This window comes from Pelodiscus sinensis, chromosome 12, assembly GCF_049634645.1.
Source record: "Pelodiscus sinensis isolate JC-2024 chromosome 12, ASM4963464v1, whole genome shotgun sequence".
NCBI classification, from domain to species: domain Eukaryota; kingdom Metazoa; phylum Chordata; order Testudines; family Trionychidae; genus Pelodiscus; species Pelodiscus sinensis.
In genome coordinates this window covers 39,786,618-39,929,025 of record NC_134722.1, presented here as the reverse complement: position 1 = coordinate 39,929,025, position 142,408 = coordinate 39,786,618, and the positions used below count along the sequence as shown (strand labels likewise).

Here is a 142,408-nt window from a genome sequence, read left to right as displayed (position 1 = left end):
TAAGACGTGAGCTAATGTCTCCTGTTCCTAGCCCAGTATGGGGTGGTCAGCCAATAACAACGCAGGTAGGAATTTTCTTCCAAGTTTCTTCCAAGTACCGACCAATTTCTTCCAAGTATCAAAGGAGACAGGAAACGCTCCGCTGTCCAAAAAGCGACTTCTTACAATGTGTAAGCAGGGAAGAGTTTAGCTAGTCTGTCAGGATTTCTTGTTTTCCTTGTTTGGGGATATGGAAATAATGTCTGAGCTTCTTAGTGCTTTTTCCTCCCACTTTTCTAACTAAGTCTTCAGACCAGGGACTTTCCCTGAGTACCTGTGTCAAATGGTGGCTCTTTCCAGCTAGCCAAATTACTATGCTTGCAACTGTAGCTTTGTTTTCACAGTAAGAGTTTGTTCTGTTTTCTAATTAACCGGTATTGGTTGATTTTTGTGTCCTGGAAGGTCTGTCTCTGTGGACCTGCAGGCCTCTGACTGAGGGGTCAGCCGCCAGAGACTGCAGCTTGATTTTCTCTTTTCTTTTTTCAAGCTTCTTTGAAGGAAAAGAGCTTGGGGTACCCCTGGCTGGTTTCAAGTGTCTGCCCCTGTTTGTGGGTTCAAAGCACTTGATGTGAGCAGTGGATTCCCCAAAATCTGGGTATTAGGATTGGGGCGGGAAGTTTTTGTACCAGAGCTTGTAGAGGCAAGGTTTTGGAGTGCTATTGCAGGCCCCCAACTTCTGCATTCATCCTGCCGGAGTGGGGAACAGCCTTGACAGGGTTGCTAGTCAAGTGAGTAGCAGCACTTCACTGACCTCAGGTAGTGCCAATCACAGCTGATGAGCTTTGCTGTGAATGTTCAGCATGCAAGCCGTGGCTGCTGCCTAAAAAGAACTGAGTCAGGCCTGGAGCGGTGACTTGCTCATGGAACAGACTCCATCTTGGGACAGACTTTCACAGGAGAACAATGGGATTCCCACCCCATGGGCAGGGGGATAAAGGGGCTCTGAGGGTTCCTCCATTTTCATCTTCATTCCTGTCTTCACTCTGGCAAATCCACTATGAAGGATCTCGGCCACAAACTGAAGCCTGAAGTGGCCCCAGAGTGGTCGGCAGGGAGACTCGCTCCTTCAGTCTCAACTACTTCCTGTCCTGCCCGTTCGTGCCAGTTCGGTGGTAGCGCCACACGCTGCCGGGTGGGGAAGGCAGAGGGCGCTTCAGAAATACATCCAGCCTAGGAGAGGACGTATTCCTGAAACTTGCCCTAAGACAGCCGTTCATTTCATCTCCTACACGTCGGCACAAAGAGCTTTGCAGTCGGTGAATGTAATTTGAGTCCTTTAACAATATTAGGCTCAACCTTTTTTTTTCTTTCTTTTATTAATAAACCTTCCTATTTTCAATTCCATGGGATGGGCACTGCAAGCTCTTTTCGGTAAGCTCTGAGGTTTCAATTGACCTGGGCGGGTGACTGGCTCTTAAGGATCAGAGGAACCTGTTTGGATTTGATGGGATTTGTTTTCATAACCTCTCACCTGTATGTAGTAACAAAAGGGCCTGACCGTGGAGGCCCAGTGTGAGGCCTAAGGCCTGAGCAACCGTCAATGCTTTGCTAACATAAAGCAAAGCTAAGTAGTGAGCAAAAGGCAGGTCCTGCAGACAGAAGCTTGGGAAGGACAGGGCTGCCGATATTGCAGAGGTCCGAGGCACAGGCCATGCCCGCAAACATTCCGGGAGGATGGTAACAGAACATTTCCCTGCAGAAACAGCTCGGTCCCAGCACACTCCCCGTAGACAATGGACTTACCGACCCAGGTTCAGCACAGGGTCGGGATGACAGCACTATGGATAGGGATGTTTGGATCAAACCACCAGGTACAAGGTAATTGGTTGTGTCTAGTAGGTTCGTCTGGAGGTGTCAACCTAATACCTTTAAGGGTGGCAGCCTGGTACATAAAGAAGTGACGTGAGGGCTACTAACTGTGAGGGCGTCGCATTTGACAATAAACCTGCTGGGCTGATTGCAAACCTTGCCTGCATCTGTCGTTTCTGGGGGCTCGTGGAGATCTCCTGTGTTGACCCAAGTGCACGGGGTCTACCGCTCTAGATTAGTGGTTCCCAAACTTTTCAGCATCACGCCCTCTTACTGATTTTTGAGAAACCCTCATGTGTCCCCCCAATAGCAGAAAAACTTATGCGGGCAGAGGTTGATGGGGGGCTGGGTCCCCTCGTGCCCTCCCTGGAATTTCTTCACCCCCCCCCCCGGAGGGCATGCCCCCGCAGTTTGGGAACTCACGTCTAGATGACGGGAGCACAGGCACCCACACACGCAGCCGAAAGTTTGTCATCACCAACGGAGAAGGGGACCTGTCAGGAGCACCCCAGGACAACCCTGACCAGACGACACTGAACGCTGGCAGTACGAGCCCTGGCAGATACGACGCTGCAGAAGGGGCTGTGCGGGTGGTGGCCCAGAGGGCAGGAGTGTCTAAGGGGGTTGCTTGCAGGGCTTCTTACTAGCCAGGGTGAGGAACAGAAGTGCCGTTTGGGGCTGGTTTGGATCCTTGCAGTGGAGAACCCCCCGTTCTGGGCTCTCAGTAGCCCTGTCTCTGAGCAAAGTGTCCTGACTGGCCCCTCGGTGTGGTGCCCCCAGAAATCCCCCGTGTTACAAGGGTTTATTCAGGGGAGCTGGTCACAAGGGTGAGTGTTTCCTTTTGGTCCCTGGGCCAGTGGGGGGGCAGGTCATTCTCCTCTGAGAGACACCGGCTGGGGAGATAGTCACACGCCCCGCAGGGGACGCTTTCCACTGGCTCAGCCACAAGCCTCATTTGTAAGTGTTTCCTGTTACAGACTGGCTCGGCTATCCCTTTGAGACTTATCTACCCAGTGTCCTCTTCCCCCCAACACCTCAATTTTTTTCCTCCGCTCCGTCCCTTATTTGTTCTTGGTTCTGAACTTCCCACACGCTGGTCATCTGAACAAGTGGGCTGTGCCCCGAAAGCCCATGATCCCATCTACGTGGTTTGTGAGTCTATAACGTGCTACCGGACTCTGTTGTTTTTTAAGTTTTTACCATAGTCATGTGGGAGCTGCTCCTTTCTAATGGGATGGGCTGGGGGGCTGGTTCCTCCTCTTCGCTCTGGTCTGCCTGGTTCCTCGTCGTCTCGGAGAGCTCCGTCTGCATCCCTGGAGCAGAAGGAAACACTGGTTTGAATGTGGTATCCCTGGGCGACAGGGAAGGGAATTGGGCCCAGAGCCCTGACGTGACTTGCCCAGGGTCACACACAAGGTGCTTGCAGGGCCGAGCAGAGAGCGCCGCTCTCATGACTCTGAGCTGGGTGCTCTCCCCACTGGGCTTCCTCTAACCTAGGGGCAGCGTCTCTCCCATGGCGTGTTCTGCTCTCCCCGGTCTCGCCCCCTTCCTGGCAGTGACGGGAACAGGCCTCATTTCGCCTGAGAGCCCCAGGAAGTGATGGCCCAGCCCAGCCCAGTTCCCAGCTGTGAGCTGCTGAGCTGTGGGATGGGGTGACCCTCTGGCTCCTTTGTAATGGTTTTGTTCATTATCTAAGCTCAGTTGCTGGTGTCCACACTCAATACCCAGCACCCCCAGGCTGAAGCCTCGATCCCCAGCACGGGCTGAAGTCGCAAGGCCTGGGAACCCCTCGGGGCTCAAAGCAGAGGTTGAGGGGCTGAAGCCAAACGGGAGCTGGGATTGGCAGGGCTGGATCCCGAATCCCCAGTGCTCACCGTGCAGCAGAAGCCGCCTGAGCCCCTGGGCAGACCTGGGGATGGTGCCCCCGAATGTCAGTGGAAGTGCAGGGCAGTCGCAGGGACAGACCCACCCTCCTCTCTCCCTGCCCCTAGCAGTTTGGAGCTGGGAAGCCAGAGCCGGGCAGGGCAGGGCGGCTTCTCCTCTGTCTGGTGCCCTGGTGCAGGCAGCCTGGCTGTTCCCTCCTCTCCAGCAGCTGCTGCTGGTGCAGGGGTTGAAGCTGCCCCTCAGCTCCCATGCAAGGTTCCCTGGAAGTCGCGTCCCTGCGCGGGCGCGAATCCCTTTTCTGCTCTCTGAGCCCCTCACGATCCAACCTGCAGCCCCTGACAAGTGCCGCATGGGGTGGCAAGAGAAGCACATGTCCCCCAAGCACCCTGGGCAGGGAGGCCAAGGGCCCGAGCTGGGGATGCCGCTGCCAGTGAGTGTGGGGGGCCATGGCCCTGCTGCCAGCCCCGGACCCTGCCCCACTAGTTCCCAGGCCCCATCGGATGGAGAAAGCGGTGGGGCAAGGGCAGGGCAAGGTCACGGAGGAGGTGGGGCCTGGGGCAGAGGGCGGTTCTGTCCCTTTTACAGGCTGGGGGAAAGGTCACGTGGCTGGTGGCCCCCGTGTCACCCTCACTGGTCAACCCTGATTACGCCTGTACCTGAGGGGACCCCCTTAGCCAGGCCCCCATGACCCCCTTTCTCCCGCTGGGCCTGGCAGCTTTTACAGCACACGGGGTGGGGGGAGGGGGAAGAACCCGCATCATTTTTATTAATTTCCTTCAACTCGCTTGAATTTGAGGGATTTTACCAGGTGTCCCGCACTCCCCACAGGGCAATTGGTTCTCAAAGGTTTTGACCCTGGATCCATCCCCCTCAACGCACAACTTTCCCTGGATCACCAGGCACCCCCCCAGGGGAACAAAATGCCTTCGCTTCGCTCTAAAAACCTTAAATACTCAATTATTCATATTAAACGACTGGAGCTATAATATGGGGGGGAGGGTTGGGGGGTGTATAACCGGTAAGAAAGGAGACTTTATTAATGAAAATCAACATAATTAACCAAATCAGGAGCTTTAACTTTATCATGTTAGTTCACCAAACATGAATTTATATAACTAAAATATTAATTTATGTCCAAAACAAGTGGCTTCAATATTCTCTTTATTTATGGCAGGGGTGGGGAAACTTCTCTGGGTTGGGGGCCATTGATCCCCAGAAAAATCAGTCGGGGACCAGAAAAAAGTGAGAGGGAAAAAACCTCCAAACAACAAAAGCAATAAAACATCCCCCACTGCTGTGGCCACCACTGCAACACTTCACTCCTCTGCCGCTCCAGCCCCAAGGGGAGCAGGGGAGAGAAGAGAGGAGCAAGCGTCAAGGCTTCCCATGGGGCAGATTAACTCTTTTGACCGGGGATAGTAGATTTTGTGCTCCCTAGGCTTTGGGTGAGGCCAAAATGAGGGGTTCAGGGAGTGGGAGGTGGCTGCCAGGGCATGGGATAAGGACAGTGGTGCAGGCAGGCGGGCGTGGGAGGTAAAGTGCTGGAGCGGGCTAGGAGTTTGGGTGAGGTCTGACCAGGCGAGAGGGTGCAGGAGACAGCTGGGAGGGAGGGTGTGCAAGGGGGCCAGCCCCTCTCTGCCAGAGCATCAGGCACTCGCTGGATTCCAGCGTCTGAGGAGCCCATGGCTGCCCCATGAGAAGCCCTAACGCTCCAGGCTTGTAGAGTGACTGGTGGGAGTGTCCCTCACATGCTCCCCAGTCACCGGGCGGGTTGTAGACTCACCTGTGAGATCTTCCTGGCTGTTGTCTGGGCTCTCCTGCAGCTTCTCCTCCTCTCGCTCTTCCTGGTCCTCCACTGAGTTCTTCGTCTTCCTGGTCTTCTTCAGGGAGAAGTGTGTCCATCTTGTGGGCGAGGAAGCTGTTGTCTCCTCCTCAGCCTCTGCCAGGGAGCTGCCACACTGGCCACAGACACAGAGTTTTTTCAGGCCAGATAGGAGCTTCCAGGAGCCTCTGGTTTTCTTGGGCTCCTCTGGCAAGGCCTGCTCCTCCTGGCTGAGGCCGGAGCATGCCTCGGCTGCTGCAGGTTGGACCACCACCCTGAGCACCTGGCTGTGTCTGTGCTCCCTTGAGGTGAGTCTTCGCAAGAGGCAACGCAGCCTGGAAGAAAAAGAAGGAGCCAGTGGGGTTTTTTTGTCCTTCCAGAAAGGCAGGGAAATATTCTGCCCAGGAGTCACACATAAGAGCGGTCTCCTGAACCCATCCGCTCCTGTAAGAGCCAGAGCTCGTCCATAGAACCCAGCCAAAGGTGAAGACACATGGGGCCGGCAGTGACACAGGGATTCTTGTGGGGAATTTCTAGGGCCTGTGTTGTGCAGGAGGTGAAACTCGGGGAGCAGGGCTGTGCCTTCCGGCCTTACAGCCTGGGACTCTAGGAGCTGATGACCCTAAAGTTGTCTTGAAGTGCTGGTGAGAAGGTTGCTGTTCATACGATAGGAGGGGCTTTGTCTGAGGTCTGTCTATCTGTTTGTTTGTTTGCTTGCTTGTTTGTTTGTTTGTTTATGAAAAGGGGATTTTCTACAGAAATGCTGTTATAGAAGTGGCTGAAGTTCATCCTACATTTATTCTTAAGCTTTGTCTAGACTACAGGCTTCTTGTGTAAGAAGCTTTTTGTGGAAGAGATTGTCTGCAAAAACTTCTTGCACAAGAGAGCATTGCTTTTTCACTACTCTTTTGGAGTAGGTCTACACTAGCCACCCTAGTTCGAACCAGGGTGGCTAATGTCGTCATTCGAACTTGCAAATGAAGCCCGGGATTTAAATATCCCAGGCTTGATTTACATGTTCCCGGGCGCCGCCATATTTAAATGCCCGGTAGTTCGAACTACCTGCCCAGGACCGCAAGAGGCGGGCACCCACCTGGGCTAGTGCGGACATCGTGGACCTCGTCCACGATCTCCGCACTAGGCACAGGAAAGTGGCTGTCTAGGGCAGGAGAGCTGCCAGCCTGGCCACCCAGGACCAGGTGTGCATGAAAATCAAGGGGGTCCACTGAGACCCCCGACCCTGAGCCCTGAGCTTACAATGGCTGTCCTGGGTCAGACCAAAGGTCCATTTAGCCCAGTAGCCTGTCTGCTGACAGCGGCCAACCCTAGGGACCCTGGAGGGGATGGACCGAAGACAGTGACCAAGCCATTTGTCTCGTGCCATCCCTCTCCAGCCTTCCACAAACCTTGGGCAGGGACACCACTCCTACCCCCTGGCTAATAGCACTCCATGGACCCAACCTCCATGACTTGATCTCACGTCCCTTTAAACTCTGTTCTAGTTGTAGCCTTCACAGCCTCCTGCAGCAAGGAGTTCCACAGGTTGACTCTTTGCTTTGTGAAGAAAAACTTTCTCTTACTAGTTTGAAGCCTGCTACCCATTCCTTTCCTTTGGTGTCCTCTAGTCCTTCTTTATGGGAACTAATGAAGAACTTTTCTGTATGCACCCTCTCCACCCAACTCCTGCTTTTAGAGACATCTATCCTGTCCCCCCTCCATCTCCTCTTTTCTAAGCTGAAAAGTCCCAGTCTCTTTAGCCTCTCTTCATATGGGACCTGTTCCCAACCCCTGATCATTTTAGTTGCCCTCCCCTCTCCCAGCCTCTCTCTTCCCCTCTCCCACCTCCTTTTCCCAGTCTCCCCCATTTTTGTTCAATAAAGACAGATTCCATTTTTGAACACAATTGTCCTTTATTTTGTACATGAAGAAGAGGAGCTAGGGAAGGGTAAGTGGAAGGAGGTGAGGGAGGAATGGGGTACGAGCCCCCGATGGGGAGGACTGGGCTGGCTCTGCGTGCTTCTGGGGTTGGAAGCTCTCCTGCAGCCCCCCAATTGCCCCCTCTCCCCAGATGGCAGCCTGCGGCAAGTGCAGCCGGTCTGATAGCCGAGTGGTGTGATGTGCCAAGTGTGGGCACTCCGGGCACTCCAAGCCAGGACTGGTTTGCAAGCAGGGTACCCTGAGAACTGTCTGTCTGGGGTGGGGGTCGGGTCCCTTTAAGCGCAGCCCTCGGCTAGCCTGAGACAGCATCTCCATGCTCTAAGTCCTCCTCTGGTGCCCTGCCGGCACTGCTTCTGGCCATCCTTAAGCCCGGTTCAGGGTCCACTTAATGTGGACATGCTAGTTCGAATTAGCAAAATGCTAATTCGAACTAGTTTTTAGTTCTAGACACGTTAGTTCGAATTAGCGCTGTAGTGTAGACGTACCCACAGTGGGTTGACCACGAAGTGGAGCCTCCCAGAACGCCCTGCGCTCGGATCGCCTGGCCAGTGGACCTGCTTGGGAGCCAACTTGGGAAGATCAAACAACATGAACTGCCTTCTGCTCGCCTTATCATCCTGCCGGGGACTGCCAGTGAGGTTGAGTGTGTGAGTGAGATTCCCCTCCCTCCCCAGTTTTAACTGAATAAACAAACCCTTTACACTGCTGTGTGGTGATCCCCTCTCCTTAGTGTTTCATGCAGTTGCAATCCACAACCTCTTGCAACACTACCCCATGCTACTCCTCCATGTGGGCACTAATGATCCTGCAAGGTGTGACCGTGAGTGGACCAAGAGTGACTACAGGGCTCTGGGAGCCCGGGTGGAGGAGTTTGGAGAGCCGGTGGTGTTCTCTTCATTCCTTCCTGTCAAAGGTCGGGGCCCAGGCAGAGGCAGGTGCATCTGGAGGGGTGAAGATGGTGTTGCCAGGAGGACTTTGGCTTCCTTGACCACAGGATGCTGTTCCAAGAAGAAGGACTGCTAAGCAGGGACGGGTTCACCTTTGGAGGAAGGGGAAGAGAGTATTTGGGCACAGACTAGCTAGCCTAGTGAGAAGGGCTTTAAACTAGGTTTGACGGGGGCAGGTGACCAAAGCCCATAGGTAAGTGAAAAACATGGAGACCTGGGAGATGGGTCGGAAATGGGAGGGAGCATGGGCTGCAGTAGCAGAGATAAAGGAGGCACAAGGGCAGAACGGGGGACAAAATCAAATCTGTATCTTAGATGCCTGTGTACAAATGCAAGGAACAGGGGAATAGGCAGGAAGAACTTGAACTGCTAGTAAATAAACACAACTATGGCACAGTCGGTATCGCAGAGTCTTGGTGGGATAACACACATGATTGGAATAGTGATAGAGATGTAGCCGTGTTAGTCTGGTGTAGCTGAAAAAAAATACAGGACTATGCAGCGCTTTAAAGACTAACAAGATGGTTTATTAGGTGATGAGCTTTCGTGGGCCAGACCCACTTCCTCAGATCAAATAGTGGAAGAAAATAGTCACAACCATATATACCAAAGGATACAATTAAAAAAATGAACACATATCAAAAGGACAAATCACATTTCAGAACAGAAGGAGGATGTGGGGGGCGGGGGGGAAGAAAGGTAAATGTCTGTGAGCTAATGATATTAGAGGTGATAATTGGGGAAGCTATCTTTGTAATGGGTAAGGTAGTTGGAGTCTTTGTTCAGCCCCCCAAATCTGCACTTGAAAGGGAATCCTCTGAACTGTCATTCATGCTAAAATTCGACACTCTCCGCGGGGGTGACCATTTTGCTAAGGTCTGCCACAGTAGCCAGTCCAATCAACAGGTGCATGTAGTTACAATACCAGATGTTACTGTGCTGAGTGTGGACAAAGTCACTATTGCACATATTCTAGAGCAGATAAGGTGCACTGTAAATGTTTCCGTCGCACCTTCAGGCAAATCACATCCTATTCAGCTATGTTGGACACTGGTTCAGCAGTATTTATGCTACCTGATTCCATCTATTTGCATTACTTTAAAGATGTGCCTCTTACTGAACCCAAACTTCACTTGGTGTGCGATTTGAAAAATCAAATTCCAGTGCATGGCTGCCGGTCACAACAGTGACTTTTGGTGATTGCTGCGTAAATGCAGAGCTCTACATTGTCCACCAAGGCACTCCTATCCTTGGCAGAGATTTATTGGCTGCTTTAAACCTCAGGGTAGTTAATGGATCTTTCTCAGCAAAGCACTCTTGCAGTACACACACCAGTTTCAGCTGGGCCCCAAGACCAGGTTGGGGAGAAACTTGGTTGTGCTTATGGGTTTGTGCATAAAGTTAAAATGCGACAGTGTGATGCCTGTACGACAGAAGGTATGGTGCTTACCATTTCCAGTCAGGGAAGCCGTTTCAGAGGAACTTAAAAAGCTTGTTCAAAAAGACATTATTGAAGAGATTGACTCCTCGGAATGGATTTCACCTATAGTAGTGACACAGAAGAAGGATGGAGGCATTCGCCTTTGTGTGGACTTCAGGGAGCCAAAGAAAGCTATTGTGATTGACATTGAATACCTCACATTGAAGAAGTATTTGCAGAACTCCCTGGAGCAAAGATGTTTTCTACTTTTGATTTGCAGAGCGCGTACCACCAGGTCATGTTGCATGAAGATAGCAGAGACCTCACAGCATTTATTAAACATGAGAGACTATTTCGTTTTCAACAGGTTCCATACGGTCTTGCATCTGCCCCAAGGGCCTTCCAAAAATGATGTAATTGATTCTGAAGAATCAACATGGAGTTCAGTGCTATCTGGATGATAGTATCGTGTTTGGCAATACTTCTGAGGAGCATGACAATAATCTGCAATCTGTACTAAACTGCATCAGCACGGCAGGCCTCAAGCTCAATATGTCTAAATGCAAATTTAGACAAACAGAACTCTCCTTTCTGGGGCATACAATTTCACCGGCTGGACTAAAACCTGATCCAGATCATATCCTAGCAATTTCAAATGCTCCTCCTCCAACTGATTTGCAAACCTTACGTTCCTTCTTGGGTGCAACCTCCTGGTATGCAAAATTCATTCCCAATTATGCTTCTGTCATTGAACCCTTACAAGAATTACTATGGAGAAGTTCAACCTTGGTGTGGACAACTTGATTGTACATAGTCCAGTACTTGCACTATTCAGTCCTGCATTGCCCACAATTGTGACTACTGATGCTTCTGATTATGGACTTGGGGCTGTCCTCACACAACTTCATGAGGACAACACAGAGGACTGTTGCATTTGCTTCAAGGACACTGAGTGATGCTGAGAGAAAATATTCTCAGTTGAAAAGGAAGCACTTGCCTGTGTCTGGGCTACTGAAAAATGGAGAACTTACTTGTGGGGCCGCACGTTCAAGTTGTGCACAGACCACAGCCCTTTGACAACATTGCTAACCACAAAGGGACTGGGAAGAGCAGGGTCGGCAAGACTACTCTCTTTCAATTATGAACTGGAATATAAGCCTGGAAACCAAAATGTGGGAGCTTATTGCCTTTCTTGCCTGCCTTTGTCTTTACCAGATGGTCCACCGGAGGATGAGGATGAAGCAGTTGCGCTTATTACAAGCACTCTTACTGCAGTTACAAGAGAGCAATTCCAAGCTGCTTGTTCAGCATGTCCAATTCAACAAAAGCTACAGGAATTTCTGACAAAGAAATGGCCCAGTAACCCTAAAAGCCTTGACCCAGTTTTGCTGCCTTATTTTAGAATTCGGGATGAACTTTCTTTGCTTGATGGCTGTGTGCTACGAGGTACACACTGGCTACTTGTGCCAGAAGAATTACAGCCAAAACTCATACACCTGGCACACGATACTCATCAAGGTATTGTCAGAACGAAACACCGACTACGAGATCTGTATTGGTGCCCAGGGATGGACTCCCAAACTGAAGCAATCCTAAAATCCTCTGTCACTTGCCAAATGCATGATAAGACAGCAGTGACATGTACCCCACCATTACAGCCTGTTCCTCTTCCTGATTCTGCATGGGGAAAAGTTGCGATTGACATCGTATGACCCTTTGAAACTGCTCTAATTGACTGTCATTATGCCATCACTTTAATAGACTATTTCAGTAAATGGCCTGAGGTAGCGTTTACATCGCAAGTTTCTTCTGCTACAGTAATTAAGTTCCTCTCTACAGTTTTTAGCAGGGAAGGTAACCCCAAAGAACTGGTTTCAGATAACGGTAGTCAATTTATTTCCATGGAATTTGAAACTTTTCTAGCAGAGAGAAACATTTTACATAGAAGATCGTCCCTGTATTACCTTCAAACCAATGAGGAAATCAAAAGGTTTAACAGAAGTTTGAAAGAGAGTTTGCAAACAGCTAAACTGGAAGGGCGCTCATGGGGAACCTTCACTACTGATTTCTTGCAAGCTTACAGGGCCACACGACGTGCCACAACGCAAAGACACCTGCAGAGTTACTGCATGGAAAACAGATGAATACTAAATTGAACATTGCTGAATTATTAAAGGCAAGGCCTGATGCACCAAATGAGGATGCTATGGGAAAAACAGTTGAACAGAAGCAAGCAAAGTATAAGGCTTTCACAGACAAACGACGGGGTGCTAAGGAACCGAAGTTTGAGTGGAACCAGATAGAAAGATCACCTGGGTATGCTAACGAGGATCAATTTTCTCTCTGCCAGTGAGGATATGTCTACACTACAAAGTTAATTCGAACTAATGGCCGTTAGTTCGAATTAACTTTCATAGCATCTATACATACAAACTGCTTAATTCGAACTTGGTAAACCTCATTCTATGGGGAATAATGCCTAATTCGAAATAGCTAACTCAAAATAAGTGCTGTGTAGACACTTATTTTGAATTACAGGGCCTCCAGCCCTTTCCAGTCCCCCCTGGTGGCCACTCTGGGCCAAGCCAAGAAAACTCCTCTCCTCTCCCCCGGCCCCGGGGCCCTTAAAGAGGTAGACTCTTGCCAGATGGCACTTACCAGAGCCAGGCCTGCCAGCAGTCTCTGCCCCTGACCCAGTGGCCCCAGGATGAGCCAGGCAGCCAGTGCCAGCCAGCTCTCCCAGGCCCAGTCCCCCAGCACCCAGGGGCCAGCCAGGGGCCGTAGACGGTGTGCGCCCTCCTGGACTAGTGCAGAGGTCATGGACCTCATTGAGGTTTGGGGCAGGCCCCCAACGTCCATGATCTTTGCACTAGGCAGAGGAACGCGGCCATCTATGGCCACATAGTGGCCACCCTGGCCCGAAAGGGACACAGGCGCACCCAGGAGCAGGTGCGCCTGAAAGTCAAAGAGCTGCAGCAGGGTACGCTAGGGCCACCAGGGGCGGCGCCGCAGCAGGGGCTGCCACCTGCCCCTATTTCCCCACCCTCGACCGACTCGTGGGGGGCGGGGCAGTCCACGCCAGCCCAGGAGGCAGCGAGCCGGGGCTGGAGGGCCCTGACCCGGGCACACCGGAGGGGCCACCACCAGCTGTTCCGGCACCGCAGTCGGCAGGGTCGTCCAGGGAGGCCATACCACGTAAGTGCTAGCACTGTCCCCTGCCCGGGGGGGACGGCAGGCGGGGGGGAGACCAGGGACGGCGCATGTGGGCCATGCCTCCCACGGATCACACAGCCACCTCTGCACGTGCAAGCACGCGCCATGCCACCCTTGGGCAGGTGGCTCCAGCTGCATGACACCCAGGGGCCATGGCCCAATAGGCACATGCGTGTGTGAAGAGACCTGACACGCTCCCAACCCCGGGGTGGGACCCAGCAGGACGCTCTCCCTTCACACGCCCCCTGTGCACAGAAGCAGGGGACATCTCCCCCCAACCCCGGCCACACTATACACGGCACAGGGGCCTGGGTGCCGTCTTGGGGCAGCTCCCAGTCCCGGGGAGAGCCAGACATCCTGACCATGGCCTGTGTGCAAGCACAGCGGCTCTGACAGTGCAGGGCACGGTCACATCATCCACTGTGTCCCCAGGGAGAACTGACCACTTCTTTTCTTTCTCTACAGCTGCACCAGCTGCTCGTACCACTCCGCCCGGGACATGCTCACACACCTGCAGCCTGCTCTGGGCCACCACCACACGGCAGGAGTACAGGGACCAGCCCCTGGGGGCCCTGCGAGCCCTGCACCGCACCGTCCAGGCCTGGATGCTGAAGGACCTGAAGCTCCACCGGGAGCAGCTTGCAGAGGACCGAGCGAGGAACTGTCACCTGCAGGTCCTGCTGCAGAGCATGGTGCCCCGTGCCGGTCCTGCGCCTGCTGCCCCCCAACTACTGTCCCTTCTCCCACTCCTGCCCCCCTCCCACCTGTTCCTCCTCAACCTCTACACCCTCCTCCTCAATATCCACACCCCCCACCTCAACCTCTGCCTCCTTCCCATCGCCCCGGGGATGCCGAGGCCCCCTCCCTCGCCATGCTGGGAGTCGGTTGGCCCAGTGAGACCCCCACCCCTGATCCCTGAGCTTCCCCTCCCCCTTCTTCCCCTTGCTTCCCCCTTCCAGTTCCCTCCTCCCAGTTTTCTCCCTCCCCTCTCCTACCCTCTCTCCTGTCCTCTCCCGCCTCCTTTCCCCCGTCTCCCCACAGTTTCATTCCCCCTCCTCAGTTTTGTTCAATAAAGAGAGTTGTTATTTTTGAAAATACGTGTCTTTTATTTGACATCAGGAAGGGCGGGCTAGGGAAGGGTAAGTGGAAGGACGAGAGGGGGGAATGTGCACAAGCCCCCGGTGGGGCAGACCGGGGAGACTGTTAGCGCTCCTCAGGGGGGAAGCTCTCCCGCAGGGCCCCCTGGATCCTGACAGCCCCTCGATGGTCTTCCCGGATGGCAGCCTGCAGACAGTGCAGCCAGGCTGCTGTCAACGTGTCCGCGAGACGCAGCAGAGTCCCCGGGGGCAGGTCTGGTTCCATGTTGCAGAGTGCCGTGGTGTCCCGAGTGAGGGCAGGCAGAGCACTCCGAGACACAAATGCTTTGCTGTCCCTCAGCGAGGTAGACCAGCAAGCAGAGAAACCTGAGAACTGTCTGTCCAAGATGGGGGGTCGGGTCCCTTTAAGCACAGCCCTCGGCTAACCTGAGGCAGCAGCCCCACACACTAAGTCCGACCCTGATGCCCTGCTGGCACTGGTTCCAGCCAGCCTTACCTTCGATTCAGGGTCCACTCAATGTGGACGTGCTATTTCAAATTAGAAAAATTCCAATCCGAATTAGTTTTTGTGTCTAGATGCGTTATTTCAAATTACCTTAATTCTCATGAACTAATTGAATTAAGTAAATTTGAAATAACGCTGTAGTGTAGACATACCCCGAGGGAGATGGAAACCCTGACGCTGTGTAGCAACACTGGAAGAATTGGAACGGCAGAAAAGAAAAGGTTCATCATGATGACTAGCAGCAACTAACTTCCCATCATCAGCTAGATGCTGTGATTAGTGGTCTTCTAAATAGAGCAAAGAAAAGAAGGAATTTTCTGTGTCAAAACCAAAAGTTTAATTTTATGTTTCACAAGTCACAACAACAACAGACTCTCGATGCACTTTTTGCCCATAGAAAGATGCTCATGTTTTTTTTCACATGTGTAAAGCCAAGAGACATAATCTTTAATTTCAAGCATAAACTGTAACAACTATTTCTTTTCACGTGTTAATAGGAATGATAACAGAATTTGTTTGGTATGTCACGAAAAAGGTTAATTTTCAGTTATGTCTCAAAGGAAGAGAAACTTCTAAGATACCAAATGGTTACTGAACATTTTGCAATATTTATTTTCTTTGGTTTTAATTTCATATTCAACAAACATTTAAATTCAGGCACCTTGTCAATTTTCCCTTCCTGTAGTATTCTTTCTTCCGTAATATTTTTAATATCTCTAAGATATTTGTTAGTAACCTGTGGGTGCCACACATCTGAACAAGTGCCCATGACCTCAATATTGACCTCAAACCCCACAGCCAGTGAGGGGCCAAGGTCAAAGTGAGTAACTCTTTGTTCCCATCAAACCAAGTAAAAGAAATAAAAGATTGTTAAGTAGCAGGTTTGAAGCACCGGAAGGACGGATTATCAGATGAAAATCCATGTAATTCCTGTCAAGCATTTCAAAATCTGGACCTCATTAGCATGGGGAAAAGAACCAGTGACCATTCAATGAGAAGTTTGACACGCTATCATTGAATCAGAAGTTAGGTTACCAAAAAATTGTGACCTAGGGCAGGGGACTGGAGTGCAGGGCTTTGGGATGTGACCTGGGTAGGAGGGGATTGTGATCTGGGGAAGGAGATTGGGAGGGGGGATGGATGCAAAGGGGGACAGGGAGTTTGGGTATGTTGAGAGGAAGGGGCAGAGAGTTGGGGCAGGAAAGGGCTGTGGTGCCAGAAGCAGGCTGTGGCCAAGAGACTAGCCTGCCTACCTGGCCATGTGCTTCATGGATAACTGAGCCGGGGGGTGGGGGGGTGGGGTATTATTAGCTGCATGATATTCCAACAAAAACTTTGCATTGGCTAGTTTCTGCCAGAAACTGGCAAATGGGAATATGCTGAGGGCGGGGAGGCTCCTAAAACATCCCCCCTCCTCTCTGTGTTTCTGCCTGGTTCACGTGGCTAACTGGGGAGCCTGGCTGTGGCTCCCTGGTGCCTCCGTGGGCCAGACCCAGTGCACAGGCCGTATTTTGCCCAGGACTGTCTTAGCAGAAACACTGGTCACCATCTATTTTCTATGCTTCTTAGCGGGGCCTGCTCTTAAACCCCACAGCTTTGTGCTCAGAACGTTGGGACTCTGGCTACAGACAGGGGCCCAGTTGAGAATGAGTAACCCTCTGCTCCCATCAAAGCCAGTGTCACGTTGCTGAATTGGAGGGAAGCAGCCAGATCGCTGCTGCACCCCTAGGTGGGGGTGTTGGCCCCAGAAATTGGTGTGGGGGGAGCCATGTGGGGTGTTGAGTGGGAGATTGTTGTTTGTTGATCTTATGTACGCTATTTATGTGAGTGTTTAATGTTTATGTGTGTAGGTAGGAATCTGTAATCTGTGTGGAAGCTGAACATTTCTGTGAATGTGGTTAAGCATGGCTATGGACAGGCTGAGTAGCAAAGCCCTGTGGAACAATGACTCTCAATAGGCTATGGACACACCCAAAGAATGGGATTTGTCACCTGAGGGCAGCCAGCAGGAAACATAGAGATTGGCCTCTGACCAGGTGACTTGCTGCATACAAGAAGAGGCCAGGAAGGAGGTATAAAGAGGCCATGTGGTCGCTGCCATTTTGGTTCTCAGCTCAGCACTTCATCCCAGAGGCAGCACTGCAGGGATTGAAGAGCCCGGAAGACCTGTGAACCCATCCTGATCTCAGGATGTGCAATAAGAACTTTTAAACCAGCAGCTGCAACACCTCTGCTAGAGCCTGCATCGAGAACTGGGAGATTCGGTGCATGTAACGTACTGTACTTTAATAACCTTACTCTTAGGCTTTTCTTTCTTGTGTTAATAAACCTTTAGTTTTAGATTCTAAAGGATTGGCCCAGCGTGATTTGTGGGTAAGATCCAGAGGGTAAATTGACCAGGGATCTGTGGCTGGTTTCTTGGAACCGGACAGGACTTGTTCGGGGTAGGTGGGATTGGGTGCTAGGACCCCCCACCTGTGTATAGGCCCGGGGCCATCTGGGGCACGGATATTGCTGGGGTGTCGGAGGGGTTTTGCTCGGGAGGCTTCAGGCAGGCAGCTGAAGCGCTCGGTGAGACTGGTTCGTGGCCTGTGTGGAGAGGTCGCCAGTCGGGGGCTGTAAGGAACCCCGGATTTGAGCAATTCGCCCTAAGCGGACGCCCTTAGCTGTGCCCAGACATGGTCCGGTCCGTCACAGCCAGTAAGAGAAATAAAAGCTTGTTAAGTAGCAGCTTTGAAGCACCGGAAGGACGGATTATCAGCTGAACAGACATTTCATTCCTGTCAAGTATTTCAAAATCTGGAACCTATTAGCATGGGGGAAAGAACCAGTGAACATTCAATGAAGAGCTTTACACACTACTTAGAACATCAAATCAGAACTTAGGTCACCAAAAAAATGATAAAGAAATCACAGCCAAGACTCATGACAAAATGAGGTAGCAGTTTATTTAAATCCGTTTCCTAGAATGGAACCTCACTGGTTATTTACAGAGATATTTTATAGTCTGGAGGGGGTAGAGAGGAATTTGTATGGAGTTTTGCATTTCTGAGAGAACTACCCACATGAGAGCCTGGCCCTGGCAGTAGAGCGGTATCATTTTCACTAGAATTCAAATGGCACTTTGTTATTTCAAGTCTGCACATTCTGAGCTGGATGTTGTCCGAACACACGGATATTGGACAATCATTACTTGAGACCAAACATTTCTCTGCCCACCCTGAAGGCCGGAGATGCATTAGGGGCACCTCCAAGAGGAATAAGCCTCATGGAGACATAAACCCAAATTCTACTCAAGTTTTGTGATGTTCCCTTTAGGTAAGAAACATGGAAATTCACCCCCATGAGTCAGCAGTGAGAGAAAATCATCCCCATCTGCCTCAGGAGCGCGGGAAAGGCTGAAGCAGGAGGAGAGGGGAAGATGCTCTGAGTCAAATCAAAACGGAGTGTTGGGAAGCGCCTGTTGCAGCCCCAGCCCCCACCCGTCCCTAGGCCGAGGAGGCACCAATCTCTGAGGTGGGCTGGGAAAGGCTCCGGGAATTACCTTCTGTACAGACTCATCCTCTCTCCAGCGCCCGCGGGGACAGCGGCTGCCTGAGGTTCTTGACAGAGGCTCAGTTCTCGTCTCTCGGATCCTTGGGCGCCGGCCGTTGCCAGCCAGTTGGACTGGAGGCAGGACAAGAACGCTGCAGCCACAGTCTTTGTTGCTGTCACACATGACATCACAATACACTCAGGCCTCCCTCCAGAGACCAGCCCCCCCGCCCAGGTAACTCTTCTCCCATCCCACAGCCAGGCCCGGGGCAGCGCGGACACCCACAGCTGGCTTGTACTGGAAAGCTACTGGGAAGGAAGGCAGGAGGCAGAACCTTCCCTTGGCCTAGCCCTGCCCCCTCTCCTCCATGCACGGTGGGTCCCACTGAGGGACAACAGAAATTCCCAGGGGTGGGGGCTGTGACTGTTGAGGAGCTGGCTGCGGTGGGCTCAGGGCGCTCTGCTTTTCGGGGAGCAGCCTCACGCAGACAAAAGCTGCCTTTCTTCTCTCGCTCTGCCTGAGCAGGGGAGGAAAAAGACACTCTCCTTCGAGCAGGAGTTGAACCAGACACCCCGGGGTAACTTGCTGAGCCACTCCTACAGTCCACCACTCTGCAGCTGAGCTACTGTTATTGTGTTTACTGCTTTGCCCTTAATAATGGTGGAGGGAGTTAGGACGAGGCAGCAAAATCTGATAGCCCTGGGGTGGGACCCAGAATGGTGGGTTCTGGGTCTTTCAGTATTGTGAGATATGTGCCCCTCCCCTCGAAAGGGGGCACCCAGTGTGTGGCATGGCTGAGTCATAAAGAAGACCCTGCAGCACCTGTAGAGTGGGGGCGGGGATCTCCTGACAGACAAGGCACTCTCAGAAGAGGGCATCTGAGCTCTGCAAACTAATTCCTGGGGCAACCAGCAGGTGGCGCTGCCCTGGGGAGTGAACCCCATTGCAGGGCCTAAGCCCTTTCTGACCAACCTCCACTAAGCAAGACCCAGCTGCTCTGTCAGTTCGTGGGGGGATCTGGTACTTGCTGGAGACGTGTGTCAGCGGCAATGCAGTACAAAGGTGACTGGGGCACTTTGTAGCTCCCACCACACCCTGGAATGAGGAGCAGCAATCAGGCAGTGCCAAGCACCCGGGGCTCAACTGGAGACAGGGGGCCAGATCCCAGCTGGGTGGCCATGGGGTGGGGCCAAATCCCCACAAGCAGGAAGGCTGCTGGACCCGCCGGCCATGGGGTGGAGAGGGGAGGTTGGGAGGATGCTGATCCTGCGCAGTTTACAGCCTGCGTGAATGTGGGGGGGCATTTAGCAGAGACCGACGCGCCCCGTCCAGCCCAACACACGGTGCTCGGCTGGGTGCCAGTGGCTCACCCCCCCGCTGGCTCACCCCCAGCGCCAGCCAGCGCCGGGTTCCAAGCGCACCGCCCAGCGCACGCCCCCCCAGAGAGCGGCTGTCGCTCTCGGGCACCGCCCGGCCCCCAGGCTCTGTCTGGCCAGAAGGTTCCATTCAGGCTCCGGGGCGGAGCCAGCGAAGCCCAACCTGAAACTTTCCCCTGCTGGGAGGGACGGAGCCGCCCGAGTCGCCTCTGGAGCTTGGTTTGCACCTGTCAGGCCCTAGCCCAGGCATAGCCCAACTGCAGCTCCGCCAGCTAAAGCAGGAACAGGATGTTTCTCTGTAAGGCAGCTGCCAACCGGCCACATGGAGCCGGGCCTGGCCACCACAAGGATGCTGAGCCTGATCTAAGCTCTACCGCTCCACAGCCGGACAGAGCCACCGGGACCAGGACGGGTGCTGGGTGCAGTGTGATGCGAAGGGGCTCTCCAGCATAGCGCTGGTCGGCACCCCACAGCTCAACAAGACGTGAGGCCAGCGTGAGGCCCCCAGTGCCAGAGCTGTGGCTGAGGTTACGTTCCTGTCTGCAGCACAGCTACCAACTGGATCAGAAGGCAAACTGCATGACAAGTGTGTCCTCATTTCCCTCTTCCTGCTGGCTCCCAAATGCTGCCCACCCCTCGGACGTGTCTTTGGCCCCCAGAGTGTGTGATGCCTGGCACAGGGCGGTGGGTGTCCAGCGGGCACTGAAGCTACTTCTAGACTGCAGGAATTTGTTGGATAAGGGAGAAGTGCTGGACATGGTATATCTCGAATTTTGTAAAGCATTTTATGTGCTCTTGCATGATCTTCTTATCAATAAACTAGGCAAATATTACTTAGATGGGGCTTCTATAAGGTGGGTGCCTAACTAGCTGGATAACGTTCCCAGAGAATAGTTATTAATGGTTCACAATCACTCCCAAAGGGCAGAACAAGTGGAATTCCGCAGGGTCTGTTCTTGGGACTGGCTCTGTTCAATAGCTTCATCAACAATTTAGATATCGGCATAGAACGTACGCTTATTAAGTTTGCAGATGATACTAAGCTGGGAGGTGTCTCAACTGCTTTGGAGGATAGGGTCATAATTCAAAATGGTCTGAGGTAAATAGGAGGAAGTGTAATAAGGACAATTGTGAAGTGCTACACTTAAGAAGGAACAATCCATTTCACACATAGGCTATGTCTACACTGAGCATTGTGGCGCAATAAGATATGCAAATGAGGCGCAGGGATGAATATCACCGTGCCTCATTTGCATACCCAATGAGCCGCCATTTTTGCAGAAAGGGCTTTTGCACAAGAAAGTGCTGTGTACACGGCTCCTTCTTGTGCAAAAAAACCCCTCTTGCACCGAGACGTTCTTCCTGAAAATAAGCAGTGTAACGGCTCTGCTCAAGAGGGTTTTTTTGCACAAGAAGGAGCAGTGTAGACAGCTCCTTCTTGCACAAAAGCCTCTTGCGCAAAAAGTGGCCGCTCATTAGGCATGCAAATGAAGCTCAGCAATATTCCACGCTTAGCCTCATTTGCATATTTTTTGCGCAAAACCAGTGCAGTGTAGACATAGCCATACAGAACGGGAAGTGACTCTAGGAAGGAGTACTGCTGAAAGGGATCTAGGAAGGAGCACTGCTGAAAGGGATCTAGGAAGGAGTACTGCTGAAAGGGATCTAGGGGTCATAGTGAACCACAAGTTAAACATGAGTCAAGGCCTTAGGCTACTTGTGAGGTAGTGAGGCAGCCATGGTAGGCAGGGGCAGCAGGTCCACACTGCTTTGCCAGCGCTGAGTGGCCGTTCCAGACTGTAGTTTGCCCCTCAGGGCTAGATGCAGACTGGCAGTGGGTCACTGAGGCAAGGGGGGTGCAGGGGACCTGGGTGAAGGGATTGGGGTGCCCTGGGAAGGGAGAACCCTGAAGTGCAAGCAGGATAAACACCAACCTCTGGAAGGGGGCTCAGACACTGGAGTGGGCCCTGCTGGAGGGCAGTGTCCTGGGGAGGATGCCAGGAACAAAGAGAAACATGGGGCGCCCCCAGCTAGAGGGAAGTGTCCGGAGAGCCAAGCAAGCTAATTCCCAAGACTGGAGGCGACATGGTGACGAGTCTGCCCTGTGTCAGGCCACTTCAGAACTGTTTGAAGCTCTCTTTCTAGATCTTCTGGAATAGCTTTTCCCAAAATAAGCTTGCAGTGCGGCTGTACCCTAAGAAAGAAGAGGATTTCTATCATGCAGATCCGGCTGGCCCTTTAACACTAGACCGCAGTGTTAGTGAGTGGGGAGAGGCAGGGTTTACTTTCATTTAGGAACAAGCTTTCAGACGTTGGTGACTCTTATATGGCATCTTGTAGAGATGAGGCTGTTCACAATAGGGTGGTGGTCTATTGGGGGGACCAGTAACTTTTGCAGGGGGGCACTTTACAAATTTTGGGATGGGGTCATGGCTGGCTCCACCTCATGAAGGGCTGGGGCTTTGGGCAGAATGGGCAGGGCTGGAGACTTGTCTCTCCCCAGAGTTGTCTGGGGCCAGAGGCTTTGAATGAAAACACAGCAAAGGGCTCATGGCCTTACTGCTACTGCAGTGCCTGGCAGCTGCCCACGATTTCTGCGGCTATTTAAAGGCATCGCAGCTCTGACTCCTGCTGGTTTAGCCCTATAGCCGTGAGCCACAAGCCTTTTAAAAAGGATCCTCCTGCCTGAGCCACTGCCTGGAAACTCGGGGGCAGAGGCAGCAGGATATAAATAGAAAGCAGCCAGATGCAGTCCACAGGCCGGATTGAAGTGTTAGGTGGGCTACATCTGGCCCCTGGACGTACCCTTCATGTTTGTAGGAACCAACGTTTCTGCCCTGCCCCAACACACTTCTTACCAAATTAATAATAATCCTAAAAACTTACCCTTTCTAAACGTCTTCCAATCAGAGTATTTCTGAGCACGTTATGAACATTCTTGAATTAAGCAGCATAATCTGCTGAGAGGTGGGTCAGATTCTCGATCCCCTCTTTTACACGCCAAACTGAAGCATACGGAGGTTAAGAGAAATTACCCAAATAACACAGCAGTTCAGTGGCAGAGCTGGAAATGGAACCCAGAAATCTTCTTCCCAGAACGTCTGATCCACTATCCCACATGCTCATCTCAGAACCAGGAACAGAACCCACCTGTCCTAGTCTTTAGCCACCAAGACCATCTATTTCCTGATGGATATGGGGGAGAGAATGAGGTTCTGCTCTCTGCTCTGTGCCAGCAGCACCTTCTTTCAGCTTCTTTTAGAATCCTGGTTCTTTTCAGTAGGTTTCTTTCTGCACTGGAACCCTGAGCTGCTCTACAAGTTACTGTCTAGATGGCAAGTTCCACCAGTCACTCTGAAGAGCTTTGTCGTCAGGAACAGGGGAATGAGGGAAAGGAGATGATGGCATGAGCCAAATGGAGCAGAGGTGAGGAGACAGACTGTAGGTGAAGGGTGGAGTCAGGACAGAGGAAGGGGAGAGGGAGCATTACAAGTGCACCATTAATGGCGTGGGATTTGCTAACTTCTGATCACGGTGCACTGTCCCAATTATAACTGGGCCAGAAATGCAGCTAATCTTCTATCGGGAATGAGACTGTCCCAGCTCTTCTAATAAAGTGCATTTTGTTGGGCTATTGTGTACGCTACCCTGAGATACTAGTTGTCTGGGTGAGGGTATTGGTACTTGAATGAGTTGAGCTGCCCTGTTCTTGGAGTGAATTAGATGGGTATTGGCTGTCACCACTGCTCTGGTGAAATGCGACTGGGTTTAGCACTCCAGAAACCTCAAATTCTCTCGTATCACAAAATAGATTTTTATTCTGATGTTCTGAATGGTGTTAATAGATGAAATTACATGTGTGTGTGAAGTTGGGTTTTTCAAATCTGTTTTGAAATCCAGTGACTTCATCCGATCATACTAGCACCTGCTTAGCACATTAAAAATAGCAATTAAAACCAAATCCCTGATCCTGTACGGAAGGGCAGTTTTTGAGACTTTGGCTGCAGAACTGTAGTGGCTGCATATTTCATTCCCTATTTATTCAAGTGCAATCTCCACACCCAAGAATGCCCACGTGAAGCACTGTGGGCCCCTCTTCTATAGGTTAAAAGGGGCAAAGAGTAGATGAAAATGGTTCATTTTTGCCCATCCAGTGACTTCATCCGATCATATCGGTATCTCATTTAGGAGTATATCTGTGTGTTTATTTCATAGCAAATGTTTCCTGTATCCTCTCCAAAGCATGTGCTTTGACTTCTTCCTCAGGGTCTTCCAAATCCTCAGCCTGTTGGTACTAATCTAATCTGTGCCTTTGTATTCAAGCTTTGACAAACTTCACATAGTTGAAGTTCTCATGTTCAAACAGCTTCTTCTGCACAGTGAACTGAAGAAAAAGTCCAGCTGGCACATTCAATAGACTGTCCACTGCTGAGTCATTCACTATTTCTAGCCCGAGTTTTTTGCTAACATAAGCCATTAAGGCAAGCTGGAGACACTGATCACTGAAGTCCTTGGCTCTATGTTGAAGGCTCCCTGCGTACCTCAGCCGCTACTCACTGCAAACTGCCGCTGGAATGTGGCGTTCAGGAAGGTGGATTTCCCAGTGCTCTGCACTCCCAGCATCATCACAACCAGCATTTTGGTCCTTCGCCTCAGCTTGGCCCAGAGTTCAGAATGTTGGTCACCCATTGCAGTGGGAGGTTGCAGACATGTCCGTTCATCAGGTGAACGGGAAGCTCTTTTAGCATGAGGTCAATTGCGATGCCTGAGAGGTGGGTGAGTTGCCTTCCACTTTTTAGGGTATTGCAGCCTTTAACCATGGGGTGCACAGCCTCCTGGGACTTCCCCAACTTTCACATGGAATGCTCAACCTGTAATGAAGTGGCAGAACTAATCTGAGAGACTTGCATTTCTCTTTGTATTCAGCCTGTAGGTTCAGAACAATTCCTTCTATCAGTGTGATCCAGCTGAAATTTGATCCATTTCAGAAAATAGTGTTTCTCTAATGCAAGTAGATGTTGTACAGCATTTGAGTCTAGTCAAACCATTAATAAGATCACATTTATTCTGTCTGTGTAATTGCAAAATCTTATCTTTCAGCTGAGATTTATATTTCTCAGCAGGGATATCTTCCCTGACCTCTCATTCGACACAGTTCTTTTTCCACATTAGCCAGGATTTTCCATAAATCCCTGAAGAGCTTTAGCATTTCTTTCTCTGAGGCAATTTTTTTAATGCAGTTGCTTGCAATCTGACATTCCATGCTGTCATCATCTATTTGGATGCCTTGTTCACTCACTGGAAATAAAACTTCCTGCATCAGAATCAACAGTGTTTCCTCTTGGGGTCCTCCTCTGTTTTATCCAAGAGATCATATTCCTCCTCTATGAAACTGGATTGGGAGACTGATTCATCCAAGATAATTTCTAGGTCTTTTGGAAGAATTTCTATTAACTTCTTTTGCAGATGATAATCTCTGAGGGTTTTTCACCAGCTGATTTTTTTTTTCTAATTCATGAGTCCTAGGACAGAAAAGATGAGACTAAGGTAAGCAACAAGAAACAGGGTATATGAAGCAGCCACACTTAATGCTAATGTTTTTAGTTGTGTAGCATAATTAGAAATTTAGTAATTTGCACAATAATCTGCAAATTAAACAATCTGAGATGGAGAATAAGTATATTTTATTTATTCTCATCTGAATCAAAAGTGCTATTTTCATTGCCGTTTTCCTCCTCTTGAAGTTTGAAAACAAATGTTAATTTTTGAAATTTGTTACTTTGAAATCATGGGGAAGTACAATTTACTTTACTTTTCTCCCACTTTTGTTGAGTGCTAATTTAACAATAGTAAAGTAGAATAAAGCAAAACTAACAGATTCCTGGAAAAACTTAAAATGCTAAAAACCTTTTGCTGTTCTCTTTCCACCACAGTGCAACATGTTCATTTCAACCTGCTATTTTGAACAGAATATTTCTGTGCTAGCTGCTCTACCTTGTGTTTGGGGCTTGCATTACAGCATCAAAACTGTTTTAAATTTGAAAGCCAATGATCCACAGGATATCTATTTTGTAGAGAATCCCCAAGTTAAAGAGCTTTCAGTTTATTTTTGGATATTATACAGCACTGAGCATATACTCTGTTGGAAACAAGTAACTTTATTTTATATCAGAAATGATTCTGTATGCATTAGACTAACATTCTGTAATAAACTACAGAGGTTACAAAAAGAAACAGAAGATAGCGAGAGAGGCTCTTGCAGAACTGTGTTGCGATTATGGTTACTGCTAGAGGTACAAAGGGATGCAGAGGAAGTCAGAGGTTTGAAACACACAGGTGATGACTCTGAAATAGCTCTCCTGGCACCTGGCCTTTTCAGGTTCTGTCTGGGGATGGGTATACATTGGATGTAGATCTGTGTACAATTGAGAAGTCAGCTGGAGCCTTGAGCGTACTATATACTGGAGTCTGGAAAGGGGAGATTAGTAGAGAGCCCTGTAATTGTCCATCTCCTTCAGCCTCTACATCTAGATCGGAATCTCAATGATGGGGTCTCAAGGAGGCCATAGAGGGGGCATCAGTATCCTGAGGGACAGGAGATTGTGGCCAGCATGGGACTCAGACCAGCCGTTGTTGAGGAAGCTACAAAAGTGTAGACAAGAGGCAGACGGCAATAGAGGCTTGTTCCTATGCCTGGCTGAACCCGGGATGTTTCATACAACTTGTAAGCAAGTGAAAAACAGGGTTTGCATGGAGAGGTTTGCCCAGCTGTAATATTGATTCTGATGAGAGCCTAGTAAATATTTGACATAGGGTTACTGGAGCCAAACAAAGTGTGACTGACTTGTACAGGAAGCGAAATGGAATCAAAGTCACTTTTGAATCACTATGGGTCAATTCTTTTCCCTTAGGCACAAGTCTAGCAAATGCACTGTGGTAGCATGGTAAAACAAAAGGAAAAATATATAGTACTTTAAAGACTAACAAGATAGTTGTTAGGTGGTGAGCTTTCGTGGGCCAGACCCACTTCTCCAAATCCTATTCTGAAAGAGAATTGGCGTGACCATATATAACAACGGAATACAATGAAGAGGGTGAGCACATTATAAACTAACAAATCAGATTGTAGAACAAAAGGTGGGGCGGGGGAGAGGGAAGGAGGAAATAGCTTATTTTAAGTCAGTGTGGCTAATCAGCAGTTACTAGGACTATCAATAGGTGGGGAAGCTGTCTTTGTAATGTGTAGGTAACTAGCATCTTTCTTAAGGCCCATTTGTCAAATTTAAGCATGAATGGAAGTTCTGAAGTTTCTCTCTGTAATTTAGTGTTAAAGTCTTTCTGAAGTAAGATGCATGTTGTCAGGTCTCTAAGGGAATGCCCAGGTAGACTGAAATGTAGACTAATAGGATTTTCTCTTGGAAGATGTGGGCATTGATTCTTTGGCAAAGTGACTGAGCAGTCTGTCAATTTACATTGCAGAGGGACACTGCTGACACATGATGGCATAAGTCACATTGCTGGATGAACAGGAATATGAGTCCTTGATCGTATAACTGACATAGTTAGGTCCAGTGATGGTGTCACCAGAGTAGATATGTGGACAAAGTTGGCAATGGGGTTTGTCACAAGGGAAAGTTCCAGAGTTAGTATTGATGTGGTGTGCCTTGTGGTTGTTAGTAAGTATCTTCCTGAGGTTAGGTGGTTGTCTATTAGAGAGTATAGGTCTGTCACCCAGGGCCTTTCGGAGTGTAGTATCCTGTTCCAGTGTAGGTTGTAGGTGGTTGATGTGTTGGAGTTTAACTAGCTTTTCTTGGGCCTATCTTGAAGTAGATGGTTTCTGCAAGTTTGTCTGGCCCTTTCAATTTGTTTCTATTCCACCGGTTGGTAATTGAGTTTTACGAATGCTTGGTGGAGATCTTAAAGTTTTTGGTCTGTCAGTGGGGTTGGAGCAGATGTGATTGTATCTAAGGGCTTGACTATAGACAATGGATGGAATGGTGTGTGCTGGATGGAAGGTGGAGGCGTGGAGGTAAGTGTAGCAGTCAGTGGGTTTTCTGGAGAGTGGTATTGATTTTGCTATCAGTTATTTGTACCCAGAGACCCCAGAGTAGCTGCATCCCCCTGTCCAATGTGGCAGATCTCTGGTGCTCAGCATCCACCACCTCTATCCTTGCCCATGGAGCACCAATACATAGCAAGTGGGGACAAACGCCGCCGTTGGAATGATTTTACCACATCTTCTCCCCATCCAGCACAATGGCACTACACCTGCTCAGAGTGGCGGACCTTCTCTGGCGCTCTCAGATCAGAGGACTTGGCTATATAAGAACTTGTGCATGGATGGGGCTATATAATTGGTGCTGACAGAGCATGTGGATTTTTAGGTTCAAAGCCTGCTCATTGACACCCTTGTGAATCCAGGGTCACGTCTCCTGTATAACCAGGGATTTACTGTGGTGTGACTGATCAGAATCTGATCTTAAAAACACTGACGTGAGGAGTATCCGTGTGGCGGGGGAGGCGGATTTACACAGGGGTGACTGAAACCAGAATTCCAGCCTACTACTGAGATCTTGTCAGTTTCTAATCTCAGCTCCTTATAACTTTTCATAGACATTACGCTTTGATATTCTTGGTGGAGTGGATCTCTCCGCTTCCTTCTCATTTGCCCTTGCTGCCAATAGGTCACTGGCTGGTGCTGACTGCAGCATGTTTCTCAGGCTCCCCGGTCTGATTTTTTCATTTTGGGCTTGTGGGAATAATCGCTCTGGTTCTGGAAAGCAAAGGGTTACATTCCAGACTGACAGTTTATGAATCTTAAAGATTCTTAATATATCCTCAAACACCTACCCAATGCCTATAGTCCATGACCTCTTTAAGCTCCCGCGCTGGAAACTGTCTTGTCCAATGGCCTGGAAGGAGGGAACACTAGCAGGATGAGAACAGGGCATGAGACGTGCTAGTCACAGTAGGTTTATTGAGACCAGAAAAGAAGAGATTCCCAAGCATGTCCCAGTCAGACACTCCACTGTTCAGCGTAGGTGTTTGCTAGCCCACAGTGTGCGTAGATGTGTTCTGTTGGGCTTCTGGGCTCTCAATTCCATTTCCTTTCTCTCTGCATGCAGCAGTGTCTGGGCTCTTGGCTCTGTTCCCTTTCCCTGAAGATGTGTTGTGCTCTGGCGTATCTAATACTGCAGCTTCTTTCCCTTTCTAATTTGTAAGCTCCTAGCTAGTAAAACTAGCTTGTGGGCGAGGAAGCTGTTGTCTCCTCATCAGCCTCTGCCATGGAGCTGCCACACTGGCTACAGACAGAGTCTTCTTATCCCTGATAGGAGCTTTCAAGAGCCTCTGGTTTTCTTGGGCTCCTCTGGCAAGGCCTGCTCCTCCTGGCTGAGGCCAGAGCATACCTCGGCTGCTGCAGGTTGGACCACCACCCTGAGCACCTGGCTGTGTCTGTGCTCACTTGAGGTGTGTCTTCGGAAGAAGAAATGCAGCCTAGAATAAAAAGAAGGAGCCAATGGGATTTTCTGTCCTTCTGGAAAGTCAGGGGAATAGTCTGCCCAGGATTCACACACAAGAGCGGTCTCTTGAAACCATCCGCTCCTGTAAGAGCCAGAGCTTGTCCACAGAACCCAGGCAAAGGTGAAGACACATGGGGCTGGGAGTGACACAGGAACTGTTGTGAGGAATATCTCAGGCCTGTGTTGCGCAGGAGGTGAAACTCGGGGAGCAAGGCTGTCCCTTCTGGCCTTACAGCCTGGGACTGTGGGAGCCGATGACCCTAAAGTTGGCTTAAAGTGCTAATGAGAAGGTTGCTGTTCTTATGATAGGAGAGGCTTTGTCTGAGGTCTATTTGTTTGTTTATAAAAAGGGGATTTTCTACAGAAATGCTGTTATAGAAGTGGCTGAAGTTCATCCTACATTTTCTCTTAAAGCTAAGTGTAGACTACAGGCTTCTTGCACAAGAAGCTTTTCACACTGCAAAAGCGCATCAAAAAAGGGATGCACTTTTGCGAAAGAGAGCGTCCAGACTGCCTGGATGCTTTCTTGAAGTGAGCAGTGATTGCTATGGCTAGAATGGCCACCAGGGCACCTGTGCTTTTTCCTCTTCCCTTTTTTTGTGCAAAAAAACCCCTTTTGCCCGTCCACATACACCTTTTTGCGAAAAACTGTTTTGAAAAAGGAATTATTCTTCGTAGACTGAGGAATACCTACACCGGGAAAACCCCTCTGTTCTTTGGTTTTACTTGCGCAAAAAAGCACTTGAGATGTGGACGGCCGTTTTTGAGCAAAAACTCTGTAGTGTAGACCTAGCCTGCACTCGCCATCCTACCGGTGGCAAGGAAGCTGCTGGTGGTGCTGGGTTTGGTGGGGGTGTGGGTGCTGATCTGGGCAGCTCTCTGCTGTCCCCAATGCTGGTGTTGGGGCCAGGATCACATGGTGGCTGCCAAATGCAAGGAGGGCTGGGAATAGGCAGGAAGAACTTGAAGTGCTAGTAAATAAACACAACTATGACACAGTCGGTATCACAGAGACTTGGTGGGATAATACACGTGATTGGAATATTGATAGAGAAGGGTACAGCTTGCTCTGGAATGATAGGATCAAGAATGCAGGGGAGCAGTCAGGAATTCAAAAGCACAACTGGTTTGCAGCTAGCAAGGGATGTGACTGGTGGTAAAGGTTCCTCCAGGCATATTAGCAATAAGAAGGTTATCAGAGAGGGTTGGGCCCTTACTGAATGAGGGAGGTGAACTAGTGACACATGATGTGGAGAAAGCTGAAGTACTCAATGCTTATTTTGCCTCTGTCTTCACAAACAAATTCTGCTCCCAGACTACTGCATTAGGCAATGCAGTATGGGAAGGAGGTGGGCATTTGATACGGTATCGCATGACCTGCTTATCAATAAACTAGGGAAATACAACCTAGATGGGGCAACTACCAAAAAGATGAAATACAACGTAAGTGGGTGCAAAACTGGCTGGATAACTGTTCTCAGAAAGTAATTACTAATGGTTCACTTGTCATATTGGAAGGGCATAACAAGTGAGGTTCTTCAGGGGTCTGTTTTGGGACCAATTCTGTTCAATATCTTCATCATCAATGTAGATAATGGCATAGAGAGTACGCGTATTATGTTTGCACATTATACCAAGCTGGGAGAGGTTGCAAGTGCTTTGGATGACAGAATCAGAATTCAGAATGATCTGGATAAACGAGAACTGGTCTGAGGTAAACAGGATGAAGTTTGATAAGGGCAAATGCAAAGTGCTCCACTTTGAAAGGAACACTCAGTTTCATACATACAGAATGGGAAGCGACTGTGTAGGAAGGAGCACTGCAGAAAGGGATCTAGGGGGTCATACTGGATCAGAAGCTAAACAGTGTGATGCTGTTGGGGAAGAAAAGCAAACATGCTTCTGGAATGCATTAACAGGAGTGTTGTGAGCAGGAGACCAGAAGTCATTCTTCTACTCTGCAAGGCACTGATCAGGCCTCAATTGGAGTATTGTGTCTAATTCTGGGCACCACATTTCAAGAAAAATGCAGAGAAATTGAAGAAGGTCCATAGAAGAGCAACAAAAATGACTAAGGCAGTGTCTAAACTACATCCTTTTTCTCAAAAAAGGGATGTAAATTAGACACTTCGAAATTGCAAAGGGAGGTTGTGGAGTCTCCATCACTGGAGATACCGAAGAGCAGGTTGGACATACAGCTTTCAGGGATGATCTAGTCAGTGCTTGGTCCTGCCGTGAGTGCAGGGGAGGGACTTGATCTCCTGAGTCACTTCCAGTTCTAGTGTTCAATGACTCTAATCATTGCCTGCAACAGAGTTAGTTATCGCAGCAGCACTCTCGGGCAGACTCTTTTTAATACAAGCTGTACATATCTCATGGACTACAGGATTTTTAATTAAGAGCACAATACGTGATATTACATGACCCCCAGCCCTTCTGCACCTTTTAACAGTCATGTGTTCATGAAGGCAAAGAGCATCAACCAACACAGGAGCAAACCCTAAGAAGAAATGCTGCCCCACGGTCAAAGGAGAATGGCTGAATGAAAGAGTTGAAGCAGAATCTCAACAATCTCAAGGCCAGATCTGTGTACAGAGGGGGGACATATTCCAGTACAGTGCTGATGTGGGCTTGACCTGCTAAATTTGGACTCAGACTAGAATATGCAGCCACTTCTCCGCAGGCCACAAGTGGGACGGGGGAAGCCCTTGGACAACATGAAGAGGATTCATCAAGCAAAAGTCGTGAATCTGCTGCACATATTCTTAGGAGCAGGAATTCTCCTCCCCTGGGATATGAGTTGTGAAGGATGCTCTTAGAAACACAAAAAAGAAACAGAAGAGGCTGGAACTGAAGGACAGAAAACATTTAAAGCCAGAAAAAATAAAAATTCTCACAGATAACTTTCTGCTTCCCGTACAAATGAACAGCTCCAGAATAGAAATGCGCAAAATATAAATGACCACATGGGAAAGCACCAGTATGTACAAGCTGGCATAGAAAAACTCTGCTTTTGCGGTTTTGGAGTCATCAGTGTTGTCTGTGCAGAAATCAAGTCAGCTATTCGCCTGTCTTCCTACCATACACTTAATACTGATGAGAGCACAGGTATTTCTGTCACCAACTTGCTTTTCATTGACTTCAAGTTGAGAGCTGCAGCATGTGCAGGGCAGAAGACTGTGTTTGGTGGAACGATTCAGTTATCTGCTTGGAATGCACAAGCTGCTACAGCTGCTCTCAAAGCCTTTGACACCCTGAATAAGCGGGATCTGATGAAAACAGTGATGTTCACTTCAGATGGTGCTTCAGTCGTGCTGGGGGAAAAACAAGGGTGTTGCCAGACAACTCAAGCAGAGCATCCCACATTTAACAGCACAACACTGCCTGGCCCATGGAGAAGACCTGGGTTTAGCTGATGTGTGGAACCAAGTGCCAGTGTTGAAGACAGGAGAGACCCTTTTGAAGACTGTTTATAGAATCTTTTGCAGATCCTCAGTCCGAAAAGGACAATTGGAGGAAATAGCAAATGTCACAGAAAATGAGACTGTATCATTGAAACCTCTAACTGAAGTGAGGTGGCCACCTAGACATTTTGCTGGAAGTGCTTTGCTGTGTAATTAGGAGCCCCTTCTTAACTATTTGGAACAGGAAATCTCAAAAAATAATGACCCAATAGCAAAGTGCTGCCTGACTAAGTTCCATGACACTAATTGCCACGTCACTGCAGCTGTATTAAATGAGGTCTCACATGAATTAGCAGAATAGTGATAGAAATGTAGCCGTGTTAGTCTGGTGTAGCTGAAACAAAACACAGGACTATGTAGCACTTTAAAGACTAACAAGATGGTTTATTAGGTGATGAGCTTTCGTGGGCCAGACCCACTTCCTCAGATCAAATAGTGGAAGAAAATAGTCACAGCCATATATACCAAAGGATACAACTAAAAAAAAAGGAACACATATGAAAAGGACAAATCACATTTCAGAACAGAAAGGAGATGCGGAGAGGGTGGGGGGGAAGGAAGGTGAATGCCTGTGAGTTAATGATATTAGAGGTGGGGGGGGGGCGCACTAGACGTCTGAACGGCAGGTGTCATTGCCTAAACATACAGAGTGCGCAGTAACTTAACTTTGACTAAGTGCTGTTAATATCTGTTATATGGCAATAGGCCTGCCCGGTGTTGGTACCGTGTCAACGCGGGCCATAGTGCCCAGTGGTGTCACATTGTACTGATCTGTGTTACCAACTGGTAGAGCTTCGCATTTGACAATAAACCTGCTCGATTGATTTCAAACCTTGCCTGCGTCTGTCGTTTCCGGGGCCTCTCAGAGATCTCTTGTGTTGACCCAAGTGCACGGGGTCTAACACTCTAGATAAAGGGAGTACCGACTGTTACGCACGCAGCCAAGAGTTTATTATCACCGATGGAGTAGAGGTCCTGTCAGGAGCGCGCCAGGACGACCCTGACCAGACGACGCTGACACTGACAGTCCAGACCACCGAAGGTACCGAGGTACAAAACACCGAGATACGACAGCAGACATGGCAGGCTGGGAGGGCTTGGGCCGGGGAAGCCCCAGGCCGTAAGGCCTGAAGGCAGGGTTGCAGAGGTAGCAGGTCCGCACCCTTTGCCAGGGAGGAGTGGCCAGGAGGGACTGCAGTCTGCCCAGAAACGGGCTAGAGAGAGGGACTGGCAGCGGCCAGCTGAGGTCTGGAGAGTGCAAGGGAACTGGGTGTTCCTGGGGGGAGCTGGGTGCTCTCCAGTCCCCACGGCCCGGGGGGGGGGAGGCTTCAGGAACGTCTGTGAAGTGCTGGGGGATCATGAGCTGGGAGATGTCACCCCCCCCCACACACATGGTCAGCTGTCTGGCCCAGGACGCCTGGGTTCTTGTGTGGCTCAGGCTGGGAGGGAGTTGGCCAGGGGCTGCAGGAGGGAGCTGCCTGTCCTATGGCCAGAGGCTGCGTTGCCCACGCTCACGGCTGCTCACGGCTTGTGGCAGGATACAGCTGCTGAGAGGTTCCTGAGGAGACAGGCCGGGCGGGTCCCCAGGCAGAGAGCTGCCCCCCCCCCACCTCCCTGGGGCAGAAGCGTCCCCACGTCGCGCAGGAGCTGCTGTGCCTGGCATTGCTGGGCCTCTGCCCTGCTAAGACAATAGCTTCTGCAGATACAGTCAGCAATGCCTATTAATCCGTTTCTGCCTAACGCGGGATTTGTGTTTAACACAACACAGCACAAGGCAGCAATAAGACAAACCCCACAAGACAAACAAACATCAAACACAATCTTTGTCGCGACAGAGGAATTCACAGCAACGCAGGGTCTACAGCAGAGATACATTTATTAGTCCAGGAGTTCAGATAATTCCCCCGCGCCGCATATCCTCCATCCCCGGCCGCGGCCCCGAGGCTGCCCCCAGCCAGAACAAGTACCGCTGCCCCTGCCCTGTGCCCCCTGCCGCACCTAACAAAGGTCATTCTGCACCTGAGAGGGAACGTGGCCCCGTAGCGCCGCCCCGAGAGTGGGTTTGACCGATGGGCTGGATCCTAACTGGCTCCCACCCTAACCCCTTTGCGGCGTCGTGCGTGGGAGTCAGCCCTGTCTAAGCGGAGCGCGCCGTGACTGCGGGTCTGTCCCCAGTGACTGGTGTAACGCAGCCAGGCTGGGAGTTGTCCCTCCGACGGGGGGCAGAGTGTCCCATTGGGAAGTGGGTCACAGGACCCCTCTGAGGACTCCTCCCCACCCTCCACCAGTCACTGTGGCCCCTGCCCGTAGGACCAGCAAGGGAGGGGACTGCACCACATGGGGGAAGTGCCACGGTCTGGGGCCCTGCCTGCAAGAGGGTCCTGTGACTCCTCCAAGGAGTCTCTCCACCGTCCCCTCCCTACCAGTGAGGGTCACCCCCTCCCCCAGGCCAGCTCGGAAGGGAAACGTGCACCAGTCAGAGGGGCAGCCCGAAGGGCCAGGCGCTGAGTTCTGGAAAGACGTCCAGGGAGCGAGATGGGCTCTTCCTCGCACTGTTGCGCTGGGGCGTCCAGGTCGATGGTGCCGGCCGGCTGCTCAGCTCCAGAGATGGAGGCTTCTGGCCTAGGCTGTCGGGCACTGGCTGCTCTGACTGGTGCACGTTTCCCTTCTGAGCTGGCCTGAGGCGGGGAGGAGGGGGTGACCCTCACTGGTAGGGAGGGGACGGTGGAGAGACTCCTTGGAGGGGTCACAGGACCCTCTTGCGCGCAGGGCCCCAGACCGCGGCACTTCCCCCATGTGGTGCAATCCCCTCCCTCGCTGGTCCTATGGGCAGGGGCCACAGTGACTGTTGGAGGGCGGGAGAGGAGTCCTCAGAGGGGTCCCCTGACCCTCTTCCAGATGGGTCCCTGCCCGGCACCCGGCACCAATCGGTGAAATCCATTCCCGAGGCAGATCCACGGGGATAAAACCACAAGAGGGTCCAAGACCCCTCCAAGAATTCCCCACGTGGCCTTCTGAGATGGGGGAGGGGTGAAACCCGCCCCAGTTGGCAGAGGGCTCTGTGGGGTTTCTTGGAGGATCAGAGGAGTCTCTTGTGGCTGGGGCACCTGACCACAGCACTTCTGTGCTTGGGCACGTCCCCTCTCTCCAGGGCTTCTACCCAGGCTGCTGCCCCTGCCCTGCCCTGCCCTGCCCTCTCCTCCCCACACTGGTGGCTGCCCAGCCCCAGATTTCTACCCTCCCACACCAGCCCTCAGGCCGCCCGGTGCCCTGGCATCCCCGCAAGCCCCAGAGCAGCCGGGCAGCCTCAGCTTCCCACCCCAGTCCCAGAATGCTGGGCAGCCCCAGCCCCTCCCCCACCACGGACCCCAGAACGCGCAACCCCAACCCCTCCCCCACGGCGGACCCCACAACGCGCAACCCCAACCCCTCCCCCACCGCGGACCCCACAACGCGCAACCCCAACCCCTCCCCCACCGCGGACCCCAGAACGCGCAACCCCAACCCCTCCCCACCGCGGACCCCAGAACATGCGCAGTCCCAGTGCCCCCCAGGAGAGTGGTCCCACGCTGGTGTTTGTGGGAAGGCAGACGGACGACGAGAGAGACCCACCCAGATGGGCAGAGGCCGGTGGGAAGGGCCCGGAGATGGGTGGGTCTGATGGTGACTCACAAGCCATGTCCTGGGGTGTTGGGCAGGACAAATGTTGGGGAACAAGCAAAAGTCCACGACAGCTGCAAGTCTCTGGGCCAGGAGCGGATCCTCGGTTCTTGTGGACGCGCCGCTGGGCCGGGGAGGGGCTTGGCGTCCTCTGGCCTGTGGATTGAACGGCTCCTGGTCCCGGTCGCGGCTGGTTCCCCGTCATGTGCAGCTCTGCCCCTTCCGGATCCTTGTGGTGTCCCAGCTGCTTGGTCTCCCGGCCAGGCCGGGGAGCGGTGGGCTCAGCCGGTGTCTGTCAGAGGAGACAGGGCAGGAGCACAGATGAGAAGGACACAATTGTCAAGGGGGAGAACCAGGGCAGGTTCCCCTTCCTCCCCCTTTGCCATTTCCCTGAGAGCTGGCATCCCTGAGAGAGCCCAGCCCCTCCCCCGGCCGCTGCTCCCCTGGGGCTGGCGATGGCCGAAGTGAGTCCTGGAGAATCCCCCTCTCTCTGTGCGCTGCTGACGGAGGGGATCCCATGGAGAAGCTGTGGCTGGGGGGCTGGGCCATCGCGCATGGAACCCAAAGGCGGGGGGGGGGGGTCGTTTGGGGCAGGGCCGTGGTAGGAACAATTTCCCTCAGCTCCAGCCCCCACGCGAGTGGCCCCCGGTGACTCCAGGACGCTGCGTCGCTCCTGTCGCTCCTCACGGCCCCTCTCGCCCCACGGAACCTCCATCACTGCTCCAAAGAGCTGCTCCCATCTGTGGTACCTACCGTGGCAGGAGGAAGAGTCCTTCTGTGTCGGTGCCGCTCCCGTGTCGTAAGAAACGCCCAACACGCGGTTCGCAAGCTTCTGCAGCCATTGCCGATGTTCGTTCAGGATGAGCCACGTGTCCCTGTCCGATTTTAAAGGCTGTTGCTGAAAAGCTGAAACAAAGAGGAAACAGGTTGGAAACCCCACAGAGCTGCTGTAACTGATGCCTGGGAAACCTCTGCTTCCCAATGGCCTTTGCCCCGGGAACACGACAACAACCGTGACTCTGACATTCAGGCGCCGATCCGCAGAAAGGGTTTAGGCTCCTCACTTCTACTGAACCCTTTGTGCATTTGTGCCGCCTTCAGTGCTCCAGAGGTGGCAGGGAAAGGAGTTCCCAGGGGGCCTGGCAGGATACCGTAGGAGCTAAGAATCAATCTCTGGGTGAAGGTCCTTGGGGAGGAGACAATGCAAACTTTTCTGACACAGGGTAAGAATCCCTCTCCTCCTACTAATGCCTCGTCATAGGGAGGGTCCTTTTCCGTTCTGGCCAGCTGTCCTGGAGAGCCTTTCTGTTCTTACCCCCATTTCACGGATGGGGAAGGTGAGGCACAGAGTTGCTCCTGGTGGCTCAAAGCTCCCGACTCCCATTCTTATGTCCTACCAGCAAGACCACTCTTCTCCCTTTAGCACTGTCCTCAGACCCAGAGGGACACTGTGACATCTGTGTTCAGGCCTCATACTGCCCACAGATGCCCAAACGCCCAGAGGTATTTCCTTACCTTCACACAGGCGGGTGACACCAGCTGCAGTCACTCTTTTCGACAACAGGTCACAGTAATGGTGGATGGTTTCTCCTATACAGACAAGGAATAGAATGGAGCTCACACTGTTTCAGTGTCATCCCTGCAAATTACGAAAGAGTCAGCCATTCCCGTAAGACAGCCCTTGGGAAATTCAAGACAGTCCTTCAGTGTGATGCAAAACACAATGGAGAAAGCATCCGACCCCAGGAATCACTGAAAGGCCGATTGGCGAAGGAGATTGAACTCAAAGGGGAGGTGCACACGGTTAAGCCTGCAATTAATCGCCATTGAATTTTTTAATCGTTCCCATATTTCTTCAAACAAGAGTGCAAATCTGAGCAGTAAAACAGAGAACTTTGGAATTCAAAGGGACCTTGAGACGCCATCAGGTCCGGCCCCCTGCCCGCGCAGCAGGACCAAGCACCATCCCTGACAGATTTGCCCCAGATTCCTAAACGGTCCCCTCAAAGACTGACTCATAACCCTGGGTTCAGTAAGACAATGCTCGAAGCACTGAGCTCTCCCTCCCCCGTAATGTTCATTGAGAGCTCGGAGCAGCATTTCACGCCGTCTCAGAGGGCACACCGGGTGCAATTCTTTTAGACAACTTGACTTCTAGTCATTTAGGAAAGAGCACGTGATACTTCTTACCTTGGCAAGCTGCAGACCGAGCAGCAGTACGCCAGGGACGGGAGGAACGAAATCACACACCCAAACACAATAGCACTGATATTTTATTCAACTAACTCCTCTATGTTACATCCCTGTTTCACAGCTGCAGTTGCAGCAGGCGCCTGAGGTGCTGGCTGATGCTTGTCCTGAAACCCCTTTTTGTTCATGTGCAGATTTTATTAACTCTAACAGCCCTGGAACAGCTCCCGGGGGCTGCTTTGCTTACCGATGAAGAGGGCTGCAGAATGTCTGATGGACGCTTGGGAGCTTTCCAGATACTCTAAGGCCTGGAACAGGAATCTGGGGAAGTTCCTCTTGTAATTCTTCATCTAGGAGCAGAGCAGGAGACATGCTCAGACCAGACAAAGTGATCAACCTACAGCTGACAGGCCAGGGTCGCTGAAGCACAGAGGGAAGCCAGGGCAAGAGCCAGTAGGAGCCCAGATGTCCAGAGTCGGGCCCTTGGGGAAGAGCATTTCTAAGCTGGGCACAGGCAGAGGGGCAGGAGTCCACGGGCAGGAGGCAGGGGCAGCGCTAAGTTCGGGAGATGGGGGCAGTGGAAAGGGTGGGATTGGATAACAACTGAGGAAAGGCCGAGCCCCTCTGGGGGGGCTGCCTCTGCTCCCTGCTTGACGAGCGGGGGAGAATCCCCCTGGGCACTCGGTGTGGGGGAAGAAAGGTCTCCCTGAGCTCCCCGGTCACCGCTCCCCGGGCCCACAGAATTCACCTACCAGGCACTTCCCGACGCCGGGCAAGAGCCGCGAGGAGCCATCCCAGGCCAGGCTGCAGAAGAGACTCTTGAGATGGGCCCAGCCGAGGAACACGGCGCAGCGGAAGAGCGTCGCTTTGCAGCTCTGCAGCACGAGGGGAGAGCGAGAGGGGCCTCGCTGAGAGAGGGAGCGTCTGGGGCGCGTCCCCTCCTCCCTGCCCCTTGGGCTCCTACTCTGCCTGGGGAGCCTCCTGCCCCTTGTTCTGCAGGGGACGCTGCTCGGGCGGGAGCTGAGCATTGGCTGGCGAGAGCCAGACGGGATGTCCACAGCTCGGCCCTTCTGCGTAGAGACGGCAGCGCCGGGGCTCCGGGATGCCAGAGAGTCAGAGCCAAGGGGCCCCCCTCAGGCCTCCCTGCACGTCCCCAATGGCCCTGGCTGGGCAGGGGCTCTGGAGAGGGGTGGAGCCCGGGGGACTCTGGCGCTTTGCTCTCCGGGACATACCGAGGGGGCACTTACCAGGATCACTCTCTGCTCCTCGTCTGCCAGGTGGAGCAGCAGCGGGAGCAGGCAGCGGGTTAGTTCCTGCCGCACGCGGGGTCTGTCCGGGCCCTTCACCCCGCCCAGCATGGTGCCCAGCAGTGAGATGGCGGCTGAGCGGACATTGCCCCTCTCCTGGTAAGGACACGCGGGGCGGGGAAGCCCGTGAGAGCCAGGCCGTGTCCCAGGGTCAGGGGCCTGACGGCCGCAAATCGCACACGGCTCCAGCACCCCGACCGGGACCCGCCCTGGCCCGCGGAAGCCGCAACCACCAGGCAGCCCCACAGACACTGTGCGCTGGCCAGGGCTGAGACCCAGAGGTCCATGGTGCAATGTGTGTGGAGAGCTTCCTGCACCCAGCCCCCCAGCCGCCTGGAGTCCAGAGAGGGGCCAATCTCTCCATGTTCTTCTCCCCCGTCCGCCCGGCCTGGAGAGACCCAGCCCACCCCTGTGCAGTGCCAGGCAGGGGAGGCACTGAGCATGGGGGGGTGAAGGGTGGAAAGGGGCAAGTTACGAGGAATCTCCATCCTCACCTCATTCCTGCTGCACTTCCCGGGTCCCTCCGTCCCCGTCCCTCTTCCCCATCCCTCTCCTCCCCTCCCATCGCCCCTTCCCTGCTTCCTTCCCCAGCAAGGCCTGAGGGGGCTGAGGGAAGGCCCAGGTCCCTGGCCACAGAGGCTGCTCTGGCCTCCCCTCCCGGGGCACTGGGACCTGAGGCTCCCGCCTGCCTCCTTGGGGCTCGGGGAGGGGCTGGGCACAGGAGGGTGGGAGGGGAGGCTGCAGCAGGGCTGGGAGCTTGGCGCCCCCATTTCCCAGAAGGGCTCTGCCAGGGAGGGGGCTGAGTAGGAGACTCCCCACCCTTGGCAGGGGCCTCCTTGGGTGCTGTGTGGCTGGCCTGGGGGGCGGGGAGGGGCTGGGCAGGGTCATAGCAGGACATCAGGGGAGGAGGAATGTGCTTCTCCGGGGTCCCGGCCTTACGTGGTCAATGAGCGGGCGCAGGCTGACTGCCATGTCCTGGGAGATGGAGCCAAGCCCCTCCCCGGCGAGCAGGTAGATGGCGTCTGCCGCGTCCTTCAGGGCCTCCAGGACAGTCCATGCGTTCCTGGCGCAGAACATGGCGATGGTCCCTGGCAGCTGGGCCCGTAACAACTGCCCCTGCAGGAAGGCAGAAGGCAGCTCACGCCTGGCCTGGGACCGAGCCTGGGCAGGGGCTGAACCATCCCCCCATCGGCCAGCCCCCAGCGGAGGAGAAAGTCGTTCTCCTGCCGCTCTGGCAGGTGCTTTGCACCCCTGGCCCTTGAGCAGAGTCGCCCTGTCGCCTGCCTGGAGCCGCTCCAGGCCCCAGCCCCCGAGCTCTGACCCCGCCCCCCGACTCGTCTGTCCTTGCCGAGGTTGGGCTTGTTGTCAGCCGACACTCTCCCCCCATTGCCCTGAGCGACGCCCTGAGTCTCCTTCCCCTCCCCCACTGCCTCCACCGACCATGCTCTGCCCGCACCAGGGAGCAGGGACACCTCACGCCTGGCTTGCTCAGTAACGGCATAGAACAGGGGTTGCAACAGTGATGTGTCTGTTACCTCCCAGTGCAGCAACGTCTCACCTGGGCAAGCCCTGCCCCTCACCTTCTCTGGCTGGAAGATGATACTGCCCAGGCCCTGCAGACAGAGCCTCCGTATCTCCGGATTGGGATCTTTGGTCCATTCCATCAGCTGTTCCTGGAGCTCCGATCTGGTGACTGTGGTGAGGATGGAAGGACTCCGGAGAAACTGGAAAGAGAAAATCAACATCAGCTGCAGGAGCAGAAATCTGCCTCTCGGTCTGTTCGTGCGCCAGCATCTTTGCCAGCTGGTCACTTCCTGCCACAAAAAATCTCTGGGGGTAAGGAGCCAGCAGCTGGTGTTTGAGATGGTCCATTCCCAGAGGGGCGACTAATGCACAAGCCCCTAATGAAGCCCAGGGAAAGGGGAATCTCTGGGCATCGCAACGTGTCCTGGAGCGAGCCGTGGCAGAAGAAAATGAAACCCCAGGCAAAGGCGAGGAGAGAGGCCCGGCCTCAGGGCGCTGGAGAAACATCTTCTCTTGTCACATGGTCCCACGGAGGCACATCCAGCAAGGAGCAATCTCACCCTGCCCCCCACCACTCTGCCCGGCCCCACTAGGATCCACGTGGGCAGAGGAGCCGGCTGGCTGTGGCGTTGCCGAGCTGCTGGCGATGGGCCCCGGTGCCTGCCTGCCTGCCTGGGACGGGACCGAGCTGCTCTGCACAAGCCCACATGTGCCTGGCGGCTCCGGAATCTCACCTCGGTGCAGAAAGTCAGGGCGATATTTCTCTGGGGCTGCTCCTCCTGACTCTGCATGACGGCGATGGCCTCTCTGAGCACCGCAGGGAGCTGTGGGGTCTGGTGCTCCACCATGGCTCTGGAACAGGACAGAGAAAATGCCCGGAGTTACCAAGGGGAAAGAGCGTCGCTCTCCCATGGCGGGGCTGAGAGGGCCGGCGGGGGCAGAGGAGGGTCTCCCACTGAGCTCCCATTGCCCAGACTCTACCTTGCGATCAAGCCCACCCCTTGGGAGAAGCGCTGGCGGGAGGCCATCATGTCCCAGCCCTGCTGCAACTGGATACTGGCAAATTCCTTCCAGTATCTGGGCATGGAGAAAAGGGTCTTCACGGCCTCCAGGGAGGTGCTAGAGGCAATAAAAAGTCCGGGTGTCAGAACTCGACCCCAGCCCCACGCAGCGCAAACCGCACAAGGCCTGGGATACCCGGCGTGGTCAGCAGTAGCCGGCCTCCCCTGGGATGGACCCAGCACCGTGTGAGGGCACGGCCCTGCCCAACGGGCCCTGGCCATGCCACAGACTCATCGAGTTTCTAGCCAGGTGGTTCCCTGGTTGTTCCCATGGAATCAGCATCACGGGCCCCTCCTCGTCCTGCCTGCCTGTGACACGGCCCCCCCGCTGGTCTTGTGCACTCTGTGTGTGCTCTGGCCACGCTGTCCTGGGGTGGGGTCTTGTGGGACAGAGGCCCAGCGGACTCAACAGGCACGGAGAAAAGCCCTGACCCCTCGGCCGGGAGCACATGGGGACGTGCCGACGTGGCCCCTGGCCTGTGGTCGGAGTCAGAGGAGCAAGTGTGGCTCACACGCACACGGGCGCCCAGCACCGCTCCCTCCACACAGACCTGCCCAGAACTGCCCCTGGGCTGTAGGGACACGGCCAGCAGAGGGCCAGGCAGGTCCCACAGGGGCTGAGCAGAACAAATCTGTCCTGCCCCTTCCTTTCCGCCGTTACCTCAAGGGGCTGAGGCGGCTGGATCCCTCCGGGCTGGATGTCTTCTGGGCCCTCCAAGTCCCTGGCAGGCACAGGTCCAGCACGTACTGCACCTGCCTGACGCAGACGAGGAGGAGCTGGGGAAACATTTCCAGGATGGCTTCTCGGTATCCCCAGAGGAAAAGGATCTCGTACAGCGTGTCCATTGCCTGGAGACAGGAGACAGAAATGTCACTGAGCTGTCCCCACCTGCCCATCCGCTCCCATGGCTTTGGCTGTCATCCTGCTTCCATTTTCCATTTCCTTGCGGCTTATGAGGAAGGAGGGTGAGATCCTCTGGGGGGAAGGGAGATGTGATGGCCCCTGAACCGTCTCCTGGTCCTAGAATGGACGCAGATGGGAACCTCCTGGAAAGGGCGGAAAAGTCCGGTGACGTTATTTCCCGTTCTCTGTCGTCATGGCCTAGCCCCGCCCTTCAGCTTGCCAGACGTGACCGGGGGGGCATCACTGCCCCTCTGCCGCCTGAGTAACTCCAGCGCCACAAGCAGCAGGGAGCCGGGGCGATGCCGGGAGGTCGAAGCGGTGTCGGTGCAGACCCCACGTTGCTCCCGGCGACTGGCTTTCCATCACATCCCGGGTTTCAGGTCCTCGTTTTCGCTCCCCCGTCGTACTGGGCTGCTTGTGTGTTCTGGGCTAATGCTCATGAGGAAGGTCCTTGCTGATCTGAAACCGGGATCCCTGGGTCCGGCTCTGGGGTTGACCATCTGTCTGGCTCGTGCCTGTCACTTGCTCCCAGGCCTTCCGAAGGTTGGATCGCTCCTTTGCTCTTCCACGAAATCCCCCCAAGATCCCAAACTACTTGACCTGGGTCAATGGGAACTTCTGTCGGGTCAGTTCCGATCCTCGTGACCCAGTTGTAGGGACCCCGGCCGTGCTGCTTGTGTCACTCTCTCGGATGCTCCGGCTTCGGGTCTGGCTTCCCTGGCTCCTCTGCCACCATGTAGTCCTCAGTTAGGGAGACAGTTTGGCTACGTCTAGACTACATCCCTTTTTCGTAAAAGGGATGTAAATTAGACGTATCGCAATTGCTAATGAAGTGGGGATTTAACTCTCCCCCGTTTCATTAGCATAAAAATGGCTGCCGCTTTTTTTCCGCACGGAGCTTTGTCGGAAAAAAGCGCCAGTCTAGACGCTGATCTTGTGGAAAATAAAGCCTTTTCCGAAAGATCCCTTATCCCTCTATGACAGAGGACTCCTTGGGGTGCTTCCCAGAGTGCTGGCAAAGCCACTGACACCTTCCTCTTGACTCTATGGGGTTTCTCACCACCCCGTCCTCTGGGCCAGATCTCCTGGTCTCGCCCAGCCAGGGCACAGGAGCCCTCCCTCCCATCCACCCAAGAGCAATACAGACACTGAATCCCTGCGGGTCTGAGGAGAGTGCAGTTTCAGGCACAGCTTCTGGGAAGCCAACCCCCAAATAAATTGTTCCCGTGAGCCCCCTTTAACAGTGAAAGGAGGATGGACACACTGATTGCTCCCCAGGTCACAATTGTTCACACAACGCTTGCTAGTAAATAAAAGTAAGTTTATTAAGTACACGCCGTGGGATTTAACTGGTTGCAGGTGAGAAAGGGCAGAGCAAAGTGAATTGCAAATAATGAGAAGCACATCGGTCGTTTTCACAGACTCGAGCTTCTTACAAACTCACCCTCCAACTGTTCTTATTTCAGAAAAACTTGGGTATTTTTCTTTATTTTTCGTTTCGGTTTGAATTGCTCTGTGTGAATCTCTGCTTCCCCTCTGAAAACTGTTCCTAGAGATTTTCTCTGTGTTTTCATTTGTTTTCCTTACTTGCTCTGTCACAGCGCGCAACCAAGTCTGTGTTATCCAGTGTAGCTTTTCTTTGGTAAAAAAAATCACTTTTTTTAGGTCAATATTTGCTTCTTGTGTCCTGGAAGGTCAGCAGCTCTGTCTGTGTGTCTGTCAGTTAGTAAATCTTTGACCCTGGGGAGTTCTGGAAGCAGAGCCTGTAGAGACAACTTTTTCTTTCCGGCCTCCAAATTCTGCACTCAGAGCGGAGATCAGCCCCTGACACGGAGTGTCCCATCTCTGCACTAGAGCTGCAGAGGTGCAGCCTGGTTACGTGGCTGAGACAGTCCTACCCCACAGGCCTGCTGGGCAGGTGCCAGCTGGAGGTGGCTAGAAAGGCCGGTGGCGAGCTCAGTCAGGGCTGACGGATGGGGACGGAGGTGCTGCTGGGGCTCCTGAGGAGCAGCGCAGGGGCACCCAGACGCCATCGCCAGTCAGCAGGGAACCGCAGCAGATGCCCCAGTTTGGAGGAAAGAGACGGCGCAGACAACAAGAGAGGAGCTGGCAGAAAGCAGCTCAGGCGGGGAGTTGAACCCCAGGTGCTCGGCGAGTTTCTACTTGATTCCCCCAGAGCTAGTGGTGCCCCCTCCAATGCTGACAGGGTGCTGGACTGGGACCCGGTGGAGAGGGCACCCTGGGTCCCCTACCCCTCCGCACCAATCCCACTAGGAGTTATTGCCTCCAGCTGCTAGGCCGCACTGCCCTGTGTGAAGGGAGCTGCAGTGCTGACTTGGAGCATCGTGGTGCATGCGGGGTTGACCACGAAGTGAGGGGCCTCAGAGGCCGGACACCCCCTCCGGAGGGGAGCAGGGGGGCTCTCCCCGTGACACGGCTGTGTGCCGAGTGTGCAGTGGGGCCGTGGCCTGACACTAAGAGGGGTTGAAGCCCCCTTCCCCCCCACAGATGCAGCATCCTCCCTGTAGTGGTGAGTTCCCTGCGGGACAGCTCCAGTGTCACTTACAGCCAGAGACACGCTGCGGCTCCTCTCCTCCCGGTGGCTCTTCCGGAGCGCGTCCAGCAGCTGCTGCAGCACCTGCCGGGGGAGCTGTGGTTCTTCCCCCACGGCCTTCCACAGCTCCCTGGCACCTCTGCAAGGTCAGAAACCAAAATCAGAGCCTCCCTGCTTGGCCCCCTCCTGCCTCCCCAGGGAGAGGCTGGGAAGGGGGCGGGAAAGGGGCTCTCAAAAGAGACCCTGGGGGGCAGGGAAGCTGAGGCAGGAGAGTTCCTTCCACAAGCTCTGCATTTATTCCCTTCCCTTAGCAGCCGTCCCCTCGGGAGCTGGGCCTGGGCATCTTCTCTTAGGAGGCCGGGGCAGCCCTGTGCCCAGCAGGGAGCTGGATCCATCCCTGTCTCCGGCCAGGCCCTTCCTGTGCTCTGCCCTGGCAGGAGGGGGGAAGGGAAATCAGGGACTGAGGTGGTAACAGCCTCTCCCTACCTGTCCCATGGCAGCGCGTGGGCCACGCAGGCGGGAACCACGTCCCGGGGGTGGGCGCGAGCCAGCAGGGCGATGGTCCCCAGCGCGGCTCCTCTGGCTCTGGGATCCCCGACGTCGCGCAGCCAGCTGAAAATCTTTCCCACGACGTATCCAATCTGGAGGGAGCCACACAGCTGAGGGGGGATTGATCGAGAGCGGCCTCCTGCCAGGCCACCCCCCGGGCTGACGGCGCTGGGGGAAGGGCTGGAGCGTCGCCGGCGTGGGGCCGAGGGAGAAAAGGCCCCATTGAGAGGCCTGTCGGGAACGTGACCCCTGAGTCTTTTCCCCAAGAGACCTGCCTGGCGAAGGGCCCAGGGCTCTGCCTGGCTGAGGATTCCCAGCACAGCCAACTGCAGCAACGCGGCCGCACGCCCCACGAGGCAGGTTGGTTCTAGGGGCCCTGGACAAGGCCTTCTCCTGGGGTCATTTGATGACCCTGCCACTGCCCCCAGCGCAGCCTTGGGAAGTCAACAAGCCGCTCTGGGCTCCAGTTCCCGGGTGTCTCGCGGGCCAAATTCCTGCCTCCCCGGCGGGCGATGGGGCTTAATTGAGCAGGGGAGCGACTGATGCTCAGAGCCTGCTAGAAAGGGGCTGAGCCGACCTGCCCCGCACCCTGACCCTGTGCCCCAGGGCCGGTTTCCTCAGAGCCAGTTCTCCCAGCCCCTCTCTCCACATGCCCTGCCCCTCGCCGGGCGTCTCTTACTCGCTCCATGCGGGCGCTGTGCTGGGACACGGTGGCTCTCGGCGCCTCCTCTGCCGCCTGAAAACTCTCCAGGGCGGGGGCCGTCAGAGCCTTCAAGGCTTCCAGCAGCAGGGCTGTGGGCTGGGCTGAGGCAGGCGGCTCCCCGAGGGTCTGCAATGAACAGGGACAGAGCCTGTTGGGACTGAGCATTTCCACTGGGCAGCTGCCCTGGGACACTCGCTCCCTGGGGGCTGGCAGGGCCTAGTGAGCACGGAGGAGCCACCTGAGACCTTTTGTGGAGCAGCCTCACCCGGTGCCGAGGGTTCTCCCATCTCTCAGCCCTTCCCTGGTCCCCTCTGCCTGAGGAGAGATGGGAGCCTCTCAGCCGGGGCAGGGACCCCAAGGGCCACCCCACTTCCTCCATTCCCTGCATCCCCCTCCATAGAGCCCCTTGTCCTAGGCAGGTTTCTCCCCTAAGTGACCGGGGATTTGTGGCTGGTTCTTTGGGACCGGAAAGACCCGTTCGGGGTAGGTGGGATTGGGTTCTAGATCCCCTCACCTGTGTGTTAGGCCCAGGGCTGATTGGGGCACAGAGGGAACTGTGGTGTCTGAGGGTATGTCTACACTAGAAAGTTAGTTCGAACTAACGGACGTTAGTTCGAACTAACTTTCCTATGCGCTACACTAGCGCTCCGTTAGTTCGAACTTAATTCGAACTAACGGAGCGCTTAGTTCGAACTAGGTAAACCTCATTTTACGAGGACTAACGCCTAGTTCGAACTAGCTAGTTCGAACTAAGGGCTGTGTAGCCCTTTAGTTCGAACTAGTGGGAGGCTAAGGCTTCCCAGGTTTCCCTGGTGGCCACTCTGGCCAACACCAGGGAAACTCTATTGCCCCCCTCCCGGCCCCGGAGCCCTTAAAGGGCCACGGGCTGGCTACTCACTTTGTGCCAGTTGCAAGGCTGCCAGCACCCGTGCCTGCACAGCCTGCACCTGCCACAGGATGAGCCAGCCATCCGAGGGCTCCCAGCCCTCCACTGCTCCCCACGACCAGCCTGGCGGCTCCCGGGAGCCTGCCCGGGGGCGCAAAAGGCGGGCGCCCGCCTGGTCAAGTGCGGAGATCGTGGACCTCATCGAGGTTTGGGGGGAAGCCTCAAATGTCCACGATCTCCGCACTAGCCACCGGAACGCGGCCGTCTATGGACGCATGGCTGCCAGCCTGGCCGCCAGGGGCCACCAGCGCAGCCGGGAGCAGGTGCGCTGCAAGATTAAAGACTTGCGGCAGTCCTACTCCCGGGCCTGCCTGCCAGGGGCTGACCCGGAGGCCTGCCCCCACTTCCATGCCCTGGACCGCATCCTGGGGCCTCATGCCGTCCCTGCCCCCCGGGACGTGATTGACCCCGGGGCAGAGGGACCGCTCCTGGACACCGAGGAGGAGGAAGAGGGCTCTGAGAGCCAGGAGCCTGCCGCCAGCCTTCCCAGGACCCGGGACCCCCGAGGCACCCCACAGAGCCGCTCGCCTGCATCATCAGAGGCCGGGGAGGCGTCCACCTGTGAGTACCCTCGTGTTCCCCTTATGTGTACGGGGGGCTGGGGCGAGAGGGAGCCCCGGGACCGTGCGCCTGGGCCTTGCCCACTACGGAGCAGCAGCTGGGGATCCTGCAGGGGCCCTGGCCTTGCAGAGGGGAGCTGGGTTTCACACACCTGGGCCCCTGGGGTAATTGACCGCTGGTCTTCTTGCACCACAGCTGCAGCACCGGGGACTGCAGGGCGCACCACACCGCCTGCAGCAGCCGCCCGCGCCCGGGCAAGCAGGACAGCCAGGAACCAGGAGGACTACCAGAGGCGGCATCTCCGGTTCCTGGACCGACAGCTCCGTCTCCAGGACCACTGGGTCCAGGAGGACCTCAGGCTGCGCCAGAGGAGTCTGGAGGCCCTGGAGGAGCAGGGCCGTGCCCTGCGAGGCCACCTCCAGAGCCTGCTAGACCGCTTTCCATTTCCTCCTCCCCCTGCTCCCCCTCTTGCTCCCCCTCTTGCTCCCCCTGCTCCCCCTCTTGCTCCCCCTGCTCCCCCTCTTGCTCCCCCTGCTCCCCCTCTTGCTCCCCCTGCTCCCCCTGCTCCTCCTGCTCCTCCTGCTTCCGCTCCTGCTTCCTCCACACCCCCTGTCCTCTCTGCCCCCCCCTCCACAACCATTCCCCACCGACGCCCCCGGACCCGCAGTGTGGCGAGACGGGAGAGGCACCCAGACTCCCACCCCTGAGCTTTCCTTTCCCTTCCTCCCTTCCCTCCCCTCCCCTTCCAGCTCCCTCGTCCCAGGTTTCCCCCTCCCTTCTCCCACCTTCATTCCTCCCTCCCCCACCCCAGTTCTCTGAAATAAACAGACATTTTTGTTGGAAAAACAGGTGTCTTTATTGTACAGTAGATAGGGAGGGGAAAGGGGAAGGGGGGGGGTAGGGTGGAAGAAGGCCCCGGTGGGGCATGCAGGGAGAGGTCAGTCCTCCTCCACCTGGAAGCTGTCCCGCAGGGCTTCCCGGATCCGGATGGCCCCCCGCTGGGCTTCCCGGACGGCGGCGGTGCGGGGCTGACCGTAGTGTCCAGCCATGCGGTCAGCCTCAGCCATCCAGGCTGGCAAGAAAGCCTCCCCCTTCCGCTCACACAAATTGTGGAGCACACAACATGCCGCCACCACGGGAGGGATGTTGTGCTCGGCCAGGTCCAGACGGGTGAGGAGGCATCGAAAGCGGGCTTTCAGTCGCCCGAAGGCCCCCTCCACCACGATGCGGGCCCTGCTCAGCCTGTTATTGAAGGCCTGGCGGGAGGGATTGAGGTGTCCCGTGTAGGGCTTCATGAGCCAGGGCTGCAGTGGGTAGGCGGCATCCCCCACCAGGCAGACGGGCATGTCCACGTCCCCGACCCTGATGTGGCGGTCGGGGAAGAAGGTCCCGTCCTGCAGCCGCTGGCACACGGAGGAGTTCCGGTACACCCGGGCGTCGTGTGCTTTGCCGGACCAGCCCACATTTATGTCCGTCAACTGTCCCCGGTGGTCACACACGGCCTGCAGGATGACGGAGAAGTACCCCTTGCGGTTCACGTACCGGGACGCCTGGTGTTCCGGGGCACGGATGGGGATGTGCGTCCCGTCGATGGCCCCCCCGCAGTTGGGGAAGCCGAGGGCGCCGAATCCCCGGATGACGGCATCCGGGTCGGCGAGGCGGACCACCCTGCGGAGCAGCACCCGGTTGATGGCCTTGACCACCTGCGGAGAGAGACACAGCAAAGCGTCAATCAGTGGGGCGCCCGGGTGGCTGGGAGCGTGCGTGCCCTGGCAGTGCCCCGCGCCCCACTCCCGGAAGCAACCCCCCTGGCGGCGTGTAGTACGGCCGGGACAGCCCGACCCCTCCGGTGCGGGGCGCTTTCGCCTCCTCCCGCCCCCCCCCTTTGTCCCTGGGGCGGCCCATCCCCTCCTCGCAGCCCCCCTCCCCCCCGGCTCGGTGGCCGACGAGCGCCGTACCTGCATGAGCACTGCTCCGACAGTGGATCTCCCCACGCCGAACTGGTTCCCGACGGATCGGTAGCTGTCCGGCGTGGAGAGCTTCCAGAGGGCGATGGCCACCCGCTTCTGGAGGGGGATGGCGGGCCTCATGCGAGTGTCCCTTCTTTGCAGGGCAGGGGCGAGCCACTCGCAGAGCTCCAGGAAGGTGTCCCTCCTCATCCTAAAGTTCTGGGTCCACTGTCGGTCGTCCCAGCGCTCCAGGACGATGCGGTCCCACCAGTCGCTGCTGGTGTCCAGACGCCAGATGCGGCGGGGCACGCCGGTGCCGGGGCGCCGCCGCGGCTCCTCCACGGCCCCCAGGGCGGCCAGGCGGAGAGGCAGGGGGCTGACGTTCCCCAGGTGGTGCCAGGCAGCCTCGAGCCATTGCTGGCAGGCTTGCAGCAGCAAGTCCAGAACGTGCACCAGAAGGTGCAGGGCGAGCCGTGGCTCCATGTTGCCACCTGCGGCGGCCCCCCCGAAGGGAAGCACCGACACAGACGGGCACAGAGACCGACGCTTTGCTGTCCCTCGGCGAGGCTGGCAAGCAAGCAGGAAAAGCTGAGAACCGGCTGTCCAGGGGGGGTCCCTTTAAGCACGAGCCTCAGATAGCCTCAGACAGCAGCCACACAAAGCAACTGCTGACCTGATGCCCTGCCAGAACCGGTTTCAGCTGCCCTTAAATGCCCCCCTGCGTCCAATCAGTGTGGACGCGCTAGTTCGAACTAGCAAAACGCTAGTTCGAACTAGTTTTTAGTTCTAGATGCGCTAGTTCGAACTAGCTTAGTTCGAATTAACTAATTCGAACTAAGTTAGTTCGAACTAGCGCTGTAGTGTAGACGTACCCTGAGGGGTTTTGCGCGGTCTGACTGGTTTGTGACCTGTTTTGGAAGGTCTCTGGTCTGGGGCTGTAAAGCGTCCTTGTGTTGAGCCATTCACCCTGAGCCAACACCCTTAGCAGTGCACAGACCTGGCCCGGTCTGTCACAGTCGGAAAGTCGGCAGGATCCTCAGAGCTTGGTCAATTAAGCTTTGGTTCTGACTCTCAAGCGATTCTAAATTTTATTTTTGGGTGTAGAGAGTTTGATTGGTTAAAGAGCAGCTGCAATGAGTCAGCAACTACATGAGAGTCTTGACCGAGAGGCTCTAGAAGATTTGTGATTGGAGACAATCACTGAATTCAGAGAGAAAGCTTTTAAGCCGGAACTGAGGTCTTTGCTAATGCGAAATGACCAGCAGGGAAGGGAGCAGTGCCCACCCGGTGCCAGGGATGCTGTTGCAGATGAAATTAGAAAGCAGCAGGCATTGAAGGAATCGAGCTGGAACATGGGAAGGCCCTTGCCGACGTGCGTCGAAAGGCGAGGGAGGTGGATGCCGAAGTGGAGCAAAAGGTGAAGGAGGCAGATGCTGAGAGGGAGCGAAAGGTGAAGGAGGCCAGGGCTCGCTGACAGGACATCGCGTTCCATCCTCACTAGGCCCTGCCTCGCCCAGCGCCTAGCAGAGCCTATGGGGGCAGATTCAGGAGGCTGTGGAGAGCATGCTGGCCATGGGCATCCCCTATTGTGATGGTGCCTAAAAAGGACAGGACCACGAGGCTCTGCATGGACTAGAGGGAGCTGAATGCTGTCACGCAGCCTGACCCCTTCCCCACACTCAGAATAGAGGATCTGTTGGACACGCTGGGGGAGGGGACTGTGTTTATAAGTACTCTGGTCCTGACTAGGGGATACTGGCAGAGTCCCCTAGATGCTGATGCATGGGACAAATCTGCGTTCATAGTGGAGTCGGGCCTGTGTGAGTTCAAGGTGCTGCCCTTTGGCATGCGGAATTCCAGGGCCACCTTCCTGGGGCTGATCACGGAGGTCCTGCAGAGCCCATTCCAGCACTTATTTTGATGACCTGGCCATCTTTAGTAACTCCTGGCGGGATCACCTCAGTCACACAGGGGCGGTGCTGCAGCGGCTCGGGGAAGCCAACCTGATTGTCAAGGTGTCCAAATGCAGGATGGGGGCTGCCGAAGTGACTGTCTAGGGCACAGGGTGGGCAGTGAGTTGGTGCGCCCTGAACCCCTGAGGGTGGAGGCCATTAAGAACTGGCCTATCTCCCAAATGAAAACGCAGCTCCAGTCATTTGTGAGCCTGGCCAGCTACTACAGGAGGTTTGTGAGAGGGGTCAGAGACGTCATAGCTCCGATCACAGACCTCACAAAGCAGGAGAGGCCGGACCAGGTGGTGTGGTCGGAGGCCCGTGAACAGGGGTTCCAAAGCATAAAGAATGTCTTGGCCAAGGAACCTGTGCTGGCCAGCCCGGATTTCAACATCCGACATCGGGCTGGGGGCGGTGCTGATGCAGGATGGGGTAAGTGACAAAAGGCACCTCGTGACCTTCCTCAGCAAAAAGCTGTGCCCCCCGGAGAAGCATTATGCTACAATTGAGAAGGAGAGTTATGCCATCGTGTGGGCTGTCAAGCAGCTCAAACCCTATCTGGACAACAGGAGGTTCACTGTGCTGAGCAGCCATGCATCGCTGGCTTGCCTGCAGAAGGCCAACGGCACCGACTCCAGGTTGCTCCACTGGAGTCTGGTCCTTCAGGAGTACGACACGGACAAGGAGAATACTCCTCCACGGGAAGGAGAATACTGTGGCAGATGCCTTGTCTAAGGCTGGGGGACCCATGTGATACCCTCACTGATGTTACTGGCATCACTTCCTGCATCAGTTTTGTGTTGGGGGTGTCACGTTACTGGATTTTAAGGGGATCAGACAGGTTACTGTTACACCCAAGGGCGGGGGGAGGGGTTGTCCCAAAGTCTGTACCAAGAAGGCCATGTGAGATGTCAAATGAAAGCTTGTGCTCTACTGATTGTGTGTGTGTTATTCATCTACTTGTGTGATATCTGTAAGTGGATTTATAAATATGTAACCTGTGTTGATGCCGGAAGATTCTCTGTCTGAGAAAGAACAATGGGCCAGAAATGGTCAGTCAATGACTATGCTAATTAGCAAGTCTCCAGGGATAAGGCTCTCAGAGAGGCTAATACACACCTGAGGAATGTGTCTGCAAACCAGCCAATATCATGACTGCTGACATGGGACACAGGGATAGGTCACTGGGCCATGTGACCTGCTCCAGCTTGGAAGAGACCAGGAATGGATATAAAGTGCTATGAGGCAGACTCCATCTTGCCTTCAATTCTGCTACTAATTCCAGATGCAGCCTTGCGAGGAACAGCGCGCTGGGAAAATCGTTGGCTCTTCCTGACATAGGATGTACTCCAGAGACTTCTAAGATAGCAGTTTGTAACATCTCTACTAAGAGCCTGCGTCGAGAACTTGGTGATTCAGTGCATGTCATGTATTCTCCTTCACAGCCTTACTCTCGTGCTTTATATTCTAAAGGATTGGCCCAGTGCGATCTTGTGGGTAGATCCAAAGTGTAAATTGACTGGGGATTTGTGGCTGGTTCCTTGAGAGAGGAAGACCCATTCAGGATAGGTGGGATTGGATACTGTAACCCCTCACCTGTGTGTTAGGCCCGGTGCTCACTGGGGCACAGGGGGAGGAGGGATATCTGAGGGCTTTTGCACAGTGTGACCAGTTTGTGACCTGTTTGGGAAGGTCTCCGGTCTGGGGCTGTAAAGAACATAAGAACATATAAGAACATAAGAACGGCCGTACTGGGTCAGACCAAAGGTCCATCTAGCCCGGTATCCTGTCTGCCAACAGTGGCCAGCACCAGGTGCCTCAGAGAGGGTGGACCGAAGATAATGACCAAGCGATTTGTCTCATGCCATCCCTCTGACAAATAGAGGCCAGGGACACCAATTCTATCCCCTGGTTAATAGCCTTTTATGGACCTAACCTCCATGAAATTATCTAGCTTCTCTTTAAACTCTTTTATACTCCTAGCCTTCACAGCCTCCTCTGGCAAGGAGTTCCACAGGTTGACTACGTGCTGTGTGAAGAACTTTCTTTTATTAGTTTTAAACCTGCTACCCATTCATTTCATTTGGTGTCCTCTAGTTCTTCTATTATGGGAACTAATAAATAACTTTTCTTTATCGGCCCTCTCCATACCACTCATGATTTTATAGACCTCTATCATATCCTCCCTCAGTCTCCTCTTTTCCAAACTGAAAAGTCCCAGTCGATTTAACCTCTCCTCATATGGGACCTGTTCCAAACCCCTAATCATTTTAGTTGCCCTTTTCTGAACCCTTTCCAAGGCCAAAATATCTTTTTTGAGGTGAGGAGACCATATCTGTACACAGTATTCAAGATGTGGGCGTACCATAGCTTTATTCAGGGGTAGTAAGATATTCTGTGTCTTATTTTCTATCCCTTTCTTAATCATTCCTAGCATCTTATTTGCCTTTTTGACCGCCGCTACACACTGTGTGGAAGTTTTCAGAGAACTGTCCACGATAACTCCCAGATCTCTTTCCTGATTTGTCATAGCCAAATTAGCCCCCCTCATACTGTACCTATTTTTTGTATTTTTGTATCATCCACAAACTTTACCACCTCACTGCTTACCCCTTTCTCCAGATCATTTATGAATAAGTTGAAAGGGATTGGTCCCAGGATTGACCCTTGGGGGACACCACTAGTTACCCTTCTCCAATCTGAAAATTTACCATTTATTCCTACCCTTTGTTTCCTGTCTTTTAACCAGTTCTCAGTCCAAGAAAGGACCTTCCCTCTTATCCCATGGTCTTGTAAATTACACAAGAGCCTTTGGTGAGGGACCTTGTCAAAGGCTTTCTGAAAACCTAAGTAAACTATATCTACTGGATCCCCCTTGTCTGCATGTTTGTTAACCCCTTCAAAGAACTCTAATAGATTAGTAAGACAGGATTTCCCTTTACAGAAAGCCACGTTGACATTTGTTCAACAAATTATGTTCTTCTACATGCCTCACAATTTTATTCTTAACTATTGTTTCGACTAATTTGCTCTTGTTCTGAGCAATTCGCCCTCAGCCGACGCTCTCAGTGGTGACCAGACCCGGCCCGGTCCTCCATTTTTGTCTTCATTCCTGTCTTCACTCTGGCAAATCCACTATGAAGTATCTCAGCCACAAACTGAAGCCTGAAGTGGCCCCAGAGTCGTCGGCAGGGAGACTCGCTCCTTCAGTCTCAACTACTTCCTGTCCTGCCCGTGATTCCTGCCAGTTCGGTGGTACTAACTGTGAGGGCGTCGCATTTGACAATAAACCTGCTGGTCTGATTGCAAACCTTGCCTGCATCTGTCGTTTCTGGGGGCTTGTGGAGATCTCCTGTGTTGACCCAAGTGCACGGGGTCTACCGCTCTAGATTAGTGGTTCCCAAACTTTTCAGCATCACGCCCTCTTTTTGATTTTTGAGAAACCCTCATGCGTCCCCCCAATAGCAGAAAAACTTATGGGGGCAGAGGTTGATGGGGGGCTGGGTCGCCTTGTGCCCCCCCTGGAATTTCTTCACCCCCCCCCCAGGAGGGCATGCCCCCGCAGTTTGGGAACTCACGTCTAGATGACGGGAGCACAGGCACCCACACACGCAGCCGAAAGTTTGTCATCACCAACGGAGAAGGGGACCTGTCAGGAGCGCCCCGGGACAACCCTGACCAGACGACACTGAACGCTGGCAGTACGAGCCCTGGCAGATACGACGCTGCAGAAGGGGCGGTGCGGGTGGTGGCCCAGAGGGCAGGAGTGTCTAAGGGGGTTGCTTGCAGGGCTTCTTGCTAGCCAGGGTGGGGAACAGAAGTGCCGTTTGGGGCTGGTTTGGATCCTTGCAGTGGAGAACGCCCCATTCTGGGCTCTCAGTAGCCCTGTCTCTGAGCAAAGTGCCCTGACTGGCCCCTCGGTGCGGTGCCCCCAGAAATCCCCCGTGTTACAAGGCTTTATTCAGGGGAGCTGGTCACAAGGGTGAGTGTTTCCTTTTGGTCCCTGGGCCAGAGGGGGGCAGGTCCGTCCCTTATTTGTTCTTGGTTCTGGTTTTCCCACACGCTGGTCATCTGAACAAGTGGGCTGTGCCCCGAAAGCCCATGATCCCATCTACATGGTTTGTGAGTCTATAACGTGCTACCGGACTCTGTTGTTTTTTAAGTTTTTACCATAGTCGTGTGGGAGCTGCTCCTTTCTAATGGGATGGGCTGGGGGGCTGGTTCCTCCTCTTCACTCTGCTCTGCCTGGTTCCTCGCCGTCTCGGAGAGCTCCGTCTGCATCCCTGGAGCAGAAGGAAACACTGGTTTGAATGTGGTACCCCTGGGCGACAGGGAAGGGAACTGGGCCCAGAGCCCTGACGTGACTTGCCCAGGGTCACACACAAGGTGCTTGCAGGGCCGAGCAGAGAGCGCCGCTCTCATGACTCTGAGCTGGGTGCTCTCCCCACTGGGCTTCCTCTAACCTAGGGGCAGCGTCTCTCCCATGGCGTGTTCTGCTCTCCCGGCCCTCGCCCCCTTCCTGGCAGTGACGGGAACAGGCCTCATTTCGCCTGTGAGCCCCCAGGAAGTGATGGCCCAGCCCAGCCCAGTTCCCAGCTGTGAGCTGCTGAGACTGTGGGATGGGGTGACCCTCTGACTCCTTTGTAATGGTTTTGTTCATTATCTAAGCTCAGTTGCTGGTGTCCACACTCAATACCCAGCACCCCCAGGCTGAAGCCTCGATCCCCAGCACGGGCTGAAGTCCCAAGGCCTGGGAACCCCTCGGGGCTCAAAGCAGAGGTTGAGGGGCTGAAGCCAAACGGGAGCTGGGATTGGCAGGGCTGGATCCCGAATCCCCAGTGCTCACCGTGCAGCAGAAACCGCCTGAGCCCCTGGGCAGACCTGGGGATGGTGCCCCCGAACCTCAGTGGAAGTGCAGGGCAGTCGCAGGGACAGACCCACCCTCCTCTCTCCCTGCCCCTGGCAGTTTGGAGCCGGGAAGCCAGAGCCGGGCAGGGCAGGGCGGCTTCTCCTCTGTCTGGTGCCCTGGTGCAGGCAGCCTGGCTGTTCCCTCCTCTCCAGCAGCTGCTGCTGGTGCAGGGGTTGAAGCTGCCCCTCAGCTCCCATGCAAGGTTCCCTGGAAGTTGCGTCCCTGCGCGGGCGCGAATCCCTTTTCTGCTCTCTGAGCCCCTCACGATCCAACCTGCAGCCCCTGACAAGTGCCGCATGGGGTGGCAAGAGAAGCACATGTCCCCCAAGCACCATGGGCAGGGAGGCCAAGGGCCCGAGCTGGGGATGCCGCTGCCAGTGAGTGTGGGGGGCCATGGCCCTGCTGCCAGCCCCGGACCCTGCCCCACTAGTTCCCCAGGCCCCATCGGATGGAGAAAGCGGTGGGGCAAGGGCAGGGCAAGGTCACGGAGGAGGTGGGGCCTGGGGCAGAGGGCGGTTCTGTCCCTTTTACAGGCTGGGGGAAGGTCACGTGGCTGGTGGCCCCCGTGTCACCCTCACTGGTCAACCCTGATTACGCCTGTACCTGAGGGGACCCCCTTAGCCAGGCCCCCATGACCCCCTTTCTCCCGCTGGGCCTGGCAGTTTTTACAGCACACGGGGTGGAGGGGGAGGGCGAAGAACCCGCATCATTTTTATTAATTTCCTTGAACTCGCTTGAATTTGAGGGATTTTACCAGGTGTCCCGCACGCCCCACAGGGCAATTGGTTCTCAAAGGTTTTGACCCTGGACCCATCCCCCTCAACGCACAACTTTCCCTGGATCACCAGCCACCCCCCAGGGGAACAAAATGCCTTCGCTTCGCTCTAAAAACCTTAAATACTCAATTATTCATATTAAACGACTGGAGCTATAATATGGGGGGAGGGTTGGGGGGTGTATAACCGGTAAGAAAGGAGACTTTATTAATGAAAATCAAAATAATTAACCAAATCAGGAGCTTTAACTTTATCATGTTAGTTCACCAAACATCAATTTATATAACTAAAAAATTAATTTATGTCCAAAACAAGTGGCTTCAATATTCTCTTTATTTATGGCAGGGGTGGGGAAAGTTCTCTGGGGTTGGGGCCATTGATCCCCAGAAAAATCAGTCGGGGACCAGAAAAAAGTGAGAGGGAAAAACCCTCCAAACAACAAAAGCAATAAAACATCCCCCACTGCTGTGGCCACCACTGCAACACTTCACTCCTCTGCCGCTCCAGCCCCAAGGGGAGCAGGGGAGAGAAGAGAGGAGCAAGAGTCAAGGCTTCCCATGGGGCAGATTAACTCTTTTGACCGGGGATAGTAGATTTTGTGCTCCCTAGGCTTTGGGTGAGGCCAAAATGAGGGGTTCAGTGAGTGGGAGGTGGCTGCCAGGGCATGGGATGAGGACAGTGGTGCAGGCGGGTGTGCGTGGGAGGTAGAGTGCTGGAGCGGGCTGGGAGTTTGGGTGAGGTCTGAGCAGGCGAGAGGGTGCAGGAGACAGCTGGGAGGGAGGGTGTGCAAGGGGGCCAGCCCCTCTCTGCCAGAGCATCAGACACTCGCTGGATTCCAGCGTCTGAGGAGCCCATGGCTGCCCCATGAGAAGCCCTAACGCTCCAGGCTTGTAGAGTGACTGGTGGGAGTGTCCCTCACATGCTCCCCAGTCACCGGGCGGGTTGTAGACTCACCTGTGAGATCTTCCTGGCTGTTGTCTGGGCTCTCCTGCAGCTTCTCCTCCTCTCGCTCTTCCCGGTCCTCCACTGAGTTCTTCGTCTTCCTGGTCTTCTTCAGGGAGAAGTGTGTCCATCTTGTGGGCGAGGAAGCTGTTGTCTCCTCCTCAGCCTCTGCCAGGGAGCTGCCACACTGGCCACAGACACAGAGTTTTTTCAGGCCAGATAGGAGCTTCCAGGAGCCTCTGGTTTTCTTGGGCTCCTCTGGCAAGGCCTGCTCCTCCTGGCTGAGGCCGGAGCATGCCTCGGCTGCTGCAGGTTGGACCACCACCCTGAGCACCTGGCTGTGTCTGTGCTCCCTTGAGGTGAGTCTTCGCAAGAGGCAACGCAGCCTGGAAGAAAAAGAAGGAGCCAGTGGGGTTTTTCTGTCCTTCCGGAAAGGCAGGGAAATAGTCTGCCCAGGAGTCACACATAAGAGCGGTCTCCTGAACCCATCCGCTCCTATAAGAGCCAGAACTCGTCCATAGAACCCAGCCAAAGGGGAAGACACATGGGGCCGGGAGTGACACAGGGATTCTTGTGGGGAATTTCTAGGGCCTGTGTTGTGCAGGAGGTGAAACTCGGGGAGCAGGGCTGTGCCTTCCGGCCTTACAGCCTGGGACTCTAGGAGCTGATGACCCTAAAGTTGTCTTGAAGTGCTGGTGAGAAGGTTGCTGTTCATACAATAGGAGGGGCTTTGAGGCCTAGAGACACAGAAGCTGCATGTGGCTGATCCTAAAAGGAGAGAGGGACAGACACACAGTGGGTTGACCACCAAGCGGAGCCTCCCAGAATGCCCTGCGCTCGGATCGCCTGGCCAGTGGACCTGCTTGGGAGCCAACTTGGGAAGATCAAACAACATGAACTGCCTTCTGCTCGCCTTATCATCCTGCCGGGGACTGCCAGTGAGGTTGAGTGTGTGAGTGAGATTCCCCTCCCTCCCCAGTTTTAACTGAATAAACAAACCCTTTACACTGCTGTGTGGTGATCCCCTCTCCTTAGTGTTTCAAGCAGTTGCAATCCACAACCTCTTGCAACACTACCCCATGCTACTCCTCCATGTGGGCACTAATGATCCTGCAAGGTGTGACCCTGAGTGGACCAAGAGTGACTACAGGGCTCTGGGAGCCCGGGTGGAGGAGTTTGGAGAGCCGGTGGTGTTCTCTTCATTCCTTCCTGTCAAAGGTCGGGGCCCAGGCAGAGGCAGGTGCATCTGGAGGGGTGAAGATGGTGTTGCCAGGAGGGCTTTGGCTTCCTTGACCACAGGATGCTGTTCCAAGAAGAAGGACTGCTAAGCAGGGACGGGTTCACCTTTGGAGGCAGGGGAAGAGAGTATTTGGGCACAGACGAGCTAGCCTAGTGAGAAGGGCTTTAAACTAGGTTTGACGGGGGCAGGTGACCAAAGCCCATAGGTAAGTGAAAAACATGGAGACCTGGGAGATGGGTCGGAAATGGGAGGGAGCATGGGCTGCAATAGCAGAGATAAAGGAGGCACAAGGGCAGAAGTGGGGACAAAATCAAATCTGTATCTTAGATGCCTGTGTACAAATGCAAGGAACAGGGGAATAGGCAGGAAGAACTTGAAGTGCTAGTAAATAAACACAACTATGACACAGTCGGTATCGCAGAGACTTGGTGGGATAACACACATGATTGGAATAGTGATAGAGATGTAGCCGTGTTAGTCTGGTGTAGCTGAAACAAAATACAGGACTATGTAGCGCTTTAAAGACTAACAAGATGGTTTATTAGATGATGAGCTTTCGTGGGCCAGACCCACTTCCTCAGATCAAATAGTGGAAGAAAATAGTCACAACCATATATACCAAAGGATACAATTTAAAAAAGTGAACACATATCAAAAGGACAAATCACATTTCAGAACAGAAGGGGGATGCAGGGGTGTGGGGAAGAAAGGTAAATATCTGTGAGCTAATGATATTAGAGGTGATAATTGGGGAAGCTATCTTTGTAATGGGTAAGGTAGTTGGAGTCTTTGTTCAGCCCCCCAAATCTGCACTTGAAAGGGAATCCTCTGAACTGTCATTCATGATAAAATTCGACACTCTCTGCGGGGGTGACCATTTTGCTAAGGTCTGCCACAGTAGCCAGTCCAATCAACAGGTGCATGTAGTTACAATACGAGATGTTACTGTGCTGAGTGTGGACAAAGTCACTATTGCACATATTCCAGAACAGATAAGGTGCACTGTAAATGTTTCTGTCGCACCTTCAGGCAAATCACATCCTATTCAGCTATGTTGGACACTGGTTCAGCAGTATTTATGCTACCTGATTCCATCTATTTGCATTACTTTAAAGATGTGCCTCTTACTGAACCCAAACTTCACTTGGTGTGCTATTTGAAAAATCAAATTCCAGTGCATGGCTGCTGGTCACAACAGTGACTTTTGGTGATTGCTGTGTAAATGCAGAGCTCTACATTGTCCACCAAGGCACTCCTATCCTTGGCAGAGATTTATGGGCTGCTTTAAACTTCAGGGTAGTTAATGGATCTTTCTCAGAAAAGCACTCTGGCAGTACACACACCAGTTTCAGCTGGGCCCCAAGACCAGGTTGGGGAGAAACTTGGCTGTGCTTATGGGTTTGTGCATAAAGTTAAAATGCGACAGAGTGTGATGCCTGTACGACAGAAGGTACGGTGCTTACCATTTTCAGTCAGGGAAGTCATTTCAGAGGAACTTAAAAAGCTTGTTCAGAAAGACATTATTGAAGAGATTGACTCCTCGGAATGGATTTCACCTATAGTAGTGGCACAGAAGAAGGATGGAGGCATTCGCCTTTGTGTGGACTTCAGGGAGCCAAATAAAGCTATTGTGATTGACATTGAATACCTCACCTTGAAGAAGTATTTGCAGAACTCCCTGGAGCAAAGATGTTTTCTACTTTTGATTTGCAGAGCGCGTATCACCAGGTTATGTTGCATGAAGATAGCATCAGCACAGCAGGCCTCAAGCTCAATATGTCTAAATGCAAATTTAGACAAACAGAACTCTCCTTTCTGGGGCATACAATTTCACCGGCTGGACTAAAACCTGATCCAGATCATATCCTAGCAATTTCAAATGCTCCTCCTCCAACTGATTTGCAAACCTTACGTTCCTTCTTGGGTGCAACCTCCTGGTATGTAAAATTCATTCCCAATTATGCTTCTGTCATTGAACCCTTACAAGAATTACTACGGAGAAGTTCCACCTTGGTGTGGACAACTTGATTGTACATAGTCCAGTACTTGCACTATTCAGTCCTGCGTTGCCCACAATTGTGACTACTGATGCTTCTGATTATGGACTTGGGGCTGTCCTCACACAACTTCATGAGGACAACACAGAGGACTGTTGCATTTGCTTCAAGGACACTGAGTGATGCTGAGAGAAAATATTCTCAGTTGAAAAAGAAGCACTTGCCTGTGTCTGGGCTACTGAAAAATGGAGAACTTACTTGTGGGGCCGCACGTTCAAGTTGTGCACAGACCACAGCCCTTTGACAACATTGCTAACCACAAAAGGACTGGGAAGAGCAGGGTCGGCAAGACTACTCTCTTTCAATGATGAACTGGAATATAAGCCTGGAAACCAAAATGTGGGAGCTTATTGCCTTTCTTGCCTGCCTTTGTCTTTACAGATGGTCCACCGGAGGATGAGGATGAAGCAGTTGCGCTTATTACAAGCACTCTTACTGCAGTTACAAGAGAGCAATTCCAAGCTGCTTGTTCAGCATGTCCAATTCAACAAAAGCTACAGGAATTTCTGACAAAGAAATGGCCCAGTAACCCTAAAAGCCTTGACCCAGTTTTGCTGCCTTATCTTAGAATTCGGGATGAACTTTCTTTGCTTGATGGCTGTGTGCTACGAGGTACACACTGGCTACTTGTGCCAGAAGAATTACAGCCAAAACTCATACACCTCTCACATGATACTCATCAAGGTATTGTCAGAACGAAACACCGACTAGGAGATCTGTATTGGTGCCAGGGCTGGATTCCCAAACTGAAGCAATCCTAAAATCCTCTGTCACTTGCCAAATGCATGATAAGACAGCAGTGACATGTACCCCACCATTAGAGCCTGTTCCTCTTCCTGATTCTGCATGGGAAAAACTTGCGATTGACATCGTATGACCCTTTGAAACTGCTCTAATTGACTGTCATTATGCCATCACTTTAATAGACTATTTCAGTAAATGGCCTGAGGTAGTGTTTACATCGCAAGTTTCTTCTGCTACAGTAATTAAGTTCCTCTCTACAGTTTTTAGTAGGGAAGGTAACCCCAAAGAACTGGTTTCAGATAACAGTAGTCAATTTACTTCCATGGAATTTGAAACTTTTCTAGCAGAGAGAAACATTTTACATAGAAGATTGTCCCTGTATTACTCTCAAGCCAATGAGGAAATCAAATGGTTTAACAGAAGTTTGAAAGAGAGTTTGCAAACAGCTAAACTGGAGGGGCGCTCGTGGATAACCTTCACTACTGATTTCTTGCAAGCTTACAGGGCCACACGACGTGCCACAACGCAAAGATCACCTGCAGAGTTACTTCATGGAAAACAGATGAATACTAAATTGAACATTGCTGAATTATTAAAGGCAAGGCCTGATGCGCCAAATGAGGATGCTATGAGAAAAACAGTTGAAGAGAAGCAAGCAAAGTATAAGGCTTTCACAGACAAATGACAGGGTGCTAAGGTTGCTTTGTTAGAGTACGAAAACCTGGAATTTTACGCAAAGGGGACCATAAATTCACATCTCCTCTTAAAATCATAGAGAAGAAAGGACCTTACGCCTATCGACTTTATGATGGGCGGGTATGGAATGCTTCTTCCCTTGCACCTAGAGGAGACGATGCCAACACACAGCCCGCATTGTATGACTTCACCATAGCACCAACACAAGAAGACACTGCACTGGACCCGGGGTTTGAGAGATGGTCTGTCAGACATAGACAACCACCTGTCTGGACTAGAGACTGTTATGTCGTATTTACAGTGTTTTCAATGTAAACAGTATAGTGGCTTGTTCCATATTTGTTGCTGTGGTTAGAACAACAATGTTTCTTTTATAATTGGGAGAGCTTCTTAAGAGAGGAGGGAATGTGGTGTTTTAGATGCTGCTTGTAATTCTTAGAACTGGGAGCACTGGCTGTTGGGAATCTGGAAGCCCAGGAAACAGGAAGGAGGGGGGAGGAGATGGGCCAAGCCTGAGTGAGAGCTACAGAGGGGAGCAGCAGCAGCTTTGGAAAGAGGTTTCACCTTTGTTAAATAAAGGCCTGTGGAAGTGTGTTACTACCTTGCTTGCATGATACAACAAGCTTGCTCAGGAATAATAGGCTCGAGAATGCAGGGAGCAATCAGGAATTCAAAATCACAACTGGATTTGTGGCTAGCAAGGGATGTGAAGGGTAACAAGAAAGGTTTCTCCAGGCATGTTAGGAGTAAGAGAGTGATCCCTCTAAAAAGGGATGTAAATTAGACACTTCGGAACTGCAAATGAAGGCGGGATTTAAATTTACACCCCTTTGAGAAAAGGGATGTAGTCTAGACACAGCCCTAATGTCTAGAAAATGTGATTCACGTGGGAAGACTGAAAGAATTGGTCTTGTTTTGTTTAGAAAAGAGTAGACTGAGAGGGGACATGAGAGCAGTTTTCCAGTGCTGACTGTGAATGTGGCTTTAGTCTTGTGGAGAATATTGAAACTAAATTATGAACCAGATAGAAAGATCACCTGGGTATGCTAACGAGGATCAATTTTCTCTCTGCCAGTGAGGATATGTCTACACTACAAAGTTAATTCGAACTAATGGCCGTTAGTTCGAATTAACTTTCATAGCATCTATACATACAAACTGCTTAATTCGAACTTGGTAAACCTCGTTCTATGGGGAATAATGCCTAATTCGAAATCCCTAATTCAAAATAAGTGCTGTGTAGACACTTATTTTGAATTACAGGGCCTCCAGCCCTTCCCAGTTCCCCCTGGTGGCCACTCTGGGCCAAACCAGGAAAACTCCTCTCCTCTCCCCCGGCCCCGGGGCCCTTAAAGAGGTAGACTCTTGCCAGATGGCACTTACCAGAGCCAGGCCTGCCAGCAGTCTCTGCCCCTGACCCAGTGGCCCCAGGATGAGCCAGGCAGCCAGTGCCAGCCAGCTCTCCCAGGCCCAGTCCCCCAGCACCCAGGGGCCAGCCAGGGGCCGTAGACGGTGTGCGCCCTCCTGGACTAGTGCAGAGGTCATGGACCTCATTGAGGTTTGGGGCAGGCCCCCAACGTCCATGATCTCTGCACTAGGCAGAGGAACGTGGCCATCTATGGCCACATAGCGGCCACCCTGGCCCGAAAGGGACACAGGCGCACCCAGGAGCAGGTGCGCCTGAAAGTCAAAGAGCTTCAGCAGGGTACGCGAGGGCCACCACGGATCACACAGCCACCTGTGCACGTGCAAGCACGCGCCATGCCACCCTTGGGCAGGTGGCTCCAGCTGCATGACACCCAGGGGCCATGGCCCAATAGGCACATGCGTGTGTGAAGAGACCTGACACGCTCCCAACCCCGGGGTGGGACCCAGCAGGACGCTCTCCCTTCACACGCCCCCTCTGCACAGAAGCAGGGGACATCTCCCCCCCCACCCCGGCCACACTATACACGGCACAGGGGCCTGGGTGCCGTCTTGGGGCAGCTCCCAGTCCCGGGCAGAGCCAGACAACCTGACCATGGCCTCTGTGCAAGCACAGCGGCTCTGACGGTACAGGGCACGGTCACATCATCCACTGTGTCCCCAGGGAGAACTGACCACTTCTTTTCTTTCTCTACAGCTGCACCAGCTGCTCGTACCACTCCGCCCGGGACATGCTCCCGCACCTGCAGCCTGCTCTGGGCCACCACCACACGGCAGGAGTACAGGGACCAGCACCTGGGGGCCCTGCGAGCCCTGCACCGCCCCATCCAGGCCTGGATGCTGAAGGACCTGAAGCTCCACCGGGAGCAGCTTGCAGAGGACCGAGCGAGGAACTGTCACCTGCAGGTCCTGCTGCAGAGCACGGTGCCCCGTGCCGGTCCTGCGCCTGCTGCACCCCAACTACTGTCCCTTCTCCCACTCCTGCCCCCCTCCCACCTCTTCCTCCTCAACCTCTACACCCTCCTTCTCAATATCCACACCCCCCACCTCAACCTCTGCACCCTCCTCCCCATCACCCCGGGGATGCCGAGTCCCCCTCCCTCGCCATGCTGGGAGGCGGTTGGCCCAGTGAGACCCCCACCCCTGATCCCTGAGCTTCCCCTCCTCCTTCTTCCCCTTGCTTCCCCCTCCCAGTTCCCTCCTCCCAGTTTTCTCCCTCCCCTCTCCTACCCTCTCTCCTGTCCTCTCCCGCCTCCTTTCCCCCGTATCCCCACAGTTTCATTCCCCCTCCTCAGTTTTGTTCAATAAAGAGAGTTGTTATTTTTGAAAATACGTGTCTTTTATTTGACATCAGGAAGGGGGGCTAGAGAAGGGTAAGTGGAAGGACGAGAGGGGGGAATGTGCACAAGCCCCCGGTGGGGCAGACCAGGGAGACTGTTAGCGCTCCTCAGGGTGGAAGCTCTCCCGCAGGGCCCCCTGGATCCTGACAGCCCCTCGATGGTCCTCCCGGATGGCAGCCTGCAGACAGTACAGCCAGGCTGCTGTCAACATGTCCGCCAGACGCAGCAGAGTCCCCGGGGGCAGGTCTGGTTCCATGTTGCAGAGTGCCGTGGTGTCCCGAGATAGGGCAGGCAGAGCACTCCGAGACACAAATGCTTTGCTGTCCCTCAGCGAGGTAGACCAGCAAGCAGAGAAACCTGAGAACTGTCTGTCCAAGATATGGGGTCGGGTCCCTTTAAGCACAGCCCTCGGCTAACCTGAGGCAGCAGCCCCACACACTAAGTCCGACCCTGCTGGCACTGGTTCAACAAACATTTAAATTCAGGCACCTTGTCAATTTTCCCTTCCTGTAGTATTCTTTCTTCCGTAATATTTTAAATATATCTAAGATATTTGTTAGTAACCTGTGGGTGCCACACATCTGAACAAGTGCCCATGACCTCAATATTGACCTCAAACCCCACAGCCAGTGAGGGGCCAAGGTCAAAGTGAGTAACTCTTTGTTCCCATCAAACCAAGTAAAAGAAATAAAAGATTGTTAAGTAGCAGGTTTGAAGCACCGGAAGGACGGATTATCAGATGAAAATCCATGTAATTCCTGTCAAGCATTTCAAAATCTGGACCTCATTAGCATGTGGAAAAGAACCAGTGACCATTCAATGAGAAGTTTTACACGCTATCATTGAATCAGAAGTTGGTTACCAAAAAATTGTGACCTAGGGCAGGGGACTGGAGTGCAGGGCTTTGGGATGTGACCTGGGTAGGAGGGGATTGTGATCTGGGGAAGGAGATTGGAAGGGGGGATGGATGCAAAGGGGGACAGGGAGTTTGGGTATGTTGAGAGGAAGGGGCAGAGAGTTGGGGCAGGAAAGGGCTGTGGTGCCAGAAGCAGGCTGTGGCCAAGAGACTAGCCTGCCTACCTGGCCATGTGCTTCATGGATAACTGAGCCGGGGGGTGGGGAGGTGGGGTATTATTAGCTGCATGATATTCCAACAAGCAGTTTGCATTGGCTAGTTTCTGCCAGAAACTGGGAAATGGGAATATGCTGAGGGCGGGGAGGCTCCTAAAACATCTCCCCTCCCCTCCGTGTTTCTGCCTGGTTCGCGTGGCTAACTGGGGAGCCTGGCTGGTCACCATCTATTTTCTATGCTTCTAAGTGGGGCCTGCTCTTAAACCCCACAGCTTTGTGCTCAGAACGTTGGGACTCTGGCTACAGACAGGGGTCCAGTTGAGAATGAGTAACCCTCTGCTCCCATCAAAGCCAGTGTCACGTTGCTGAATTGGAGGGAAGCAGCCAGATCGCTGGTGCACCCCTAGGTGGGGGTGTTGGCCCCAGAAATTGGTGTGGGGGGAGCCATGTGGGGTGTTGAGTGGGAGATTGTTGTTTGTTGATCTTACGTACGCTATTTATGTGAGTGTATAATGTCTGTGTGTGTAGGTAGGAATCTGTAATCTGTGTGGAAGCTGAATATTTCTCTGAATGTGGTTAAGCATGGCTATGGACAGGCTGAGTAGCAAAGCCCTGTGGAACAATGACTCTCAATAGGCTATGGACACACCCAAAGAATGGGATTTGTCACCTGAGGGCAGCCAGCAGGAAACATAGAGATTGGCCTCTGACCAGGTGACTTGCTGCATACAAGAAGAGGCCAGGAAGGAGGTATAAAGAGGCCATGTGGTCGATGCCATTTTGGTTCTCAGCTCAGCACTTCATCCCAGAGGCAGCACTGCAGGGATTGAAGAGCCCGGAAGACCTGTGAACCCATCCTGATCGTAGGATGTGCAATAAGAACTTTTAAACCAGCAGCTGCAACACCTCTGCTAGAGCCTGCATCGAGAACTGGGAGATTCAGTGCATGTAACGTACTGTACTTTAATAACCTTACTCTCAGGCTTTACTTTCTTGTGTTAATAAACCTTTAGTTTTAGATTCTAAAGGATTGGCCCAGCGTGATTTGTGGGTAAGATCCAGAGGGTAAATTGACCAGGGATCTGTGGCTGGTTTCTTGGACCGGACAAAACTTGTTCGGGGTAGGTGGGATTGGGTGCTAGGACCCCCCACCTGTGTACAGGCCCGGGGCCATCTGGGGCACGGATATTGCTGGGGTGTCAGAGGGGTTTTGCTCGGGAGGCTTCAGGCAGGCAGCTGAAGCGCTCGGTGAGACTGGTTCGTGGCCTGTTTGGAGAGGTCACCAGTCGGGGGCTGTAAGGAGCCCCGGATTTGAGCAATTCGCCCTAAGCGGACGCCCTTAGCTGTGCCCAGACATGGCCCGGTCCGTCACAGTGGCGTAGTCGGCAGGATCCACAGATCTTGGTCAATTGATCTTTGGGATCAGGACCCCACGCTGTCTAAATTTGATTTTTGGTGTTGAGAGTTTGGGTGATTAAAGAGCCGCTGCGATGATCCCGGAACTATATGAGAGTCTGAGCAAAAGTGCTCTGAAGGATTTGTGCTTGGGAAGAGGCATTGCCTTTAGGAAAAGGGCGTCTAAACTAGATCTGGTAGTGCTGTTATTAACCAGAGATGTGGATGAAAAGGAGCAGAAGCAAGGCAAGGAGGCTGCTGAAAGAAGGCGGAAGGCAGATGAAGAAATTGCTAAGAGACAGAAGGAGATGGATTGGGAACTTGAGGAGAAAAAGGCAGAATATGCTGAGAGACAGAGGAGGGAAGAGGCAGAGCATGCAAAGAAGATGGCCCTAGCCAAGGAGGAAAATGCTAGACTTGACCTCCAGCTTCAGAGACTAAAAGAACAAGAGAGACTGTATTCTCCTGAAGGTTCAATGTATAACTCTGTGGGTATGGGGTATGCTTATGATATGGCAGACGTATTTTACCCAGCTGATGTGATGACCCAACCCCAAAGCATGTATGAATTCAAACCTTTTGTGTTACCTGTAGCTAACAGGGAGTTTTGGGAAGGGGGTGCATGTGGGTGTGGAAAGTTTCCTGAAGCTGGTCAGTCTCCCTGTAACCAAGGGGAAAGTGTCTCTATATGTGAGCCTGTGGGTGAGGGCCCGTCTGATGCCTCAGAGGTGAGGCTAGAATCAGAACCAGGGCAAGAAGAGCCCAGAAATCAGGGAAATGTTTCTCTGGGGCAGCCTGGAGTGGCTGGCCAGAGTGAAGTTTTAGTTGAGGAGTTGGTGGCTGGTGAGGTTTGTGGAATTGAACCTGCACAAGATGAAATTGACTTGTGTGAAGCACAGTGTGTGCAAGCTGGCAATTTGGCTGGTGGAAGTAGCAGTGGGGCAGTAAAGGAAGCTGTCTCAGTGGCTAGCTGTATGCCTGAGATTAGCCAGGGGTGTTGGGACAAGGGAGAAGCTGTCTCTGGTTGTCTGGCTGTGCGTGGGGAAGAGTTTCTTCCTGTGTCTGAGGAAGGTGCCCCACAGCCTGTGAAGGCTGAGAGCAGTGTTGTGGTCCCAGAGTTGGGTCTGGATATGGCTAAGGCCCAGGAAGGGGGTGGCCCAAGGTTTGTGTCTGCTGGGGAGAGGGATGAGGTGACTCAGGTAGAGTCAGTCAGTGTTTTACCAGAACCCCAGAGACCAGACAGTGGTGACCCTGATATTGTGCCTGATGCTGCTGTGTTGCTGGCAGAGGGGGGAGCGACTCTGTGGGAGCAGAGAGACCCCTTAGCCCGGGCACAAGAAGAGAATGAGGGTGTGTTAACTCTGGTGCCTAATGATGGCGTGGACGTTTACAGCCATCTAGAGAGTTGCACAGGGAGTGAAGGTGCTTCCGACCCTGTCTCTTGTGGGTCTGTCTGTGTGCCTGAGAGGGGATTGTCTGTGAATCCACCAGAGGGGCCAGAGATGACCCAGGGAGTAAGGGAATTGCAGGAGGAATTGGTTGTGGCTCAGCAGGGCAAGGCTGCTGCAGAGCCAGGGAAGGGTGAACTGCTGCTTAAGGAAGCTCATAGGGAGGAGAGTCCTGGCAGTGCTTGTAGCAAGCAGTTTGCTGTGACTGAGGGAGGTGACAGGGCCTTGCTGGGAGAAGGCATTCAGGAGAAAGCTCTGCCTGTAAACGGCAGCAGCTTCTTGTGTGAGGCACTTGTTTTGGTGCCTGACAGACAGAATTTGTCTGTTAGCAGTGACTCCAATGACTTGGGTTTAGGGAAACCCAGTGTGGATGGTGTTGGAGAGGTCTCAGAGGGACTGAGGGTTGTTCCAGATGAGGCAGGAACAGCCAAAGAACTGGAGCAGGCTGCTAACCCAGTGACTGTGGGTGACCAGCTTGCTGGGAAGTCAGTGTGTGTGGGACAGGATTGTTCCCAGGTGAATGAGGAGAGTGGGAACTTAGTGTCTCAGATTCAGGAGAAGGGCTGGGTAGCTAAGTATGCAGAGCAGAACAGCTGTGTGGTCACTCTCCCTAGGATGCAGGAGATGGCAGTTAAGCTCCCATCCCCGGACACAGTGGACACTCATACTCAATCAGGGAAGTTGATATCTGGTTCCATGTGGAAACAGAGGTTGGAGGTGGACAGAGGAGAGACTTGGGAGTCTACAGCTTACTGCTGTTACCCCACTGAGTGGGGGAAGGGGGAGAATTCCAGGGCCGTTGTGAGCCAGGGAGTCACGCCCAGCCAGCCCCTTGTCTTGGTCTGGCCAGAGGTTTCAGGCCTGGGGCCCTGAGGACAAGGGGGAGGGGCAGGACTTGCTTTGGCCAAGAAGATTTGCAGTTTAAACCTGAGGGGCCAAAACTGCAATGGTGTGGGGCCAGAGAAGGGGCCTGACGGAGAATTTCAGTATACACCTGGTATAGGATTGTTCTTGTTACTGATGTTAATTCTTGTAACCAATGTGTTATTGTTGCAGAGAATTGTAACGGTATACAGGGTGCATGAGCTTATGAAAATACCATGTAATCTGTCTGGAGATGTACCAAACGACAGACGGTATGTAAGGGGACATTGTGATGTTGCTATTTCGTGGTTAACACTTGTAACTGGTCTTGGAACTTCTTACAGGACAAAAAGGGTTCCAGCCAGAAGGTCCTGTGTCAGAAGGGAAACTGAGGCACGCCACCATTTTGTTGGGGGAGGCCTGTGATGCCCTCAGTGATGTTACTGGCATCACTTCCTGCATCAATTTTGCGTTGGGGGTGTCACGTTGCTGAATTGGAGGGAAGCAGCCAGATCGCTGGTGCACACCTAGGTGGGGGTGTTGGCCCCAGAAATTGGTGTGGGGGGAGCCATGTGGGGTGTTGAGTGGGAGATTGTTGTTTGTTGATCTTACGTACGCTATTTATGTGAGTGTTTAATGTCTATGTGTGTAGGTAGGAATCTGTAATCTGTGTGGAAGCTGAATATTTCTGTGAATGTGGTTAAGCATGGCTATGGACAGGCTGAGTAGCAAAGCCCTGTGGAACAATGACTCTCAATAGGCTATGGACACACCCAAAGAATGGGATTTGTCACCTGAGGGCAGCCAGCAGGAAACATAGAGATTGGCCTCTGACCAGGTGACTTGCTGCATACAAGAAGAGGCCAGGAAGGAGTATAAAGAGGCCATGTGGTCAATGCCATTTTGGTTCTCAGCTCAGCACTTCATCCCAGAAGCAGCACTGCAGGGATTGAAGAGCCCGGAAGACCTGTGAACCCATCCTGATCTCAGGATGTGCAATAAGAACTTTTAAACCAGCAGCTGCAACACCTCTGCTAGAGCCTGCATCGAGAACTGGGAGATTCGGTGCATGTAACGTACTGTACTTTAATAACCTTACTCTCAGGCTTTTCTTTCTTGTGTTAATAAACCTTTAGTTTTAGATTCTAAAGGATTGGCCCAGCGTGATTTGTGGGTAAGGTCCAGAGGGTAAATTGACCAGGGATCTGTGGCTGGTTTCTTGGAACCGGACAGGACTTGTTCGGGGTAGGTGGGATTGGGTGCTAGGACCCCCCACCTGTGTATAGGCCTGGGGCCATCTGGGGCACGGATATTGCTGGGGTGTCGGAGGGGTTTTGCTCAGGAGGCTTCAGGCAGGCAGTTGAAGCGCTCGGTGAGACTGGTTCGTGGCCTGTGTGGAGAGGTCGCCAGTCGGGGGCTGTAAGGAACCCCGGATTTGAGCAATTCGCCCTAAGCGGACGCCCTTAGCTGTGCCCAGACATGGCCCGGTCCGTCACAGCCAGTAAGAGAAATAAAAGCTTGTTAAGTAGCAGCTTTGAAGCACCGGAAGGACGGATTATCAGCTGAACAGACATTTCATTCCTGTCAAGTATTTCAAAATCTGGAACCTATTAGCATGGGGGAAAGAACCAGTGAACATTCAATGAAGAGCTTTACACACTACTTAGAACATCAAATCAGAACGTAGGTCACCAAAAAAATGATAAAGAAATCACAGCCAAGACTCATGACAAAATGAGGTAGCAGTTTATTTAAATCCGTTTCCTAGAATGGAACCTCACTGGTTATTTACAGAGATATTTTATAGTCTGGAGGGGGTAGAGAGGAATTTGTATGGAGTTTTGCATTTCTGAGAGAACTACCCACATGAGAGCCTGGCCCTGGCAGTAGAGCGGTATCATTTTCACTATCATTCAAATGGCACTTTGTTATTTCAAGTCTGCACATTCTGAGCTGGATGTTGTCCGAACACACGGATATTGGACAATCATTACTTGAGACCAAACATTTCTCTGCCCACCCTGAAGGCCGGGGATGCATTAGGGGCACCTCCAAGAGGAATAAGCGTCATGGAGACATAAACCCAAATTCTACTCAAGTTTTGTGATGTTCCCTTTAGGTAAGAAACATGGAAATTCGACCCCACGAGTCAGCAGGGAGAGAAAATCATCCCCATCTGCCTCAGGAGCGCGGGAAAGGCTGAAGCAGGAGGAGAGGGGAAGATGCTCTGAGTCAAATCAAAACGGAGTGTTGGGAAGCGCCTGTTGCAGCCCCAGCCCCCACCCGTCCCTAGGCCGAGGAGGCACCAATCTCTGTGGTGGGCTGGGAAAGGCTCCGGGAATTACCTTCTGTACAGACTCATCCTCTCTCCAGCGCCCGCGGGGACAGCGGCTGCCTGAGGTTCTTGACAGAGGCTCAGTTCTCGTCTCTCGGATCCTTGGGCGCCGGCCGTTGCCAGCCAGTTGGACTGGAGGCAGGACAAGAACGCTGCAGCCACAGTCTTTGTTGCTGTCACACATGACATCACAATACACTCAGGCCTCCATCCAGAGACCAGCCCCCCCGCCCAGGTAACTCTTCTCCCATCCCACAGCCAGGCCCGGGGCAGCGCGGACACCCACAGCTGGCTTGTACTGGAAAGCTACTGGGAAGGAAGGCAGGAGGCAGAACCTTCCCTTGGCCTAGCCCTGCCCCCTCCCCTCCATGCACGGTGGGTCCCACTGAGGGACAACAGAAATTCCCAGGGGTGGGGGCTGTGACTGTTTGGAGCTGGCTGCGGTGGGCTCAGGGCGCTCTGCTTTTCGGGGAGCAGCCTCACGCAGACAAAAGCTGCCTTTCTTCTCTCGCTCTGCCTGAGCAGGGGAGGAAAAAGACACTCTCCTTCGAGCAGGAGTTGAACAGACACCCAGGGGTAACTTGCTGAGCCGCTCCTACAGTCCACCACTCTGCAGCTGAGCTACTGTTATTGTGTTTACTGCTTTGCCCTTAATAATGGTGGAGGGAGTTAGGACGAGGCAGCAAAATCTGATAGCCCTGGGGTGGGACCCAGAATGGTGGGTTCTGGGTCTTGCAGTATTGTGAGATATGTGCCCCTCCCCTCGAAAGGGGGCACCCAGTGTGTGGCATGGCTGAGTCATAAAGAAGACCCTGCAGCACCTGTAGAGTGGGGGCGGGGATCTCCTGACAGACAAGGCACCCTCAGAAGAGGGCATGTGAGCTCTGCAAACTAATTCCTGGGGCAACCAGCAGGTGGCGCTGCCCTGGGGAGTGAACCCCATTGCAGGGCCTAAGCCCTTTCTGACCAACCTCCACTAAGCAAGACCCAGCTGCTCTGTCAGTTCGTGGGGGGATCTGGTACTTGCTGGAGACGTGTGTCAGCGGCAATGCAGTACAAAGGTGACTGGGGCACTTTGCAGCTCCCACCACACCCTGGAATGAGGAGCAGCAATCAGGCAGTGCCAAGCACCCGGGGCTCAACTGGAGACAGGGGGCCAGATCCCAGCTGGGTCAATGTGCCCCGGGTCCATGGGTGGCCATGGGGTGGGGCCAAATCCCCACAAGCAGGAAGGCTGCTGGACCCGCCGGCCATGGGGCGGAGAGGGGAGGTTGGGAGGATGCTGATCCTGCGCAGTTTGCAGCCTGCGTGAATGTGGGGGGGCATTTAGCAGAGACCGACGCGCCCCGTCCAGCCCAACACACGGTGCTCGGCTGGGTGCCAGTGGCTCACCCACCCGCTGGCTCACCCCCAGCGCCAGCCAGCGCCGGGTTCCAAGCGCACCGCCCAGCGCACGCCCCCTCAGAGAGCGGCTGTCGCTCTCGGGCGCCGCCCGGCCCCCAGGCTCTGTCTGGCCAGAAGGTTCCATTCAGGCTCCGGGGCGGAGCCAGCGAAGCCCAACCTGAAACTTTCCCCTTCTGGGAGGGACGGAGCCGCCCGAGCCGCCTCTGGAGCTTGGTTTGCACCTGTCAGGCCCTAGCCCAGGCAAAGCCCAGCTGCAGCTCCGCCAGCTAAAGCAGGAACAGGATGTTACTCTGGAAGGCAGCTGCCAACCGGCCACATGGAGCCGGGCCTGGCCAGCACAAGGATGCTGAGCCTGATCTAAGCTCCACCGCTCCACAGCCGGACAGAGCCACCAGGACCAGGACGGGTGCTGGGTGCAGTGTGATGCGAAGGGGCTCTCCAGCATAGTGCTGGTCGGCACCCCACAGCTCAACAAGACGTGAGGCCAGCATGGGGCCCCCAGTGCCAGGGCTGTGGCTGAGGTTACGTTCCTGTCTGCAGCACAGCTACCAACTGGATGAGAGGGCAAACTGCATGACAAGTGTGTCCTCATTTCCCTCTTCCTGCTGGCTCCCAAATGCTGTTCACCCCTCGGACGTGTCTTTGGCTTCCAGAGTGTGTGATGCCTGGCACAGGGCGGTGGGTGTCCAGCGGGCACTGAAGCTACTTCTAGACTGCAGGAATTTGTTGGATAAGGGAGAAGTGGTGGACATGGTATATCTCGAATTTTGTAAAGCATTTGATGTGGTCTTGCATGATCTTCTTATCAGTAAACTAGGCAAATATTACTTAGATGGGGCTTCTATAAGGTGGGTGCCTAACTAGCTGGATAACGTTCCCAGAGAATAGTTATTAATGGTTCACAATCACTCCCAAAGGGCAGAACAAGTGGAATTCCGCAGGGTCTGTTCTTGGGACTGGCTCTGTTCAATAGCTTCATCAACAATTTAGATATTGGCATAGAACATACGCTTATTAAGTTTGCAGATGATACTAAGCTGGGAGGCGTCTCAACTGCTTTGGAGGATAGGGTCATAATTCAAAATGGTCTGAGGTAAATAGGATGAAGTTTAATAAGGACAATTGGGAAGTGCTACACTTAAGAAGGAACAATCCATTTCACACATAGGCTATGTCTACACTGAGCATTGTGGCGCAATAAGATATGCAAATGAGGCGCAGGGATGAATATCACCGCGCCTCATTTGCATACCCAATGAGCCGCCATTTTTGTAGAAAGGTCTTTTCCACAAGAAAGTGCTGTCTACACGGCTCCTTCTTGTGCAAAAAAACCCCTCTTGCACAGAGATATTCTTCCTGAAAATAAGCAGTGTAACGGCTCTGCGCAAGAGGGTTTTTTTGCACAGGAAGGAGCAGTGTAGAGAGCTCCTTCTTGCACAAAAGCCTCTTGCGCAAAAATTGGCCGCTCATTAGGCATGCAAATGAAGCTCAGCAATATTCCACGCTTAGCCTCATTTGCATATTTCTTGCGCAAAACCAGTGCAGTGTAGACATAGCCATACAGAACGGGAAGTGACTGTCTAGGAAGGAGTACTGCTGAAAGGGATCTAGGGGTCATAGTGAACCACAAGTTAAACATGAGTCAACTATGTGACACTGCTGCAAAAAAAGCAAACATGATTCTGGGATGCATTAATACGGGGTGGATAATAATTTTTTGCTGTGGGCCTGTGACGGGGCATTTGCCCTGCACTTGCCCTTTAAGGGCAAAACCCCAGCCTTGAGCAAGGGCTGCGAGCAAAGCCCCAGCTGAGGCAGTTCTAGCTAACCAGGGCCCAGCTGGTGGCCATATAAAGGAGGACTCCAGGTGGCAGAGGGAGAACTGAGTGGTGGTGTGGAGAGAGAGTAGTAGGGGCCTGACTGCCAGGGAAGCAGGTGGCTTCCTGGAGGTAGGGCAGATCTGGGGAAGCGGTGGCCAAGCAAGGCCCCAGGCTGCAGAGCCTGAAGCAAGGCCTTAGGCTACTTGTGAGGTAGTGAGGCAGCCATGCTAGGCAGGGGCAGCAGGTCCACACTGCTTTGCCAGCGCTGAGTGGCCATTCCAGACTGTAGTTTGCCCCTCAGGGCTAGATGCAGACTGGCAGTGGGTCACTGAGGCAAGGTGGGTGCAGGGGACCTGGGTGAAGGGATTGGGGTGCCCTGGGAAGGGAGAACCCTGAAGTGCAAGCAGGATAAACACCAACCTCTGGAAGGGGGCTCAGACACTGGAGTGGGCCCTGCTGGAGGGCAGTGTCCTGGGGAGGATGCCAGGAACAAAGAGAAACATGGGGAGCCCCCAGCTAGAGGGAAGTGTCCGGAGAGCCAAGCAAGCTAATTCCCAAGACTGGAGGCATCATGGTGATGAGTCTGCCCTGTGTCAGGCCACTTCAGAACTGTTTGAAGCTCTCTTTCTATATCTTCTGGAATAGCTTTTCCCAAAATAAGCTTGCAGTGCGGCTGTACCCTAAGAAAGAAGAGGATTTCTATCCTGCAGAGCCGGCTGGCCCTTTAGCACTAGACCGCAGTGTTAGTGAGTGGGGACAGGCAGGGTTTACTTTCATTTAGGAACAAGCTTTCAGACGTTGGTGACTCTTATATGGCATCTTGTAGAGATGAGGCTGTTCACAATAGGGTGGTGGTCTATTGGGGGGACCAGTAATTTTTGCAGGGGGGCACTTTACAAATTTTGGGATGGGGTCGTGGCTGGCTCCACCTCATGAAGGGCTGGGGCTTTGGGCAAAATGGGCAGGGCTGGAGACTTGTCTCTCCCCAGAGTTGTCTGGGGCCAGAGGCTTTGAATGAAAACACAGCAAAGGGCTCATGGCCTTACTGCTACTGCAGTGCCTGGCAGCTGCCCACGATTTCTGCAGCTATTTAAAGGCATCTCAGCTCCGACTCCTGCTGGTTTAGCACTATAGCCGTGAGCCACAAGCCTTTTAAAAAGGATCCTGCTGCCTGAGCCACTGCCTGGAAACTCGGGGGCAGAGGCAGCAGGATATAAACAGAAAGCAGCCAGATGCAGTCCACAGGCCGGATTGAAGTGTTAGGTGGGCTACATCTGGCCCCTGGACGTACCCTTCATGTTTGTAGGAACCAACGTTTCTGCCCTGCCCCAACACACTTCTTACCAAATTAATAATAATCCTAATAACTTACCCTTTCTAAACGTCTTCCAATCAGAGTATTTCTGAGCACGTTATGAACATTCTTGAATTAGGCAGCATAATCTGCTGAGAGGTGGGTCAGATTCTCGATCCCCTCTTTTACACGACAAAGTGAAGCATACGGAGGTTAAGAGAAATTACCCAACTAATACAGCAGTTCAGTGGCAGAGCTGGAAATGGAACCCAGAAATCTTCTTCCCAGCACGTCTGTTCCACTATCCCACATGCTCATCTCAGAACTAGGAACAGAACCCACCTGTCCTAGTCTTTAGCCACCAAGACCATCTATTTCCTGATGGATATGGGGGAGAGAATGAGGTACTGCTCTCTGCTCTGTGCCAGCAGCACCTTCTTTCAGCTTCTTTTAGAATCCTGGTTCTTTTCAGTAGGTTTCTTTCTGCACTGGAACCCTGAGCTGCTACAAGTTACTGTTTAGATGGAAAGTTCCACCAGTCACGCTGAAGAGCTTTGTCGCCAGGAACAGGGGAATGAGGGAAAGGAGATGATGGCATGAGCCAAATGGAGCAGAGCTGAGGAGACAGACTGTAGGTGAAGGGTGGAGTCAGGACAGAGGAAGGGGAGAGGGAGCATTACAAGTGCACCATTAATGGCGTGGGATTTGCTAACTTCTGATCACGGTGCACTGTCCCAATTATAACTGGGCCAGAAATGCAGCTAATCTTCTATCCGGAATGAGCCTGTCCCAGCTCTTCTAATAAAGTGCATTTTGTTGGGCTATTGTGTTCGCTACCCTGAGATACTAGTTGTCTGGGTGAGGGTATTGATAGTTGAATGAGTTGAGCTGCCCTGTTCTTGGAGTGAATTAGATGGTTATTGGCTGTCACCACTGCTCTGGTGAAATGCGACTGGGTTTAGCACTCCAGAAACCTCAAATTCTCTCGTATCACAAAATAGATTTTTATTCTGATGTTATGAATGGTGTTAATAGATGAAAGTACATGTGTGTGTGAAGTTGGGTTTTTCAAATCTGTTTTGAAATCCAGTGACTTCATCCGATCATACTAGCACCTGCTTAGCACATTAAAACTATCAATTAAAACCAAATCCCTGATCCTGTACGGAAGGGCAGTTTTTGAGACTTTGGCTGCAGAACTGTAGTGGCTGCATATTTCATTCCCTATTTATTCAAGTGCAATCTCCACACCCAAGAATGCCCACGTGAAGCACTGTGGGCCCCTCTTCTATAAGTTAAAAAGGGCAAAGAGTAGATGAAAATGGTTCATTTTTGCCCATCCAGTGACTTCATCCGATCATATCGGTATCTCATTTAGGAGTATATCTGTGTGTTTATTTCATAGCAAATGTTTCCTGTATCCTCTCCAAAGCATGTGCTTTGACTTCTTCCTCAGGATCTTCCAAATCCTCAGCCTGTTGGTACTAATCTAATCTGTGCCTTTGTATTCAAGCTTTGACAAACTTCACATAGTTGAAGTTCTCATGTTCAAACAGCTTCTTCTGCACAGTGAACTGAAGAAAAAGTCCGGCTGGCACATTCAATAGACTGTCCACTGCTGAGTCATTCCCTATTTCTAGCCCGAGTTTTTTGCTAACATAAGCCATTAAGGCAAGCTGGAGACACTGATCACTGAAGTCCTTGGCTCTGTGTTGTTGGGCAACATTTTTCAAATAATGGCTCTTAAATATAGAGAAATATTGAAGCATCAGTTGTTCCAGTTGTTCCAGCCATTGCTGAGGATCATTTTCTTTGTCATGTTGATAACTCTCTTCCACCTTGGCCTGTTCAGGGGCTTTCATACTTTGTGTCCATCACCAGGATGCAATCACAGCCCTGTTCCTTTTCTAAGATTGCTCTAGCTTGAAGGAGCAACATGAAGGCTCCCTGCGTACCTCAGCCGCTACTCACTGCAAACTGCCGCTGGAATGTGGCGTTCAGGAAGGTGGATTTCCCAGTGCTCTGCACTCCCAGCATCATCACAACCAGCATTTTGGTCCTTCCCCTCAGCTTGGCCCAGAGTTCAGAATGTCGGTCACCCATTGCAGTGGGAGGTTGCAGACATGTCCGTTCATCAGGTGAACGGGAAGCTCTTTTAGCATGAGGTCAATTGCGATGCCTGAGAGGTGGATGAGTTGCCTTCCACTTTTTAGGGTATTGCAGCCTTTAACCATGGGGTGCACAGCCTCCTGGGACTTCCCCAACTTTCACATGGAATGCTCAACCTGTAAAGAAGTGGCAGAACTAATCTGAGAGACTTGCATTTCTCTTTGTATTCAGCCTGTAGGTTCAGAACAATTCCTTCTATCAGTGTGATCCAGCTGAAATTTGATCCATTTCAGAAAATAGTGTTTCTCTACTGCAAGTAGATGTTGTACAGCATTTGAGTCTAGTCAAACCATTAATAAGATCACATTTATTCTGTCTGTGTAATTGCAAAATCTTATCTTTCAGCTGAGATTTATATTTCTCAGCAGGGATATCTTCCCTGACCTCTCATTCGACACAGTTCTTTTTCCACATTAGCCAGGATTTTCCATAAATCCCTGAAGAGCTTTAGCATTTCTTTCTCTGAGGCAATTTTTTTAATGCAGTTGCTTGCCATCTGACATTCCACGCTGTCATCATCTATTTGGATGCCTTGTTCACTCACTGGAAATAAAACTTCCTGCATCAGAATCAACAGTGTTTCCTCTTGGGGTCCTCCTCTGTTTTATCCAAGAGATCATATTCCTCCTCTATGAAACTGGATTGGGAGACTGATTCATCCAAGAGAATTTCTAGGTCTTTTGGAAGAATTTCTATTAATTTCTTTTGCAGATGATAATCTCTGAGGGTTTTTCACCAGCTGATTTTTTTTTCCTAATTCATGAGTCCTAGGACAGAAAAGATGTGACTAAGGTAAGCAACAAGAAAAAGGGTATATGAAGCAGCCACACTTACTGCTAATGTTTTTAGTTGTGTAGCATAATTAGAAATTTAGTAATTTGCACAATAATCTGCAAATTAAACAATCTGAGATAGAGAATAAATAAATTTTATTTATTCTCATCTGAATCAAAACTGCTATTTTCATTGACGTTTTCCTCCTCTTGAAGTTTGAAAACAAATGTTAATTTTTGAAATGTGTTACTTTGAAATCATGGGGAAGTACAATTTACTTCTTTACTTTTCTCCCTCTTTTGTTGAGTGCTAATGTAGAAATAGTAAAATAGAATAAAGCAAAACTAACAGATTCATGGAAAATCTTAAAATGCTAAAAATCTTTTGCTGTTCTCCTTCCACCACAGTGCAACATGTTCATTTCAACCTGCTATTTTGAACAGAATATTTCTGTGCTAGCTGCTCTACCTAGTGTTTGGGGCTTGCATTACAGCATCAAAACTGTTTTAAATTTAAAAGCCAATGATCCACAGGATATCTATTTTGTAGAGAATCCCCAAGTTAAAGAGCTTTCAGTTTATTTTTGGATATTATACAGCACTGAGCATATACTCTGTTGGAAACAAGTAACTTTATTTTATATCATGAAATGATTCTGTATGCATTAGACTAACATTCTGTAATAAACTACAGAGGTTACAAAAAGAAACAGAAGATAGCGAGAGAGGCTCTTGCAGAACTGTGTTGCGATTATGGTTACTGCTAGAGGTACAAAGGGATGCAGAGGAAGTCAGAGGTTTGAAACACACAGGTGATGACTCTGAAATAGCTCTCCTGGCACCTGGCCTTTTCAGGTTCTGTCTGGGGATGGGTATACATTGGATGTAGATCTGTGTACAATTGAGAAGTCAGCTGGAGCCTTGAGCGTACTATATACTGCAGTCTGGAAAGGGGAGATTAGTGGAGAGCCCTGTAATTGTCCATCTCCTTCAGCCTCTACATCTAGATTGGAATCTCAATGATGGGGTCTCAAGGAGGCCATAGAGGGGGCATCAGTATCCTGAGGGACAGGAGATTGTGGCCAGCATGGGACTCAGACCAGCCGTTGTTGAGGAAGCTGCAAAAGTGTAGACAAGAGGCAGACGGCAATAGAGGCTTGTTCCTATGCCTAGCTGAACCCGGGATGTTTCATACAACTTGTAAGCAAGTGAAAAACAGGGTTTGCATGGAGAGGTTTGCCCAGCTGTAATATTGATTCTGATGAGAGCCTAGTAAATATTTGACATAGGGTTACTGGAGCCAAACAAAGTGCGACTAACTTGTACAGGAAGCGAAATGGAATCAAAGTCATTTTTGAATCACTATGGGTCAATTCTTTTCCCTTAGGCACAAGTCTAGCAAATGCACTGTGGTAGCATGGTAAAACAAAAGGAAACATATATAGTACTTTAAAGACTAACAAGATAGTTGTTAGGTGGTGAGCTTTCGTGGGCCAGACCCACTTCTCCAAATCCTATTCTGAAAGAGAATTGGCGTGACCATATAGAACAACGGAATACAATGAAGAGGGTGAGCACATTATAAACTAACAAATCAGATTGTAGAACAAAAGGTGGGGCGGGGGAGAGGGAAGGAGGAAATAGCTTATTTTAAGTCAGTGAGTGGCTAATCAGCAGTTACTAGGACTATCAATAGGTGGGGAAGCTGTCTTTGTAATGTGTAGGTAACTAGCATCTTTCTTAAGGCCCATTTGTCAAATTTAAGCATGAATGAAAGTTCTGAAGTTTCTCTCTGTAATTTAGTGTTAAAGTCTTTCTGAAGTAAGATGCATGTTGTCAGGTCTCTAAGGGAATGCCCAGGTAGACTGAAATGTAGACTAATAGGATTTTCTCTTGGAAGATGTCAGATTTGTGGGCATTGATTCTTTGGCAAAGTGACTGAGCAGTCTGTCAATTTACATTGCAGAGGGACACTGCTGACACATGATGGCATAAGTCACATTGCTGGATGAACAGGAATATGAGTCCTTGATCGTATAACTGACATAGTTAGGTCCAGTGATGGTGTCCCCAGAGTAGATATGTGGACAAAGTTGGCAATGGGGTTTGTCACAAGGGAAAGTTCCAGAGTTAGTATTGATGTGGTGTGCCTTGTGGTTGTTAGTAAGTATCTTCCTGAGGTTAGGTGGTTGTCTATTAGAGAGTATAGGTCTGTCACCCAGGGCCTTTCGGAGTGTAGTATCCTGTTCCAGTGTAGGTTGTAGGTGGTTGATGTGTTGGAGTTTAACTAGCTTTTCTTGGGCCTATCTTGAAGTAGATGGTTTCTGCAAGTTTGTCTGGCCCTTTCAATTTGTTTCTATTCCACCGGTGGGTAATTGAGTTTTACGAATGCTTGGTGGAGATCTTAAAGTTTTTGGTCTGTCAGTGGGGTTGGAGCAGATGTGATTGTATCTAAGGGCTTGACTATAGACAATGGATGGAATGGTGTGTGCTGGATGGAAGGTGGAGGCGTGTAGGTAAGTGTAGCAGTCAGTGGGTTTTCTGGAGAGTGGTATTGATTTTGCTATCAGTTATTTGTACCCAGAGACCCCAGAGTAGCTGCATCCCCCTGTCCAATGTGGCAGATCTCTGGTGCTCAGCATCCACCACCTCTATCCTTGCCCATGGAGCACCAATACATAGCAAGTGGGGACAAATGCCGCCGTTGGAATGGTTTTACCACATCTTCTCCCCATCCAGCACAATGGCACTACACCTGCTCAGAGTGGCGGACCTTCTCTGGCGCTCTCAGATCAGAGGACTTGGCTATATAAGAACTTATGCATGGATGGGGCTATATAATTGGTGCTGACAGAGCATGTGGATTTTTAGGTTCAAAGCCTGCTCATTGACACCCTTGTGAATCCAGGGTCATGTCTCCTGTATAACCAGGGATTTACTGTGGTGTGACTGATCAGAATCTGATCTTAAAAACACTGACGTGAGGAGTATCCGTGTGGCGGGGGAGGCGGATTTACACAGGGGTGACTGAAACCAGAATTCCAGCCTACTACTGAGATCTTGTCAGTTTCTAATCTCAGCTCCTTATAACTTTTCATAGACATTACGCTTTGATATTCTTGGTGGAGTGGATCCCTCCGCTTCCTTCTCATTTGCCCTTGCTGCCAATAGGTCACTGGCTGGTGCTGACTGCAGCATGTTTCTCAGGCTCCCCTGTCTGATTTTTTCAATTTGGGCTTGTGGGAATAATCGCTCTGGTTCTGGAAAGCAAAGGGTTACATTCCAGACTGACAGTTTATGAATCTTAAAGATCCTTAATATATCCTCAAACACCTACCCAATGCCTATAGTCCATGACCTCTTTAAGCTCCCGCGCTGGAAACTATCTTGTCCAATGGCCTGGAAGGAGGGAACACTAGCAGGATGAGAACAGGGCATGAGACGTGTGAGTCACAGTAGGTTTATTGAGACCAGAAAAGAAGAGATTCCCAAGCATGTCCCAGTCAGACACTCCACTGTTCAGCGTAGGTGTTTGCTAGCCCACAGTGTGTGTAGATGTGTTCTGTTGGGCTTCTGGGCTCTCCACTCCATTTCCTTTCTCTCTGCATGCAGCAGTGTCTGGGCTCTTGGCTCTGTTCCCTTTCCCTGAAGATGTGTTGTGCTCTGGCGTATCTAATACTGCAGCTTCTTTCCCTTTCTAATTTGTAAGCTCCTAGCTAGTAAAACTAGCTTGTAGGTGAGGAAGCTGTTGTCTCCTCATCAGCCTCTGCCATGGAGCTGCCACACTGGCTACAGACAGAGTCTTCTTCTGCCCGATAGGAGCTTTCAAGAGCCTCTGGTTTTCTTGGGCTCCTCTGGCAAGGCCTGCTCCTGCTGGCTGAGGCCGGAGCATGCTTCGGCTGCTGCAGGTTGGACCACCACCCTGAGCACCTGGCTGTGTCTGTGCTCCCTTGAGGTGAGTCTTCGCAAGAAGAAATGCAGCCTAGAATAAAAAGAAGGAGCCAGTGGGTTTTTCTGTCCTTCCGGAAAGGCCGGGGAATAGTCTGCCCAGGATTCACACACAAGAGCGGTCTCTTGAAACCATCCGCTCTTGTAAGAGCCAGAGCTTGTCCATAGAACCCAGGCAAAGGTGAAGACACATGGGGCCGGGAGTGACACAGGAACTGTTGTGAGGAATATCTCAGGCCTGTGTTGCGCAGGAGGTGAAACTCGGGGAGCAGGGCCGTCCCTTCTGGCCTTACAGCCTGGGAATGTGGGAGCCGATGACCCTAAAGTTGGCTTAAAGTGCTAATGAGAAGGTTGCTGTTCTTATGATAGGAGAGGCTTTGTCTGAGGTCTGTTTGTTTATAAAAAGGGGATTTTCTACAGAAATGCTGTTATAGAAGTGGCTGAAGTTCATCCTATATTTTCTCTTAAAGCTAAGTGTAGACTACAGGCTTCTTCCACAAGAAGCTTTTCATCTGCAAAAACTTCTTAAACAAGAGAGCATCCACACTGCAAAAGTGCATCAAAAAACGGATGCACTTTTGCGAAAGAGAGTGTCCAGACTGCCTGGATGCTTTCTTGAAGTGAGCAGTGATTACTATGGCTAGAATGGCCACCAGGGCACCTGTGCTTTTTCCTCTTCTCTTTTCTTGTGCAAAAAACCCCTTTTGCCTGTCCACATACACCTTTTTGTGAAAAAGTGTTTTTCAAAAAGGAATTATTCCTCGTAGACTGAGGAATACCTTCACCGGGAAAACCCCTCTGTTCTTTGGTTTTACTTGCGCAAAAAAGCACTTGAGATGTGGACGGCCGTTTTTGAGCAAAAACTCTGTAGTGTAGACCTAGCCTGCACTCGCCATCCTACCGGTGGCAAGGAAGCTGCTGGTGGTGCTGGGTTTGGTGGGGGAGTGGGTGCTGATCTGGGCAGCTCTCTGCTGTCCCCAGGGCTGGTGTTGGGGCCAGGATCACATGGTGGCTGCCAAGCTGCTCCTGAGTCAGGGCCACATGGGTTAACTGGGTTAACATTACTACTCTGTAAACTGTGTATGACAAAGAGCCAGAAGAAACTTGCCTATCTAACTGGAATTAGTTTGGATTCTAGCTGTGATGGACTAGGCCACAGTGGATGAAATCCAGGTAGTTCACCATCTTTTAGAAGCTACGGCAGCAGACAGCAATTATTCAGTGAAACCAGATGTATTGTAGCTTTTTCTTGAGGAGTTCTGACTCTCACTGGGCCTCAGAGACTGATCATTTTGGAATCAGTTTTGCTTTGTGAAATCTTCCTCAGTGGTTGGAGACTACTTTCTGAGGGGGATGGAGGCACCCATCTGTCACCCTGACAAGTCATCTCGGGAGGTGCGGCCTGCCAGGGGCCCGTATCTGAGATATTACAGAGGCATTGTCAAGGAATATCCACCCCTCTGACTACTACCCCATGCTACTCATCCATGTGGGCACTAATGATACTGCAAGGTGTGACCTTGAGCAGACCAAGAGTGACTACAGGGCTCGGAGTATGGGTGAAGGAGTTTGGAGAGCCGGTGGTGTTCTGTTCAGTCCTTCCTGTTAAAGGTCGGGGCCCAGGCAGAGAGAGGTGCATCATGGAGGGGAATGCCTGGCTGCGAAGATGGTGTTGCCAGGAGGGCTTTGGCTTCCTTGACCACAGGATGCTGTTCCAAGAAGAAGGACTGCTAAGCAGGGATGGGGTTCACCTTTGGAGGAAGGGGAAGAGAGTATTTGGGCACAGACTGGTTAAACTAGTGAAAAGGGCCTTAAACTAGGTTTGACGGGGGCAGGTGACCAAAGCTCATAGGCAAGTGAAGAACATGGAGACCTGGAAGATGGGTCGGAAATGGGAGGGACCATGGGCTGCAATAGCAGAGGTAAAGGAGGGACAAAGCAGAACTGGGGACAAAATCAAATCTGTATCTTAGATGCCTGTGTACAAATGCAAGGAGGGCAGGGATTGGGCAGGAAGAACTTGAAGTGCTAATAAATAAACACAACTATGACACAGTCGGTATCACAGAGACTTGGTGGGATAATACACGTGATTGGAATATTGATAGAGAAGGGTACAGCTTGCTCTGGAATGATAGGATCAAGAATGCAGGGGAGCAGTCAGGAATTCAAAAGCACAACTGGTTTGCAGCTAGCAAGGGATGTGACTGGTAAGAAAGGTTCCTCCAGGCATGTTAGCATTAAGAGGGTTATCAGAGAGGGTGTGGGGCCCTTACTGAATGAGGGAGGTGAACTAGTGACAGATGATGTGGAGAAAGCTGAAGTACTCAATGCTTATTTTGCCTCTGTGTTCACAAACAAATTCAGCTCCCAGACTACTGCACTAGGCAATGCAGTATGGGAAGGAGGTGGGCATTTGATACGGTATCGCATGACCTGCTTATCAATAAACTAGGGAAATACAACCTAGATGGGGCAACTACCAAAAAGATGAAATACAACGTAAGTGGGTGCAAAACTGGCTGGATAACTGTTCTCAGAAAGTAATTACTAATGGTTCACTTGTCATACTGGAAGGGCATAACAAGTGGGGTTCTTCAGGGGTCTGTTTTGGGACCAATTCTGTTCAATGTCTTCATCATCAATTTAGAAAAGGGCATAGAGAGTACGCGTATTATGTTTGCACATTATACCAAGCTGGGAGGGGTTGCAAGTGCTTTGGATGACAGAATCAGAATTCAGAATGATCTGGATAAACTAGAGAACTGGTCTGAGGTAAACAGGATGAAGTTTGATAAGGACAAATGCAAAGTGCTCCACTTTGAAAGGAACACTCAGTTTGATACATACAGAATGGGAAGTGACTGTCTAGGAAGGAGCACTGCAGAAAGGGATCTAGGGGGTCATACTGTATCAGAAGCTAAACAGTGTGATGCTGTTGGGGAAGAAAAGCAAACATGCTTCTGGAATGCATTAACAGGAGTGTTGTGAGCAGGATACCAGACGTCATTCTTCTACTCTGCACGGCACTGATCAGGCCTCAATTGGAGTATTGTGTCTAATTCTGAGCACCACATTTCAAGAAAAATGCAGAGAAATTGAAGAAGGTCCATAGAAGAGCAACAAAAATGACTTAAGGCAGTGTCTAAACCATATCCTTTTTCTCAAAAAAGGTATGTAAATTAGACACTTTGAAATTGCAAATGAAGGCGGAATTTAAATTTCCCGTGGTTCATTTACATTCCTTTTTCGAGAAAAGGGATGTATTCTAGACAGACCAAATGTCTAGAAAACATGATTCATGTGGGAAGACTGAAAGAATTGGTCTTGTTTACTTTCGAAAAGAGTAGACTGAGAGGGGACATGATAGCGGTTTTCAAGTATCTAAAAGGGTGTTACAAGGAGGAGAAAGTAGAAAGACTGTTCTCCTGGGCCTCTGAGGATAGGACAAGAAGCAATGGACTTGAATTCCAGCAGGGGAGGTTTAGATTGGACATAAGGAAAAACTTCCTACCTGTCAGGGTGGTTAAACACTGGAATAAATTGCTGAGGGAGGTTGTGGAGTCTCCATCACTGGAGATACTGAAGAGCAGGTTGGAAAGACGCCTGCCAGGGATGATCTAGACAGTGCTTGGTCCTGCCATGAGTGCAGGGGAGGGACTTGATCTCCAGAGTCACTTCCAGTCCTAGTGTTCAATGACTCTAATCATTGCCTGCAACAGAGTTAGTTATCACAGCAGCACTCTCGGGCAGACTCTTTTTAATACAAGCTATACATATCTCATGGACTACAGGATTTTTAATTAAGAGCAGAATATGTGATATTACACGACCCCCAGCCCTTCTGCACCTTTTAACAGTCATGTGTTAATGAAGGCTAAGAGCATCAACCAACACAGGAGCAAACCCTAAGAAGAAATGCTGCCCCACGGTCAAAGGAGAATGGCTGAATGAAAGAGTTGAAGCAGAATCTCAACAATCTCAAGGCCAGATCTGTGTACAGAGCGGGGACATATTCCAGTACAGTGCTGATGTGGGCTTGACGTGCTAAATTTGGACTCAGACTAGAATATGCAGCCACTTCTCCGCAGGCCACAAGTGGGAAGGGGGAAGCCCTTGGACAACATGAAGAGGATTCATCAAGCAAAAGTCGTGAATCTGCTGCACATATTCTTAGGAGCAGGAATTCTCCTCCCCTGGGATGTGAGTTGTGAAGGATGCTCTTAGAAACACAAAAAAGAAACAGAAGAGGCTGGAACTGAAGGACAGAAAACATTTAAAGCCAGAAAAAATAAAAATTCTCACAGATAACTTTCTGCTTCCCGTACAAATGAACAGCTCCAGAATAGAAATGCGCAAAATATAAATGAGCACATGGGAAAGCACCAGTATGTACAAGCTGGCATAGAAAAACTCTGCTTTTGCGGTTTTGGAGTCAATCATCAGTGTTGTCTGTGCAGAAATCAAGTCAGCTATTCGCCTGTCTTCCTACCATACACTTATTACTGATGAGAGCACAGGTATTTCTGTCACCAACTTGCTTGTCATTGACTTCAAGTTGAGAGCTGCAGCATGTGCAGGGCAGAAGACTGTGTTTGGTGGAACGCTTCAGTTATCTGCTTGGAATGCACAAGCTGTTACAGCTGCTCTCAAAGCCTTTGACACCCTGAATAAGCGGGATCTGATGAAAATAGTGATGTTCACTTCAGATGGTGCTTCAGTCGTGCTGGGGGAAAAACAATGGTGTTGCCAGACAACTCAAGCAGAGCATCCCACATTTAACAGCACAACACTGCCTGGCCCATGGAGAAGACCTGGGTTTAGCTGATGTGTGGAACCAAGTGCCAGTGCTGAAGACAGGAGAGACCCTTTTGAAGACCGTTTATAGAATCTTTTGCAGATCCTCAGTCCGAAAAGGACAATTGGAAGAAATAGCAAATGTCACAGAAAATGAGACTGTATCATTGAAACCTCTAACTGAAGTGAGGTGGCCACCTAGACATTTTGCTGGAAGTGCTTTGCTGTGTAATTAGGAGCCCCTTCTTAACTATTTGGAACAGGAAATCTCAAAAAATAATGACCCAATAGCAAAGTGCTGCCTGACTAAGTTCCATGACACTAATTGCCACGTCACTGCAGCTGTATTAAATGAGGTCTCACATGAATTAGCAGAATAGTGATAGAAATGTAGCCGTGTTAGTCTGGTGTAGCTGAAACAAAACACAGGACTATGTAGCACTTTAAAGACTAACAAGATGGTTTATTAGGTGATGAGCTTTCGTGGGCCAGACTCACTTCCTCAGATCAAATAGTGGAAGAAAATAGTCACAGCCATATATACCAAAGGATACAATTAAAAAAAATGAACACATATGAAAAGGACAAATCACATTTCAGAACAGAAAGGAGATGCGGGGAGGGTGGGGGGGAAGGAAGGTGAATGCCTGTGAGTTAATGATATTAGAGGTGGGGAAAGGTAGATGTCTGTGACTATAATCTATGCTATCATGTGCCGTAAGTGTCCTTCTGCTATGTACATTGGACAAACGTCTCAGACACTTCGCCAAAGAATCAATGCCCACAAAACAGACATTAGACAGGATCTCAAAGAAAAAACAGTTGCTTGCCATTTCAACCAGAAAGGACACTGTAGGAATGACCTACTAACCTGCATCCTACTTCAGAAGACATTCAAATCTGCTCTTGAAAGACAGTCCTCTGAACTGGCATTCATGCTAAAATTCGACACTTTCCGCAGGGGGGGCTGAACAAAGACTCCAGCTATCTTACCCATTACAAAGATAGCTTCCCCAATTATCACCTCTAATACTATTAACTCACAGACATCTACCCTTCCCCACCTCTAATATCATTAACTCACAGGCATTCACCTTCCTTTCCCCCCTCCCCCTGCATCCCCCTTCTGTTGTGAAATGTGATTTGTCCTTTTCATATGTGTTCATTTTTTTAAATTGTATCCTTTGGTATATATGGCTGTGACTATTTTCTTCCACTATTTGATCTGAGGAAGTGGGTCTGGCCCATGAAAGCTCATCATCTAATAAACCATCTTGTTAGTCTTTAAAGTGCTACATAGGCCTGTATTTTATGAAGTAGCAGAACTGACTAAATGCTCCCAGAAAGGTTCTTTGACAACGCGTGAGGCTGTGCAGTTAGCAAGGGCCCAGAGCTGCAGGCTGAGAGGGCAGGATCTTGGAGAAACAGTGTGAAAAATCAAATCAAATCAACCACAACCGATGACCAGTTCAGCAGTGAACCTATTCTACGTTTCATCTCCCTGCTGTGTGAGCCTCTGAGTAAGAGGTTTCCAGAGAATGAACTAAATGAATGGGCAGCTTTTTTCTTTGCCTCACTTCCCCCACATCAAATCAGGGATGATTTTGGCACTGAAAACATTAGCAAGCTAGTTGACAAACACAGAAACATTTCAGTACGCAGTCAAGTGAAGTCCTGCTCCGCTTGCGACCAGGAACAGCTAACAGGGAGTTTGGAGAGGGAGTTCTCCAGGTAAAAGAGGAGTAAAAGTGGGACCCTTGTGGTAAGTGGCTGTCTGGAGTGTGTGTTTGTGTGTGTGGGGGGGGGGAGTTATTTGCTGTGTGCTGAGCTTGTGTTTGTCTGTTTGTTTGTTTGTTTGTTTGAAGGAGCTTCTAAAAGGTTTGAAACCTAGAAGCCTCTGTTAATTGGCTGAGCCTCAGTCAGAGGGAGGGGCTACCGGAGCTATATAAGCCTGTGACTCAGCAACCAGGGAGCTTGCGAACAGGAACAGCTAACAGGGAGTTTAGAGGGGGAGGTTAGAGGGCACTAGTGACTTCTGACCTTCTTTAAAACATAACTTGTATAATAATCTATATTCCAGAGGTTTAAAAAGAATCCCAGTTTATACTTAAACTTATTCATTAGAAAAATGGAGACAGAAGCCCAGCAGCAGAGTGGGGGCGATCCTGTTTATTGCGTCGAGTGTAACATGTATAATTACCTGCCCTGTGAGCGGGTGGCGTATGTGTGCACCCGTTGCAAGGAGCGCCTGACCCTCAGAGAGGCCAGGGTGCCTGAACTGGAGGAGCTAAGGGAGGCAGAGAGCTATGCTGATGAGACTTTCCGGGACACAGTAGTACTGTCCCACCTCCAGTCTGAGAGCCCCAGTGCTCTTAAGGAGGATGAAAGTCTCAAGGGAACAGAGCATTCAATGGGAGCAGAGGGAAACCATCCCGTAGTTGGGACCCTCCTCTCAGGGGATGTTGCGGTTTCCTCTCGCACTGAAACAGGCAGAGGAGGCAGAGGGAAGGCAAATGTGCCTGTCGATAGCAGGGCAGGTGCTGAGGAGGCTGCGTGGGCCGGAAGTGTCCCACACTTTGCTGTGGATGCCAATGGAGTGTTAAATGGGAGGGAGGGAGATGCTCTGTTACCACCTCAGCCCCTGAGTTCCCTTCCCCTCCTCCTGACAGGGCAGAGCGGGGTAAGGGCCCAGCCGGCTACAGTGATGGAGCCAGCTCCCTGCCAGGCACAAGGCTTCCCCTGCTTCCTGAGAGAAGATGCCCAGGCCCAGCCCCTGAGGAGCCAGCCCCTCCCCCTTCCCTTCCCAGGTGCAGAGGTGACAGCTCTCTGGAGACTTCCAGCAGGCTCCTAATTTCTGTGGGTCACCCCTCCCCCCCCCACTTCCCGCCAGCTCCACTAGAGGGGCAGAATAAGGCTTTGGGGATCATCCCTGCGTCATGATCTCTGGCTGCTCCTTATTGAGTGGGGGTGTGTCTACACTTGTCCCCTAGTTCGGACGAGGGAGGCAAATGAAGCATACCCAAGTTGCTAATGAAGCGCGAGATTAAATCGGGCGACTGGCATTTTAAAATGGCGACCGGCTGCAAATATGCTAATCAAGCACGGGATATTTAAATCCCACACTTCATTTGCAACTTCGGTATGCTTCATTTGCCTCCCTATTCCGAACTAGGGGGCAAATGTAGACATACCCTGAGAGAAGTAGAAACAGCAGCAGCAGAAGAAAGAAAGAAAACAGCAGCAGCCACAGAAGAAGCAGAAGCACAAACAGAAGAAGGAGAAGCAGAAAAACAAATAGGAGCAGCCACAGAAGGAACCATAGAAGCAGATGAAGCAGCAGAAACAGCAGCACTGCAGAAGAAGCAACAGCAGCAGCAGAAGAAGGAACAGAAAAAGAAGTAGCAGCAGCAGAAAGAGTAGCAACAGGAAACAAACACCAGATGGAGAAGAAGAAGTAGCACAATAGCAGCAACAGCAGAAGTATCCACAGAAAAAGAAGGAGCAGCAGCAGCCAGAGAAGCAGCAGCAGCTGCAGAAGCAGTAGAAGAAACAAAGAAGAAAAGAGGCAGCAGCAGCAGAAGAAGAAAAGAGCAGCAGGAACAGCAGAAGCAGAGGCAGGAATAGGAGAAGCTGAAGAAGCAGCAGCCGAAGAAAGAGGAAATAGCAGCAGCAGCAGGGCTGTGTCCTGATTTTAAAAGGAATAAGGGACCTTTCGGAAAAGGCTTTTTTCCCAAAAGATCCCTGTCTAGACTGGCGCTTTTTTCCGGCAAAGCCCCGAGCCGGAAAAAAGCGGCAGCCATGTTCATGCAAATGGAGCGGGAAAAATTTAAATCCCCGCTGCATTTGCAATTCCGACTTGTCTCATCTGCATCCCTTTCCGGAAAAGGGGTGCAGTGTAGACACAGCCCAGAAGAAGAAGAAAAGCAGCAGCAGAAGAGGCAAGAGCAGAGTAAGTAGCAGCCACAGAGGAAGAAGGAGCAAAAGCAGAAGAAGAATCAGCAAAAGAAACAACAGAAGAAAAAGTAGCCAAAGAAGCAGCAGCACAAACAGAAGAAGAAACATGAAAACAAGCAGGGGCAGGAGAAGGAGCAGCAACAGAAGAAGCGGCAGCAGCAGAAATAGTCGAGCAGTGCTCACCGAGCAGTGGATCGGGGTCTAATGACAGATCTCAGAGCCTCTGGCCGATGATCCTGGCTGGTTTGTCCAGGAAGCTCTCAAGGGCTAACGCTTCAGTTGCTCCTCTCTCCATTTTCATGCTGCTCCTGCCTTCTGCATTGAAGCTGCCCCCTTGGTATCCTCCTGCTTGCTGTGCAGGGTGTGGGAAGGAGAAGGGGGGGGCTCTGATGTCAGGGTGTTCCTCCCTCCCTCTACTCTTATGCCCTATCTCCACACAGAGAGCAGGGCATGGAGGGAGCTCGGCAATGCACAAATCTCTGTCACTCTCAGTGTGTGTGTGTCTGTCATTCTCACAAACATACACTGTCCAGTCTGACCTGGCTTTACCTCAGCAGTTCACACACAGGGTCTCCCTAGCAGGGGCAGACTCTGAGGGGTTTCCCTCGCAGGGATTTCCCGCCTGAGACGGGATAAAAGGCCGATAGCTGGACAGTTTGGGGATGTCTGTCCTGTGAGGAAAACCCCGCGCACCCTGCCTCTGGGACATCAGACTCCGGATCAAGACAACTGCAGCCTTACGGGAGACTCCACTGAAGACCATCGCCAGCCACCCTGAGAACTACTTACCATCGGCAGGGAAGAGGACTCGGAGGGCTCTTCTCAGGCCTCCTCTCAAAGCTCTCGGTGAGCTGCGAGATTTGAGCTCCTGAGCGACAGTCTGGGAACTTTCAAGAAGGCTGCTATAAACTTTGGTTATTACACGGACCATGCCAATTGGACTCAGCCGAAATTTTCCTTTTCCTTGTGATTTTTGGGAATTGATTACTGTACTGTTTGCATCTGACGAAGTGGGTCTTTGCCCACGAAAGCTTATGCTCCTACACTTCAGTTAGTCTATAAGGTTCCACAGGACTCCTCGTCGCTTGTACTGTTTATTGGTTGTCGTTAACCATTTTTTAATATCCGCTGAATCCCCTATTTTGTAAATTACCCTTCATAAATTGGTCATATGTTCGATTCACCTTAATTGGCCCTTTGATGAATAAAAATGCGCCACCAGATGATAGTATCATAGAATACAAGGACTGGGAGGGACCTCGAGAGGTCAGTGAGTCCAGTCCCCTGCCCTCATGGCAGGACCAAATACTGTCTAAACCATCCCTGATAGACATTTATCTAACCTACTCTTAAATATTCCCAGAGATGGGGATTCCACAACCTCCCTGGGCAATTTATTCCAGTGTTTAACCACTCTGATAGCTAGGAACTTTTTCCTAATGTCCAACTAAAAGCTGCCTTGCTGCAGTTTAAGCCCATTGCTTCTTGTTCTAGCCTCAGAGGCAAAGATGAACAAGTTTTCTCTCTCCTCCTTATGACACCCTTTTAGATACCTGAAAATGGCTATCCTGTCCCCCCCAATCTTCTCTTTTCTAAACTAGACAAACCCAATTCTTTCAGCCTTCCCTCATAGGTCATGTTCTCTAGACCTTTAATTATTCTTGTTGCTCTTCTCAAGACCCTCTCCAGTTTCTCCACATCTTTCTTGAAATGTGATGCCCAGAACAGGACACAATACTCCAACCCTTAGATAGCTATTTGGGCGGCTCTGACAGTGTAACCGACCACTCTCCCCTCACCTGGCTGCACCAGAGGAAAGGGGCCAATGCCAAACTGCTGAGCTCTACGACATGGAGGCGGGCCCATGGGAAGGTGTCATGAACAGGAGGAGTGCTGACCAGCACCCGCTGATTAAAGGGTTAATTCAGGTACCTAGCAAAGGTGTCAGCCAGGGGGCCAGGAGAACCAATCGAGACAGAGGGTTGAAATGTGAATTGGATTTAGGTTCCCTGCCTGCTCTCTTTGGCTACGTCCATACCGCAACCTTTTTCCGCAAAAGCTTGTGCAAATGAAGCGCAGAATAGACTATCGCCACGCTTCATTTGCATAATTAATAAGCAACAGTTTTTGCACGAGAGGCTTTTACACAAAAAGGAGCTGTGTAGATGTGAAACCCCCCCCCTTGCGCAAGAGCCATTCTTCCCGAAAAAATGAGCATTGTGCCAGAGGGTTTTTTCTGTTTTAATTCGGTTTCCTCAGTTGCTCTGTAACATCAAGGAAACAAGTACTCTTTATCACGTTTCTCTCCTGTTTTGTAACAAAAATCACTTCTTGTAAGGTGAGGATTTGATTCCTGTGTCCTGGAAGGTCTGTCTGTGGATCTGCGAGAGGCAGCCGTGGTGGGCGGGGCCGTGAGAGGCAGATGTAGTAAGCTGAGGGTCAGTGATATGGAGTCAGCAGGCCTAAGGCCTGCAACACGGAAACAGCAACAGGCCTGCAATCTAGTGAGCAAGACTTTGGTTTAGTAACACAGGAGCCAAGAAAGAAGCCCTATTGATAACTGTGGGATTGTGTAAGTTAGGTCGAGCATGGAAGGACACAGGGAGGCACTGGGTACAGACTGAGAGCCAAAGGGGAGTAATGGAACATCTTAATAAGAAATGTCTTGGTACAAAAACTCCCTAAAAACTAATGCACAGACCGACGTAGGTTCAGGACCGGGTCAAAATTGACAGCATGAAGGATAGTAAGTGAGCCCCCCTTCCATACAGTGAGGGGTGGTAACTAGGCAACAGAGGGTGGTAACCTGGTACGTAAAGAAATGATGTAAGTTGTTTGTACCTGTCTATAAAAGGACACCGCAGAGGGTACTCTCCGGCCGACCTTGGGGGGGGGGGGGGGCGCACTAGGCGCCTGAACGGCAGGTGTCATTGCCTAAACTTACAGAGTGCGCAGTAACTTAACTTTGACTAAGTGCTGTTAATATCTGATATATGGCAATAGGCCTGCCCGGTGTTGGTACCATGTCAACGCGGGCCATAGTGCCCAGTGGTGTCACATTGTACTGATCTGTGTTACCAACTGGTAGAGCTTCGCATTTGACAATAAACCTGCTCGATTGATTTCAAACCTTGCCTGCATCTGTCGTTTCCGGGGCCTCTCAGAGATCTCTTGTGTTGACCCAAGTGCACGGGGTCTAACACTCTAGATAAAGGGAGTACCGATTGTTACGCACGCAGCCGAGAGTTTATTATCACCGACGGAGTAGAGGTCCTGTCAGGAGCGCGCCAGGACGACCCTGACCAGACGACGCTGACACTGACAGTCCAGACCACCGAAGGTACCGAGGTACAAAGCACCGAGGTACGACAGCAGACATGGCAGGCTGGGAGGGCTTGGGCTGGGGAAGCCCCAGGCCGTAAGGCCTGAAGACAGGGTTGCAGAGGTAGCAGGTCCGCACCCTTTGCCAGGGAGGAGTGGCCAGGAGGGACTGCAGTCTGCCCAGAAACGGGCTAGAGAGAGGGACTGGCAGCGGCCAGCTGAGGTCTGGAGAGTGCAAGGGAACTGGGTGTTCCTGGGGGGAGCTGGGTGCTCTCCAGTTCCCACGGCCCAGGGCAGGAGGCTTCAGGAACGTCTGTGAAGTGCTGGGGGATCATGAGCTGGGAGATGTCACCCCCCCACACACACATGGTCAGCTGTCTGGCCCAGGACGCCTGGGTTCTGTGTGGCTCAGGCCGGGAGGGAGTTGGCCAGGGGCTGCAGGAGGGAGCTGCCTGTCCTATGGCCAGAGGCTGCGTTGCCCACGCTCACGGCTGCTCACGGCTTGTTGCAGGATACAGCTGCTGAGAGGTTCCTGGGGAGACAGGCCGGGCGGGTCCCCAGGCAGAGAGCTGCCTCCCCCCCCCTCCCTGGGGCAGAAGCGTCCCCACGTCGCACAGGAGCTGCTGTGCCTGGCATTGCTGGGCCTCTGCCCTGCTGAGACGATAGCTTCTGCAGATACAGTCAGCAATGCCTATTAATCCGTTTCTGCCTAACGCGGGATTTGTGTTTAACACAACACAGCACAAGGCAGCAATAAGACAAACCCCACAAGACAAACAAACATCAAACACAATCTTTGTCGCGACAGAGGAATTCACAGCATCGCAGGGTCTACAGCAGAGATACATTTATTAGTCCAGGAGTTCAGATAATTCCCCCGCGCCGCATATCCTCCATCCCCGGCCGCGGCCCCGAGGCTGCCCCCAGCCAGAACAAGTACCGCTGCCCCTGCCCTGTGCCCCCTGCCGCACCTAACAAAGGTCATTCTGCACCTGAGAGGGAACGTGGCCCCGTAGCGCCGCCCCGAGAGTGGGTTTGACCGATGGGCCGGATCCTAACTGGCTCCCACCCTAACCCCTTTGCGGCGTCGTGCGTGGGAGTCAGCCCTGTCTAAGCGGAGCGCGCCGTGACTGCGGGTCTGTCCCCAGTGACTGGTGTAATGCAGCCAGGCTGGGAGTTGTCCCTCTGACGGGGGGCAGAGTGTCCCATTGGGAAGTGGGTCACGGGACCCCTCTGAGGACTCCTCTCCCGCCCTCCACCAGTCACTGTGGCCCCTGCCGGTAGGACCAGCGAGGGAGGGGACTGCACCACATGGGGGAAGTGCCACGGTCTCGGACCCTCCCCGCAAGAGGGTCCTGTGACTCCTCCAAGGAGTCTCTCCACCGTCCCCTCCCTACCAGTGAGGGTCACCCCCTCCCCCACGCCAGCTCGGAAGGGAAACGTGCACCAGTCAGAGGGGCAGCCCGAAGGGCCAGGCGCTGAGTTCTGGAAAGACGTCCAGGGAGCGAGACGGGCTCTTCCTCGCACTGTTGCGCTGGGGCGTCCAGGGCGATGGTGCCGGCCGGCTGCTCAGCTCCAGAGATGGAGGCTTCTGGCCTAGGCTGTCGGGCACTGGCTGCTCTGACTGGTGCACGTTTCCCTTCTGAGCTGGCCTGAGGTGGGGGGGAGGGTGTGACCCTCACTGGTAGGGAGCGGACGGTGGAGAGACTCCTTGGAGGGGTCACAGGACCCTCTTGCGGGCAGGGCCCCAGACCGCGGCACTTCCCCCATGTGGTGCAGTCCCCTCCCTTGCTGGTCCTACCGGCAGGGGCCACAGTGACTGGTGGAGGGCGGGAGAGGAGTCCTCAGAGGGGTCCCCTGACCCACTTCCAGATGGGTCCCTGCCCCGCACCCGTCACCAATTGGTGAAATCCATTCCCGAGGCAGATCCACGGGGATAAAACCACAAGAGGGTCCAAGACCCCTCCAAGAATTCCCCACGTGGCCTTCTGAGATGGGGGAGGGATGAAACCCGCCCCAGTTGGCAGAGGGCTCTGTGGGGTTTCTTGGAGGGTCAGAGGAGTCTCTTGTGGCCGGGGCACATGACCACAGCACTTCTGTGCCTGGGCACGTCCCCTCTCTCCAGGGCCTCTACCCGACTGGCAGAGAGCAGTGGGAGGCATGGGCAGCGGGCGAACGACTGACGAGGGAAGGCAAACCTCAGCCCCGCCCCTTCTTCCCAAGGCTCCGCCCCCCCAAACCTCCAGGCTACTGCCCCTCCCCTGCCCTGCCCTGGCCTGCCCTCTCCTCCCCACACTGGTGGCTGCCCAGCACCAGATTTCTACCCTCCCACACCAGCCCTCAGGGTGCCCGGTGCCCTGGCATCCCCACAAGCCCCAGAGCAGCCGGCCAGCCTCAGCTTCCCACCCCAGTCCCAGAATACTGGGCAGCCCCAACCCCTCCCCCACCGTGCACCCCAGAACGCGCAACCCCAACCCCTCCCCACCGTGCACCCCAGAACGCGCAACCCCAACCCCTCCCCACCGCGCACCCTAGAACGCGCAACCACAACCCCTCCCCACCGCGGACCCCAGAACGCGCAACCCCAACCGCTCCCCCACCGCGGACCCCAGAACGCGCGCAGTCCCAGTGCCCCCCAGGAGAGTGGTCCCACGCTGGTCTTTGTGGGAAGGCAGACGGACGACGAGAGAGACCCACCCAGATGGGCAGAGGCCGGTGGGAAGGGCCCGGAGATGGGTGGGTCTGATGGTGACTCACAAGCCATGTCCTGGGGTGTCGGGCAGGACAAATGTTGGGGAACAAGCAAAAGTCCACGACAGCTGCAAGTCTCTGGGCCAGGAGCGGATCCTCGGTTCTTGTGGACGCGCCGCAGGGCCGGGGAGGGGCTTGGCGTCCTCTGGCCTGTGGGTTGAACGGCTCCTGGTCCCGGTCGCGGCTGGTTCCCCGTCATGTGCAGCTCTGCCCCTTCCGGATCCTTGTGGTGTCCCAGCTGCTTGGTCTCCCGGCCAGGCCGGGGAGCGGTGGGCTCAGCCGGTGTCTGTCAGAGGAGACAGGGCAGGAGCACAGATGAGAAGGACACAATTGTCAAGGGGGAGAATCTGGACCAGGGCAGGTTCCCCTTCCTCCCCCTTTGCCATTTCCCTGAGAGCCGGCATCCCTGAGAGAGCCCAGCCCCTCCCCCGGCCGCTGCTCCCCTGGGGCTGGCGATGGCCGAAGGGAGTCCTGGAGAATCCCCCTCTCTCCGTGCGCTGCTGACGGAGGGGATCCCATGGAGAAGCTGTGGCTGGGGGGCTGGGCCATCGCGCATGGAACCCAAAATTGCGGGGGGGGTCGTCTGGGGCAGGGCCGTGGTAGGAACAATTTCCCTCAGCTCCAGCCCCCACGCGAGCGGCCCCCGGTGACTCCAGGACACCGCGTCGCTCCTGCCACCCCTCACGGCCCCTCTCGCCCCACGGAACCTGCCTCCCCGCTCCAAAGAGCTGCTCCCGTCTGTGGTACCTACCGTGGCAGGAGGAAGAGTCCTTCTGTGTCGGTGCCGCTCCCAAGTCGTAAGAAGCACCCAACACGCGGCTCGCAAGCTTCTGCAGCCATTGCCGATGTTCGTTCAGGATGAGCCACGTGTCCCTGTCCGATTTTAAAGGCTGTTGCTGAAAAGCTGAAACAAAGAGGAAACAGGTTGGAAACCCCACAGAGCTGCTGTAACTGATGCCTGGGAAACCTCTGCTTCCCAATGGCCTTTGCCCCGGGAACACGACAACAACCGTGACTCTGACATTCAGGCGCCCATCCGCAGAAAGGGTTTAGGCTCCTCACTTCTACTGAACCCTTTGTGCATTTGTGCCGCCTTCAGTGCTCCAGAGGTGGCAGGGAAAGGAGTTCCCAGGGGGCCTGGCAGGATACCGTAGGAGCTAAGAATCAATCTCTGGGTGAAGGTCCTTGGGGAGGAGACAATGCAAACTTTTCTGACAGGGTAAGAATCCTTCTCCTCCTACTAATTCCTCGTCATAGTGAGGGTCCTTTTCCATTCTGGCCAGCTGTCCTTGAGAGCCTTTCTGTTCTTACCCCCATTTCACGGATGGGGAAGGTGAGGCACAGAGTTGCTCCTGGTGGCTCAAAGCTCCCGACTCCCATTCTTATGTCCTACCAGCAAGACCACTCTTCTCCCTTCAGCACTGTCCTCAGACCCAGAGGGACACTGTGACATCTGTTTTCAGGCCTCATACTGCCCACAGATGCCCAAACGCCCAGAGGTATTTCCTTACCTTCACACAGGCGGGTGACACCAGCTGCAGTCACTCTTTTTGACAACAGGTCACAGTAATGGTGGATGGTTTCTCCTACACAGACAAGGAATTGAATGGCGCTCACACTGTTTCAGTGTCATCCCTGCAAATTACTAAAGAGTCAGCCATTCCCATAAGACAGCCCTTGGGAAATTCAAGACAGTCCTTCAGTGTGATGCAAAACACAATGGAGAAAGCATCCGACCCCAGGAATCACTGAAAGGCCGAGTGGCGAAGAAGATTGAACTCAAAGGGGAGGTGCACACGGTTAAGCCTGCGATTAATCGCCATTGAATTTTTTAATGGTTCCCATATTTCTTCAAACAAGAGTGCAAATCTGAGCAGTAAAACAGAGAACTTTGGAATTCAAAGGGACCTTGAGACGCCATCAGGTCCGGCCCCCTGCCCGCGCAGCTGGACCAAGCACCATCCCTGACAGATTTGCCCCAGATTCCTAAACCGTCCCCTCAAAGACTGACTCATAACCCTGGGTTCAGTAAGACAATGCTCGAAGCACTGAGCTCTCCCTCCCCCGTAATGTTCACTGAGAGCTCGGAGCAGCATTTCACGCCGTCTCAGAGGGCACACCGGGTGCAATTATTTTAGACAACTTGACTTCTAGTCATTTAGGAAAGAGCACGTGATACTCCTTACCTGGGCAAGCTGCAGACCGAGCAGCAGTACGCCAGGGACGGGAGGAACGAAATCACACACCCAAACACAATAGCACTGATATTTTATTCAATTAACTCGTCTATGTTCCATCCCTGTTTCACAGCTGCAGTTGCAGCAGGCGCCTGAGGTGCTGGCTGATGCTTGTCCTGAAACCCCTTTTTGTTCATGTGCAGATTTTATTAACTCTAACAGCCCTGGAACAGCTCCCGGGGGCTGCTTTGCTTACCGATGAAGAGGGCTGCAGAATGTCTGATGGACGCCTGGGAGCTTTCCAGATACTCTAAGGCCTGGAACAGGAACCTGGGGAAGTTCCTCTTGTAATTCTTCATCTAGGAGCAGAGCAGGAGACATGCTCAGACCAGACAAAGTGATCAACCTACAGCTGACAGGCCAGGGTCGCTGAAGCACAGAGGGAAGCCAGGGCAAGAGCCAGTAGGAGCCCAGAGGTCCGGAGTCGGGCCCTTGGGGAAGAGCATTTCCAAGCTGGGCACAGGAGAGGGGCAGGAGCCCACGGTCAGGTGGCAGGGGCAGCGCTAAGTTTGGGAGATGGGGGCAGTGGAAAGGGTGGGATTGGAAAACAACTGAGGAAATGCTGAGCCCCTCTGGGGGGGCTGCCTCTGCTCCCTGTGTGACGAGCGGGGGAGAATCCTCCTGGGCACTCGGGGTGGGGCTAGAAAGGTCTCCCTGAGCTCCCCGGTCACCGCTCCCCGGGCCCACAGAATTCACCTACCAGGCACTTCCCGACGCCGGGCAAGAGCCGCGAGGAGCCATCCCAGGCCAGGCTGCAGAAGAGACTCTTGAGATGGGCCCAGCCGAGGAACACGGCGCAGCGGAAGAGCGTCGCTTTGCAGCTCTGCAGCACGAGGGGAGAGCGAGAGGGGCCTCGCTGAGAGAGGGAGCGTCTGGGGCGCGTCCCCTCCTCCCTGCCCCTTGGGCTCCTACTCTGCCTGGGGAGCCTCCTGCCCCTTGTTCTGCAGGGGACGCTGCTCGGGCGGGAGCTGAGCATTGGCTGGCGAGAACCAGACGGGATCTCCACAGCTCGGCCCTTCTGCGTAGAGACGGCAGCGCCGGGGCTCTGGGATCCCAGAGAGTCAGAGCCAAGGGGCCCCCCTCAGGCCTCCCTGCATGTCCCCAATGGTCCTGGCTGGGCAGGGGCTCTGGAGAGGGGTGGAGCCCGGGGGACTCTGGCGCTTTGCTCTCCGGGACATACCGAGGGGGCACTTACCAGGATCACTCTCTGCTCCTCGTCTGCCAGGTGGAGCAGCAGCGGGAGCAGGCAGCGGGTGAGTTCCTGCCCCACGCGGGGTCTGTCCGGGCCCTTCACCCCGCCCAGCATGGTGCCCAGCAGTGAGATGGCGGCTGAGCGGACATTGCCCCTCTCCTGGTAAGGACACGCGGGGCGGGGAAGCCCGTGAGAGCCAGGCCGTGTCCCAGGCTCAGGGGCCTGACGGCCGCAAATCGCACACGGCTCCAGCACCCCGACCGGGACCCGCCCTGGCCCGCGGAAGCCGCAACCACCAGGCAGCCCCACAGACACTGTGCGCTGGCCAGGGCTGAGACCCAGAGGTCCATGGTGCAATGTGTGTGGAGAGCTTCCTGCACCCAGCCCCCCAGCCGCCTGGAGTCCAGAGAGGGGCCAATCTCTCCATGTTCTTCTCCCCCGTCCGCCCGGCCTGGAGAGACCCAGCCCACCCCTGTGCAGTGCCAGGCAGGGGAGCCACTGAGCATGGGGGGGTGAAGGGTGGAAAGGGGCAAGTTACGAGGAATCTCCATCCTCACCTCATTCCTGCTGCACTTCCCGGGTCCCTCCCCCCCCGTCCCTCTTCCCCATCCCTCACCTCCCCTCCCCTCCCATCACCCCTTCCCTGCTTCCTTCCCCAGCAAGGCCTGAGGGGGCTGAGGGAAGGCCCAGGTCCCCGGCCACAGAGGCTGCTCTGGCCTCCCCTCCCGGGGCACTGGGACCTGAGGCTCCCGCCTGCCTCCTTGGGGCTCGGGGAGGGGCTGGGCACAGGAGGGTGGGAGGGGAGGCTGCAGCAGGGCTGGGAGCTTGGCGCCCCCATTTCCCAGAAGGGCTCTGCCAGGGAGGGGGCTGAGTAGGAGACTCCCCACCCTTGGCAGGGGCCCCCTTGGGTGCTGCGTGGCTGGCCTGGGGGGCGGGGAGGGGCTGGGCAGGGTCATACCAGGACATCAGGGGAGGGGGAATGTGCTTCTCCGGGGTCCCGCCTTACGTGGTCAATGAGCGGGCGCAGGCTGACTGCCATGTCCTGGGAGATGGAGCCAAGCCCCTCCCCGGCGAGCAGGTAGATGGCGTCTGCCGCGTCCTTCAGGGCCTCCAGGACAGTCCATGCGTTCGTGGTGCAGAACATGGCGATGGTCCCTGGCAGCTGGGCCCGTAACAACTGCCCCTGCAGGAAGGCAGAAGGCAGCTCACGCCTGGCCTGGGACAGAGCCTGGGCAGCGGCTGGACCATCCCCCCATCGGCCAGCCCCCAGCGGGGGAGAAAGTCGTTCTCCTGTCGCTCTGGCAGGTGCTTTGCACCCCTGGCCCTTGAGCAGAGTCACCCTGTCGCCTGCCTGGAGCCGCTCCAGGCCCCGCCCCCCGAGCTCTGACCCCGCCCCCCGACTCGTCTGTCCTTGCCGAGCTTGGGCTTGTTGTCAGCCGACATTCTCCCCCCATTGCCCTGAGCGACGCCCTGAGTCTCCTTCCCCTCCCCCACTGCCTCCACCGACCATGCTCTGCCCGCACCAGGGAGCAGGGACACCTCACGCCTGGCTTGCTCAGTAACGGCATAGAACAGGGGTTGCAACAGTGATGTGTCTGTTATCTCCCAGTGCAGCAACGTCTCACCTGGGCAAGCCCTGCCCCTCACCTTCTCTGGCTGGAAGATGATACTGCCCAGGCCCTGCAGACAGAGCCTCAGTATCTCCGGATTGGGATCTTTGGTCCATTCCATCAGCTGTTCCTGGAGCTCCGATCTGGTGACTGTGGTGAGGATGGAAGGACTCCGGAGAAACTGGAAAGAGAAAATCAACATCAGCTGCAGCAGCAGAAATCTGCCTCTCGGTCTGTTCGTGCGCCAGCATCTTTGCCAGCTGGTCACTTCCTGCCACTCAAAATCTCTGGGGGTAAGGAGCCAGCGGCTGGTGTTTGACATGGTCCATTCCCAGAAGGGCGACTAATGCACAAGCCCCTAATGAAGCCCAGGGAAAGGGGAATCTCTGGACATCGCAGCGTTTCCTGGAGCGAGCCGTGGCAGAAGAAAATGAAACCCCAGGCAAAGGCGAGGAGAGAGGCCCGGTCTCAGGGCGCTGGAGAAACATCTTCTCTTGTCACATGGTCCCACGGAGGCACATCCAGCCAGGAGCAATCTCACCCTGCCCCCCACCACTCTGCCCGGCCCCACTAGGATCCACGTGGGCAGAGGAGCCGGCTGGCTGTGGCGTTGCCGAGCTGCTGGCGATGGGCCCCGGTGCCTGCCTGCCTGCCTGCCTGGGACGGGACTGAGCTGCTCTGCACAAGCCCACACGTGCCTGGCGGCTCCGGAATCTCACCTCGGTGCAGAAAGTCAGGGCGATATTTCTCTGGGGCTGCTCCTCCTGACTCTGCATGACGGCGATGGCCTCTCTGAGCACCGCAGGGAGCTGTGGGGTCTGGTGCTCCACCATGGCCCTGGAACAGGACAGAGAAAATACCCGGAGTTACCAAAGGGAGAGAGCGTCGCTCTCCCATGGCGGGGCTGAGAGGGCCGGCGGGGGCAGAGGAGGGTCTCCCACTGAGCTCCCATTGCCCAGACTCTACCTTGCGATCAAGCCCACCCCTTGGGAGAAGCGCTGGCGGGAGGCCATCATGTCCCAGCCCTGCTGCAACTGGATACTGGCAAATTCCTTCCAGTATCTGGGCATGGAGAAAAGGGTCTTCACGGCCTCCAGGGAGGTGCTAGAGGCAATAAAAAGTCCGGGTGTCAGAACTCGACCCCAGCCCCACGCAGCGCAAACCGCACAAGGCCTGGGACACCCGGCGTGGTCAGCAGCAGCCGGCCTCCCCCGGGATGGACCCAGCACCGTGTGAGGGCACGGCCCTGCCCAACGGGCCCTGGCCATGCCACAGACTCATCGAGTTTCTAGCCAGGTGGTTCCCTGGTTGTCCCCGTGGAATCAGCGTCACGGGCCCCTCCTCGTCCTGCCTGCCTGTGACACGGCCCCCCCGCTGGTCTTGTGCACTCTGTGTGTGCTCTGGCCACGCTGTCCTGGGGTGGGGTCTTGTGGGACAGAGGCCCAGCGGGCTCAACAGGCACGGAGAAAAGCCCTGACCCCTCGGCCGGGAGCACATGGGGACGTGCCGACGGGTCCCCTGGACTGTGGTCGGAGTCAGAGGAGCAAGTGTGGCTCACACGCACACGGGCGCCCAGCACCGCTCCCTCCACACGGACCTGCCCAGAGCTGCCCCTGGGCTGTAGGGACACGCACAGCAGAGGGCCAGGCAGGTCCCACAGGGGCTGAGCAGAACAAATCTGTTCTTCCCCTTCCTTTCCGCCGTTACCTCAAGGGGCTGAGGTGGCTGGATCCCTCCGGGCTGGATGTCTTCTAGGCCCTCCAAGTCCCTGGCAGGCACAGGTCCAGCACGTACTGCACCTGCCTGACGCAGACGAGGAGGAGCTGGGGAAACATTTCCAGGATGGCTTCTCGGTATCCCCAGAGGAAAAGGATCTCGTACAGCGTGTCCATTGCCTGGAGACAGGAGACAGAAATGTCACTGAGCTGTCCCCACCTGCCCATCCGCTCCCATGGCTTTGGCTGTCATCCTGCTTCCATTTTCCATTTCCTTGCGGCTTATGAGGAAGGAGGGTGAGATCCTCTGGGGGGAAGGGAGATGTGATGGCCCCTGAACCGTCTCCTGTTCTAGAATGGACGCAGATGGGAACCTCCTGGAAGGGGCGGAAGAGTCCGGGTGACGTTATTTCCCGTTCTCTGTCTTCATGGCCTAGCCCCGCCCTTCAGCTTGCCAGACGTGACCGGGGGAGCATCACTGCCCCTCTGCCGCCTGAGTAACTCCAGCGCCACAAGCAGCAGGGAGCCGGGGCGATGCCGGGAGGTCGAAGCGGTGTCGGTGCAGACCCCACGTTGCTCCCGGCGACTGGCTTTCCATCACATCCCGGGTTTCAGGTCCTCGTTTTCGCTCCCCCGTCGTACTGGGCTGCTTGTGCCTTCTGGGCTAATGCTCATGAGGAAGGTCCTTGCTGATCTCAAACCGGGATCCCTGGGTCCGGCTCTGGGGTTGACCATCTGTCTGGCTCGTGCCTGTCACTTGCTCCCAGGCCTTCCGAAGGTTGGATCACTCCTTTGCTCTTCCACGAAATCCCCCCAAGATCCCAAACTACTTGACCTGGGTCTATGGGAACTTCTGTCGGGTCAGTTCCGATCCTCGTGACCCAGTTGTAGGGACCCCGGCCGTGCTGCTTGTGTCACTCTCTCGGATGCTCCGGCTTCGGGTCTGGCTTCAGTGGCTCCTCTGCCACCATGTAGTCCTCAGTTAGGGAGACAGTTTGGCTACGTCTAGACTACATCCCTTTTTCGTAAAAGGGATGTAAATTAGACGTATCGCAATTGCTAATGAGGTGGGGATTTAACTCTCCCCCGTTTCATTAGCATAAAAATGGCTGCCGCTTTTTTTCCGCACGGAGCTTTGTCGGAAAAAAGCGCCAGTCTAGACGCTGATCTTGTGGAAAATAAAGCCTTTTCCGAAAGATCCCTTATCCCTCTATGACAGAGGACTCCTTGGGGTGCTTCCCAGAGTGCTGGCAAAGCCACTGACACTTTCCTCCTGGCTCTATGGGGTTTCTCACCACCCCGTCCTCTGGGCCAGATCTCCTGGTCTCGCCCAGCCAAGGCACAGGAGCCCTCCCTCCCATCCACCCAAGAGCAATACAGACACTGAATCCCTGCGGGTCTGAGGAGAGTGCAGTTTCAGGCACAGCTTCTGGGAAGCCAACCCCCAAATAAATTGTTCCCGTGAGCCCCCTTTAACAGTGAAAGGAGGATGGACACACTGATTGCTCCCCAGGTCACAATTGTTCACACAACGCTTGCTAGTAAATACAAGTGAGTTTATTAAGTACACGCCGTGGGATTTAAGTGGTTGCAGGTGAGAAAGGGCAGAGCAAAGTGAATTGCAAATAACGAGAAGCACATCGGTCGTTCTCACACACTCGAGCTTCTTACAAACTCACCCTCCAACTGTTCTTATTTCAGAAAAACTTGGGTATTTTTCTTTATTTTTCGTTTCGGTTTGAATTGCTCTGTGTGAATCTCTGCTTCCCCTCTGAAAACTGTTCCTAGAGATTTTCTCTGTGTTTTCATTTGTTTTCCTTACTTGCTCTGTCACAGCGCGCAACCAAGTCTGTGTTATCCAGTGTAGCTTTTCTTTGGTAAAAAAAATCACTTTTTTCAGGTCAATATTTGCTTCTTGTGTCCTGGAAGGTCAGCAGCTCTGTCTGTGTCTCTGTCAGTTAGTAAATCTTTGACCCTGGGGAGTTCTGGAAGCAGAGCCTGTAGAGACAACTTTTTCTTTCCGGCCTCCAAATTCTGCACTCAGAGCGGGGGTCATCCCCTGACACGGAGTGTCCCATCTCTGCACTAGAGCTGCAGAGGTGCAGCCTGGCTACCTGGCTGAGACAGTCCTACCCCACAGGCCTGCTGGGCAGGCGCCAGCTGGAGGTGGCTAGAAAGGCCGGTGGCGAGCTCAGTCAGGGCTGACGGACGGGGACGGAGGTGCTGCTGGGGCTCCTGAGGAGCAGCGCAGGGGCACCCAGACGCCATCGCCAGTCAGCAGGGAACCGCAGCAGATGCCCCAGTTTGGAGGAAAGAGACGGCGCAGACAACAAGAGAGGAGCTGGCAGAAAGCAGCTCAGGCGGGGAGTTAAACCCCAGGTGCTCGGCGAGTTTCTACTTGATTCCCCCAGAGCTAGTGGTGCCCCCTCCAATGTTGACAAGGCGCTGGACTGGGACCCGGTGGAGAGGGCGCCCTGGGTCCCCTACCCCTCCGCACCAATCCCACTAGGAGTTATTGCCTCCGGCTGCTAGGCCACACTGCCCTGTGTGAAGGGAGCTGCAGTGCTGACTTGGAGCATCGTGGTGCATGCGGGGTTGACCACGAAGTGAGGGGCCTCAGAGGCCGGACACCCCCTCTGGAGGGGAGCAGGGGGGCTCTCCCCGTGACACGGCTGTGTGCCCAGTGTGCAGTGGGGCCGTGGCCTGACACTAAGAGGGGTTGAAGCCCCCTTCCCCCCCACAGATGCAGCATCCTCCCTGTAGTGGTGAGTTCCCTACGGGACAGCTCCAGTGTCACTTACAGCCAGAGACACGCTGCGGCTCCTCTCCTCCTGGTGGCTCTTCCGGAGCGCGTCCAGCAGCTGCTGCAGCACCTGCCGGGGGAGCTGTGGTTCTTCCCCCACGGCCTTCCACAGCTCCCTGGCACCTCTGCAAGGTCAGAAACCAAAATCAGAGCCTCCCTGCTTGGCCCCCTCCTGCCTCCCCAGGGAGAGGCTGGGAAGGGGGCGGGAAAGGGGCTCTCAAAAGAGACCCTGGGGGGCAGGGAAGCTGAGGCAGGAGAGTTCCTTCCACAAGCTCTGCATTTATTCCCTTCCCTTAGCAGCCGTCCCCTCGGGAGCTGGGCCTGGGCATCTTCTCTTAGGAGGCCGGGGCAGCCCTGTGCCCAGCAGGGAGCTGGATCCATCCCTGTCTCCGGCCAGGCCCTTCCTGCGCTCTGCCCTGGCAGGAGGTGGGGAAGGGAAATCAGGGACTGAGGTGGTAACAGCCTCTCCCTACCTGTCCCATGGCAGCGCGTGGGCCACGCAGGCGGGAACCACGTCCCGGGGGTGGGCGCGAGCCAGCAGGGCGATGGTCCCCAGCGCGGCTCCTCTGGCTCTGGGATCCCCGACGTCGCGCAGCCAGCTGAAAATCTTTCCCACGACGTATCCAATCTGGAGGGAGCCACACAGCTGAGGGGGGATTGATCGAGAGCGGCCTCCTGCCAGGCCGCCCCACCTGCAGACGGCGCTGGGGGAAGGGCAGGAGCGTCGCCGGCGTGGGGCCGAGGGAGAAAAGGCCCCGTTGAGAGGCCTGTCGGGAACGTGACCCCCGAGTCTTTTCCCCAAGAGACCTGCCTGGCGAAGGGCCCAGGGCTCTGCCTGGCTGAGAATTCCCAGCAGAGCCAACTGCAGGAACGCGGCCGCACGCCCCACGAGGCAGGTTGGTTCTAGGGGCCCTGGACAAGGCCTTCTCCTGGGGTCATTTGCTGACCCTGCCGCTGCCCCCAGCGCAGCCTTGGGAAGTCAACAAGCCGCTCTGGGCTCCAGTTCCCGGGTGTCTCGCGGGTCAAATTCCTGCCTCCCCGGCGGGCGATGGGGCTTAATTGAGCAGGGGAGCGACTGATGCTCAGAGCCTCCTAGAAAGGGGCTGAGCCGACCTGCCCCGCACCCTGACCCTGTGCCCCAGGGCCGGTTTCCTCAGAGCCAGTTCTCCCAGCCCCTGTCTCCACACGCCCTGCCCCTCGCCGGGCGTCTCTTACTCGCTCCATGCGGGCGCTGTGCTGGGACACGGTGGCTCTCGGCGCCTCCTCTGCCGCCTGAAAGCTCTCCAGGGCGGGGGCCGTCAGAGCCTTCAAGGCTTCCAGCAGCAGGGCTGTGGGCTGGGCTGAGGCAGGCGGCTCCCCGAGGGTCTGCAATGAACAGGGACAGAGCCTGTTGGGACTGAGCATTTCCACTGGGCAGCTGCCCTGGGACACTCGCTCCCTGGGGGCTGGCAGGGCCTAGTGAGCACGGAGGAGCCACCTGAGACCTTTTGTGGAGCAGCCTCACCCGGTGCCGAGGGTTCTCCCATCTCTCAGCCCTTCCCTGGTCCCCTCTGCCTGAGGAGAGATGGGAGCCTCTCAGCGGGGCAGGGACCCCAAGGGCCACCCCACTTCCTCCATTCCCTGCATCCCCCTCCATAGAGCCCCTTGTCCTAGGCAGGTTTCTCCCCTAAGTGACCGAGGATTTGTGGCTGGTTCTTTGGGCCTGGAAAGACCCGTTCGGGGTAGGTGGGATTGGGTTCTAGATCCCCTCACCTGTGTGTTAGGCCCAGGGCTGATTGGGGCACAGAGGGAACTGTGGTGTCTGAGGGGTTTTGCGCGGTCTGACTGGTTTGTGACCTGTTTGGGAAGGTCTCTGGTCTGGGGCTGTAAAGCGTCCTTTTGTTGAGCAATTCACCCTGAGCCAACACCCTTAGCAGTGCACAGACCTGGCCTGGTCCGTCACAGTGGGATAGTCGGCAGGATCCTCAGATCTTGGTCAATTAAGCTTTGGATCAGACCCTCAAGCGGTTCTAAATTATTATTTATTTTTATTTTTGGGTGTAGAGAGTTTGATTGGTTAAAGAGCAGCTGCAATGAGTCAGCAACTACATGAGAGTCTTGACCGAAAGGCTCTAGAAGATTTGTGATTGGAGACAACTGGAACTGAGGTCTTTGCTAATACGAAATGACCAGCAGGGAAGGGAGCAGTGCCCACCCGGTGCCAGGGATGCTGTTGCAGATGAAATTAGAAAGCAGCAGGCATTGAAGGAATAGAGCTGGAACATGGGAAGGCCCTTGCCGACGTGCGTCGAAGGGCGAGGGAGGTGGATGCCGAAGTGGAGCGAAAGGTGAAGGAGGCAGATGCTGAGAGGGAGCGAAAGGTGAAGGAGGCCAGGGCTCGCTGACAGGTCATCGCATTCCATCCTCACTAGGCCCTGCCTCGCCCAGCGCCTAGCAGAGCCTATGGGGCCAAGGGGGAGATGCAGAGGCAGATTCAGGAGGCTGTGGAGAGCATGCTGGCCATGGGCATCCCCTATTGTGTTGGTGCCTAAAAAGGACAGGACCACGAGGCTCTGCATGGACTAGAGGAAGCTGAATGCTGTCACGCAGCCTGACCCCTTCCCCACATTCAGAATAGAGGATCTGTTGGACATGCTGGGGGGAGGGGACTGTGTTTATAAGTACTCTAGTCCTGACTAGGGGGTACTGGCAGAGTCCCCTAGATGCTGATGCATGGGACAAATCTGCGTTCATAGTGGAGTCGGGCCTGTGTGAGTTCAAGGTGCTGCCCTTTGGCATGCGGAATTCCAGGGCCACCTTCCTGGGGCTGATCACGGAGGTCCTGCAGAGCCCATTCCAGCACTTATTTTGATGACCTGGCCATCTTTAGTAACTCCTGGCAGGATCACCTCAGTCACACAGGGGCAGTGCTGCGGCGGCTCGGGGAAGCCAACCTGATTGTCAAGGTGTCCAAATGCAGGATGGGGGCTGCCGAAGTGACTGTCTAGGCACAGGGTGGGCAGTGAGTTGGTGCGCCCTGAACCCCTGAGGGTGGAGGCCATTAAGAACTGGCCTATCCCCCAAATGAAAACGCAGCTCCAGTCATTTGTGAGCCTGGCCAGCTACTACAGGAGGTTTGTGAGAGGGGTCAGAGACGTCATAGCTCCGATCACAGACCTCACAAAGCAGGAGAGGCCGGACCGGGTGGTGTGGTCGGAGGCCCGTGAACAGGGGTTCCAAAGCATAAAGAATGTCTTGGCCAAGGAACCTGTGCTGGCCAGCCCGGATTTCAACATCCGACATCGGGCTGGGGGCGGTGCTGATACAGGATGGGGTAGGTGACAAAAGGCACCTCGTGACCTTCCTCAGCAAAAAGCTGTGCCCCCCGGAGAAGCATTATGCTACAATTGAGAAGGAATGTTATGCCATCGTGTGGGCTGTCAAGCAGCTCAAACCCTATCTGGACAACAGGAGGTTCACTGTGCTGAGCAGCCATGCCTCGCTGGCTTGCCTGCAGAAGGCCAACGGCACCAACTCCAGGTTGCTCCACTGGAGTCTGATCCTTCAGGAGTACGATACGGACATAGTCCACATAAACGGGAAGGAGAATACTGTGGCAGATGTCTAAGGCGGGGGGACCCATGTGATATCCTCACTGATGTTACTGGCATCACTTCCTGCATCAGTTTTGTGTTGGGGGTGTCACGTTACTGGATTTTAAGGGGATCAGACAGGTCACTGTTGCACCCAAGGGCGGAGGGGAGGGGTTGTCCCAAAGTCTGTACCAAGGAGGCCATGTGAGATGTCAAATGAAAGCTTGTGCTCTACTGATTGTGTATGTGTTATTCATCCTCTTGTGTGATATTTGTAAGTGGATTTATAAATATGTAACCTGTGTTGATGCCGGAAGATACTCTGTCTGAGAAAGAACAGTGGGCCAGAAATGGTCAGTCAGTGACTATGCTAATTAGCAAGTCTCCAGGGATAAGGCTCTCAGAGAGGCTAATACACACCTGAGGAATGTGTCTGCAAACCAGCCAATATCATGACTGCTGACATGGGACACAGGGACAGGTCACTGGGCCATCTGACCTGCTCCAGCTTGGAAGAGACCAGGAATGGATATAAAGTGCTATGAGGCAGACTCCATCTTGCCTTCAATTGTGCTACTAATTCCAGATGCAGCCTTGCGAGGAACAGCGCGCCGGGAAAATCGTTGGCCCATCCTGACATAGGATGTACTCCAGAGACTTTTAAGATAGCAGTTTGTAACATCTCTGCTAAGAGCCTGCGTGGAGAACTTGGTGATTCAGTGCATGTCATGTATTCTCCTTCACAGCCTTACGCTCGTGCTTTAGATTCTAAAGGATTGGCCCAGTGCGATCTTGTGGGTAGATCCAAAGTGTAAATTGACTGGGGATTTGTGGCTGGTTCCCTGAGAGAGGAAGACCCATTCAGGGTAGGTGGGATTGGACATTTGTCCCACAAATTATGTTCTTCTACATGCCTCACAATTTTATTCTTAACTATTGTTTCGATTAATTTGCTCTTGTTCTGAGCAATTCGCCCTCAGCCGACGCGCTCAGTGGTGACCTGACCCGGCCCGGTCCTCCAGGCCGAGGGCTCCGGGCCAGTCCCCAGTGCCAGGCCGATTATGCTTCTGCTGCTCCCAGGGAGGTGTGATGTTGGTGCTGGAAGTTACCACCCGGGTGCTGTGCTTGTATTTCAAACGTGGGCTACTGGGAGAGCTCAGCTGGAGGCTTGGCCAACCCCCGTGACAGGGTCTTTCATAATCAGGACAGGAACATCCGGTGACTAAGACGTGAGCTAATGTCTCCTGTTCCTAGCCCAGTATGGGGTGGTCAGCCAATAACAACGCAGGTAGGAATTTTCTTCCAAGTTTCTTCCAAGTACCGACCAGTTTCTTCCAAGTATCAAAGGAGACAGGAAACGCTCCGCTGTCCAAAAAGCGACTTCTTACAATGTGTAAGCAGGGAAGAGTTTAGCTAGTCTGTCAGGATTTCTTGTTTTCCTTGTTTGGGGATATGGAAATAATGTCTGAGCTTCTTAGTGCTTTTTCCTCCCACTTTTCTAACTAAGTCTTCAGACCAGGGACTTTCCCTGAGTACCTGTGTCAAATGGTGGCTCTTTCCAGCTAGCCAAATTACTATGCTTGCAACTGTAGCTTTGTTTTCACAGTAAGAGTTTGTTCTGTTTTCTAATTAACCGGTATTGGTTGATTTTTGTGTCCTGGAAGGTCTGTCTCTGTGGACCTGCAGGCCTCTGACTGAGGGGTCAGCCACCAGAGACTGCAGCTTGATTTTCTCTTTTCTTTTTTCAAGCTTCTTTGAGGGAAAAGAGCTTGGGGTACCCCTGGTTGGTTTGAAGTGTCCGCCCCTGTGGGTTCAAAGCACTCGATGTGAGCAGTGGATCCCCCAAAATCTGGGTATTAGGATTGGGGCGGGAAGTTTTTGTACCAGCGCTTGTAGAGGCAAGGTTTTGGAGTGCTATTGCAGGCCCCCAACTTCTGCATTCATCCTGCCGGAGTGGGGAACAGCCTTGACAGGGTTGCTAGTCAAGTGAGTAGCAGCACTTCACTGACCTCAGGTAGTGCCAATCACAGCTGATGAGCTTTGCTGTGAATGTTCAGCATGCAAGCCGTGGCTGCTGCCTAAAAAGAACTGAGTCAGGCCTGGACCGGTGACTTGCTCATGGGACAGACTCCATCTTGGGACAGACTTTCACAGGAGAACAATGGGATTCCCACCCCATGGGCAGGTGGATAAAGGGGCTCTGATGGTTCCTCCATTTTTGTCTTCATTCCTGTCTTCACTCTGGCAAATCCACTATAAAGGATCTCGGCCACAAACTGAAGCCTGAAGTGGCCCCAGAGTCGTCGGCAGGGAGACTCGCTCCTTCGGTCTCAACTACTTCCTGTCCTGCCCGTGATTCCTGCCAGTTCGGTGGTAGCGCCACACGCTGCCGGGTGGGGAAGGCAGAGGGCACTTCAGAAATACATCCAGCCTAGGAGAGGACGTATTCCTGAAACTTGCCCTAAGACAGCCGTTCATTTCATCTCCTACACGCCGGCACAAAGAGCTTTGCAGTCGGTGAATGTAATTTGAGTCCTTTAACAATATTAGGCTCAACCTTTTTTTTCTTTCTTTTATTAATAAACCTTCCTATTTTCAATTCTATGGGATGGGCACTGCAAGCTCTTTTCGGTAAGCTCTGAGGGTTCAATTGACCTGGGCGGGTGACTGGCTCTTAAGGATCAGAGGAACCTGTTTGGATTTGATGGGATTTGTTTTCATAACCTCTCACCTGTATGTAGTAACAAAAGGGCCTGACCGTGGAGGCCTAGTGTGAGGCCTAAGACCTGAGCAACCGTCAATGCTTTGCTAACATAAAGCAAAGCTAAGCAGTGAGCAAAAGGCAGGTCCTGCAGACAGAAGCTTGGGAAGGACAGGGCTGCCGATATTGCAGAGGTCCGAGGCACAGGCCATGCCCGCAAACATTCCAGGAGGATGGTAACAGAACATTTCCCTGCAGAAACAGCTCGGTCCCAGCACACTCCCCGTAGACAAGGGACTTACCGACCCAGGTTCAGCACAGAGTCGGGATGACAGCACTATGGATAGGGATGTTTGGATCAATCCACCAGCTACAAGGTAATTGGCTGTGTCTAGTAGGTTCGTCTGGAGGTGTCAACCTAATACCTTTAAGGGTGGCAGCCTGGTACATAAAGAAGTGACGTGAGGGCTACTAACTGTGAGGGCGTCGCATTTGACAATAAACCTGCTGGTCTGATTGCAAACCTTGCCTGCATCTGTCGTTTCTGGGGGCTCGTGGAGATCTCCTGTGTTGACCCAAGTGCACAGGGTCTACCACTCTAGATTAGTGGTTCCCAAACTTTTCAGCATCACGCCCTCTTTTTGATTTTTGAGAAACCCTCATGCGTCCCCCCAATAGCAGAAAAACTTATGGGGGCAGAGGTTGATGGGGGGCTGGGTCACCTCATGCCCCCCCTGGAATTTCTTCACCCCCCCCAGGAGGGCATGCCCCCGCAGTTTGGGAACTCACGTCTAGATGACGGGAGCACAGGCACCCACACACGCAGCCGAAAGTTTGTCATCACCAACGGAGAAGGGGACCTGTCAGGAGCGCCCCGGGACAACCCTGACCAGACGACACTGAACGCTGGCAGTACGAGCCCTGGCAGATACGACGCTGCAGAAGGGGCGGTGCGGCTGCTGGCCCAGAGGGCAGGAGTGTCTAAGGGGGTTGCTCGCAGGGCTTCTTGCTAGCCAGGGTGGGGAACAGAAGTGCCGTTTGGGGCTGGTTTGGATCCTTGCAGTGGAGAACCCCCCGTTCTGGGCTCTCAGTAGCCCTGTCTCTGAGCAAAGTGCCCTGACTGGCCCCTCAGTGTGGTGCCCCCAGAAATCCCCCGTGTTACAAGGCTTTATTCAGGGGATATGGTCACAAGGGTGAGTGTTTCCTTTCGATCCCTGGGCCGGAGGGGGGCAGGTCATTCTCCTCTGAGAAACACCGGCTGGGGAGATAGTCACACGCCCCGCAGGGGACGCTTTCCACTGGCTCAGCCACAAGCCTCATTTGTAAGTGTTTCCTGTTTCAGACTGGCTCGGCTATCCCTTTGAGACTTATCTACCCAGTGTCCTCTTCCCCCTACCCCTCAATTTTTTTCCTCCGCTCCGTCCCTTATTTATTCTTGGTTCTGGACTTCCCACACGCTGGTCATCTGAACAAGTGGGCTGTGCCCCGAAAGCCCATGATCCCATCTACGTGGTTTGTGAGTCTATAACGTGCTACCGGACTCTTTGCTGTTTTTTAAGTTTTTACCATAGTCGTGTGGGAGCTGCTCCTTTCTAATGGGATGGGCTGGGGGGCTGGTTCCTCCTCTTCGCTCTGGTCTGCCTGGCTCCTCGTCGTCTCGGAGAGCTCCGTCTGCATCCCTGGAGCAGAAAGACACACTGGTTTGAATGTGGTACCCCTGGGCGACAGGGAAGGGAACTGGGCCCAGAGCCCTGACGTGACTTGCCCAGGGTCACACACAAGGTGCTTGCAGGGCCGAGCAGAGAGCGCCGCTCTCATGACTCTGAGCTGGGTGTTCTCCCCACTGGGCTTCCTCTAAGCTAGGGGCAGCGTCTCTCCCATGGCGTGTTCTGCTCTCCCCGGTCTCGCCCCCTTTCTGGCAGGGACGGGAACAGGCCTCATTTCGCCTGTGAGCCCCCAGGAAGTGATGGCCCAGCCCAGCCCAGTTCCCAGCTGTGAGCTGCTGAGACTGTGGGATGGGGTGACCCTCTGGCTCCTTTGTAATGGTTTTGTTCATTATCTAAGCTCAGTTGCTGGTGTCCACACTCAATACCCAGCACCCCCAGGCTGAAGCCTCGATCCCCAGCACGGGCTGAAGTCCCAAGGCCTGGGAACCCCTCGGGGCTCAAAGCAGAGGTTGAGGGGCTGAAGCCAAACGGGAGCTGGGATTGGCAGGGCTGGATCCCGAGTCCCCAGTGCTCACCATGCAGCAGAAGCTGCCTGAGCCCCTGGGCAGACCTGGGGCTGGTGCCCCCGAACGTCAGTGGAAGTGCAGGGCAGTCGCAGGGACAGACCCACCCTCCTCTCTCCCTGCCCCTGGCAGTTTGGAGCTGGGAAGCCAGAGCCGGGCAGGGCAGGGCGGCTTCTCCCCTGTCTGGTGCCCTGGTGCAGGCAGCCTGGCTGTTCCCTCCTCTGCAGCAGCTGCTGCTGGTGCAGGGGTTGGAGCTGCCCCTCAGCTCCCATGCAAGGTTCCCTGGAAGTCGCGTCCCTGCGCGGGCGCGAATCCCTTTTCTGCTCTCTGAGCCCCTCACGATCCAACCTGCAGCCCCTGACAAGTGCCGCATGGGGTGGCAAGAGAAGCACATGTCCCCCAAGCACCCTGGGCAGGGAGGCCAAGGGCCCGAGCTGGGGATGCCGCTGCCAGTGAGTGTGGGGGGCCATGGCCCTGCTGCCAGCCCCGGACCCTGCCCCACTAGTTCCCAGGCCCCATCGGATGGAGAAAGCGGTGGGGCAAGGGCAGGGCAAGGTCACGGAGGAGGTGGGGCCTGGGGCAGAGGGCGGTTCTGTCCCTTTTACAGGCTGGGGGAAAGGTCACGTGGCTGGTGGCCCCCGTGTCACCCTCACTGGTCACCCTGATTACGCCTGTACCTGAGGGGACCCCCTTAGCCAGGCCCCCATGACCCCCTTTCTCCCGCTGGGCCTGGCAGTTTTTACAGCACACGGGGTAGGGGGAGGGGAAAGGACCCGCATCATTTTTATTAATTTCCTTCAACTCGCTTGAATTTGAGCGATTTTACCAGGTGTCCCGCATTCCCCACAGGGCAGTTGGTTCTCAAAGGTTTTGACCCTGGACCCATCCCCCTCAACGCACAACTTTCCCTGGATCACCAGCCAAAGGTGAAGACACATGGGGCCGGGAGTGACACAGGGATTCTTGTGGGGAATTTCTAGGGCCTGTGTTGTGCAGGAGGTGAAACTCGGGGAGCAGGGCTGTGCCTTCCGGCCTTACAGCCTGGGACTCTAGGAGCTGATGACCCTAAAGTTGTCTCGAAGTGCTGGTGAGAAGGTTGCTGTTCATACGATAGGAGGGGCTTTGAGGCCCAGAGACACAGAAGCTGCATGTGGCTGATCCTAAAAGGAGAGAGGGACAGACACACAGTGGGTTGACCACCAAGCGGAGCCTCCCAGAACGCCCTGCGCTCAGATCGCCTGGCCAGTGGACCTGCTTGGGAGCCAACTCTGGAAGATCAAACAACATGAACTGCCTTCTGCTCGCCTTATCATCCTGCCGGGGACTGCCAGTGAGGTTGAGTGTGTGAGTGAGATTCCCCTCCCTCCCCAGTTTTAACTGAATAAACAAACCCTTTACACTGCTGTGTGGTGATCCCCTCTCCTTAGTGTTTCAAGCAGTTGCAATCCACAACCTCTTGCAACACTACCCCATGCTACTACTCCATGTGGGCACTAATGATCCTGCAAGGTGTGACCCTGAGTGGACCAAGAGTGACTACAGGGCTCTGGGAGCCCGGGTGGAGGAGTTTGGAGAGCCGGTGGTGTTCTCTTCATTCCTTCCTGTCAAAGGTCGGGGCCCAGGCAGAGGCAGGTGCATCTGGAGGGGTGAAGATGGTGTTGCCAGGAGGACTTTGGCTTCCTTGACCACAGGATGCTGTTCCAAGAAGAAGGACTGCTAAGCAGGGACGGGTTCACCTTTGGAGGCAGGGGAAGAGAGTATTTGGGCACAGACGAGCTAGCCTAGTGAGAAGGGCTTTAAACTAGGTTTGACGGGGGCAGGTGACCAAAGCCCATAGGTAAGTGAAAAACATGGAGACCTGGGAGATGGGTCGGAAATGGGAGGGAGCATGGGCTGCAATAGCAGAGGTAAAGGAGGCACAAGGGCAGAACGGGGGACAAAATCAAATCTGTATCTTAGATGCCTGTGTACAAATGCAAGGAACAGGGGAATAGGCAGGAAGAACTTGAAGTGCTAGTAAATAAACACAACTATGACACAGTCGGTATCGCAGAGTCTTGGTGGGATAACACACATGATTGGAATAGTGATAGAGATGTAGCCGTGTAGTCTGGTGTAGCTGAAACAAAATACAGGACTATGCAGCACTTTAAAGACTAACAAGATGGTTTATTAGATGATGAGCTTTCGTGGGCCAGACCCACTTCCTCAGATCAAATAGTGGAAGAAAATAGTCACAGCCATATATACCAAAGGATACAATTAAAACAATGAACACATATGAAAAGGACAAATCACATTTCAGAACAGAAGCGGGATGTGGGGGGGGGGGAAGGAAGGTAAATATCTGTGAGCTAATGGTATTAGAGGTGATAATTGGGGAAGCAAACTTTGTAATGGGTAAGGTAGTTGGAGTCTTTGTTCAGCCCCCCAAATCTGCACTTGAAAGGGAATCCTCTGAACTGTCATTCATGCTAAAATTCGACACTCTCCGCGGGGGTGACCATTTTGCTAAGGTCTGCCACAGTAGCCAGTCCAATCAACAGGTGCATGTAGTTACAATACCAGATGTTACCGTGCTGAGTGTGGACAAAGTCACTATTGCACATATTCCAGAACAGATAAGGTGCACTGTAAATGTTTGCGTCGCACCTTCAGGCAAATCACATCCTATTCAGCTATGTTGGACACTGGTTCAGCAGTATTCATGTTACCTGATTCCATCTATTTGCATTACTTTAAAGATGTGCCTCTTACTGAACCCAAACTTCACTTGGTGTGCTATTTGAAAAATCAAATTCCAGTGCATGGCTGCCCGTCACAACAGTGACTTTTGGTGATTGCTGTGTAAATGCAGAGCTCTACATTGTCCACCAAGGCACTCCTATCCTTGGGAGAGATTTATGGGCTGCTTTAAACTTCAGGGTAGTTAATGGATCTTTCTCAGCAAAGCACTCTTGCAGTACACACACCAGTTTCAGCTGCGCCCCAAGACCAGGTTGGGGAGAAACTTGGCTGTGCTTATGGGTTTGTGCATAAAGTTAAAATGCGACAGAGTGTGATGCCTGTACGACAGAAGGTACGGTGCTTACCATTTTCAGTCAGGGAAGCCGTTTCAGAGGAACTTAAAAAGCTTGTTCAAAAAGACATTATTGAAGAGATTGACTCCTCGAAATCGATTTCACCAATAGTAGAGACACAGAAGAAGGATGGAGGCATTCGCCTTTGTGTGGACTTCAGGGAGCCAAATAAAGCTATTGTAATTGACATTGAATACCTCACCTTGAAGAAGTATTTGCAGAACTCCCTGGAGCAAAAATGTTTTCTACTTTTGATTTGCAGAGCGCGTACCACCAGGTTATCTTGCATGAAGATAGCAGAGACCTCACAGCATTTATTAAACATGAGGGACTATTTCGTTTTAAACAGGTTCCATACGGTCTTGCATCTGCCCCAAGGACCTTCCAAAAATGATGTAATTGATTCTGAAGAATCAACATGGAGTTCAGTGCTATCTGGATGATATTATCGTGTTTGGCAATACTTCTGAGGAGCATGACAATAATCTGCAATCTGTACTAAACTGCATCAGCACAGCAGGCCTCAAGCTCAATATGTCTAAATGCAAATTTAGACAAACAGAACTCTCCTTTCTGGGGCATACAATTTCACCGGCTGGACTAAAACCTGATCCAGATCATATCCTAGCAATTTCAAATGCTCCTCCTCCAACTGATTTGCAAACCTTACGTTCCTTCTTGGGTGCAACCTCCTGGTATGTAAACTTCATTCCCAATTATGCTTCTGTCATTGAACCGTTACAAGAATTACTACGGAGAAGTTCAACCTCGGTGTGGACAACTTGATTGTACATAGTCCAGTACTTGCACTATTCAGTCCTGCGTTGCCCACAATTGTGACTACTGATGCTTCTGATTATGGACTTGGGGCTTTCCTCACACAACTTCATGTGGACAACACAGAGGACTGTTGCATTTGCTTCAAGGGCACTGAGTGATGATGAGAGAAAATATTCTACAGTTGAAAAAGAAGCACTTGCCTGTGTCTGGGCTAGTGAAAAATGGAGAACTTACTTGTGGGGCCGCACGTTCAAGTTGTGCACAGACCACAGACCTTTGACAACATTGCTAATCACAAAAGGACTGGGAAGAGCAGGGTCGGCAAGACTACTCTCTTTCAATGATGAACTGGAATATAAGCCTGGAAACCAAAATGTGGGAGCTTATTGCCTTTCTTGCCTGCCTTTGTCTTTACAGATGGTCCACCGGAGGATGAGGATGAAGCAGTTGCGCTTATTACAAGCACTCTTACTGCAGTTACAAGAGAGCAATTCCAAGCTGCTTGTTCAGCATGTCCAATTCAACAAAAGCTACAGGAATTTCTGACAAAGAAATGGCCCAGTAACCCTAAAAGCCTTGACCCAGTTTTGCTGCCTTATCTTAGAATTCGGGATGAACTTTCTTTGCTTGATGGCTGTGTGCTACGAGGTACACACTGGCTACTTGTGCCAGAAGAATTACAGCCAAAACTCATACACCTGGCACACGATACTCATCAAGGTATTGTCAGAACGAAACACCGACTACGAGATCTGTATTGGTGGCCAGGGATGGACTCCCAAACTGAAGCAATCAGAAAATCCTCTGTCACTTGCCAAATGCATGATAAGACAGCAGTGACATGTACCCCACCTTTACAGCCTGTTCCTCTTCCTGATTCTGCATGGGGAAAAGTTGCGATTGACATCGTATGACCCTTTGAAACTTCTCTCATTGACTGTCATATGCCATCACTTTAATAGACTATTTCAGTAAATGGCCTGAGGTAGCATTTACTTTGCAAGTTTCTTCTGCTACAGTAATTAAGTTCCTCTCTACAGTTTTTAGCAGGGAAGGTAATCCCAAAGAACTGGTTTCAGATAACGGTAGTCAATTTATTTCCATGGAATTTGAAACTTTTCTAGCAGAGAGAAACATTTTACATAGAAGAACGTCCCTGTATTGCCCTCAAGCCAATGAGGAAAGCAAAAGGTTTAACAGAAGTTTGAAAGAGAGTTTGCAAACAGCTAAACTGGAAGGGCGCTCATGGGTAACCTTCACTACTGATTTCTTGCAAGCTTACAGGGCCACACGATGTGCCACAACGCAAAGATCACCTGCAGAGTTACTGCATGGAAAACAGATGAATACTAAATTGAACATTGCTGAATTATTAAAGGCAAGGCCTGATGCACCAAATGAGGATGCTATGAGAAAAACAGTTGAACAGAAGCAAGCAAAGTATAAGGCTTTCACAGACAAACGACGGGGTGCTAAGGAACCAAAGTTTGAGCATGGTTCCTTTGTTAGAGTAAGAAAACCTGGAATTTTACGCAAAGGGGACCATAAATTCACATCTCCTCTTAAAATCATAGAGAAGAAAGGACCTTACTCCTATCGACTTTCTGATGGGCGGGTATGGAATGCTTCTTCCCTTGCACCTAGAGGAGACGATGCCAACACACAGCCCGCATTGTCTGACTTCACCATAGCACCAACACAAGAAGACACTGCACTGGACCCGGGGTTTGAGAGATGGTCTGTCAGACATAGACAACCACCTGTCTGGACTAGAGACTGTTATGTCGTATTTACAGTGTTTTCAATGTAAACAGTATAGTGGCTTGTTCCATATTTGTTGCTGTGGTTAGAACAACAATGTTTCTTTTATAATTGGGAGAGCTTCTTAAGAGAGGAGGGAATGTGGTGTTTTAGATGCTGCTTGTAATGATTAGAACTGGGAGCACTGGCTGTTGGGAATCTGGAAGCCCAGGAAACAGGAAGGAGGGGGGAGGAGATGGGCCAAGCCTGAGTGAGAGCTACAGAGGGGAGCAGCAGCAGCTTTGGAAAGAGGTTTCACCTTTGTTAAATAAAGGCCTGTGGAAGTGTGTTACTACCTTGCTTGCATGATACAACAAGCTTGCTCAGGAATAATAGGCTCGAGAATGCAGGGAGCAATCAGGAATTCAAAATCACAACTGGATTTGTAGCTAGCAAGGGATGTGAAGGGTAACAAGAAAGGTTTCTCCAGGCATGTTAGGAGGAAGAGAGTGATCCCTCTAAAAAGGGATGTAAATTAGACACTTCGGAATTGCAAATGAAGGCGGGATTTAAATTTACACCCCTTTGAGAAAAGGGATGTAGTCTAGACACAGCCCAAATGTCTAGAAAATGTGATTCACGTGGGAAGACTGAAAGAATTGGTCTTGTTTTGTTTAGAAAAGAGTAGACTGAGAGGGGACATGAGAGCAGTTTTCCAGTGCTGACTGTGAATGTGGCTTTAGTCTTGTGGAGAATATTGAAACTAAATTATGAACCAGATAGAAAGATCACCTGGGTATGCTAACGAGGATCAATGTTCACTCTGCCAGTGAGGATATGTCTACACTACAAAGTTAATTTGAACTAATGGCCGTTAGTTCTAATTAACTTTCATAGCATCTATACATACAAACTGCTTAATTCGAACTTGGTAAACCTCATTCTATGGGGAATAATGCCAAATTCGAAATAGCTAACTCAAAATAAGTGCTGTGTAGACACTTATTTTGAATTACAGGGCCTCCAGCCCTTCCCAGTTCCCCCTGGTGGCCACTCTGGGCCAAACCAGAAAAACTCCTCTCCTCTCCCCCGGCCCCGGGGCCCTTAAAGAGGTAGACTCTTGCCAGATGGCACTTACCAGAGCCAGGCCTGCCAGCAGTCTCTGCCCCTGACCCAGTGGCCCCAGGATGAGCCAGGCAGCCAGTGCCAGCCAGCTCTCCCAGGCCCAGTCCCCCAGCACCCAGGGGCCAGCCAGGGGCCGTAGACGGTGTGCGCCCTCCTGGACTAGTGCAGAGGTCATGGACCTCATTGAGGTTTGGGGCAGGCCCCCAACGTCCATGATCTCTGCACTAGGCAGAGGAACGCGGCCATCTATGGCCACATAGCAGCCACCCTGGCCCGAAAGGGACACAGGCGCACCCAGGAGCAGGTGCGCCTGAAAGTCAAAGAGCTGCAGCAGGGTACGCTAGGGCCACCAGGGCGGCTCCGCAGCAGGGGCTGCCACCTGCCCCTATTTCCCCACCCTCGACCAACTCGTGGGGGGCGGGGCAGTCCATGCCAGCCCAGGAGGCAGCGAGCCGGGGCTGGAGGGCCCTGACCCGGGCACACCGGAGGGGCCACCCCCAGCTGTTCCGGCACCGCAGTCGGCAGGGTCGTCCAGGGAGGCCATACCACGTAAGTGCTAGCACTGTCCCCTGCCCGGGGGGGACGGCAGGCGGGGGGGAGACCAGGGACGGCGCATGTGGGCCATGCCTCCCACGGATCACACAGCCACCTGTGCACGTGCAAGCACGCGCCATGCCACCCTTGGGCAGGTGGCTCCAGCTGCATGACACCCAGGGGCCATGGCCCAATAGGCACATGCGTGTGTGAAGAGACCTGACACGCTCCCAACCCCGGGGTGGGACCCAGCAGGACGCTCTCCCTTCACACGCCCCCTCTGCACAGAAGCAGGGGACATCTCCCCCCCACCCCGGCCACACTATACACGGCACAGGGGCCTGGGTGCCGTCTTGGGGCAGCTCCCAGTCCCGGGGAGAGCCAGACATCCTGACCATGGCCTCTGTGCAAGCACAGCGGCTCTGACGGTGCAGGGCACGGTCACATCATCCACTGTGTCCCCAGGGAGAACTGACCACTTCTTTTCTTTCTCTGCAGCTGCACCAGCTGCTCGTACCACTCCGCCCGGGACATGCTCCCGCACCTGCAGCCTGCTCTGGGCCACCAGCACACGGCAGGAGTACTGGGACCAGCACCTGGGGGCCCTGCGAGCCCTGCACCGCACCGTCCAGGCCTGGATGCTGAAGGACCTGAAGCTCCACCGGGAGCAGCTTGCAGAGGACCGAGCGAGGAACTGTCACCTGCAGGTCCTGCTGCAGAGCATGGTGCCCCGTGCCGGTCCTGCGCCTGCTGCACCCCAACTACTGTCCCTTCTCCCACTCCTGCCCCCCTCCCACCTCTTCCTCCTCAACCTCTACACCCTCCTCCTCAATATCCACACCCCCCACCTCAACCTCTGCACCCTCCTCCCCATCACCCCGGGGATGCCGAGGCCCCCTCCCTCGCCATGCTGGGAGGCGGTTGGCCCAGTGAGACCCCCACCCCTGATCCCTGAGCTTCCCCTCCCCCTTCTTCCCCTTGCTTCCCCCTTCCAGTTCCCTCCTCCCAGTTTTCTCCCTCCCCTCTCCTACCCTCTCTCCTGTCCTCTCCCGCCTCCTTTCCCCCGTCTCCCCACAGTTTCATTCCCCCTCCCCAGTTGTGTTCAATAAAGAGAGTTGTTATTTTTGAAAATACGTGTCTTTTATTTGACATCAGGAAGGGCGGGATAGGGAAGGGTAAGTGGAAGGACGAGAGGGGGGAATGGGGCACAAGCCCCCGGTGGGGCAGACCGGGGAGACTGTTAGCACTCCTCAGGGTGGACGCTCTCCCGCAGGGCCCCCTGGATCCTGACAGCCCCTCGATGGTCCTCCCGGATGGCAGCCTGCAGACAGTGCAGCCAGGCAGCTATCAACGTGTCCACGAGATGCAGCAGAGTCCCCAGGGGCAGGTCTGGTTCCATGTTGGTGAGTGCCGTGGTGTCTGGAGTGAGGTCAGGCAGAGCACTCGGAGACACAAATGCTTTGCTGTCCCTCAGCGAGGTAGACCAGCAAGCAGAGAAACCTGAGAACTGTCTGTCCAGGATGGGGGGTCGGGTCCCTTTAAGCACAGCCCTCGGCTAACCTGAGGCAGCAGCCCCACACAATAAGTCCGACCCTGATGCCCTGCTGACACTGGTTCCAGCCAGCCTTAACTTCGATTCAGGGTCCACTCAATGTGGACGTGCTATTTCGAATTAGAAAAATGCTAATTCAAGTTAGTTTTTGTGTCTAGATGCGTTATTTCGAGTTACCTTAATTCGCATTAACTAATTGAATTAAGTTAATTCGAAATAACGCTGTAGTGTAGACATAAACTGAGGGAGATGGAAACCCTGAGGCTGTGTAGGAAGACTGGAAGAATTGGAACGGCAGAAAAGAAAAGGTTCGTCATGATGACTAGCAGCAACTAACTTCCCATCATCAGCTAGAAGCTGTGATTAGTGGTCTTCTAAATAGAGCAAAGAAAAGAAGGAATTTTGTGTGTCAAAACCAAAAGTTTAATTTTATGTTTCACAAGTCACAACAACAACAGACTCTGGATGCACTTTTTGCCCATAGAAAGATGCTCACGTTTTTTTTCACATGTGTAAAGCCAAGAGACATAATCTTTAATTTGAAGCATAAACTGTAACAACTATTTCTTTTCACGTGTTAATACGAATGATAACAGAATTTGTTTGGTATGTCACGAAAAAGGTTAATTTTGAGTTATGTCTCAAAGGAAGAGAAACTTCTAAGATACCAAATGGCTACTGAAAATTTTGCAATAGTTATTTTCTTTGGTTTTGATTTCATATTCAACAAAAATTTAAATTCAGGCACATTGTCAATTTTCCCTTCCTGTAGTATTCTTTCTTCCATAATATTTTAAATATATCTAAGATATTTGTTAGTAACCTGTGGGTGCCACGCATCCAAACATGTGCCCATGAACTCAATATTGACCTTAAACCCCACAGCCAGCGAGGGGCCAAGGTCAAAGTGAGTAACTCTTTGTTCCCATCAAACCCAGTAAAAGAAATAAAAGATTGTTAAGTAGCAGGTCTGAAGCACCGGAAGGACGGATTATCAGATGAAAATCCATGTAATTCCTGTCAAATTTGACATACTATCATTGAATCAGAAGTTAGGTTACCAAAAAATTGTGACCTAGGGCAGGGGACTGGAGTGCAGGGCTTTGGGATGTGACCTGGGTAGGAGGGGATTGTGATCTGGGGCAGGAGATTGGGAGGGAGGATGGATGCAAAGGGGGATAGGGAGTTTGGGTATGTTGAGAGGAAGGGGCAGAGAGTTGGGGCAGGAAAGGGCTGTGGTGCCAGAAGCAGGCTGTGGCCAAGAGACTAGCCTGCCTACCTGGCCACGTGTTCCATGAATAACTGAGCCAGGAGGGGGGGTGGGGTATTATTAGCTGCATGATATTCCAACAAGCAGTTTGCATTGGCTAGTTTCTGCCAGAAACTGGCAAATGGGAATATGCTGAGGGCGGGGAGGCTCCTAAAACATCCCCCCTCCCCTCCGTGTTTCTGCCTGGTTCGCGTGGCTAACTGGGGAGCCTGGCTGGGGCTCCCTGCTGCCTCCGTGGGCCAGATCCAGTGCACAGGCCGTATTTTGCCCAGGACTGTCTTAGCAGAAACACTGGTCACCATCTATTTTCTATGCTTCTTAGCGGGGCCTGCTCTTAAACCCCACAGCTTTGTGCTCAGAACGTTGGGACTCTGGCTACAGACAGGGGCCCAGTTGAGAATGAGTAACCCTCTGCTCCCATCAAAGCCAGTAAGAGAAATAAAAGCTTGTTAAGTAGCAGCTTTGAAGCACCGGAGGGACGGATTATCAGCTGAACAGACATTTCATTCCTGTCAAGTATTTCAAAATCTGGAACCTATTAGCATGGGGGAAAGAACCAGAGAACATTCAATGAAGAGCTTTACACACTACTTAGAACATCAAATCAGAACATAGGTCACCAAAAAAATTATAAAGAAATCACACCCAAGACTCATGACAAAATGAGGTAGCAGTTTATTTAAATCCGTTGCCTAGAATGGAACCTCACTGGTTATTTACAGAGATATTTTATAGTCTGGAGGGGGTAGAGAGGAATTTGTATGGAGTTTTGCATTTCTGAGAGAACTACCCACATGAGAGCCTGGCCCTGGCAGTAGAGCGGTATCATTTTCACTATCATTCAAATGGCACTTTGTTATTTCAAGTCTGCACATTCTGAGCTGGATGTTGTCCGAACACACGGATATTGGACAATCATTACTTGAGACCAAACATTTCTCTGCCCACCCTGAAGGCCGGGGATGCATTAGGGGCACCTCCAAGAGGAATAAGCGTCATGGAGACATAAACCCAAATTCTACTCAAGTTTTGTGATGTTCCCTTTAGGTAAGAAACATGGAAATTCGCCCCCACGAGTCAGCAGTGAGAGAAAATCATCCCCATCTGCCTCAGGAGCACGGGAAAGGCTGAAGCAGGAGGAGAGGGGAAGATGCCCTGAGTCAAATCAAAACGGAGTGTTGGGAAGCGCCTGTTGCAGCCCCAGCCCCCACCCGTCCCTAGGCCGAGGAGGCACCAATCTCTGAGGTGAGCTGGGAAAGGCTCCGGGAATTACCTTCTGTACAGACTCATCCTCTCTCCAGCGCCCGCGGGGACAGCGGCTGCCCGAGGTTCTTGACAGAGGCTCAGTTCTCGTCTCTCGGATCCTTGGGCGCCGGCCGTTGCCAGCCAGTTGGACTGGAGGCAGGACAAGAACGCTGCAGCCACAGTCTTTGTTGCTGTCACACATGACATCACAATACACTCAGGCCTCCATCCAGAGACCAGCCCCCCCGCCCAGGTAACTCTTCTCCCATCCCACAGCCAGGCCCGGGGCAGCGCGGACACCCACAGCTGGCTTGTACTGGAAAGCTACTGGGAAGGAAGGCAGGAGGCAGAACCTTCCCTTGGCCTAGCCCTGCCCCCTCCCCTCCATGCACGGTGGGTCCCACTGAGGGACAACAGAAATTCCCAGGGGTGGGGGCTGTGACTGTTGAGGAGCTGGCTGCGGTGGGCTCAGGGCGCTCTGCTTTTCGGGGAGCAGCCTCACGCAGACAAAAGCTGCCTTTCTTCTCTCGCTCTGCCTGAGCAGGGGAGGAAAAAGACACTCTCCTTCGAGCAGGAGTTGAACCAGACACCCAGGGGTAACTTGCTGAGCCGCTCCTACAGTCCACCACTCTGCAGCTGAGCTACTGTAATTGTGTTTACTGCTTTGCCCTTAATAATGGTGGAGGGAGTTAGGACGAGGCAGCAAAATCTGACCAACCTCCACTAAGCAAAACCCAGCTGCTCTGTCAGTTCGTGGGGGGATCTGGTACTTGCTGGAGACGTGTGTCAGCGGCAATGCAGTACAAAGGTGACTGGGGCACTTTGCAGCTCCCACCGCTCCCTGACCGTCCTTTCCCTTGCGGCAGACAGGGAAGGCACCGAACAAGACGAGGCCGAGGAGCAGTAATTCTCCCTGCCGTGTGAAACCTGCTCTCCTGCCTCTTGGTGCTGGGCCCCAGGGCAGGGTACAGGGAGTCACCGTCCATCATCCTGTGCCAGGGAGGTTGAGAGGGCTCCGTGCCCATTTGCACAAGGCCAGAGGCAGCGGCACAGACCAGTGCCCCATGGAAATGGGGCTGGAGTGGCTGCCTGCTCAGGTGGGACTGTGGAAGCCCCAGTCTCTTACCCCGGGGCAAATGGACCCAGCAATGTTTAACCTCCCACACAGACCCCCAGCCAGGCACAGGGTGGGGGGACTCCACTCACGGGCTGGAATGAAGAGCAGCAATCAGGCAGTGCCAAGCACCCGGAGCTCAACTGGAGACAGGGGGCCAGATCCCAGCTGGGTGGCCATGGGGTGGGCCAAATCCCCACAAGCAGGAAGGCTGCTGGACCCGCCGGCCATGGGGCGGAGAGGGGAGGTTGGGAGGATGCTGATCCTGCGCAGTTTGCAGCCTGCGTGAATATGGGGGGGCATTTAGCAGAGACCGACGCGCCCCGTCCAGCCCAACACACGGTGCTCGGCTGGGTGCCTGTGGCTCACCACCCCGCTGGCTCACCCCCCAGCACCAGCCAGCGCCGGGTTCCAAGCGCACCGCCCAGCGCACGCCCCCCCAGAGAGCGGCTGTCGCTCTCGGGCGCCGCCCGGCCCCCAGGCTCTGTCTGGCCAGAAGGTTCCATTCAGGCTCCGGGGCGGAGCCAGCGAAGCCCAACCTGAAACTTTCCCCTGCTGGGAGGGACGGAGCCGCCCGAGTCTCCTCTGGAGCTTGGTTTGCACCTGTCAGGCCCTAGCCCAGGCAAAGCCCAGCTGCAGCTCCGCCAGCTAAAGCAGGAACAGGATGTTACTCTGGAAGGCAGCTGCCAACAGGCCACATGGAGTCAGGCCTGGCCACCACAAGGATGCTGAGCCTGATCTAAGCTCCACCGCTCCACAGCCGGACAGAGCCACCGGGACCAGGACGGGTGCTGGGTGCAGTGTGATGCGAAGGGGCTCTCCAGCACAGCGCTGGTCGGCACCCCACAGCTCAACAAGACGTGAGGTCAGCGTGGGGCCCCCAGTGCCAGGGCTTTGGCTGAGGTTACGTTCCTGTCTGCAGCACAGCTACCAACTGGATCAGAGGGCAAACTGCATGACAAGTGTGTCCTCATTTCCCTCTTCCTGCTGGCTCCCAAATGCTGCCCACCCCTCGGACGTGTCTTTGGCCCCCAGAGTGTGTGATGCCTGGCACAGGGCGGTGGGTGTCCAGCGGGCACTGAAGCTACTTCTAGACTGCAGGAATTTGTTGGAGAGGCAATGCTGCTGAAAGGGATCTAGGAAGGAGCACTGCTGAAAGGGATCTAGGGGTCATAGTGAACCACAAGTTAAACATGAGTCAACTATGTGACACTGCTGCCAAAAAAGGAAACATGATTCTGGGATGCATTAATACGGGGTGGATAATATTTTTTTGCTGTGGGCCTGTGACGGGGCATTTGCCCTGCACTTGCCCTTTAAGGGCAAAACCCCAGCCTTGAGCAAGGGCTGCGAGCAAAGCCCCAGCTGAGGCAGTTCTAGCTAACCAGGGCCCAGCTGGTGGCCATATAAAGGAGGACTCCAGGTGGCAGAGGGAGAACTGAGTGGTGGTGTGGAGAGAGAGTAGTAGGGGCCTGACTGCCAGGGAAGCAGGTGGTTTCCTGGAGGTAGGGCAGATCTGGGGAAGCGGTGGCCAAGCAAGGCCCCAGGCTGCAGAGCCTGAAGCAAGGCCTTAGGCTACTTGTGAGGTAGTGAGGCAGCCATGCTAGGCAGGGGCAGCAGGTCCACACTGCTTTGCCAGCGCTGAGTGGCCATTCCAGACTGTAGTTTGCCCCTCAGGGCTTGATGCAGACTGGCAGTGGGTCACTGAGGCAAGGGGGGTGCAGGGGACCTGGGTGAAGGGATTGGGGTGCCCTGGGAAGGGAGAACCCTGAAGTGCAAGCAGGATAAACACCAACCTCTGGAAGGGGGCTCAGACACTGGAGTGGGCCCTGCTGGAGGGCAGTGTCCTGGGGAGGATGCCAGGAACAAAGAGAAACATGGGGAGCCCCCAGCTAGAGGGAAGTGTCCGGAGAGCCAAGCAAGCTAATTCCCAAGCCTGGAGGCATCATGGTGACGAGTCTGCCCTGTGTCAGGCCTCTTCAGAACTGTCTGAAGCTCTCTTTCTAGATCTTCTGGAATAGCTTTTCCCAAAATAAGCTTGCAGTGCGGCTGTACCCTAAGAAAGAAGAGGATTTCTATCCTGCAGAGCCGGCTGGCCCTTTAACACTAGACCGCAGTGTTAGTGAGTGGGGAGAGGCAGGGTTTACTTTCATTAAGGAACAAGCTTTCAGAAGTTGGTGACTCTTATATGGCATCTTGTAGAGATGAGGCTGTTCACAATAGGGTGGTGGTCTATTGGGGGTGATGTGTAAAAGGGAAGTCAAATCCCCCGGAGCCATTCATTCCCCTATGAGGGGCACGTACAATATATATACATTGCTAATGCTTAGATATATTTGCTATTTGTATAGGAGTAAGACATGACAAAGGTCAGGGCCTGTCACAGGTAATAACTTATAATAAGGAGACGAGGGGAAGTGAAACCAGTCTTCTGTTAAGTAGAGATATGGATAGATTCCACATCCTTTAAACTTGTGACTGGCTCAAGCAGGAAAGGAAAAAGGGAAGTATGGCTTGCCCATTGTTCAGCAAGTAGGCACTGTATTTAACCTCATTTGGAAAATTAACCTGACCTATAGGAATGCTAAATATCAAAGATGAAGTAACCTATCATGTTAAGGCACCTAAACCAGGAAAGATGTGAACCCTATAAAAACCCCTGCCTATGAGATGTTGGGGGTCGGCTATGATTTGAACATTGAGTTCCTTAGCCGTACCTTGGTTGCAACCAATAAACTTGAGTTGGACCCAGCCTGAAAGTGTGACTCTCTTCTTGGGGTAAATCAGACTAGCCTCCAAGGGGACGAAACCAGCAATTTATGCAACAGGGGGACCAGTAATTTTTGCAGGGGGGCACTTTACAAATTTTGGGATGGGGTCGTGGCTGGCTCCACCTCATGAAGGGCTGGGGCTTTGGGCAGAATGGGCAGGGCTGGAGACTTGTCTCTCCCCAGAGTTGTCTGGGGCCAGAGGCTTTGAATGAAAACACAGCAAAGGGCTCATGGCCTTACTGCTACTGCAGTGCCTGGCAGCTGCCCACGATTTCTGCGGCTATTTAAAGGCATCGCAGCTCTGACTCCTGCTGGTTTAGCCCTATAGCCGTGAGCCACAAGCCTTTTAAAAAGGATCCTGCTGCCTGAGCCACTGCCTGGAAACTGGGGGGCAGAGGCAGCAGGATATAAATAGAAAGCAGCCAGATGCAGTCCACAGGCTGGACTGAAGTGTTAGGTGGGCTACATCTGGCCCCTGGACGTACCCTTCATGTTTGTAGGAACCAACGTTTCTGCCCTGCCCCAACACACTTCTTACCAAATTAATAATAATTCTAACAACTTACCCTTTCTAAACGTCTTCCAATCAGAGTATTTCTGAGCACGTTATGAACATTCTTGAATTAGGCAGCATAATCTGCTGAGAGGTGGGTCAGATTCTCGATCCCCTCTTTTACACGACAAACTGAAGCATATGGAGGTTAAGAGAAATTACCCAACTAACACAGCAGTTCAGTGGCAGAGCTGGAAATGGAACCCAGAAATCTTCTTCCCAGCACGTCTGTTCCACTATCCCACATGCTCATCTCAGAACCAGGAACAGAACCCACCTGTCCTAGTCTTTAGCCACCAAGACCATCCATTTCCTGATGGATATGGGGGAGAGAATGAGGTACTGCTCTCTGCTCTGTTCCAGCAGCACCTTCTTTCAGCTTCTTTTAGAATCCTGGTTCTTTTCAGTAGGTTTCTTTCTGCACTGGAACCCTGAGCTGCTACAAGTTACTGTCTAGATGGCAAGTTCCACTCGTCACTCTGAAGAGCTTTGTCGTCAGGAACAGGGGAATGAGGGAAAGGAGATGATGGCATGAGCCAAATGGAGCAGAGGTGAGGAGACAGACTGTAGGTGAAGGGCGGAGTCAGGGCAGAGGAAGGGGAGAGGGAGCATTACAAGTGCACCATTAATGGCATGGGATTTGCTAACTTCTGATCATGGTGCACTGTCCCAATTATAACTGGGCCAGAAATGCAGCTAATCTTCTATCCGGAATGAGACTGTCCCAGCTCTTCTAATAAAGTGCATTTTGTTGGGCTATTGTGTTCGCTACCCTGAGATACTAGTTGTCCGGGTGAGGGTATTGATACTTGAATGAGTTGAGCTGCCCTGTTCTTGGAGTGAATTACATGGGTTTTGGCTGTCACCACTGCTCTGGTGAAATGCGACTGGGTTTCGCACTCCAGAAACCTCAAATTCTCTTGTATCACAAAATAGATTTTTATTCTGATGTTATGAATGGTGTTAATAGATGAAATTACATGTGTGTGTGAAGTTGGGTTTTTCAAATCTGTTTTGAAATCCAGTGACTTCATCCGATCATACTAGCACCTGCTTAGCACATTAAAACTAGCAATTAAAACCAAATCCCTGATCCTGTACGGAAGGGCAGTTTTTGAGACTTTGGCTGCAGAACTGTAGTGGCTGCATATTTCATTCCCTATTTATTCAAGTGCAATCTCCACAGCCAAGAATGCCCACGTGAAGCACTGTGGGCCCCTCTTCTATAGGTTAAAAGGGGCAAAGAGTAGATGAAAATGGTTCATTTTTGCCCATCCAGTGACTTCATCCGATCATATCGGTATCTCATTTAGGAGTATATCTGTGTGTTTATTTCATAGCAAATGTTTCCTGTATCCTCTCCAAAGCATGTGCTTTGACTTCTTCCTCAGGATCTTCCAAATCCTCAGCCTGTTGGTACCAATCTAATCTGTGCCTTTGTATTCAAGCTTTGACAAACTTCACATAGTTGAAGTTCTCATGTTCAAACAGCTTCTTCTGCACAGTGAACTGAAGAAAAAGTCCAGCTGGCACATTCAATAGACTGTCCACTGCTGAGTCATTCGCTATTTCTAGCCCGAGTTTTTTGCTAACATAATCCATTAAGGCAAGCTGGAGACACTGATCACTGAAGTCCTTGGCTCTATGTTGTTGGGCATCTTTTTTCAAATAATGGCTCTTAAATATAGAGAAATATTGAAGTATCAGTTGTTCCAGCCATTGCTGAGGATCATTTTCTTTGGGGAAAATCATCATGCATCTTCGGAAATGTGTGAGCGGCTTCCCGCAAAATGTGAAGCTTCAGATCAACTTCAGAGCAAACTGGAGTCTGAAGTGTTTTCAATTCCTCCTATTGAAGTTTCTCATTGAACATATGTAACAATTTCCTGCAAAATGTTCATCAGTCTACCTTGAAATAGACCCTCTTCAATGTAACTATTACATTTGGCCCTCGGCGTTTCCGCAGTTTTTTCTGTTTTCTGTATCCGTTTTTGGTTTTTTTGTAAACCAATGTTTCACTGGTTGGTCAATCAAAAGTCTAAATGTTTGGTTCTCATGTTGACAGAGTTAATTCTAGAATTCCTCAGGCTTTTTGCTGCTCGTATCTTCTGACTGAACTCCCTTTGTTATCCAAGTCTTTTTGCAGATAGAACTCAATTTTTTCATGAATTCCATGGTTCTCTAAAAAAGGGGCACCAATTCTGAAATTTTCTTTCCAAATTTTTTCAAATTGCATATCCAATTCATGGTTTCCAGTTTACTTTCTTTTCTCCAGCCTTCTTCGAAAAACATGTCCACTGTCCTTCCGATTACTTTCATGTTGTCATCTTGAATATTGGCTATATTGCGGTGGCGACCCTCTTTAATGTGAGTGGCTTCCTTACATTTCTTAAATGAGTGAGCAACTTTCCAGTTTTTTCTTCAGGCTCTTTGCACTTCTGATACAATTTTCCCTGTACTATTCTACCAGATTCAGATTTGCTGCCCCACTTTCCAAATATTGTTGTAAGAGCTCCAGAATTTTCTGTTCTCCACACAGTAGTCTCTGTTGCATTTCAGATTGTTAGCTGTTATTCATCAGGAGAGAGAGATTCTTAATTGCAGTCCGGCAACACTTGTACCAACTGTGTTTTTTCCAGATCATCCTCCATGATATCAGAAAAGTTTATTTTCTCATTTAGATTTTTCATCTTTGCTGCAGTTTTGATGACTTAATCCAGTAGCTCCTGGAGGCGTTTCCTGTGTCTTGTGTTTTGTTCACATGCAGAAACATCACTGACGTTCTGATGCGCAAATTAGCAGTGGGATTTATGCCCCGCTCTTTGCTTTCTGAGAAATCCATGGAGCACAGCTTTCAAAATCTTTCATTTCAGTGGCATTCTCCATGACCATGTTAACAATGGTTCTGTTGTTCAGTCCAGTCACCAGGATAGCCAACTCGTTGTCATGTTGATAACTCTCTTCCACCTTGGCCTGTTCAGGGGCTTTCATACTTTGTGTCCATCACCAGGATGAAATCACAGCCCTGTTCCTTTTCTAAGATTGCTCTAGCTTGAAGGAGCAACATGAAGGCTCCCTGCGTACCTCAGCCGCTACTCACTGCAAACTGCCGCTGGAATGTGGCATTCAGGAAGGTGGATTTCCCAGTGCTCTGCACTCCCAGCATCATCACAACCAGCATTTTGGTCCTTCCCCTCAGCTTGGCCCAGAGTTCAGAATGTCGGTCACCCATTGCAGTGAGAGGTTGCAGACATGTCCGTTCATCAGGTGAACGGGAAGCTCTTTTAGCAAGAGGTCAATTGCGATGCCTGAGAGGTGGGTGAGTTGCCTTCCACTTTTTAGGGTATTGCAGCCTTTAACCATGGGGTGCACAGCCTCCTGGGACTTCCCCAACTTTCACATGGAATGCTCAACCTGTAAAGAAGTGGCAGAACTAATCTGAGAGACTTGCATTTCTCTTTGTATTCAGCCTGTAGGTTCAGAACAATTCCTTCTATCAGTGTGATCCAGCTGAAATTTGATCCATTTCAGGAAATAGTGTTTCTCTAATGCAAGTAGATGTTGTACAACCTTTGAGTCTAGTCAAATCATTAATAAGATCACATTTATTCTGTCTGTGTAATTGCAAAATCTTATCTTTCAGCTGAGATTTATATTTCTCAGCAGGGATATCTTCCCTGACCTCTCATTCAACACAGTTCTTTTCCCACATTAGCCAGGATTTTCCATAAATCCCTGAAAAGCTTTAGCATTTCTTTCTCTGAGGCAATTTCTTTAATGCAGTTGCTTGCAATCTGACATTCCATGCTGTCATCCTCTATTTGGATGCCTTGTTCACGCACTGGAAATAAAACTTCCTGTATCAGAATCAACAGTGTTTCCTCTTGGGGGAGGTCCTCTGTTTTATCCAAGAAATCGTATTCCTCTTCTGTGAAAATGGATTGGGAGACTGATTCATCCAAGATAATTTCTAGGTCTTTTGGAAGAATTTCTATTAATTTCTTTTGCAGATGATAATCTCTGAGGGTTTTTCACCAGCTGATTTTTTTTTTCTAATTCATGAGTCCTAGGACAAAAAAAGATTACACTAATGTAAGGAACAAGAAACAGGGTATAAGAAGCAGCCACACTTAGCGCTAATGTTTTTAGTTGTGTAGCATAATTAGAAATTTAGTAATTTGCACAGTAATCTGCAAATTAAACAATCTGAGATAGAGAATAAATATATTTTATTTATTCTCAGCTGATTGAAAAATGCCATTTTCATTGAAGTTTTCCTCCTCTTGAAGTGTGAAAAGAAATGTTAATTTTTGAAATTTGTTACTTTGAAATCATGGGGAAGTACAATTTACTTTACTTTTCTCCCACTTTTGTTGAGTGCTAATTTAACAATAGTAAAGTAGAATAAAGCAAAACTAACAGATTCGTGGAAAAACTTAAAATGCTAAAAATCTTTTGCTGTTCTCTTTCCACCACAGTGCAACATGTTCATTTCAACCTGCTATTTTGAACAGAATATTTCTGTGCTAGCTGCTCTACCTCGTGTTTGGGGCTTGCATTACAGCATCAAAACTGTTTGAAAGCCAATGATCCACAGGATATCTATTTTGTAGAGAATCCCCAAGTTAAAGAGCTTTCAGTTTATTTTTGGATATTATACAGCACTGAGCATATACTCTGTTGGAAACAAGTAACTTTATTTTATATCATGAAATGATTCTGTATGCATTAGACTAACATTCTGTAATAAACTACAGAGGTTACAAAAAGAAACAGAAGATAGTGAGAGAGGCTCTTGCAGAACTGTGTTGCGATTATGGTTACTGCTAGAGGTACAAAGGGATGCAGAGGAAGTCAGAGGTTTGAAACACACAGGTGATGACTCTGAAATAGCTCTCCTGGCACCTGGCCTTTTCAGGTTCTGTCTGGAGATGGGTATAAATTGGATGTAGATCTGTGTACAATTGAGAAGTCAGCTGGAGCCTTGAGCGTACTATATGCTGGAGTCTGGAAAGGGGAGATTAGTGGAGAGCCCTGTAATAGTCCATCTCCTTCAGCCTCTACATCTAGATGGGAATCTCAATGATGGGGTCTCAAGGAGGCCATAGAGGGGGCATCAGTATCCTGAGGGACAGGAGATTGTGGCCAGCATGGGACTCAGACCAGCCGTTGTTGAGGAAGCTGCAAAAGTGTAGACAAGAGGCAGACGGCAATAGAGGCTTGTTCCTATGCCTGGCTGAACCCGGGGTGTTTCATACAACTTGTAAGCAAGTGAAAAACAGGGTTTGCATGGAGAGGTTTGCCCAGCTGTAATGTTGATTCTGATGAGAGCCTAGTAAATATTTGACATAGGGTTACTGGGGCCAAACAAAGTTTGACTAACTTGTACAGGAAGCGAAATGGAATCAAAGTCACTTTTGAATCACTATGGGTCAATTCTTTTCCCTAAGGCACAGGTCTAGCAAATGCACTGTGGTAGCATGGTAAAACAAAAGGAAAAATATATAGCACTTTAAAGACTAACAAGATAGTTGTTAGGTGGTTAGCTTTCTTGGGCCAGTCCCACTTCTCCAAATCCTATTCTGAAAGAGAATTGGCGTGACCATATATAACAAAGGAATACAATAAAGAGGGTGAGCACATTATAAACTAACAAATCAGATTGTAGAACAAAAGGTGGGGAGGGGGAGAGGGAAGGAGGAAATAGCTTATTTTAAGTCAGTGAGTGGCTAATCAGCAGTTACTAGGACTATCAATAGTTGGGGAAGCTGTCTTTGTAATGTGTAGGTAACTAACATCTTTATTAAGGCCCATTTGTAACCTGTCAAATTTAAGCATGAATGAAAGTTCTGAAGTTTCTCTCTGTAATCTAGTGTTAAAGTCTTTCTGAAGTAAGATGCATGTTGTCAGGTCTCTAAGGGAATGCCCAGGTAGACTGAAATGTAGACTAATAGGATTTTCTCTTGGAAGATGTCAGATTTGTGGGCATCTTTCTTTGGCAAAGTGACTGAGCAGTCTGTCAATATACATTGCAGAGGGACACTGCTGACACATGATGGCATAAGTCACATTGCTGGATGAACAGGAATATGAGTCCTTGATCGTATAACTGACATAGTTAGGTCCAGTGATGGTGTCCCCAGAGTAGATATGTGGACAAAGTTGGCAATGGGGTTTGTCACAAGGGAAAGTTCCAGAGTTAGTATTGATGTGCTGTGCCTTGTGGTTGTTAGTAAGTATCTTCCTAAGGTTAGGGGGTTGTCTGTTAGAGAGTATAGGTCTGTCACCCAGGGCCTCTCGGAGTGTAGTATCCTGTTCCAGTGTAGGTTGTAGGTGGTTGATGTGTTGGAGTTTAACTAGCTTTTCTTGGGCCTATCTTGAAGTAGATGGTTTCTGCCAGTTTGTCTGGCCCTTTCAATTTGTTTCTATTCCACCGGTGGGTAATTGAGTTTTACGAATGCTTGGTAGAGATCTTAAAGTTTTTGGTCTGTCAGTGGGGTTGGAGCAGATGTGATTGTATCTAAGGGCTTGACTATAGACAATGGATGGAATGGTGTGTGCTGGATGGAAGGTGGAGGCGTGTAGGTAAGTGTAGCAGTCAGTGGGTTTTCTGGAGAGTGGTATTGATTTTGCTATCAGTTATTTGTACCCAGAGACCCCAGAGTAGCTGCATCCCCCTGTCCAATGTGGCAGGTCTCTGGTGCTCAGCATCCACCACCTCTATCCTTGCCCATGGAGCACCAATACATAGCAAGTGGGGACAAACGCCGCCGTTGGAATGATTTGACCACATCTTCTCCCCATCCAGCACAATGGAACTACACCTGCTCAGAGTGGCGGACCTTCTCTGGCGCTCTCAGATCAGAGGACTTGGCTATATAAGAACTTATGCATGGATGGGGCTATATAATTGGTGCTGACAGAGCATGTGGATTTTTAGGTTCAAAGCCTGCTCATTGACACCCTTGTGAATCCAGGGTCACGTCTCCTATATAACCAAGGATTTACTGTGGTGTGACTGATCAGAATCTGATCTTAAAAACACTGACGTGAGGAGTATCCGTGTGGCGGGGGAGGCGGATTTACACAGGGGTGACTGAAACCAGAATTCCAGCCTACTACTGAGATCTCGTCAGTTTCTAATCTCAGCTCCTTATAACTTTTCATAGACATTACGCTTTGATATTCTTGGTGGAGCGGATCCCTCCGCTTCCTTCTCATTTGCCCTTGCTGCCAATAGGTCACTGGCTGGTGCTGACTGCAGCATGTTTCTCAGGCTCCCCGGTCTGATTTTTTCATTTTGGGCTTGTGGGAATAATCACTCTGGTTCTGGAAAGCAAAGGGTTACATTCCAGACTGACAGTTTATGAATCTTAAAGATTCTTAATATATCCTCAAACACCTACCCAATGCCTATAGTCCATGACCTCTTTAAGCTCCCGCGCTGGAAACTATCTTGTCCAATGGCCTGGAAGGAGGGAACACTAGCAGGATGAGAACAAGGCATGAGACGTGCTAGTCACAGTAGGTTTATTGAGACCAGAAAAGAAGAGATTCCCAAGCATGTCCCAGTCAGACACTCCACTGTTCAGCGTAGGTATTTGCTAGCCCACAGTGTGCGTAGATGTGTTCTGTTGGGCTTCTGGGCTCTCCACTCCATTTCCTTTCTCTCTGCACGCAGCAGTGTCTGGGCTCTTGGTTCTGTTCCCTTTCCCTGAAGATGTGTTGTGCTCTGGCTGTATCTAATACAGCAGCTTCTTTCCCTTTCTAATTTGTAAGCTCCTAGCTAGTAAAACTAGCTTGTGGGTGAGGAAGCTGTTGTCTCCTCATCAGCCTCTGCCATGGAGCTGCCACACTGGCTACAGACAGAGTCTTCTTATGCCTGCTAGGAGCTTCCAGGAGCCTCTGGTTTTCTTGGGCTCCTCTGGCAAGGCCTGCTCCTGCTGGCTGAGGCCGGAGCATGCCTCGGCTGCTGCAGGTTGGACCACCACCCTGAGCACCTGGCTGTGTCTGTGCTCCCTTGAGGTGAGTCTTCGCAAGAAGAAATGCAGCCCAGAATAAAAAGAAGGAGCCAATGGGTTTTTCTGTCCTTCTGGAAAGGCAGGGGAATAGTCTGCCCAGGATTCACACACAAGAGCGGTCTCTTGAAACCATCCGCTCCTGTAAGAGGCAGAGCTTGTCCATAGAACCCAGGCAAAGGTGAAGACACATGGGGCCGGGAGTGACACAGGAACTGTTGTGAGGAATATCTCAGGCCTGTGTTGTGAAAGAGGTGAAACTCGGAGAGCAGGGACGTCCCTTCTGGCCTTACAGCCTGGGACTGTGGGAGCCGATGACCCTATAGTTGGCCCACAAAACAGACATTAGAAAAGAAAAAACAGTTGCTTGCCATTTCAACCAGAAAGGACACTGTCTCAATGACCTACTCACCTGCATCCTACTTCAGAAGACATTCATATCTGCACTTGAAAGAGAGTCCTCTGAACTGGTGTGACGGACCTGTGACGGACTGGGCCATGTCTGGGCACAGCTGAGGGCGTCCGCTCAGGGAGAATTGCTCAAATCCGGGGCTCCTTACAGCCCCCGACTGGCGACCTCTCCACACAGGCCACAAACCAGTCTCACAGAGCACTTCAGCTGCCTGCCTGAAGCCTCCCGAGCAAAACTCCTCCGACATCCCA

General features: G+C 52.4%; 1 protein-coding gene across 1 annotated transcript; it reads left to right on the top strand.

The window, feature by feature from the left end:
- Positions 1–47,639: 47,639 nt before the first annotated feature.
- On the top strand, positions 47,640–49,349 carry LOC142831168 (uncharacterized). The gene is made up of 2 exons (XM_075940709.1): positions 47,640–48,529; positions 48,725–49,349. The coding sequence occupies exons 1-2, from the start codon at positions 47,980–47,982 to the stop codon at positions 49,234–49,236; spliced, it is 1,062 nt and encodes a 353-aa protein (XP_075796824.1). The 5' UTR covers positions 47,640–47,979; the 3' UTR covers positions 49,237–49,349.
- Positions 49,350–142,408: the final 93,059 nt, after the last annotated feature.

Coding starts and splice junctions, on each gene's coding strand:
- LOC142831168 (XM_075940709.1), top strand. CDS start 47,980: ATGAGCCAGCCATCCGAGGGCTCCCAGCCCTCCACTGCTCCCCACGAC. Junction 48,530..48,724: donor GGCCGGGGAGGCGTCCACCT/GTGAGTACCCTC, acceptor CTTGCACCACAG/CTGCAGCACCGGGGACTGCA.